The sequence below is a fragment of the Rattus rattus genome, chromosome 5 (assembly GCF_011064425.1).
Source record: "Rattus rattus isolate New Zealand chromosome 5, Rrattus_CSIRO_v1, whole genome shotgun sequence".
Taxonomy (NCBI): Eukaryota; Metazoa; Chordata; class Mammalia; order Rodentia; family Muridae; genus Rattus; species Rattus rattus.
In genome coordinates, this window is record NC_046158.1 from 95,231,978 (window position 1) to 95,376,156 (window position 144,179).

A 144,179-nucleotide genomic window follows, 5' to 3' on the forward strand; every position below is an offset into this window, starting at 1 on the left:
GTGTGGGTTATACAAGTTATTTTCTAGAAGCCTTCTTTCCATGAGAGCTTTAATGAACATACTCAACTATACCTAGGGACAGGTTTGGTTAAAATCTTTTAATACCTATTACATACATAAACATAATCTAGAGAGAAGAAAACACAGCCCTGAAATATTCAGTTTCATCTTTAACCTGAGTATTGAATGATGCAGTTTGTTTTCTGCTATAGTCATTGAAGTGTAATGAGACTTTGATAGTTTTCATCTTGGAATGTATTGCGAAGATGTTGACTTTGGGATCTAGTCCTCTTGCCTCCACCCCGCCGGATATGGTCTCATAAGTTTTGTTGACATTAATGAATAGCTTTGTGTGCACAGCGCAAGGATAAGAGAGACAACTGAGGGGTCAAAGTGGATATTTCTTCCCTGGAAGCAATCAGTGCTGTAACAATGTGTGCTGCTACTTTTTCTTCATTCTATAGGGAGCTGTTGTAAGTTCACTTAATTAATAGAATCTTTTGTGTATCACATTCAGAAGAGCCTTCCCCTTTCAAGGAGGAATCTAACAGCACAGCAAACATATGCATTTCTGGCTGCATTTCAAGCCGTGTTTATTAACTAAGTGCTAGGGCGGAGGAGGGTTTTCTTGCCAACAGGATTCATAGGACAGCACTTGAAAGCACATCAAGGAAGGAAGCATTTCTGCGACAAGCACAATCCTCGCCTGTAACTCCAATGGAGTCAATCCTTTCTGCACTGACCGCATAAACCACAAACTAACTGAAGAACTCGAGGCACCTGAGTTTAAACACAGTCTCCCAGTATATGAGGTGCTGGGACCAATCCCCAAAGCCACTTGAGTTTAGAGAAAATAGCAACTGGTCAGATGGAGGCCATTTCCGACTTTCCCCCACCATTTTGGGCACTGCATTTGGAGCTGAACACTTTCATATCCTGTTGTTGGCAAGGAATAGCCTATTCACCAGTGGACCGACTTCACTTCACACACCCTTTGCAAAACAACATTTTTGGAAGAAATCCAATGACCTATGAAACCAACACAGGGAATATGCCAGGTAATTAAGACACAGGCAGGTTTTCTTCGCTGCCTCTCTGCCCCTGCCCACACTCCCTCCCACCTCTCTCCGCTTCCAAAGTCAGAAATTCTCTCTCTCTCTCTCTCTCTCTCTCTCTCTCTCTCTCTGGCAGCCGTCCCCCTCCCCTCCCCTCCTTGCTGAGTGTGTGAAGGAATAAAAGGGTTCATGTCAGGTGACAACGCTGGCACATGTTAAACACTTAGCGTTATACAGCCGCCCCTTCAGAGTGCTCCAAATCCATCAGTCATCATGGAAAAATTAGAAGCTTTACTGGGTTCCTGCCTCTCCAAACAGATCTTCTCAGCTCCTTAATGCACTCCATAATTCAGCATTTGAGAACGGAGCCTCAGACCAACAAGACTGTGTCTGTAACACACTGTCAGACAACTTGGAAAAGACAGAGAGGAACAAGTCAAAACCATCAGCAATTTCATTAAGGGGATAAGATTAATCTTGAATGATGCCCAAGTCTGACTCACATTGTCAATTATATATGATCTCTGCAAGCAGGCCATTTTCCCAACTCACTGAAACATCTGCACATTTCAATGGGCTGAGCTTTACCCTATCCATGGCCTCTGGCTGTTTTTGTTGTGGGTTATGTAATTTACTGAGTGACGCAGTAAGGAGAAGAATGCTTTCTACCTGCACTTTGTACACAAGAATGCCCAACGATTAGGGCAACAGCTAAATGGCCCAGAACCTTGGATTTCAACACCCTAATTTGCTCTGTGACCTTAGACCTATTAACTTTCCCTCTCTGGCATCTGCTATAAAATTGATGTGGAACAACTGTACTTGCCTCTGTCATCGCTGGATCTGAAGCAAACTGTAACTGTCATTCAAACATGGACTGGTCCCTGAAAAACTACCCAGAAGATTTGGGCTAAGATTCCTGGAAAGTACACAATGGATATTATCTCAAGCAACAAAACATTACCATTATGAGTTATTTTTGCATTTATCTGTAAGAAGCTATGTTTAAAGGGGGGCTTAGTGGTGGATATAGAAGAAGGAGGAGAGGGAGTTCAAAGCCAGTCTCAGCTGAACTGCAAGTTCAAGAGCAGCCTGGGTTCTATGAGACTCTGTCTCCAAGAGAGTTTTAAAATAAAAAGAAACTTACATTTTTATCTACCAGTAGAGCAAAAGGAATTAGAGATCTTGGGTCTACTAAATGGAAAGGAAAGTCACTTAAAAAAATGATGTATTCCACAAGATTAAAAATTATGTGATAAAGACACTAGAAAAATTATGTGTGGGTTAATATTTTTATAACCTATAGCTTTCCTATGGATGCCATAAAATCCAGATGCCTCAGAGGGAAGCCTGATAAATTCACTGCAGAAACAGAAAAACTTCTCTGAGAAACCAGATACATAGAAAGCCAGCATATCAAAGGGCTGGAGGCAGCATTTGCATTTGACAGGCCAGAAAAGACAAATGTTTCTAACATATGACATCCTAAAAAAATCTATACAAAAATTAGGAATAAAAAATCAAGGAAAAGATAGAAACAGGCCAACGGGGCGTGTGTGTGTGTGTGCGCACACACACACACACAGAGACAGAGAGAGAGAGACAAAGAGAGAGACAGACAGAAAGAGAGAGAGAGACAGAGAGACAAAGAGAGAGAATAAAGAAAGAGAGAGACAGAGACAGAGAGACAGAGAGAGAGAGAGAGAGAGAGAGAGAGAGAGAGAGAGAGAGAGAGAGAGAGATGGGAAGATCCCTATCTTTGTTCACAGTGCCCACAAATGGAAGGCAAAATCAGTTATGTCTTCTTGCTTGTCAGACAGACTAATGCTTGAATGTTTCTACAACTCCTGACTAGTATAGCATGGACAATGTATTTTCTACATCCTAATAGCTTATGTAGATACTCAAAGGAGTTGGTAAGCAGGCAGGATATATATTAAATTTAATTTAAAATTTTATCAATTCATTTTAAAAACTTTGTTCTGCAGACATATTTCCAAAAATATACAGAGACTATTTACTTTAGCATTGTTGGCAATAGCACCTGGGAGCATCCTCAAGGCCCAAAACTGATTCTAGACCATCAGAACTACTGGGTCTATACATAAGATGACCCAAGCTGTTGCATCTTTAAGAGAAGAAAACAATGTCCAAACTAATGAATATAGTACATACCATGTAAAATTAAGAAAAGGATCATATATGAGAGTGAGGGCAGAGTTGTGTAAATGGACTTTTGCTGTTGGCTTAGAATCTTGGCTGTTTCAACACTTAAAACAGTAAGTGGTATTTAGCCAGTTCTCTAAATAGCAGTGTTTTATATTATCATCCAAACCTTTCTTTCAGACAAAGAAACTGTATGTAGTGTCTCCTAACACATCCTCCACCTTCACTCTGAGAAGGTATTGTAGACTGATCAGAGAAGGAGAGGAGAGACTAGAAGTATCATTCTTATAATTGAGTTAGTGCTCCATGGAGGTCCTCACATTCAGAGAGAGGCTGAATGGAGAGAAAGAGAAACACACTTGGGAGAGGATGGAGGCTCACCAGAGGGAGACAAGGCAGTTCCCCTACCTCTCAGTCTTTGACAGTCTCTGAACACTCAGAGCTTGCTGCCTGCTACTCCTGCAACAGCATGGTTAAAAAGAACTGGTGCTGGAGGTTGACCAATTGTTCCCTAGAACTTGGGGCAAACATGGGTTCATATACTGCCTAGAAAGAGGCTAAAAGCCAGACAGAAAGCATTTTAGTTACTTCTCTTGTTCCTTTGTTCCCCAAACACTGACAAAAGCAGCTTAAGGAAGAAAAGGTTTCCCTTGACTCATAGTTCAAGGGTATGTGGTCCACCCTGGCAGGGAAGGAGTGGCTTCAACAGCCATGAAAATGACTGGTCGCATTGTATCCATACCAGGAAGCAGAGGGCAATGGGGGTTGGCACTCAAATCCTTTCTTCCTCCGTGTTCAGTCTAGGACTTCAGTCCATAAAGTTGTGTTGCCCACATATAGGGTGAGTCTTTCCACCTCAATTAGCCAAATCTACAAACTTCCTCATAGCCAGAGATTAGTTTTTAATTCAATTAAATCCCATCAAGTTGACAATCGTGACTGAGCACCACAATTCCACTCCTTGTCAACTTGACACTCAAACATTTCACTTTTAAGACACAACCTTGCACCCTTGACAATATTAACCATCACTGGGGGTGTTAGGAATGACCCTCCGTGATAGAGCAAAGAAAAGGGACTCTGGCGGAAACAAGGACTCTGTGGAGCAAAGTCTCCAAGCCTTTCGGAAGAGCCAAATGAGTGTCCCAGAAAATAGCCACATTTATGCTGTAGAAAAGCCCTCGCTTCAGTTTGTGGCTTGTGTTAGCAAGACAATCTCGGGAGGAATCTTGTGGGAGCTGGAGAAGTGTTAAAATCTCTTTGGCGAGAGTCTTTAGAGGCTTGGAGATCTCCTAAAACAAACAGTTCAAGAGAACAGAAAGCCCTCCCTAGATCTCTGGAGTCCATGAGAAACCCACAGACCTACCCTATGCAGGAAAAAGCTAGAGTACCACATCTACCTCGAAAAAGGAATTACATGCCCCCTTTAGGTGATACCTTATCCCTTTCTTTATGCTTTGTTTGTTTCTGTTTTGTTTTCTTTGAGACAATGTTCCACTCTAGCCCAAACTGGCCTGGAATTTGCAGCTATCCTCCTGCCTCGGCACCTAATGCTGGGATTGTGGGCTTGAGATACGTTGTTTCACTAAGACCTTTTTTTTTTTTTTTCACTTTGCCTCCCCCCCCCCCGTCCCAAAGGATCCTGGGAGCAGTATGGGTCTAGCACGGTGGAAAAGCAAGGTTAAGAAGAAACCCAGATGCTACAGTCCATCCTCCCTGATGGTTTCTGAACCAAGCCAGGCCTAACCTTTGACTATAAACAAGAGGTAGGAAGGTCTCTAGAATTTTATTTTTATTGTTAATTAAGAAAAGGGCAAGTGTTTTAACATCCGAACAGGTTGGAAAAGCTTCAGGATTTGACTGAGGTACTCACTACTCAGGGTCTGTGCCAAGAGGAGTGCAAAGCAAGCTTGAAAGGTTGGTTTAGAGAAGGAAAAAAGGCGGCTTTCCTTGTCCTCTCTTTCAATTTTATTTACTTAATGTACAATTTAGCCACGCGCTAAACATTCCTAAAAGGGTCAAAAAGACCCTTAGCTGTGCTTCAAGATACAGGATTAGAGTGTCACAGAGGAAGCCTTTTTAAAGTCTAGACTTTGAGCACCTTTTTAAAAATTACTCAATATTGAAGATGGTTTTAATATGGAGCTAACATGCATCTTGTAGCCAAAAGAATTTTCCTGGGGCATTTTATATCATCTTTCCCAGGATCCTCTCCTTCAACTTTTCCACCGTCAACTACCACCTACTTGGCCTAACTGACTAGTACTAAGTAGACATCTCTGGCTGTCTAGTTGCCCTTACAAGGCACTAGAACCTTTTGGCATCTCTCCCTGCTGTGTGCTAAAAAAAATAAAACTCTCAAGAGGGAGGTCCCAGACAGCCAGAGCTGTGGATAGCCAGACTTACCTAACCAAGGGCATTGTAAGAGCATTCCTGAAGCCTTCACAACTGTTGTCAGGGCTCCTGACACATGAAGTATACACATCCCAGTACATTTCTTAAGCCTTAACTGACAGTTCCTGTCAGGGCTCCTAACCCATATGTCACACAGCAGAAGGAGGTCCTGGTATGAACAAGGCCAGGTCTAGAGAGTTCAATGGCTGTCACTAAGATACTCATTCACTCACTTATCACTGTCAGTCAATAGCTAGTATTTTGATTGATTATTATTTCTATGCCATGAAGTAGACAAAAAAAAAAAAAAGGAAAAAATCTGACAAGTCCGAGGAAAGAAAAATGGCTGTGGGTGGTTGTTTCGTCTATGAACTATGTGGTTGCTAGGATGTGATATTGTGAGGATGGTCTGTATCCTCAGGAAGGCTCATGGCTCTGGTAAAGTAACCTGTGACCTTCTAGAACGAGTGCTTGCCTCCTGGCTCTGCCAAAGAGAAAGATGTGATCCAGAACAGCCAAGCTCTAGGCCTCTGTCCCAGCCTACAGTCCCATGCTTTTGAGTAATAGCGACTGTACAAACAGAGCATCTAGATGAGGGCCTCTTTGCCCCACCCTCCTTCCACTGAGGAAAGCCTTGTTATTCTCATTGCCTTAAACTTCTCCAAAAGCTATGGGGAGGAACAGAGCTACATTCTCCAGGCTGGGGACAAACAGCTAAAGAACTTTCCATTTGCTCCATGAAGAAAAGGGAGGCCTACATTGCCATTCTGCCAGGCTTTGAGGTGATTGTTCTGGGGCCTTTACCTCAATGTTATCCGTTTTTTTGTTTGTTTCTTTTCTTCTCTTTTTTGTTCGTTTTGTTTTGTTTTTTTAAATCCCAAATGAAGTCACCATTCCTCCAGAATCACCCAATAACAACACCAAGCATCTCCTGAGTAGTGAAACCAGGCACAGAAGCCAGAGGTATTTCTTTAAAAAAAAAAAAAAACAACAAAACTTTTTTATTAGATATTTTACTTATTTACATTTCAAATGTTATCCCCTTTCCTGGTTTCCCCTCCACAACTCCCATATCCCAACACCCCACCACCTGCTTCTATGAGGGTGCTCCCCGACTCACTCCTGGCATTCCCCTATCCTGTGGAGCATTGAGCCTTCACAGGACCAAGGGCCTCTCCTCCCATTGATGCCAGATAAGGCCATCCTCTGCTACTTATGCAATTAGAGCCATGGGTCCCTCCATGTGTACTCTTTGGTTGATGGTTTAGCCCCTGGGAGCTCTGAGGGGTCTGGTTGGTTGGCATTGTTCTTCCTTTGGGGTTGTAAACCCCTTCAGCTCCTTCAGGCCTTTAACTCCTTCATTGAGGTCCCTGTGCTCAGTCCAATGGTTGGCTTCCAGCATCTGCATCTGTATTTGTCAGGCTCTAGCAGAGCCTCTCTGGAGACAGCTATATCAGGCTCCTGTCAGCAAGCACTTCTTGGCATCCACAATAGTGTCTGGGTTTAGTGTCTGTATATGGGATGGATTCCCAGGTGGGGCAGGGGTGGATAGCCTTTCCTTCAGTCTCTGCTCCTACATCTGATAGAGAGCTAATGTTCAATAGATACAAAGAACTCAAGAAGTTAGACTCCAGAGAACCAAATAACCCTATTAAAAATGGGGTGCAAAACTAAACAAAGAATTCTCAACTGAAGAATATTGAGTGGCCAAGAAGCACCTAAAGAAATGTTCAACATCCTCAACCATCAGGGAAATGCAAATCAAAACAACCCTGAGATTCTACCTCACAACAGTCATAATGGCCAAGATCAAAAACTCAGGTGACAGCAGATGCTGGCAAGGATGTGGAGAAAGAGGAACACACTTCCATTGTTGATGGGATTGCAAGCTGGTACAACCACTCTGGAAATCATTCTGGTGATTCTTTAGAAAATTGGACATAGTGTTACCTGAGGACCCAGCTATATCACTCCTGGGCATATACCTAAAAGATGCTCCAATCTATAACAAGGATACATGCTCCACTATGTTCATAGCAGTCTTATTTATAATAGCCAGAAGCTGGAAAGAACCCAGATATCCCTCAACAGAGGAACAGATAGAGAAAATGTGGTACATTTACACAATGGAGTACTACTCAGCCATTAAAAACAATGACTTTATGAAATTCGCAGGCAAATGGATGGAACTAGAAAATATCCTGAGTGAGGTGACCCAGTCACAAAAGAACACACATGGTATGCATTCACTGATAAGTGGATTATAGAGAAAAGCTCAGAATACCCACGGTACAACTTACAGACCGGATGAAGCTCAAGAAGAAGGAAGACCAAAGTATGGATGCCTCAGTCCTACTTAGAAGGGGGAACAAAATAATCACAGGAAGTAGAGAATGAAAGGGAATTGGGAGGAAGGGAGGAGAGGAAGAGGAAAAAAGGTGGGGGAAGGATCAGGTATGGGAGGAGACAGGGGAGATGTAGAGAGGGTCAGGAAACTGAACAGAGGTGTGTAGCAATGGGTGGTGGGGAACTGGGGGTAGCCACCAGAAAGTCCCAGAAGCCAGGAAAGCAAAAGGCTCCCAGGACCCAAAGGGGATGAGATTGGCCGAAATTCCCAACAAAGGGGAGGGAGAACCTGTAGAGACCATATTCAGAAGTTAGCAAGGCCTTTGGTTAGGGGATGGGGCCACCCACTCATCTCCAAATTTTTAACCCAGAATTGCTCCCCTCTGAAGACAATACAGGGACAAAGTCAGAGGTATTCTTACAAATCATCTCTCACCCTGTTGGGGTCAGGAGGTTATAAGATACTGTGTAAAATTAAAAAAGATGCGGGTCTAGGTAAGCTAAACGGAGAGGAATATTCATGTCTCTTCTAGAAATTGATAGAGATTTATGTCTTTTTGATATTTTCCTGGTTCTTTTATTGTCCACTGCCATGGTGCTTGCAGGGAGGAGTCATTTGTGCATGCAGATAGAATTACAAGGAATTATTTCAGGTTGCCTGGCAGTCACTGTGGTGGCCATCTTTGATCTAATGAGTTTTTGGCTAGCCCACCCAAACAGGAACTTCTGGCCTTTGAGCATCCTGTCCTCAAAGATAAACAAGATCAGGACCAAGTGCCAGGACACTGCCTAGGCCTCTTCACAGCCAGCCACCTCTCCGGGGCACCCAGCAAGTTAACTTCTCAGCAGCTGTCATCAAGGCTGCAGTTACAGCAAGACGACAGCCATCCAAGCGCCATCGATAAGAGGAGCCAGCTAGGACCACCTAGGAGTCAGCGCTACAGGCTGAAAAGAGCAAACTCTGGGGCTTGACTTCTGGCTTTAACCTAAGTGACAGCCGGAATGGTCAGGAACCTCGATGACACAGATCATTAAGTCAGGGTCAAGCAGGAGGAGGAATAAAGACGGAGAAAAAGAGCCGTTCAGTAACTTGACTACTTAAAAAAACAAGGTGGGGGAGGGGAGCTGAAAGAAGGAACTGTACTTCCAGCAGAGAAAAAAAGCTGGCTTCGTTTCTGGTAGAATGTCAGGGTGTGGAGGACCTTAATCAGATGGGTCATGCCATGGGGCTCTGGAAAGTAGAGAAATGACTGACAGGAAAATTAACCTGGAGTTTGGAATGTGCAAGTGAAGATAACTCTCCCTGGCCAGTTACCACAAGACTGCCCGGAAAGGAAGTTGCACAAGACAGAAATGTAACAATTAATTAACAATGCAAAAGAGCCCGGCTCTGAAAGGGAAGGACAGGAAGCTCTCACAAACCTATAAATTATTCCTGCTTATTGAGTGCTAAAAGCACAAGTTCTAGACGTATATAAATAATATATCCCTGTAAATAATTGAAAACACAAGGCAAATTACATAAGCAGAAGCCAACTCTAAATTTAGTAAGGCCAGTGGCTTTCAGATCCCTTACACATTATGTCTCTCTCTCAGCCCCAGCACCTTGACTGGAGGTGGGGAGGTGGGGATGGGGGCAGGTTATGATCCTGCCCTATCATAGAGAACTGACTACAGTATTTCCTTTCTCTGATTTTGTAGTTTTCATATCTTTTTTTTTTAAGTATGGACAAATGAGCTGTGAAATCTCTTCCAGACTTGGCTTTCTGTTTTTGTACAGATACTAATGTCTTGGAGCATCCCAAACATCTCTGAATTTCAAGTTTGTAATTTATGTCGGGATCAGTCCTTAAGCAACACTTCCTGTAGCGGCTTGGGAATCTTGGTTTGCTGGTGAGTGTGCTAAGAAATGACTGTCTTCAGCCAACTCAGTGTTCTGTAGCTGCAACCTCAGTTCATGGATTAGCTAATTGCTGTTCTCTCCTTGGGAAGTTAGCTTGTTGTCTATTTCCTTCGGAGGAAGACTTCACTTGGCGCCAAGAGCACAGGTATAAATGAAAGAAATTGGCTTCAGTTTCTTCCTTGTGCAAACAAAGTACAGGGAGAACAAGACCCCATGCTGCTCTTTCCTCTAGCGCTGGCTGAGTTTGGCCTTAGGGAAAACTTACCAAGTTGCCACCTGATTGATGAGAAAGGCAAAAGTAGATGCAGGAGGAGTTTGGCAAAGTTTCCTTTATCCGTGATTGTTTAGATACAGAGGGAATGACTTAATCGCAACAGCTATTCTTTAGTATGTAGGGACCCGGTGATAAGCACACACATTATTTCTGGTCTCGTGACCACTGGGTGAAATAGATATTATCATGAAACTCAGTCTCAAAGGTTATGTACATTGTTTGTGACCACATAAGAGATAGAAATAAGAACCAGGGGCTGGGGATTTAGCTCAGTGGTAGAGCGTTTGCCTAGCAAGCACAAGGCCCTGGGTTCGGTCCCCAGCTCCGAAAAAAAGAAAAAAAAAAAAAAAGAAAGAAATAAGAACCAACCATGTTCTCATCTGACCCTAAACCCCCGTGTTCAGTTAATTACATTAATTCTGAGTCAGACAACACACAATGTCTTAGCCTATAGGTGTTACTCTCCAAGTTCTTTTTTTTTTTTTTTTTGGTTTTTTTTTTCAGGGTTGGGGACCGAACCCGGGGCCTTGCCCTTCCTAGGCAAGCGCTCTAACCACTGAGCTAAACCCCAACCCCTACTCTCCAAGTTCTAATTCTGTGAGCTTACGTGAAGACATTATTTCAGAATCTCAGACCCTTCTCTCTTACTGTCGTGAGTGACATTTGTACTACAGCATGAATGTTTGTATCATGTTGAAACTTAATCTCCAATGAAACATACTGAGAGGCGTGGCCTTGAGGAGGTGACCGGGTCATGAAGGAGCCTCCATTCTGAATGGGATGAAGGCCTAGAGAGATCAAGAGAGGTTCCGCTCAGGCATCTTCCACCAAGTGAAGCCACAATGTTTAACCAGAAGCCTTCTCGGAAGCAGAGATCAGAGACTAAATATATCTTGAATTTGAAATTTACAATCTCCAACCATGAGGAATAGCTTTCAACTATTTATAAACTACTCGGCCTCAGATATCTGTATCTGAGAACAAGTGGACAAAGACACCTAGTAGTACGCAGTTGTACTCAACCACAATTTAGGGTGTCTCTGCTAGATCTCCGTGTTATAGTGTCGGAGGGCTGGTATCATAAGAAGAGGAATGCGCTAGACTATGAATCTTACATCTTATCCGCGTTGGTATCTCACTTTGTGTATTCCCTTAAGTTGATCATAGTTTTAATCAATGCAAATTTAAATGGCCATTAGCCATGTATAATTACAACTTAGAAACCAGATATGGATTTGTAACTTCATTGTTTAATAAAATAAACTATAAGCTTCAAAACAGGGGGAATGGCCTGCTCGGAGATGTCTCTCGATAATCAATTCTGTTATCCTAATTGTAAAGAATTTAATCTAGCCTGGGTGAATATTAAATCAAAGGGATTTCAAAAATTGGGTGTGATTCAAGTGCGAAGAAGGCATTCAAACCTACAAACCACAGATCTTAAACTACTGGAAAGGCTGAATAGCTATTTCCGTGCTTGGAGTTTGCTTTTAGCATAGAATGATTTTGCAGAATTGAACAAAGTCTTTGGGGCACTAAAACTTGTTTAAATTTCAGGCACTGAAACAGCATGAAGTGTGTTTGGTGTGTGATAGTAAAATAAGAAATTCTTAAAGAACAAGGACGCTGAGCTCAAAGTCTGCAGCCCCTGCTGGCCATCAGCACTGTGATGTCCTGATCTGTGACCTCTTTGTCTCCAACTCCATCCTCTGCTTGCAACTGTCACTGAGTCACACAGCCTGCTCTAGGCACGTCGCCAGTTTGATTACAACAACTGCTTGTGCGACAGAGAAAGTTAGTTTTCAGGGTCCTAGCAAATGGTTCACCCAGGCTCCTGGTTCTAGGACAAAAAGTTTGGCTGTCATTCATAAGCTGAAAAGTTAATGATGCCTAACGTGATAAACCAGCGATCTGAACAGTCCATGTAAGCCCAGACTTTTAAAGACAGAAAAACTGACAAGACCCCTTGGCTCTAATAACCAGATATGAACACAGTGACATTCCTCAATAGCTCCTCCTCAAACCTACAAACCACAGATCTTAAACTACTGGAAAGGCTCAATAGCTATTTCTGTGCTTGGAGTTTGAGTTTTCCATGAGCTCAACACCTTTACAATCCTGTTTTTATTTCCCACACTCACAGTGTGACTTGCTCATGTTTGAATCCTAGATGTCTGTGTACAAACAATATTTACTTAGCTAACGTAGAATAATTGTCACCTACTTACCTGTCTAGCTTTATTCATTCCCAAGGCCGTTCATGATTGGGGAACAGGACATTGAGAGTTTTCATGCACCTTGAGTCTACACAACTTAACTAAGTCGCTCCATTTGCAACCATGTTTTTTCTCTCTCTGTAGAAACTAAATCTTCAAGAGGAAGAATAAAGCCAGGCCTAGTAGCACATTCCTTTCGTCACAGTACTCAGGGGGCAGAGACAGGTGGATCTCTGTGAGTTTGAGGATAGCCTGGTCTACATAGTGAGTTCCAGGACAGCCAGAGATACATAGTAAGATCCTGCCAAATTAAATAAATAAATAAATAAATAAATAAATAAATAAATAAATAAATGGACAAAATCCTACCAAATGATGTCATGTTCTATTAATGTCAAATCCTAAGCATATGCATGTCACCAGGTCGGGCTAGCACTGTAGCAACTGTGCAGTACATCACTCCACTTCCATGTTTGTGTTGTCCTTGGTTTGGATCTAAAACATAATTTAGGACATTAAAATTATTCAAGATCCAAGAAAGAAACATGCCTCTGGTTGACACATCTGCACCCCAACACTACCTGATTGATAGTATACTTGTTTCATTTAAATAGCTTATCCAATAAATTCTTAAGTTGCATAAACAGGTAATTATAGGAGTAAATGAAAACATTGGTATCAGCTGCAGTGTGTTAGCATTTCTTATGCTTTCCACTCTAATGTTAATGTATGCATCTATTAACCCACTAGGTTATCACAACAAAGCTACCTGGTGTCTCTGGTATCTACACCTGTGAGGAACCTTAGAGAGATAAGGAATGTGTTCAAGGAGCACCTCTAAAGAGCAGAGCTGAATGAAGTTCAACCCAGAGCTCTCAGGCTCCAGAGAGCCACAGAGTTAACACAGAGTTAGAATCAAAGATGTGCATAGTCAGTAGGGTTTTGGAACCTGACACTACTTGGATAGTCCTAATGGAGAAAAAGACAGACCGGGCCAAGAGCCCCACTTCGGTGAGGACAGCAATGACCGCACAAGCAAAGTCAAACTTGGCAAATCCCAGTGAGTACAACTCAGCTTGAGAGTCTCCACACTTCCTCCTTCTAGAACATTCTTCTCCCTGCTCAGCCACTATTTCTGTTTCTGCTTTGTAGCTGGGGTGCTCTCCACAACATCCTGCTCTCTATAGATTTCTTGCTGTCTTCCTCTTGGTCTGACTCAAAGCTGGGATTTTTTTTTTTCAAAGGCTGTTCTATTAAGAAACAAAGGGACAGAGGCTTGGGAGATGGCTCAGGAAGCAAAATGCTTCCCATGTAGCTATGAAGACCTGAATTTGATCTCTAGTACCCTAATGAAATGCTGGCCTGTGGTACGGCACTTCAGAGTAGAAGAGCATGTTCGGGTTTGCTGTTCAGTCAGGCTGGCCAAACCAGTGAACCCCAGGCTCAGAGGACCACCCTGTTTCCAAATGTAAGGATGGGGGAGGACCGGAGGAAGACAGCTGACATCAACCTCTGCCTTCCACATGTGTATCCGCCAGCCAATAGAACCCATGGAAATACCAGGTAGGTGTGGCAACCTGCCTGTAATTCCAGCTTCAGAAGACGGAGACAACTGGCTAGTCAGACACTAACCCTATCAGTGAGCTCTGTGTTCGATTGAGGCTCTGACTCCATGACTAAGTTGGAAGAACAATGGAGGCTGATTCCAGACATCAACCCTGGGCCTCCACAGGCTGAGACACACCTGTATACACAAAAGTAAATTAACAGAGCTAGGTGAGTACTACTTTACAGAGAAGCAAATAACGCAGTACTAAAGGGGAAATGGTAAGCCATCCATGGTTGGCACAAATCAACATTATACTCTTGTATGTTTCTGCTGTTGGAGAAGCTGTTTCCTGAGGAAGGATAAGAAACTGGGACTTCACACACTTCCTAAGATGCGGTTTATGAACACTCCCACTGACTCAGTCGATACTGGCCCCATGATCTCAGGCAACAGTGGCAAATACTGGGAACATAAACGGAAAAGAAGAATCTCTTCCAATCCCCCATGTTAATGAGGGGATGATCACGGTTTTCTCTGAGATAGGTGTCATCCGGAAAGAAGCCAGTGCTGTGCCAGTTACTTCTGGGTCTGTACATGGCACGCAACTGCAGAGAAACAGTTGGGGGGCTGGACAGCGGGAGCGACCTCCAGAGATGGATGGGAAATGCTTTTGCGGGGCTCACCTGCAGTCTGTCTGCCCCCTTCAAAGCACTCACTGCGGACAGCCCCCAAAGGGAAATCTTTTCCACGTGGACCCTTTCTTTGGAGGAAATACTATTTGTATAGTAAAGCAAGTTCTATAAAGAGATGGATGAGAAGTCGGTAGCGAGAACTATCCAGAGTAGAGAGGGGATGACGTGGTTAGAAGCCGAAGGAGACTTTTATAACGATGACGTCAGGGAGGAGGAGCTACCTCAGCGAATAACAGAGATACTCGTCAGGTCTGGTTCCAGTGACCTGAAGGATCCACGGTGTCCTTTTAAAAGTTGATTAAATAAGAAACTGTGGCTGGGTGCCAGCTCCCTCCCTCCCTCCCTTTCTTCCTTCTTGTTCTTTCCTGTGGCATGTAGGACCAAACCAAAGCCTTCGTTGCCTAAGCAAGCATCACATTACTGAGCTACACACGTGGACCAACTCTTCAATGGAAAGTCAAGAAAAGCCGGCATGTGCTTAATTTTAAAGGATCACACTTTAAGCAAAATTAATGTTTCCTTTACTGAGTTCCTATGAGCTCCAGTCTCGTCTATTATGGATCTTTCCAGCAATAGTTAGGATATCTTGGGTGGGGCTTGATAATTTTGCCTTCAACAGGTTCTTTGGGTTATCCTGATGCACCCCCAAATCCAGCAACTGTCGGCACATTGTTTAATGGCTACCTACCAGTGAGTTATAGATACTGATATTTATAGATATATACCCCTCTGGAGGCATTTAATGTATGTTTTCGCTATTATAAATCATGATACACAGTCCACCTTTATAAAAACAATCAGCATTCATCGAATGTTTCCTATGTGCTAGCTAAGTTTATGCAGTCAGGGCGAATTGTTAAGAGGTAGGGTTTACTGAGATAAAAATCTGTGGATTCTAAGGGTTTTGATGCTCGTTCCCAACCTGCTACAGCAAAAGATTAGCTCTGTGGACATTCCACACTTTTTATGACGGAAAAACACCGGTGGCTATGTTGCACGGCGGCGAGCGCTCGGCTATCCACGCAGTAAGCACCCTCAAACAGCTGCTTATTCAAGAGACTTAGGGAAGATAAAGCCCCCGTGTCCTGGCTCCTGCTTCAGATCTTAGCTGCTATTGTTTCTAAAAGTAGCACTCCTGAGTGGTTGCTTCCAGGAACGTCTACCCAGACTGAGCCGCAGAGACGGTTGGCCGTCTCTGGGAACTGGCGCATTTCAAAGGCTGCCTCTTCCAGGATCCATCAAGACATATAGCTGTAGTCAAGGGAACACAGTAGTGTGGAACTACTGGGTCCAAGATTTGTTTTTTTTTTTTTTTTTTTTCAAATAAAATCTGATAGCAGATTGAAAAAATGCTGTAATATGAGAAAAAATTGTAATGACCTAAATAAATGGCCAGGTTATGAAGAAGTCAGTGCAAGCCTAGAACATGTAATAGTCGGGAACAGGAGGGTTATCTGATGAGGGGGAAAAGACACCTTTTCTTCTGTGGTGGCTTGAATAAGAAGGGCCCCACAGGCTCATATGTGTGAATACTTGGTCCCCAGTTAGTGGAACTATTTGGAAAGAATTAGGGGGTGTAGCCTTGTTGGAGGACGTGTGTCACTGGAGAGTGGCTTTCAATACCTATCCCAGTTATCTGCCTCAAGACATAAGCTCATGTCTGCACAGTAGCCACGCGCTAACCCTCGTGAGCAACAAGCCAGAGTGAGCACTTTCTTTTATAGGTTGCTTTGGTGCTTTCGTAGAAATTGAAAAGTAACTAAGACACCGTCTTACCGTTTTTGCAAATTTCTGCTGTGCGCCATTTGTGGAGAACGTCAACTTACATTTATCACATATTTACAGTACCTCAGCCATGAGGTGGACCAGAGACGTCACTTGCAGGGGTGGTGTTTACCTATGGAAAGCCAATGGAAGGTAGGTTTGAGTCACCTAAATAGACATTCTTATTTGATAGGGGCAAAGCTTTGCGATAACAATATTTATTCAGAGATAAAGCCACCTCATCTTCAGAGAAATTGTGGGGGGTTTGGCCCTCCATTTACCATGGGAGGAGTGAAGCGTGGGTTATATTTCACTGGACTTGGAGCAATGTTATGAAAAGGAGTTTTTTTGAAACCAGAATGAAATTTCTACTTACACGGCTTCTAAAAAACCTTCAAAGAGTGAGGATTATAAGCAATGTCAGTACATATTATCCAATCTCTATTATTTTATAAATTAGAAAGCTAAGGCAACGAGGAGCTGGAAAATGACAGCTCTGACATCCGACTGTAAGTCGAAAGCTGATTGCCTCTACGGCTTTCTTTCTCTCCCTCTTAGCGCTTGTAATCAGCTGAGAATTTGCAATCTCCAAATATAAATGTTCTTTCTTTGCAGCAAAGAACTAGAAGGGATAGATAATAATTACTAAGTAAAAGTGTATTCTCCTCCTGTCTGCCTACAAGGTGCCTATAACAGGATGCGATATAATTCTTACTGTGAAAAGGTGTGTTTCCCTCCTCTCTACTTACAGTGTACGTCTCACATGGTGTAAATACTCATCTTTCAAAAAAAAAACAAAACAAATGAAACAAACAAACCAGCAGCTGTAGATGTTCACTGTTGGCCTCGTGGCTGTGCTTGTCAGAGCAGTTGTCACTGTATGTGGATTTTAGCAAAGCTGATGTTGGAGCCAATTGGGGTGTGTGTGTGTGTGTGTGTGTGTGTGTGTGTGTGTGTGTGTGCGCGCGCGCGTGCGCAAGAACACGTGTGTGAAGGTGACTAGCCCTGAAGCTACAACTCACTGGTCGGACGTTAGACTAAGCATATGTGAGGTGCTGGCTTGAGTGCCTACTGCTGCCCTTGCAGGGTGGAGAGTGGACGAAGGAACTCTTATGACTGAGGGGACTCCAAAGGGCACAGGTTTGATCTAAGAAGCAGTATAGGCAGGATCAGAAATTCTGCTGCTGCCGTGCTTTGCTACAGCCACCTTGCCCACCTGAAACCAGGTTTGGTCCTCAGTGAAAGTTCATGGTGGCTACTGAACAAAGACACGAGTACCTGGACCTCAGGACACCTTCCATCCAGTTCTGGCTTTCTCACTGGCCTCAGGGAACCCACTGTCCCGAGCCTCTTTCATCACTGGTACACAAAGGGCATGGACTAAGGGATGTCTTTGGCAAGTATGGTTGGTTACTTATGTTTGCCCAGCTCTGGCTTAGCACGGGAATGCCCCGGCCCAACTCCAGCACGCATGAAATTACAGTGAGACCACACAACTTACCACCACATTGGTCAGGCAGAGGCATTCCTAAGCTGAGCAAAGGGAGAGTTTTGTTTTTCTTCCAAGGACTTTCAGAACTGGAGATAAAAGGATTCTGTTGGCCTCCTTCTGGAGTCTGAGGCTGAGACGACACAGACCTGGAACTCGTTGGTAGCCACCTTCAGTGGTTTGATCTGAGCGGTAAACAGAGCTGGGAAGGAAGGAAGGAGGGAAGGAGGAAAGGAGGACATAGTCATTGGGTAAAGTAGTGAGACAGAATCACTTTCAGATTCATGGTCCCAATTGAATCTGAGAGCACCTCTGGTCTTTATGTAACACAATACTGCAGAATCCTTATGCTACCATCAAATGCCTTAGACAGAAAATTAATTCAGTCATTTGGCAAATAAATGATCTATCAATTGAGATAAAAATAGTGATATCCAATATGTTCACAGGTCTCCTTCAAAGAATTGAAGATTTGAAGGATTGTGAAGGCTTACGCGGAGGCAGACAGGAGCATTCTATACCACAGAAACCAACTTAATGGAAACTGACTTAAAGAGAGAGTATCTGCCGAAAGGCGAGCTCCTAGAATGGGGACCACAACTCTGCTTTAAGTTAGGATGGCAGGAAGTTAAAGGAAGCCTTGCCCTAGCCTCATGTTCGAGTACACACGGAGAACAGGCAGCTGTTTCCACAGTGCTTGGGAAGAGGGAAGACAGGCTCACCCTGGCCACTCACTCCCAGTCATACTTGGTTTCATGTGTTCTCTTTAAACTTTACTCTTAATTTTTAAAAGGGAGTTAAAATGTTTGTCAACTGCCTCCTTCAATTTGAGCCTGAATGCTGTACTCGAATAGTTCAATCTGAGGTGAATACCACCCTTGTCGTCTTTGTCCCAGGCCTGAAACAAAGGGTCCCATCCTCACTAAGGGTCGAAGCAAAGGTCTTGGTAAGAAGTGAAAGGGGCACAAAGAACAGACACTTCAGAAAGACGTTGAGCCGGACACTGTCAAGTAACTCCGAAGGATGTTTAGAGTTTCCCTTCATCCTCGCAATTCACGATTCTAGGTTCTCCTCACTGACAAGCTTTGCGTTCTCAGAGAGTGAGCTTCCTACCCAGTTTAACGCACCACTGTCTGGAAGCCGCGCTGGGACGGATTCAGCCGCCTGTTCCGTGGACTCTGAGATAAAGGCCTTTGTAATGAAGTCCAGGGAAAGCTTTGATGTCGTGCTGGGGGTCCGAGGTTTCATCCTGATGGCTGTTGAAGAGGCAGAAGGCCGGCTTGCCTGCCACCCTGCACTATTCTGTGGCTGAGAACCATGGCCTCCTGTTACCGGCTCATTTGTCTTTATGTGTAGGCCTGCACTGTGATTGGCATCTGTCACCCATCTGACAAGGAGACACATTTAGTGGGACCTCTGAAGAAACACAGAGGTCCTCATCTGACACATTCAGCAAAGAACAAATGACCCTGCGACTCCAGAAGTCTTCTGAAGAGGGTGGGAGAGTCTCAGGAAGACACAGAGCTGCGCTCATTAGGGAAAGAAATAAGTATTTTTACTTGCTCTTCCCTGCGTTCAGTTTTAAATACTGTACTTTAGAATTTTTGAAATAAAAAATAATGTATTACCAGAACAATGTATTTATGCTATTTGTATTTTGATTTAATTTATTCATTTTAAGGTTACCAATGGAAATATAGTTTATTTTTGAATGATCTTGGGGTAGGCAAAATCATATTGCGGTAATAATGTTAGCATTGGCCAGAGTCAGAGAGCATTAATCCAAGCCCTACTCTGCTTTTTTACTCATTTATGCAATCTTGGGCAAACCCCTTACCCCTCACCTGAGTTCTTAGTTTTCACATTTCACATTTCACTCATATTTATGAGGCTTCATGATCTACTGCATGTAGGACCGAACAAAATTTTAAATAGTGTATAAATTTCCGTTACTACCACTAAATACCTTTTTTAATTCCCTATATAAATATTCTAGGCTATCACTAATAGGTATGCTAAGAAGTATATTCAGACCTGTAAAATAAGTATTTTTTTAAAGGCAAGAGATCGTCTAGTCTAATTTGAGGGTAATAATTATTCCTCACACAGTTTCAATAGAAGAAAGCTTCTCCCTTTTGCTATTGTTATCTCAACATCTGCTCTGTTTCATTTTAATCCACGGCTTTATAAAGAGACATCCAAATAATATCATTCACAAAATATCACTCTCCAAAGCATTCCATGGCTGAAGAGAGAAAGCGCTGGTGAGGACCTGCACCCAAATACACTGGCTTAGGCTTTTTACCACTTCTATTCTGCATTAATTTTTAAAATGAGTGGTCTGAAATTAAGCCAGTCAGGAAGGAGTTGAAAGTAAAGAAAACAGAAGATGGATAGGAAGAAAAGCTCTGTGAGTCCCTTAATCTTCGTTTTCAGACAAATTCCCATACTATCAGAGGGAAGACTACCACTGTCTCTCAGAAGTGTGCTTCCGTCCTCCATGCTGCTGACATCCTCAGCCAGATAATTTGCTGCAGTGAGGGAGCTTACTTAGGAGTGTCTCTGGACTCTTCTCGCTAGATGCCAGTGACATTCCCTCCCGCCCACCCCTGAACTATGACAACTAAAAATATTTCCAGACATCATCAAATGGCGTGTGTGTGTGTGTGTGTGTGTGTGTGTGTGTGTGTGTGTGTGTGTATGTTTGTGTGTGGTGGGGGCTGGCAGAAAGAACCTGCTCCCAGCTGAGGGCCACTTGGAGGAAATGGTTTTCTATTATCTATTCTATTGTGCATACGGGCCCAGTGAATTAGTAAGACCCTGAAGACCCAATTCTAAATATTATGATGACTCACTCAGATTGTTTTTCAAGTACACACTTTCCAATTATTTAGGAAGTTTGTATTAGACCTATAGCACCCGTGAGGTTTAAGTGTAAATCTTGCTTTGGAAGCGTTCAGGTCCTTGACGCTTCTGTGGACTGCAGCATGGGGGAGGTAACACACTTCACTTTCTCTTGTCTCTCAGCATCTACCATCTTCTCCCTTCTGGTTTCCTCCTTGACCCTCACTTTTCTCTTTTCTCTGTCTGGGCTCCTGTTATGGCTTCTTTCCTCTCTGATACTGTTTTAGTTACACTCTGCTCGTGAAGACCCAGCGTCGTGGTTATGAAACCAGATGGCCTGACTTTGAATCAGAGCCTTGCGACTCTCTTGTGAAACCTCCTTGAGCTTGTTTAACCTCCATCTGCTTTCATTTCCTTCCCACCGAAATGAGGGTGATACCAAGAGTTTCTCTCGGTGGTGGGATGAACGTGAACGCAGATGAAGCAAGTGGGACTGAACAGGTGGCGAGCAGCCAACAGCATTAGACATGACAGCCTCTTCCTTTCCACCAGCGTAGACTATGGGGGCACACTTTCAGAGTCCAGCAACGCCCGTCTGCATCTCTCTGGAGAGTTACTGTTCATTACTGCTTTTGAGAAAGAAGACACGGGGTACCTGCTTTTAGGAGCTGACCAAACTGCTTTGTGCTGGGTCAACATTCCAACAAATGTACTAGTGTTAGTTCATTATAAGCCAAGGAGACAGCTCAGGAAACTGAAGCAAAGAAATATAGGAGAAGCAGGTAAAGAATAAAGCTCCTTGAAGGAGAAACATGAACAGCATTAAAGCTGACAATTAGGGAAGTACAAACAACAAAACCAGCAATAGTGTATTTGGGTAGGATGTTACAATTAATAAAAATTAAGAAAGATCAGCATCCTTATGTGTGTGAATATAGAGAAAATGGTACTGTCGTTCATTGTGAATGAGAAAATAATTGTTTTTTTTTTTAAAACATGCTTTAGAGGGATGGTCAGGTAGTAGATCTTTAAATCATCTATTCTCAAGTCAGCTGTAGTGTTTTACATGCAGGAGGATGAGGCCGACAGACTCTGGAGTTCAAAGCCATGGGCTACAGAGCAGGCAAGACCCTGTCACAAAAATACAGTAAGTGCACGGACAAACAAATTCTTCCCTTTTCACATAGGAATGCCACTTGTGTAAAGTTTTCGAGAGAAATCTTTACTCTGAAGTATAAATATACTCGAAGATAAGTACAAGTATGCAGGGTATTCACCAAAGAGCTATTTCTGACAGGAAAAAGCAAACACAGTAATAAGCAAAGACTAATGTAGGAACAGTTCAATGAACAGATGCAGGTAACGTACTGTATACCCACACCACAAACTGCCACGCGACTGTTTAAAAGCATAAACACTACTGTAAAGTGTGCGCGTGGCATGGCGCCATTGTGGCACATGCAAGCAAGTGCTTACTGCCTGCCCATTTAGGTGTACATAGCAAAGGGTGTGAATTCATATAAGCTCAACTGCTAACAGTGGTCCCTTGTCGACGTGGAGACTCGGTGTGGTCTGACCGCAGACGGAGTTCCTAGTGCTTACAAAGAACACTCGATTTGATTTAAAAAGCTATTTAGTATCATTCTTCTTGTCTCTCTGGGACTCCTGGGCATGATGCATGGAACTTGGTTTCCTTTCCTGTTGCTGTGAAAATGACTCTGACAAAAGCCAGTTAAGGGAGAAAGGGTTTCTTTCCCTCGAGGTTTCAGGATCAGTTTATCATGGCCAGAAAGCCCTAGCGGCCAAAGCGTGAGCTCCCTGGTTCCATCACCTCTGCATTTGCAAGCAGAGAGTGGTGAATACTTGCGCTCAGTTCACTTGCCTGTTTTGTACAGTCCAGGGTCCCAGCCCAGGGCATGGCGGGCAGGTCTTCTCATTTCAGTGAACCTAATCAAGATAATCCCTTGCAGCTATGCCCAGAGGTTCCCCTCATTTAGATAATCCCTCACTATGTGCCCACAGCTTATCCCGAGTCTAGTTTTATCAAGCGGACAATTAACCCTACCAATCACAGGACGGAAAGCTCACGTGAACATTAAAGTCCAGTAAGTCCCAGTTGAGGTGATTGCGATTTCTCCATTTGGTATTATTTTGCATGTTTTAAAATTAATGTTTAGAGTTACACATGATGCCTCAGGCTCGCATGAGCTTTCTTCAGATATCTGCTTTTTTTTTTTTTTTTTTGAAAGGGTTCTAAATTTTTTTTCTGGACAAATACTTTAATTCAGACACAAGCAAGTCTTCAGGTTAAAAATTTTGGAATCCATCTGGTCAGACTGATTGACAATCCCACTTCAATATAGACCCTCAGTCTTGCCATTGTGTGACTCCTTACAGACCCAACTTCGTTCTCCTCCCAGTGTCTTCTCTTAGAGTTGTACCTGATTTTGTTACCAGTTTTCATCTGAATCCATTGAGGAGTAGGACGATTTTGCTTTTGTTTCTTTGCTGGGAATCTCTTGATTCTGAAAGACATGGCGAGAATCTGAATCAGGCGCAGCGCGCAAGATGGCGGAGGAAAGGACCTGCTTCTTAACACGTGACTTCCGTCTACTAATAGTGTCGAGATACTTAGCAGTCTAGATATTTAGGGAGGACAGAATATATTTTAGGATGTAAGTTTCCTGGCTCTTTCTTTCTATCATTTTTTGGGGGGAGAAGGATGAGGTGAATCAGCGTCTCAGTCTGGCCTCAAGTGTGCATGTGCCAAGGCTAGACCTCATCTCGCTATGAAACCAAGGCTGCTTAAAAACTGGCAGCAATCCAATAGCTTCAGTCTCCAAGTACAGGCCACTATGCCCAGCCAGAGCCTCCTGGCTCCTTAATTTGATATTGAGAACATGCACTGGAAAGTTAAGAACATTTTTTTTTCAAAGAATGAAATATGGATCACATAAAGATATAGGTAGTGTAGAAATTTTACACGCACCGAGAAGAAAAGAGAAACATAAGCCAAAGTGAAAAATGTGTGAGATGGACACAGGCGAGGCCAGGCCGATGACCTGAGACATTCAAAAGGGATACAAAAGACAAGTACTGACAGCTAGGATCTTGGAATCAAACCACAAACACATTCAATTATTGTACTGGCTGGTTTTGTGCATCGACTTGTCACAAGCTGGAGTTATCACAGAGGAAGGAGCCTCCCTTGAGGAAACGCCTCCATGAGATTCAGCTGTAAGGCATTTTCTCAATTAGTGACTAAGGGTGGAAGGGCCCATTGTGGGCAGTGCCATCCCTGGACTGGTGGTCCTGGGTTCTATAAGAAAGCAAGCTGAGCAAGTCAGGGGAAGCAAGCCAGTGAGTAACATCCCTCCATGGCCTCTGCATCAGCTCCTGCTTCCTGACCTGCTTCAGTTCCAGTCCTGACTTCCTTTGGTGATGAACAACAACGTGGAAGTGTAAGCTGAATAAACCCTTTCCTCCCTAACTTACTTCTTGGTTATGATGTTTGTGCAGGGATAGAAGCCCTGACTAAGACAATTATGTAAAAGTCACTTTCTCTGGGTGTCTAGGTATAGATTAGAGATTGCTGGGCTAAGCAAAAAAAGGAAACAACTACTAGAAAATACAACCCAAAAAAATATAAGCTGGCTACATCCACAATTAGAGTCACTGTGTGGTGGGTGTCCAGCAGGTATTCTCCAGTATCTATCTTTATTTCCTCAGGGCAGGCAGAGAGGAGAGATGCCTTGACAGTCTTATTTTGGTAGGGCCTCACACTCAGGGTTGTGGCCCTGGTGTCTGAAAGTGCTGGAGAAAATTAGACCCACACACTTGTCAGCTCTCTAGGCACCGGTTGGCCCCTGAGGAGCTGAATCCACAAAACAGCAGTCAGCACTTCATGTCCACATTCTCTGTGAACACATGGATGGAGCCAAGGTCAAGGATAGTTTTCACTTCCTTGTTCTTACTTATGTTTCACAATAATGCTTCATGGTAACTCACTGTTGTCTTTACTGTGTGAAGCTAAGCTGGTTGCTCCCACGCTATGCTTCTTCACTCGTAGCTCTTCACTTAGAGTCCTTACCAGGTGACATCTTACCAGGTGATGACATCTCTCCTTACAGGTGGCATCTCCTTACCAGGTGGCATCTCCTCACCAGGTGACATCTTACCAGGTGACATCTCTCCTTACCAGGTGGCCTCTCTCCTTACCAGGTGGCATCTCTCCTTACCAGGTGACATCTCTCCTCACCAGGTGACATCTCCTCACCAGGTGACATCTTACCAGGTGACATCTCCTCACCAGGTGACATCTTACCAGGTGGCATCTCTCCTTACCAGGTGACATCTCTCCTCACCAGGTGACATCTCCTCACCAGGTGACATCTTACCAGGTGACATCTCTCCTTACCAGGTGGCCTCTCTCCTTACCAGGTGGCATCTCTCCTTACCAGATGACATCTCTCCTCACCAGGTGACATCTCCTTACCAGGTGACATCTTCACTACACTGGAAATTTTTTTATGTCAAGGAGTGTGTTTGTTTCATCTCCAGCATGAACCTGGTATTTAAAATAAATATCTCAACAGACAAAGACCTTCTGATTGAGATTATCTGTGCGTTTATACAGATAAACCAATCTTCTGAGAGTTAATGAAAATATTCTTGCTAGTAAATTCAGGTGGTTGGTATGTTTTCAGAAGAGTCTCCGTATCTTTAATGAGTACTTCGGTCTTGTACCATAAGATACGAGCCTTCCTCCTCATCCTTGTCCTCTTCCTCCTGTCCTCCTCTTCTGCTTCCTCTTCTTTGGTTTTTTGAAGTAGCTTTGGCTGCCCTGGAATTAGCTCTGCAGACCAGGTTGACCTTGAACTCAGAGATCTACCTGCCTATCCCCCCTGAAGGTTGGAATTAATGGTGTCATCAGGTCCCAGCTACCTTCTAATGATAGCCTTTTACTTGAGTGAATAGAAACTCCCAAAATATAAAGTTATAAATTAAAAGTTATCTTCTGAAGGGTAATGAATTACAATACTCACAGTAACCTCTGACAAATACCTATCAGATATCTCACTATAAGTTCTTGTAGCAGTAAATTTATACATCTGAATGTTGAGATTTAATGAAAGCATGAGGACAGATAGCTAAATATAAACACTAAGCAAATGGAGTTAAGACTACTACCGTGGCCCAAAACAAGAAGAGCTACACACTGCTAAGATGTAGGCTGGACAAATGCTTGAAGAAATCAAATTTATTTTCCCAAGTCAATTCTAAACCTTTTTGTAGAAACAGTCAGGGGATGTAGATATGTAAGCACAACAAAGCAGGTAAGGAAGAGGCTGTTCAAAGGATGTGGCATGGCTTGGCTAGGGACCAAGAAGGAAGTCTGGGACAAGGCAACAAAGGAAGGAAACCTGAAATAAACAAAGCTTGGCTAGAATCCAGGAGGCAAAGAGGGTGTGAAGTGTTGTAGGGCCTTTGATAAAGAGGTTTGGAGCCCAGGGTGGCTCTCCAGTGTATAGGAGAGACAGTGTCTGTTTGGCCTTTCAGCCTTGGGAGAATAAAGACAGTTCTTTACGGTGAGGTGATGACTGGCCAGCTGTTACTAGAACTGGAGAATTTAATGATTTGTTTTCAATTTTTTATGAGGGCCTTTTGTTTGTTGGTTTGTTTCGTTTTTGCATTTTGAGACAAGGTATTTCTATGTAGCCTGTTCTAGAACAGACTATGTAGACCAGGCTGGCCTGGAACTCACAGAGAACCACATGCCTCTGTCTCCTGAGTGCTGAGATTAAAGGCCTGCACTACCATGCCCAGCTTGTTTGAGTATTTTTATTATATAAAAGTATGTGCAATAATACAATAGATTTCCAAAATGTACACATTTGGGGATGTCACATTTGTTTCAACTAATGAAAGTTGTAACAGTTAACTTTAACTAAATGTTTGCCTGTGTCTGCAGACTGTGGAGTCCTCTGTGGACTTACAGCAGCCCTGTGGATTCTGTGGCACAGCACATCTGCAGATACCCTCTTTTATTGAACTTCAAGATCCAAAAGCAGTATTTTAATTTTTAATCTTGCATAGTCTTTCTTTCTTTTCTTTTTTTTGGGGGGGTGGGGGAGGGAGAGGAGGTCTTAGTCTGTAGTCCAGGATGGCTTGGGATTCACTGTGTAGCCTAGGCAGGTCTCAAACACATGACACACCTTCTGCTCCGGCCTCACCAATGCTGGGGTAATAGAAATGTGTCATCACACCTGGCTGCCTCATTACAATAGCCTTTTCTGCTCTTCAGTCTTACAATGTAACTATGGAAACATAGGGAACTGAAAGGAAGGGCAAGCAAAATGGCTTAGTAGGTAAAGGGGCTTGCTTCCAAGCCTGATGATCTGAACCCCATCCCTGAGACCCTCAGAGTGGAAGGGGAGAGCTCCCAGGAGTTGTCCTCTAACCTCACACGCATGCATCCCACAATCCCAACATTTAAAATAAATAAACATTTAAAAGAAAAGATTTAGATAGTAAAGATGGTATTAAAAAGAAATAACATGTTCTCAAATACAAAATAGTATTTCCTTTCTAGCTTTTCTTCCACCTGTATCAATTAAAGGTGTACATTCTGAATTTGAATTATAATTGCACATAAATACACATATATCTTGTCTACAAGGTAAAAAGTTGTTACAGAGAGCTTGTATGTTGCACATAAATGAAGAGTCTTTAAGATTTTTTAAAAAAACTTTAATAGACAACTTGGCAATTACAACAAATTGTAGAATTGTAAGAAGCTCCAAATGAGTTGTGTTAGAAATACTGAGTTTTACACAATCCTAGCCAGGAGTGAACAAATTAAATTCTAACATTATTATATTATAGAGGGAGCTGGAAAAATAAAGAGTGGATTGTTTGTTTGTTTTTGGAAGTTAGGTATGTTTTAGAGAAAAGAAGGAAGAAGGGACTGTATTAACTATATTACTTACTGTTAGATGGGGAGAAAAACCTGACAACAGTTACTTAAGGAAGGAGAAAAATATTCCAGCTCACAGTTCCTATAATCCATCACGGTGTGAAGGCATGGCAGCAGTCCTTTGAAGCAGCTCGTCACATTGTATCCACAGTCAGGAAGCAGAGAAGGACAATGTTCTGGTGCCCAGCAAGCTTTCTCCTTTTCAGGCAACCCAGACCCCCCAGTCCAGGAATAGACTCTCCAAGGTGATGGCAGTCATTCCTATATCCATTAACCAACCCAGAACATTGTTCACGGATGTCCCCAGAGGGCGTTACCTTCTCTGACAAGTTGGCAGTCAATACTAACCATCCCAGGGAGGCACAGTTCCCAAACTGAGTGGTAGGACTGCAGGGAACTTAGTCATTGTGCCCACCCAGAGGTGAGCTAAGACAAGGTGCCAAGGGGTCGAAGTTACAGGCTGGAAGGAAGTAGGTAAAGGGAACAAGGGCAACTGTTCTGTATGTTGGGACTAGAGAAGGAACTAGAACAGTGAAAGGATTACCTCATGTTTTTGTATTCCTAGAGTCTGGATAAGCCTGAGATACAATGTTTTCAGTCAGGGTTAGCAGGGGACAACATCACCTGCAGATTATTTTGTACCAGGGCTTGATAAACACCAATGTGTAGACGAGTTACCTGGGGAATACTGTTAAATGAAAATTTCAGTTCAATAAGGATGGGGTGGAGGCTAGGAACCTACATTGCTAACCAAGTCAAGATGATGCTTTGCAGTTCTGCATAGCAAGGACAGGCACTTGAAGTCTTTTTTATAAAACAAATAAGTTAGTGAGTTTATGTTCCTCAACAGAGATAACTCCTATTGGCTTCCCAAAGACCTTAACTATGAAATTATCCTCTCTTCCACCTTTAGTGGATAGAAATAAATAGGTAATCAGATAAAAAAAGACAGAATCCAGTGTCCTGGATCAAGCCAGCGATAACTCATTTGAAAGTATAAACACTGTTACATGTCCATTTTAATAACAAGGTAAGTCCCTGAATTATTTATAGTAATACACACCTCCACACTAAAAGTGTCCAAGACAGCTTTCCTTTGATAATAGAAATGTTGTATAGCTAAGTATACACTAGACAGACATGTCTAGTGAACATGTGAAATATCCCTAGTACACCTCAGGAATAAACAACTATACATGACTACTAGCCACCATGTTTGTTAATGTTTTGGCATCACCCAAAGACAACAGGTATCCAGAAGTTTTTGCCTTCCGATGAAGGATTCTTGCTACTAAGACTCTAACTTATCTACTGATTTATAAAAAGAGATCTCAGAATTCTCTGGGCCCTACCCTGAGAGCTGATGGGTCAAAGAAACTTGAGGACCACAGAAGGCAATTGAAAACAACCAGGGAGTTTAATCCCCCTCATATCTAAAGATAGATGGTTTCACGGGCCAAACCATCATCCAAAGAGTCATGACTCAAAATAGAAGCATGTCTTACCTACGAGCTAGTGTTTGAAATAGTCTATAAAACACTGAAACACATAAACAGGAGCAAGGAGCATGGGAAAGGAAGGGGGAGAGAGACCGGAGGGGAGGAAAAGGGAGGGAGGGAGGGAGGGAGGGAGGGGAGTAAAGTGCAGCTCTCACTGTACCCTTACTACTATAGAACCCCTGACAAGTAGCTTAACCTCTCTGATGTTTAATTCTCAAGTCTCTGTAAATTGGAGTTGGTAATGGTACTAGCTGGGCAAAGTCATTAAGATGCTAAGGTCCGACATGATACTGAAATCCTATACAAAGGTTAATTATTACTCTCGGAAAGGGAAGTTGATGCTATAAAATGACAATCTGAGAATTACCTAGAATCTTATCTTAATACTGTTAATACATTTGTATTGTATGCATTTAGCCTTAGAAGTCTCTTGTGATGCATATTTGACCCTCCTTCATGTCTGCTGTAAGGGAGCGACACTTTTGTGGAATGGGAATGCAGCAGCCATCTGGGAGGATGCTGGTAGAGAGGAATGCTTTATTTAGTAGCAAGGGTCTGCCGAGCATCCTCCCTGCTAAGATTACACTGAACATAAAGGAAATCGCAGACTGCTCACTTCCCTTGTACTCATCCTAATCTTGTGGAAACTTCCTGTAAAAGGCAGTTATAGCATTAAAAGTAAACTGATTTCACACATACCGGATACAACCAGACTAACAATTACAGTCCCTAGGGAGAAATAGAAAATAGCACACTTGCCTTTCGTGCTTTACATTAGTTTGGAAGAATACGGAAACTCAGTGAAGAAGAGAACCGGGCTAGAGGCAAGGGAACTATTTAGAATCGTGGTTACTGTTTAGTAATTCCACTGAGGGGTAGGGCTCATTAGCCATCGGATTGATTGCCCTACAGAAAGGGGGAGAGAGGAGGGAGAGAAGGAAAAGGAAGAAAACGGGGAGGGAGGTGAGAAGGGAGAGGGAGAGAGAAGGCAGGGAGTGGAGGAAGAAGGAAGGGGAGAACAGGGAGGAAAGAGGATGAGGAAGGGAGGGGGAGATAAGGAAGAAGGGAGAGAGGGAGTCATTATACAAAGCATGTGGCACCACGCAAATAGAGTCAAAGTGTAAAGTCTGATGCCTAACAGCTACAAAGGAGTAATGTTAAGTAAGGTAAGGAGAGGGAGGGGTCAGAAATCAAGGGAGCTAGTCCTTTAAGTACTAAGAGATCTTCACATGTTGGGATGGCTCTCTCCTCTTGGGTTTGCCAAGTGTACGAATATCCTCTGAGAGCAAAGGGTAGCAGACATGGTGTGTGTGAACCGCTGAACCACCATATATCCGAATACAGTAGGAAGTGCGAGGAACTTGTGGTTTCAGCCCAGGGTCAGGCTACACAGCTTCACCTTTATGTGTAGATAAGACCTCCGCACAACCTTCTACCTCGAAAGCTCTATTATCGAAAACCGCTGCTAAAAAGAACACCAAAAATATGAAAAGTAGCCTGTTCCCTGGGGAAACAATGACCATTCATTAAAAAGGTAACTAGCAAAAGGTCATTAATGTATTAGTAATAATGTATAAACAGTAACGGCCAAATGGAACAAACCTCAGAAGCTATCTTCATAGGAGCCATGGTTACTATGGAGTGCTGCGTGGGAAGACTGTGCGGGAAGACATAGGGTACCATTTACTATCCTTGCCAGTTTCATCAGCTGCATTTCATACTGCTGGGAGAAAACATCCCAAAAGAAACGATTTCAGAAAACAAAGTTTATAGTGTCAGGTTATGCCAATCATGCTGGGGAAGACATAGAGGCAGGTATTTGAGGCAACGGGTCCTGTGGCATCTACAAGCCAGAGGCAGAGAACGATGGGCATTGGCCCTCAGTGTGCTTCCTCTTTTCTTTCAGCCCAGGACCCCAGCCTAGGAGATGGTGCTGCCCACAGGGAAAGTGGGTCTTTCCACCTTAGTTAACCAAGTAGAAAACCCCTCAAAGGCCCGTCTCTTAGGTGATTTTAGATCCGGTCAAGTTGGCAAGCAATGTGTTAACCAAACTTGGACTATTTACCTGCTTGAAACTTAGACTCCACTTATGGCTTAGCTTTTCTGAAATGATCCCATCCTGGTCTCCTTTGACAATCGTGGGTTTGCTCCTCTCTGTTTGGCCCTTGGTGCTACTCATAATTATTCTAATTTCCTTTCTATTGCTATGATAGACCTAACCAAAAGCCCTCTAGGGAGAAAAGGGTTCATTTGACTTCCAGGTTACAGCCATCATCCCAGTGGTTTTCAATTTTCCTAATTGAACCCTTTAATATATACAGTTCCTCATGTTGTGGTGACCCCTGACAATACAATTATTTCATTGCTACTTTGTAACTGTAATTTTGTTATTGTAACCAGTATCTGATAACTGCAGTTTTGCTATTGTTACGTAAGTATCTTACATTCAGGTTGAGAACCACTGCACTACCTTGTAACTGGTTGGGTTTGTGGCTGTGGACAACTTTAAGAAGCCAAGGACAAAGTACAGAGAGCTTGCCAACTGTGGGAACCAACAATTGTGGCCAGCCTTCTTCCTCAGCCCCACCCTCAGAGAAAAACAACCATGCAAATACAAATGTCCCCTCCCTTGAAGAGCCAGAACCTAGTCTTAGAATCCCTGAGAAATAGCAACTGTCAGAGCTGGAACTTAAGATGTAACTATGATGTCTGTAGTTTCTCACGTACACGGTACACGAGAGGTTGGATTTTGTTGTGGTGGTTTTTGTTTGTTTTTTTTTGTTTTGTTTTGTTTTTTTTGTTTTTGTTTTGGCGCTGGCTAGAGCAGCGGTTTTAGTTAGGGATATTTTAGGAGACAGGATGACAAGGTGATTGCAAAGAAATCAGAAGACTGTGAAGGACTGAAACGGCATACTTCTGGAAAAGGAGACAACCACGATGACCCTCAAGGGGAGGGTCTCACTACTCACAGTGCTGGGGGTAGAGTCTGAGGTAAAGCACTTGCTTAGTTCACACAGATTCTGGGTTTCATCCTCAGCACTTTGTCAAAGAAGTACAAAAAGAGGCATCTACAGAAGATGAGAGGGAAGGACCTTTATAGTGGAAAATTTCAATATAAATAGTGAATACCTATAGCCAATACCTATATACCAATATATCTATAGCCAATCTTGTGTCTTCAATCTCTTCAGTCTTTTATTTTGAAGTAACTGGCACTGGCAGTTCAATTCTGGGAAAGGTCTGCAGGCCCCAGACCCTGGTCTTCAAAGATGGTCCCTGATGCAAATCTGTGCACTTGCAGGCAGAATCTTGAGACAGATGGCCTGGGTAATGTTGGTGGTTGGTGTCCATTTTGGAGACTACTGCTTGAGGTAAAGCCATCTGACAATGGGCTGCAGATGCTACCAGGTAGATGAGGATGTCACTGGGCTATGCCATCAGACTTCCACTGAAGAAAGAGTTCTGCCAGCTCACCCACTTTCCCACCAAGACTAAGAGCAGGTTCTGAGGCTAGTGGAACTGTTCTCGGGCCCACACAGCAGCACACTCTGCATCTGCGTCTAATGTCCTGGAGCTTGGGCTCCTGACTGAGGCTTAAAGAGCTTGTAGCAGCAGAAGTCTTCTTGCTCCACATCACTGGGACATACCTTTTATATTTTTATATTTCAAGACCCAACGCTAAGCTCTGGGTACCCTTGCAAGGTCATTTTTTGTTCCACAGTTAATAAAAAATACTTTAATGTATACTATATATTCTACTGGTTCTGGGACCCAGGCAGACTGTGAACCGGCAATGCTCCTACCTCAGCCTTTACAATAGCTGGAATTACAGGCCTGGCCCAGTCTGGTTTACATTGATTTAAACTTGAGTGGGCAATATATAATATTAAAAGTAAGTAAGGGGCTGGAGAGATGGCTCAGAGGTTTAGGGCACTGAGTGCTCTTCCAAAGGTCCTGAGTTCAATTCCCAGCAACAATAGGCATTAGGCATTAATTTAGGCTGTTGACTAGAGTCTCCCCTCGTGTGTGTGTGTGTGTGTGTGTGTGTGTGTGTGTGTGTGTGTGTGTACAGCACATTGCTTGGTGTATGATAAACAAAGACAGTTTTCTCATCTTACCCAAAAGTCAGTTGTGATGACTTCTGGGCTACGCAGGAGCCTCAGACAGCTGTGTCTCCTCACAAGAGAAAGCTGCCTTTGCAAATGGCCAACTTTGTCCTTAATCACACTATGATGGTTATCATTGTTGATGGCTTACCGAGGGCCAGGCCATGTGTCTACTGGGGTACACAGAAGACGACAGATGGTTATTTGTTGAATCACTGAACAATGCTGAGTGCTTTACAATTACCCTTCACATGCCATCACTTTGACATGGGCTTTACAACTTCTGTTTTACAAAATTATAGCGAGAACCGGACATACTCTCACCTTGGAATTTGTTCTAAGTGCTTTATTTGTGTTGCCAGCCCATTAATCCACATGAAAGCTCTGTGAAATAGATGCCATTAGCCCCATAAACTAGATGGAGTTTAAGTGACTTGCTTAAGATCAGTCTATGGGTGACTTAGACTTGACTTAAGCTCTCCTCTCCCACCTCAGTACTGGGGATTTAGCCCAGGGTCTCATGCCTTTCCCCACCCCCAGGCAACCCACTACAAGGCTAGACCTTTGGCTCCTTTTTCATTAAACATTTTTATTTTGAGACAGGGTCTTGCTAAGTTAAGGAAGTTAGCCTTGAACTGGCCGTGTAACCCAGGCAGATCTGGCTCTGTAACCCAGGCAGGCAGACCTTGAACTCACAACCCTTCTATCTCAGCCTCCACATTAGCTGGAATCATAGGCCTGTGACAGTCTGGCCCAGATTGATTTAAACCAGAGTGGGTAAAGCCAGTTAGTGGCAGTACAGTACCTGGAGAACAGACTAGCATCAACACTCTGGGGTTCAGATTCTGCACATCATAAGATCAAGTTCAAAATGGTAGGGGTAGAGATCTCTTCCCAGGCTCCGCTTACTCACTCCTCTTTCCCATCCCCACTTGCTCTAAAGATGAACAATCCTCCAGACGTGGCCGGAAGGCAGTTATATAAAGAAACCTCAGTGATCCAAGGAATGGGTTTTTGGTGCACGGCTGGCTGGATTAGCGCCCTTATTCCTTCCTCAAACATACATTAGGCACTCTTATGTGCACAGTACTGTTAACGCATTAGTGTGTACTCATTCCGAGAGCAGCAATTCTGAGGCTTCCTGGAAACCCGTGGCTGAGGAGTGCTGGTTTCCTTAGGAGGCCCTCTCCACTTCTTCCCCTGGAACTGTTCTCTCTCCTGGTGACTGGAGCAGCAAGCTTCCTTCCCTGGAGGTTAAGTAAACTTGAGAACAAAGTGAAAAGCCTAGCGAAGAACTGCCTGGGGAGACACCACAGGACCTTGGGAGCGCTAGGGAGAGTCAGTCCCCCAGGCCATCTTGTCTTTAGGCGACTACGTAGATAGAGAAGAGATAATAGAATTTATAGAGCTAGGAGTTCCTAGCCCTCCGGTCACAAAGATCCCAGGCTTCAGCCCTCAACCTTAGAAGGTTCTTGTGCAAAAAAGACCTTTGGGGGTGATTGCATACATTGTCCTCTGACAATGCAAACGTGACAGCTGCCTATCCAACAACCGTTCCGCCTCCGTTCACCAAAGTTCGTGCCACACAGGCTTCTCCTGCGCTATAGTTATGCAACCTCGCTCGCAGCGGGAGTTATTTCCTGTGCTGCTGGATGCGCCAGATTCATGTAACCCGCCTACCCCGGGCTTCAATGGAAGCCGTTCTCCATTAACAAGCACTCGAGCTTTCAGAGATGAATGCCCAGCCTTGCATGCTGTTTGCGCAGTGAGAATCGGACTGCGAGGTATTGAAACCAACTCTTTCTACACACACACACACACACACACACACACACACACACACACACACACACACTGCCCCTACCCTTGTGCAAGCAGCAAGGGGACTGCAGCAATGCAACATGAGGGACAGCAGGAGGAGCTCGCTTTGCAGTCCTGGCCTGTAACCCCCACTAAGAGATGAACTCATGCCAGTTCCATTCTTTGCAAGAAAAACACAACACACGCGCGCGCGTGCACGCGGACTGAACAGAACCGAGTGGCCTTCTGATTTCTTTCCCCAGCACACGGTGTGCTTGCCTGCTCGTCCCGGCAACCCGGATATTCCAGGCCGAGTAACTGCGAGTTGCGCGTCGCAACAATGCCAGTCCCGGAGCAGCTCGGCTCACAGCTCCCACCCCCGCCCCCTTTCCGCGGCGTGCCAAGAGTTTGGAGCGCGCGCACGCACACGCGCGCGATGCAGTGCAGCGACATATCCCTCCGCCACCCTCCTCGCCCCGCTCCCGCTGCCCGACGATTTGGGAAGCGAGGGGAGGAGGGAACTACTTTTCTGAAACTTGTTATGCTGCCCACGATCTAGAGCTGCAGTGATTCGACTGCGGGCCGCGGCTTTTAGGTCTCCCCCACCCCTCAGAGGCCCCGCGCCTCCGGCTCGTAGCGGTGCCCCACGTCCTCCCGCCTGCTCCCGCGCGAGCCCCGTCGCCCCAGAAGTCGCGAGGGACTACTTCGCCTGCCTCTCCCGCGGGCGCCCCCGGTTCGAGCGGCGGAAGGAGCGGGCGGCGTGAGCGCTTCCGCCGCCCCCCTCGCGGCTCCCCTCTCGCGGGCGTGAGGAGCGGGCCGCGGAGCTGCGCTGGTCTCGGCCCTCCTCACCGCTGCTCGGCACTGTGCCCTCGGGCTCCGACGCTCGCCTCGCGCCCTGTCTGCGGCCCCCAGCTGGAGCGCGTCTGAGGGAGCCCCTGAGGGCCGACCAGGCGCGCCGCGCGGGCAGCCGGCGGCCAGGCGGGAGATGGTGCGCGGCACCTCGGCGGGACCGCGCCGCCTCCCGCAGCCAGCGCTCGGCTGCCCCCGCCGGCTCCCGCCGCCCGCCCGTCGCCGCGCCCCTGAGAGCAGCACCGCCTTAGCCACCGGCCGAGTCCCCAGCGCCCGCAGTCGCCCGCGCCGTCTCGGCTTCGCACCCGACCTCGGCGCGGCGAACCGCTGGGGTCGCCACGGCCGCGCTCGCCGCCGCCGCCCCCTGCGGGGGTGGCCGGGCTGCCCAGCTCGTAGGGCGCCGCCCGGGTGAGGCGTCCACCATGGTGAGGCCCCCGAGCCGCTGCCCGCGCGCCCCTGCCGGCCGTCGTCGCCCGCTGCCCCTCGGTGCCACCGCTGCCGCTGCTTCCCCGCCTGCTGTTGCTCCTCCATCTCCTGAGCGGATCACGGTGAGGGAAAGATGAGCGAGGAGACGGCGACTTCTGACAACGAGTAAGTGAGCCCTGGTCTGGTTGAGCCGGGTGGGCAGCCCCCTCCCCCAGCCCGTCCCGCCCGGGAGGTGATAGATGCCCGATGTGTCGGACCATTTTCTTTAATGGCAGCACCCCTTTCCATTCGTGCATTTTCGCCTCTCTGCTTGGGGAAGGGTATCGGCTGCAGTGCAGAGGCGGCGTAGCAGTCGGACGTCTCCGAGACCGAGTAATAATGTGGGTAGCTCAAAGTGGAGTAGAAACTACCCTTTGCCTGCCCTTCACTCCGGCATCACCCCCTCCCCAAGCCCCCCAACACCTTGAACATCCAGCCACCCTGCCTTTACAGCTATTTCGCTCGGAAACTAATGTGTGGGAGCACCTCCAGCCGCAAACTGCTCTTGAATCCTAATTCGATGACTCAGTGACTCTTAAATACCGACTAAGCCTTCGCCCCCCGCCCCACTTTTTAAACTTATGACCTATACTAGTCTAGTAAAAAGATAGGGTTAGGGAAACATTTTAAGAATTAAATAGGATTAAGGACACCTGGAGTGTGGGCGATGTTGAGCTATTGTGTTTTTACCTTCGCGAGTGTTAAACCGGTCTTCATCAAGAACAGTAATTAAAAATTTTGAATGCTAGCGTTTGGCTTCCTTTTGTGATAAAGCACGGTTTACATTGCCGAACGCGTTGGTGACTTCATTGGAGCTTCATCCGTGACTTTTAAGTTTTTGCTTATTTGGACTGTCTTTAGGTTTTCCAAACGAATCACCGTGCCTTTTAAATATTTTGCTTTATTGGAGGAATAATGGTGCTGTAAGTTTCCTGTTGAGAAGAGAGTTAATTTGGGGCCGAATTTTGGCGTCTGTTCTTTTTGTAATTGAATTCAAGTTTTGTTTTTGGAGGACTATGAAGAGTTAAATGAAGTCTAGTCCTTAGGATGCATTCCTTTAAATAAAGTGCATTCCTCAAGTCAGACCTTTTGAGTAGGCTTTAAAGGCCAGTGCCGAAGCGTTTACCATAAAATAGCTAGAAAAATGCCGAGCAACATCCCTGCCCCCCTTCTGAAAAGCCCGAACTGAGTGAGGAGCGGGTGTGGAAGGAGGTGGATTGCTGCAGTCAGTGCAGCCTGAAGCAGAAGTGGCCGCCATGTTCTCTCTTTTTGTGAATCGCCCTCATTTGCATAGCACACTTCATTCATAAAAAAAATAATTAAACATCCATCACCTTGGACAACTTGAAAGGATTTCCTAAGAAAACCACTCGAAGCTGTTTTGTCCTTGTGTAGATATTTGGGCTCAGGAAGTGAGGGGAAATTGAAGTTTTAGATTAAATTTTGGAACATACGCGCACACACAAACAACTACCCCAGTTCTCAGAATGTTGACACAGTTATGTGGGAAATATCAGTTCGGGGAGGTGCTGGGATCACGTGATCGCCTCCATTCATAAAATACCTGGCTGTCCATTCACAGTGCAGTACACTGTCACTGCCTTCCGCAGACTAGACCTATTTTGAGCGAGATCAAGAAGCCTGTCTCAGATAGTGCTGGGCTGGGAGAAAAACTGCGGAAATGCTGAAGGGAATGACCGGAACTTTTATTAGTATCTTGCAATAAAGCAGCTGGGATAAAAATCTTAAGATCTATTTTAGAGATGGGGAAAGATGTCTTACCGGTTTAATAGTTTAGAAAGTAGTATTGCCTTATTATGGCCAAGGAACAAATGACGGGATGTAGATTAATGCAAGCCTAGAATATATTGCTTCAGAACCGGCCTTTTTTGGTACTATAGTAAATTGAAAGCGCAAGTAAGTGTATGAGAGAGATCTCAGTGGATGGAACCATTGTTGAACTAAAATGAAAAAAATATTAACGATGGTTTTAATTCTCAAGATACTGATGCTTTGAAACACTTCCCCACACACCTCTTAAATGTACTTATGAGCAATTTGGAAATTATTCATCCAGATTTTAAAAATTGTTTTCACAAAGACATACTGCCTTATTAATACATTGTTTTTGAGGAGCCTTATAACATTGTTTGGGTAGTAAAAGGGTAATCTGTTTTAGCATGTATTGTCCTCTGAGAGGTTCTTCTTAGGGCAAAAATGGGTGGTACTGTTTAATTTACCTTAGGAAATGATTGTGTTCATCTGCTAATCATTGCTGCTAGAGCTGACAGTGTTTTCTTGTGCCTTAGCTCAACCACAAAGTGGATTTCTTGGAATGTCCTTTTTAATCTGATCTTTTGTATATCTTATCTTTGACATAGGAGGTGAAGTTTTAAAATGAAAATTCATTATTTGTAATCATACATTAGAAAAAAAAAAAAAAAAAACGAGAGATCCAGCAGAGCTTTCATGGGCTTAGGTTTGGTTTAAAATGGCCTTGTTTTTATTTTTTCTTTTCTCTCTTTTTTAAGCCATCCTTCCTAGGGATTCGATTACAGTAGGAATTACTCTTAACACTGTTGCTTCGTTTTTCCTGTGTCTCTAGCCTTTTAAAGGAGGTAAAAATGATCAATTTCTTGGAAGACTGTGTTGACATTTAAAAATTGATAGCCACAGTGCTAAAATATAGTTAGGGCCTTTTTTAGAGCCCTCATTTTGAATAACCATTATTTGAATTTAGATTTTGTGTGTGTATATGTGTGTGTAGAAATAGGTAACTGAGGTGTTTACATATCTAATCAAGAATTAGTGGAAGATGTATTCTATGAAAGTGTAAAAGGCATCTTAACAGTAGTAAGTCAAACGAGAGAAAAATGAATGAGAATAGGATGAAGCCTTAGATTGTTTCAAATTCATATTTAAAAATAAGATTTTTAGTCAGGTAAGATGGCTCAACTGATAAGGGCACTTTACACCTTGTAGCTTGACCTGAGTTTCATTTCTGGGACTTACATGATGGAACCTGCTCCCACAAGTTGTTCTATGACCTCCATGTAGACATATGGCACCTGTACATTCAAAACAGTCACACAAATAAATTAGTAAAACATTTTCAGCTAGAATTTTCAAAAGACAGTAAATATACTCTAGAAGTAAACTGCTTTCTGCCACAAATAAAGGAACTAGCAATATAATTTTATTTTTGAAGTTAATACTTCATTTTCCAAATAAAGATGTACATTATATATAATGGATTAGCCTTTTAAATAATATATAATACATAAGGGCCTTCATGATTCAAGGTTGAGTGAGTATAACACTGTATGGCCTTGGACAGTTTGACCTGGAGGAGTGAAGTAGCTGGAAACCAAGCGTTTTGTTTATTGTGCACAAATAAGCCAGACCCACCGGCCATGTCAGAACTCAGCAAGCTGGGGGTATAGTAATTTTAGACCAGGTTATTTAAAATTTGATCACTTGAGATAAATTTGTGATGGTATAATCTGTATTAGAACCATTTCTCCTGCCAAAAGCAAATTTTGTGGTTATATCATTTAGTGCTTCATTAAAAATATACCTCACAGTAGGACTATGTGAGTATATGTATTTAATTGCACTTGTCTTATATATGTGTATGTTTATGCATACATTATATACATATAGTCAGAAAGTAGTCTAGAGCTGAATGGGAAGAAACGTTGGGAAGCTGTGTAACAGTTACTCAAGTAGTATATGTTTATATAGGTATCATGGCTCCATAATGTAAAATTGGCCTAGAATTCAGTTGAGCTCAGAGCTTGCTCACCTTCAACTTCACTTCTCCTTTATGACATAAAGCTTTTGGTTTTGAATTGTATGTTTTAAGCTATGCTCAAAATAATAAAACAAACAGAACAAAAAACTTGTGGAAATAATTTTCCCCCAGAAGACTCAACTAGGCCATGATCTCCACCATTCTGTCCTATGTCATTGTGTATTTGATCCGTACTTATAGTCAGATTTTAAAAATCATATTCATTTACACATTTTTATGTCTGTTATTGCCCTTATTTCATAATGCTTGTTATACACTTTTTGTGTGATTATACACTAGGGATCATTTAGCTTTGCTAGAAAATAGGCCCCAAAACTACAGGAAAATAAAACTATGTTGTCTTTTAAAGAAGATTTACCCTTTTATTTCCTAGGCCAAAATTGGCTTCATTTTCGACATGTTACATTTTCTCAAGTTCTAGAAATAATAGTTGAGCTTTAAAACTATCCTGAATGCTCCTGGAAAATCACTGTGTTAGGCTCTGAGCCATGTACCGTATCAACAAAAATATACTCATTTATCTGATCGATTTCAAAGGAATGAAAGTTTCTTTAAAGCGTCTCTACAGTGCCAACTATAATAAACTGGTTAGGAGTAAAAAAGCTCATTGATGGGTTGGGGATTTAACTCAGTGGTAGAGAGCTTGCCTAGCAAGCGCAAGGCCCTGGGTTCGGTCCCCAGCTCTAAAAAAAAAACAACAACAACAACAAAAAAAAGAAGCTCATTGATGGGAAACGGTAAAGTTATAGGCTCCCTAATTAGATGCTGCTGCTGGTGGACTGAGAAGTATCCGGAGGAAGGAAGGACAGACAACCTAACCCTGATTAGGTTAAATTAACTAATAGGTCTCACTAAGTGTTGGGAAGGGTGACATCAACACAGTCTGCATCTCTTCTCTAACCTTCAAAACTGCCAATTTGAGAAATAGTTTACCCACCCAGGCAAGAACAAAAACTAGTTCAGAGACAGATAGTTTATTTGCTGTGCTACCATGAGATAGCAAGGACTAACATTTGTTATATAATTTTATATTCCTTTACATATGATTTTAATGTTGTTCATGTAGTATTTTTTCACAGTGTTCCAAGTACTGTGTGAAAAGTTTAAGAATTACATAGCTAATGTTTATATACACACAGACACAACACACCCTTACCCTCTTTCTGAGTGCAATGGAATTTCATAGTGAATGTTATGGTAGATTAATATATTAATATTTTTGCTACATTTGAGTTATCTTTCTAAAATGTGACTTTTAGTGGCTACTGCATGTTCATTGTAGGTAGACATTAATGTTTACTAGCCTACTGTTGGAATTTGTTCTGGGTTTTTCTTTTTTTTTTTGAACAGTATGAAGGTTGAACTTGAAATTTCTTTTTTAATCTGTATCTGTTGCTTTCTCCTTGAGTTAGTCCAGGAAGGTCTTTACCACATACAAAAAAATAGTATATGAGAATACTTAGGCTTTGAAATGTCTGCCCAGTTCTTTTTGAAAATTATAATACCAGTTTTATAGAAAATAAAACTGTATTCAGACTGTTAAAAATGTGCTGGGTGGTAAAATAGAAATGTTTAGAAAAAAATAGGGCATCTAGAATTTTTGAAATAGTGCATTATATATAGAATTAAAGTGATCACTCAGAAGTCATTTGCATATCTATTTAACTTTTAACTGTGCACTGTGGTATAATAAGAATATTAAACTTGAAATCAGGAGATAAGATTTTTCTTATAACTAATTCTGTGATCATCCAGGTAAGTGAAACTGGCCCATGTGTATTGAAGCAGTTTGAACTAAGCATATGAGCCCTTCTAATATGCTAGTAGTATATGGTTTGTTATATTGATTTTACTAATATATTATTTTTGACATATTTAAGCAAATGTTGCCTGATACCGTAGTAATATAAACACATGAATTTTGAATTAAAAGGTATAAAATTTGTAAACAATTGATATGTACATTCAGAAACTTCCTTAAGTTGGACTTACTAACCATTTTATTGTCATTAGGAGGTAAGGTCCTACTATATAATTATTCCAGCTTCTTCTCAGACTTGTTAGGTTTAAATAATATTCTCTATACCCTCTAGTTAGTTGGGGATTATAAGGGGACTAACATCCTACCTACTCCATCAGCATGGATTAGTTGGAAAAGTGAACAAAAAGCTACTGGACTTGAATGTCAAATTCAGGAGCTCCTTAAGGAACTTACTAATGTCACGCCAGTCTCTAAGTCTCTAAGGCTTTACTTAGTGACCAGGAACACCAGTAAGTCATTCTTACTTAGTCACTTCTCAAAGCCATGTTAATCTAACACATTCAGTTTCAGAAGTTAACACAGGTAAAGTGGTGTATTCTCCAGCATTTAGATATTCTATGGCAAGTTTGGTATCATAATTGTACCCTAACAGGGAACTAAAGTCATTAGATCTATGAAATTTGTGTCTGTGATACTTGGAATGAGGAAATACTTTATTTATTTATCTTCTTTTGAGAGAGGCAGTGTCTCATTTTGTAGCCCTGGCTGGCCTCTAAATGCACCGAGATCTGCCTGCCTCACTGCCTCTCATCTAGCAAAATAATGCTAATACATTGTGAGCATTTGCTTTCCTGTTCTGAGTAGAGACTGGAAAGAGTAGGCAGGTACAGAACTGGTGTCAGGAAGACCAGCGAGATAAAGGTCTAGTTCTGTATCTTTTTTTGCTTCATTAAACAAAACAAAACAAGCTGAGGGGTGGTGACACATGCTTTTGATCACAGAGGAAGCAGAGGCAGGTGGATCTCTGAGTTTGAGGCCAGCTCTGATCTACAGAGGAAGTTCCAGGACAGCCAGCCAGGACTACACACACAGAAACCCTGTTTAAAAAAACCGGAAAACCAACCAACCAAAAAAACTAAAACAGACCACCTATCTATAAAAAGTATATTTTTTTTTTCTGGGAACCTGTCAAAGAATTGATTCTTTTTTTTTTTCTTTTTTCTTTTCTTTTTTTTTTTTTTTTTTTTTTTTTTGAAGCAGGGTTTGTCTGTAGTGCTGGAATTGGCTCTGTAGACCAGTTTGGCATGTCTTGGAGATCTTCCTGCCTCTGCCTCCTCCCATGGATTAGAGGCCTGTGCTACTGCTTCCTGTCTGTGGTCTATTAAAACGGTCTCAATACCTTTCTGAGCACATTGTGAAAGTACTGGTAGGTTGATGCTATTCCCTCATTTTAGGTGGAAAAGGACATGTTTCTTAACAGTTTCAACTCAAGCATTTAAATATCACAGTATAGGGGTCAAAAGTTTACTTTCTTGGGAGAAATGATCCTTTTCAGTTTCAGTTATTTCATGAGGTAAACAGTTCATGTTCTTGTAAGCTGTGATCCAGCTAAGATCTAAGATTTGCTAGCCAGAAGTTCACTGTTCTTGGTTTAATCTGTTAAATTTTATTTGGGCCAACCAAAAGTCTGTCAGCTTATGTAGCTATCAGATTTGGTCATGAACAACTGTAGCAAAAAGTTAGTATATGTTATCATTAGTTCCTGATAGTTAGCCTGCTATTCTGAGATAGTTAATTTGTTGACTCAGATATGGACATGTATGGATATGCTTGGTTTAGGAGTTAGTTAGAAGTTTATTGATGAATTAATTAGATAAAGAATGTACATACTTTGAGGCTTGTTTGACTAAAAAAAAAAAAAAACCAGACACAAGGTGAGAACATGTAGCAAATAACATTAAAAAAATGCATCAAAGTATTGGTTAACTTGTGTTTTAAAAAGACAGTGGATGAATGAAACAGTAACCTTTAACCACCCTTTGTTTTCCTTGGCAGATTTTTTTCTGAGTCCTGATATTTCACAAGGGGGCAAACAGCTTTAGTGACCAAAAAGCATACTGATCAGACACACAGACCGGACTGCTCTGAATCTGAGCCTGAGCCTGTAGAGTATGTGCTGTTTGTCCTCTAGTACAGATCAAAGGGAATGGACAGTTTGCTTTGTAATTACTGATTAACTCCAGCTCATCCCATTATTGCATTTATCCTGCCTTAAATACATTTAGCTAGTTGGGAAGTATAGGGAAAATGGTACTAGCAGGATGGGGACTCGAGGGTGGATCTCTGAGTTTGGGGCCAATCTGATCTACATATATGTAATACTGTCTCCAAAAAAAAGTAAAATAGATATTTTTAAATGACTTTGAGGAGAACAATTAAAGTGAAGAAGATCTATTAAAAAAAGCAACTATAAAACCTCTACAGACCTTTCATATAGATAAACTCTATATGAATATATTTTTCTTTTTAAAATGTAAATATAAAGTTATTGTTATGTTAGATTTTAATAATAGGTCAAAAAGCAATAGAATTCATTCTACTTGATAGGCTTAAGATTGTTTCTTTGGTTTAGTTTGGTTTTCCCGAGACAGGGTTTCTCTGTAGCAATGACTGCCTTGAAACTCACTCTTTAGACTAGGCTGGCCTCCAGCTCAGAGATCTGCCTGCCTCTGTCTGCCTTCTGACTGCTAGGATTAAAAGCATGCACCACCACCACCCAGCTCTCTGTGTACTTTAATAGTCCTCACTAATATTTCTTCATATTGTATCAGAAGCTGACACAACATTTTCTTAGTGAATGCTAGGTTTCCAGCTCTTTAATGTTACAAATGACATGGTATGGTTGGTGTACAGCTGGGATTCTAGCATTTAGAAGGCTGAGACAAGAGAATTTTAAGTTGACAATTGCAGATTTCAGGATAGCTTTCACTGCATAGTAAATTCCAGCAAAGCGTTGTCTCTGACCTTGCCCTGCCCACAAACCCCTGTGTGTGTGTATGTGTGTGTGTGTGTGTGTGTGTGTGTGTGTGTACCAGAGAAGGATGTTTAGTATTCTGCTCTAGCACTCTCTATCTGTTTTCTCATTGAACCTGGACCTCAGCTGTCAGGCAGTAAGCTCTGAGGGTTCTTCTCTTTTGCCCTCCACAGTGCTGGGGTTGACAGCCTTTTATGCAAATGCTAGGGGTTTGAACTCAGATCCTCATGCTTGCACAGCAAGCACTCTTACCCACTGAGCCATCACCCCAGTCCTTTAATTTTTTAAAACTTGTGAAAGAATGATAATTTCCAAAGAATACAAGTTTCATACTAAATATTCTTGTTTTTTAAACTGATACTAGTCTCAAAAAGATTCATTTTGTATTATTATTGCCTTTTGATTCCAAATACACAATTAAATTAAAGCTAACATTTGAGGGATTAGTAGCATTAGTTTACAGAAGAACTGAGACTGTAGCTCAATGGTAGAGTGCTTGCTGCTTATGCCTGGTGCCTTAGGGTCAGTCTCCAGTAGTGCTCCCCTGAGGAGATGGAGGGTTAGGCTTCAGAGCATCTACTTTTTAAGTAGATGGCATTGCTGTTACTTTGCTCTTATATAAAGGTGAGAAAACTAAGGCTTGGGAAAGTTAGAAGCAGTAAAACGTCCTGAGTGCTAGTACTAAAGGTGTGCACCACCACTGCCTGACTTTTCTGAGAAAAACAAAATCAGTCCCCCCAACCCCCAGAAATAACTCTTAGGTTGTGTTTACCGTTAGTTAGTCCTCCTTTAAACATAAGGAAATTGAGCAGGGTGAGGCAGTATATCCCTTGTAGTTCTAGCCAGTAAAGACTGAGCAGGAAGATCACAATTGTGCCAGCCTGCTTTCTGCTCTGTTCCTAAGTAGGAAGTATCTTACATAGGGGCTGGAGAGATGACTCAGCAGCTAAGTGCACTTGTTGCTTTTGCAGAAGACATAGCATTGTTCATAGTATGTCACAACCATTCCTAACTCTGTGGGAAACAGTGCAACCTTCTGAAGTCCATGGATGCTAGCACACATGTATACCTGCAGATAAAAATGCTCATACATTTTAAATTCCCACAGTATGCCTAAATAGTGCCTCATTGTTTTTTGAACTCTATTAAAGGAATATATTTACTTATGTGTTGATCATAAATCTTTTAAAAATATTTTTAAAAATCTAGTTAATTAATATGAATATACTGTCTTCATGCATACTTCAAGAGGGCATTGGATCCCATTACAGATGGTTGTGAGCTACCAGGTGCTTGCTGGGAATTGAACTCAGAACTTCTGGAAGAGCAGCCAGTGCTCTCTTAACCACTGGGTCATCTCTCTATCCCCGGTAGAATTGATATTTAAAAAGCTCCCAATAGTATATTATTATTTATACTATAGTATACATATGGTATCTATTTTCTGAAATCTTATCTTTTTAATTGTACATGTGTATAGGGGGTTTTACACATACTGCAGAGCCCACATAGGCCAAAAGAAGGAATTAGATTGTCTAGAGCTAAGAGTCATAGGCAGTTGTGAGCTACTCTATGTGGGTACTGGGAAGTAAACTCTATATGAGCACTATGCACTTAACCACTGAGTCATCTCTATAGCTGCATATTTAAGCATTTTTAACATGCATTTTAACATTCCTTGGTGTTGTTATGTAACTCTCCTTTTGTTACCACACTGTTTTTTCTTTCCCAAGATTATTTGAATTGTTTCCAAGTATTTGCTGTCATGAATGTACTTGTTTGTGCTGCTGGCACATATGTGCTAAGTGTTCTCTGGGGATATATGTAGGGACATAGGTTGTTAAGATAGAGTATAAATTCCTATGTTTATGAAACAGTGCCCCCTCCAAAATAACAACAGAATGAATGTGTGTGCCCAAGGTTTCAAGTTATACTTAGGAGTGGTTCTTAAATTGAACATCGCTGTGATTTTAACTGGTATTTTGACTATCAGATAATGAAGTTTGATAAAATGTCCTAGAGTATTTTTCCAGGTACTGAACTGAGTTATCAAATTGATTTATGTAAGGAATGAACTCATTTAATACAGCAGCCCTGTGGTGTAGGTATGGCTAACTCATTATATGGATGAGGAAACTGGAGCCTGGTAAATGATAGGTTTAGACTTGGTTAGGTCAGACAGTAGACTCTGGATCCCTTCCTGTGATATTTTCCTTTCTCCAAATCACTGATACTTATATTTCCTAATCTCTTTGTCGTCTTTTTATCTGCTTTTACTCATCTCTTGGCCTATATGTGTTCCTGATAGAACATTGTCTGATGCTTAGTCTTCTTTTGAAAACACATTTTTAGAATTTGCTTCTTCAATGTTAGAATGAGTAAGGTAGCTGGGATGATTTTTAGTACTTTGTTTCTAATTATTTTTTGATTTGACTTATTCTATTCATTACATCATTAATTTCAAGACAATATTATTTTATTTTGCCTTTTTAAAATTACAAAAATGTGAAACAGTTGAGAAAGACTTATTCTATTATATAATTCTGTTTGTGATTAATTACTTTTATGGACTAACCATTTAGGTTAGTAAAAAAATCTTCAGTGATTTATACACATGCATTGTTCTATATTAAGTAAAAACTACACAAACTAACCTGGAGTGGACTTGATGTGTACTAATCTCCAAGTAAGCGTTTAGTACACCTGTAGCCGAGCTGTTTCTTTAGCATTCTTGGTGGTTTTCTTGAGGTAGTCCTTCATGAAGCCAGTTATCTGTATGGTCTTCTGGGTGGTCAGTTGATAATTGTGAATTGTTTTATTGTTGTGTCTCCCCTCCCCCATTTAATTTCATCTTTATTTGTATGCTGTGTATGGGTGCCCACTGAGGCCAGAAGAAGGCATCAGATCTCCTGGAGCTCGAGTAACAGGATTGTGAGCTGCCTGTTGACATGGGTGTTAGTGACCAAACACCAATCTTCTCCAAGAACAAGTGCTCTGAGTCACTGAGCCATTTCTCCAGCACCAGATTCTTATTTATTAGTTTTTAAAAGTAATTATTTCAAAAATGATAATGCTAGTGTTAGAAGAATTTATTACTGGATAGCAAAATGCTACAACCCAGTAATAAATGGTAATTCCTATGCTGTGTGTAATAATCTAAATGTCAGTAACATTAAAGCATTTCAGGTCATGTGACAAAAAAACTATATTTCCTTTAGCAATTAAGTGCCCTTTAATTTAAAGCCATTATATAAACTCCGTATCTTAGAGGTCACTAAATGTTTCAGTGCAGTAGATCAAAAGAGCTTGGTCATTCGTGGTGTAGAATAGCTGGTTGTAGCAGCCAGACAGATGGAAATAAGAATGCTGCCTGTTTATTAATCAAATACAAGTTCATCTCTCACATTTTGCATTGCTTCTAGGTTTGGCACAGTCGTAAGGGTTGACACTGAATGAGGTAACACACAGGCATTTGTTGAGTATTTATGAAATCCTGGAGGAAAGAAAGGAGCTACCACTTTTGAGGTATATTGTCGGGCATTAACGTAACATAATAAGCACTGAGGATATAGATAAATACAATAGACTTTGACTTAGTTAGAATTTTACTGCTGTGAACAGACACCATGACCAAGGCAAGTCTTAGAAGGGCAACATTTAATTGAGACTGGCTTTTAGGTTCAGTCCAGTATCATCAGGGTGGAAGCATGAAAGCATCTAGGCAGGCGTGGTGCAGGCTGAGCTGAGCTGAGAGTTCTACGTCTTCATCTGAAGGCTGTCTTAAAGCCCACACCCACAGTGACACACCTACTCCAACAAGGTAACCTTCTAAGAGTGCTACTCCCTGGGCCAAGCATATACAAATGATCACAGATCACAGGGTTATTCTCAAGCAGAATTAGAATAATTACTTGTTCTTTGTAATGGATGACTCAGAGATAATGATTTAACTGAGGAGCTGTACAATTTCCCCCCAAAAAATTAGAAGAAAATTTATTTATAAGAGACAGTCTTTTCATGTGCACTCACTTTTACAATTCTAAGGTCTTACAATTTATGTAGCTACAATCTTTGCTGGCATATCTTGACATTCACATGGCAGGATAAATTTTATCTCTTAAATAGTAAAGGTTAGAGGGTTAGGCTGTTACACCTTAGAACAAAGGAGCAAATGAGTACTGTGGAAGTAGCCTTTGTACCTTTATATTTTATATGTTGTGGATGAAATTTTGTGAGTGATATCTTAGATGTCTCTGTCTCTCTGTCTCTCTGTCTCTCTGTCTCTCTCTCTCTCTCGCTCCTTTACTAGAAAGAGCTTTGAAGTGAATAATTGATAATGTTAATTGTTAATAAGGCACGCAGCCCAGTTGGGCCACCATTTAATGTAGGAGCACGAGTGAGATGCGCTGCTCTAAGCCATGCTCCACAGAGCTCCATTTCCTGGTCAAAAGACAGAGGGTTATTTGAGATGAAGAATGGGGTTAGAGTTGCAGACTTCTCTAATCATTGGCCATGAACAGATTGAACTGTTTTCTTCTCCCTTTCCATTTCGTTATTCTGAAACTGAAGACTTTATGGGTAAAGGTGAGGTAGAAACAGCGAAGAAGCGGGCAGTTACGCTCATTCGTCATTATTTCTCATCAGCTTACACATTGTTTGGCTGAGTTTTGTTTTAGAGAAGAAAGCTGTTGGTAATTACAACTACTCATATTGCTGTTTTGCTTCAAAAAAGTTGAATATTAGAGATCCAAATATTCTTTGCCCATGGTTTAGAATCAGAATTCTATGGTTGACAGTCAGCTCTTCCTGTAGACTTGGTGTATTTGGGTGACTGGGAAGAGCAAGTGTCTGCTTCCTGCAGCATCAGCATCAAACAAGTGATGGGAGCTGCTAACACTTTTTACCAAAATCTCAAAGCAAGTCTATCAGGTCGAGGAGATACTCTCTTTGGAAAGATATTAGACCTCAAAAAGAAAGGATCAATTTACACAAAGAATATGCACAGTATCCTCAGTCAGTATCCTAAATGTTAGCGTCTTGCATAGCCAAATGAAACAGTTAACATATAGATAATCCTGTCTACTAATACTATTCAAGTTTCACCAGTTGCCCTAATTCAAGTATAGTCCATGATTGTATGTTGCAATAAGTTGTTATGTGATTTGAAACACCTCTTTAACTTCTCTTTTTATAATCTTGACACTTTGCTTGAAGAGTACTGGACAGAGATATTTGCAGAATATTCCTAAATTCAAGGTGCTCGTTTTTGGCAACATTACCATGCTAAGAGTGGTATTGCATTCAGTCGGGAGATTGGTGAGACAAACTGAACACTTGGCCTAGATGTTGGCCAGGTATCTTAACTGAGTAAGTTCCTTTTTGTAATAAGCAGCTGATGGGGGAGATTTCTGAGGCCTGAAAAATATGTTATCTGGCATATAATCACCATTTTTCTCATTTATTGATAATTCTTACCTACAACAATTACTATGATGTTTGCTAAATGATTTTTCTATAACCATGGTTTCTCTCAACTTTTAGTAATTTGGTATGTGGTAGAAGGGCTCTCTCTTCTCACACTTATATACAGTTTTTGTATGACTTCTAGCCCAGTCAACATTTTATGCACAGTTTCCCTGGAGCCATTGTGAAACACCAACATGTTGGTTTTCGATGTCCCTTTGATAAGCATTCATTTTTTGAGTACTTCTTTCTGGTATCACACATTTATGAGGATCAGTGAATACTGTGCGTGTCCCAGCCTTGGAATCATTTCCAAAGGAGCACTGGTTAGTTGGTTTGTTTGTTTTTAATTGGAGATTTGTATCTAAAACCTTCGAGCTGTGCTCATTGGCTTTTGGAGTAAGGTCTATGACAGTATTTAGCTTAGACCACAGATGACGGAAGCTCAACTGAAGTTAAAGGTATTTACTCATAATATCCAGTAAAAGTTGGGATATGAACTTAGACTTCGTCTATCCAAGGGTGAGGTTTGTTTTACTTCATCACTCAGATTCTTAGATTGTGATATTCCTTCCTTACATTTATCTGCTTTTTTTTTCTTTTTTCCGAGACAGGGTCTCTTTATATAGCCCTGATTGTCCTGGAACTCACTATCTAGAATAGGCTGGTCTTGAACTTAGAAAGATATGCTTGCCTTTGCCTCCCAAGTGCTGAGAATAAAGGTGTGTGTCACCACTCTCTGCTTTACAATTTCTTTAATAATAATTTTGCCTTTTGCCTTTCTTGTGCACAATATAGTTAAAATATATTCAAATTTATTTGCTAATACAGCTTTTTCGAAGCAGAAAAGTCATTGGGGTTTTAAAGAATATTGCAGGTTTGCTGTACGGTTATGTGCTAGATAGTAGCTGGGCTTGTGCACACACATGTCAGAGACATTGCTGGGGTTTCGTTTACTGTGCCTTTTCCTCTTCGACATGTGCATAAGAACAGGCAGGAGGTGTGGTGATTGGTTATTTCCTTCTCTGTGCACTTAGGTGACTTGGATCTGTGTGTAATGTGTATGTGATACACGACACAATACTGGTTTACCTTCATCTTTGCATTTACCTGTGCCTTCATTTTGTGTCTTCTCATTTCATAGGTGTTATAATAAAACCTTGCTAAATATTTGTAAGCATTTTATATTTGTTGCTTAATTCTCGCTGTCTCAATACTGTTCTAGCACATAGATTTCAGTGATTTGTTGAAGGTAGGACAGTTCAGTAAATGAAGGTGCTTTTAAATCTATTTTTATGCTGTCTACTGTGAAATACTGGTTCTTTTGTCAAACTTGCTGACTCTTAGGTTGAAAGTTTCTATTTAAATATACGTACGTACATACACACATACATACATGCACATGTATTTTGGCTTGCACTTTTGATTTTGTCTTATCCCAGCTTTTACTTGATTCATAAAACAGTATTGTTTATCATTAAATACTCTCTCAGTAACTTCTCATGAGGCACTTCTCTGGGCAGCATTTACAAAGACAGGTTTGTTACTCTTTGTGGGCCGATGCTTGCTGGCTGAGCATTTCTGAGCATAGTGGCTGTGATATGTATGTAGTTGTGATATGGCTGTGGTTTTGTATGTAGGCTCTACATACAAAACGTATGCATAAAGCTTAATCACTAATAATAATAAAAACAGATCTGAAGACAAAAGAGTTCATTCACCTTGTTATTAAAGAACTCTGGGAATCTTGTTCACAGTGAGGTTACCATGTAAATGTATGCACCACCTATTTATTTTTTCTGTCTTAATGAATGTTAATAAGCTTATTCTACTGATGTCTTCCTGGGGATGGTCATAGCTCTTGTGACTCAAAACTGCAATCAATAATCAAATCCAGCCCAAAGGAACCAGTAATGCTGCTTGTGTCCTCACACAGCAAACACTAAAATGCTAATTGTCTGTTGAAATTCTTACTGGTAGTAGTAATCCAGCACAAGTAAATGCCAGCAAGTTCCTACTGTAGAGTAACCTCCAAGCAGCACATGCTAAACATCTAAGGGAAGAGTGGAGGGTAATTTACATATCTTTGCTGTTTCACAAAGTCATGAAGAAATTTGGAATGGGAAAGGATTTTTATTAAATAGGGCTGCCAGAGTTTCTGTTGCTGTGATGAAACACCATGACCATAAACAACTTGGGGAGAAAAGGTCTAAGTTTGATCACACTCCCATTTCATGGTCTGTCATTAAAAGAAGTCAGAGCAAGGAGCCTTGGAGAGGCACGAGCTGATCTAGAGGTGTTGCTGTTGTTTCCATGGCTTGCTCGCTCATTTTGCATTATTATAGCACCCAGAACCCTATGCCAAGGGGTAGCATCACACACAATGAACTGGGCCCTCACAAATCAATCATCAATCAAGAAACTGTTCTGCAGACTTGCCTACAGGCCAATTGTATGGAGGCATTTTTTCAATTCAGATTTTTTCTTCCCAGATGACTGTAGCTGGTGTCAAGTTGACATAAAAGCTAGCTAGTTCAAGATCTTATTTGAATAAATAACAATACTAAGAAGCTTGGGATTGTAAGACACTTAGCTCAAACTATTATGGTTCTATTGTGTCTGCCTTGGTAGAAAGTTTGTTTTCATTACTGTCATTTCAGTGTTGTCCCAACTGAAAAATGTTATCCCTGTTCTTCCCTCCATATAAAACTGGTCACTTTTCTTTGGGGGTCTTTTGTGTTAAACTGCCTAGCCAATTTCTGCCTTCTATTTTCAAGAATATGAGATTCATCACAGCAATAAAAACTCTGGCAGTCCTATTTAATTTCCCATACTAAATAGGATCATCATTCGTGATGACCCTATGTCTATACTGGAAAATAATTTATTTGAAAATAATCATCATCTCCTGGTTTTAGAGCTGGATGGTAGATACCAGTAGTCAGCTGTGGAAAAGATAATACCTTTTCTTAAGATTGTTAATCTGTAAGAAGCAGTGGTTCCCCCTGGTGATGAAGCTCCACCAGGAAGGAGGAAGAGGAATAAAGAGAGCTTATTCTGGCAGCAAGGAGACCGCTGGAACTCTGAGTAGACAGCAGTCTCAAGTTTGAGACTCTGCTCTTTGTTCTCATTGGCCAGACTTGTTATGACACTACATCCTTCACGCACTGCACACTCAAAAATCTATGATGAGAGCATCCTGGGGCAGAGAATGCAGTAGTAAAAGGAGTAAAATTTGCCTCTAGATTTCCTTAAAAGAACTGTACCAGTTTCTTCATAGATTATCTTGACATTTTTTTCTGACAGGGTCTCGTCTGGTATAAAAAAGCAAACAAAAACCATTTTGAATTAGATTTATAGTCATTTACGGATCTGAAGCTATTTTTTTTTTTTTTTTTTTTTTGGCAAAGTTAAATGATGATCTTGAAATGTACTGGCCATAGCCTTCTAACAGGCAGTGTTGCCTTAATTTAGGGAGCATAATAGTCACAGAAAGGATGATGTATGTCCCAAATAGAATGTGATGAATTGTTTTGTAATTGTGCTACCCTACCATCTACCATCTTTAACTCAGTTGTTATTGTTCCCTCTTACACACACACACACACACACACACACACACACACCCCTGTTGTGATGATTCTAACCTGCCAGTTTGATATTCAGAGAGTAGATTAATGAAGACAGGTTGTAGGATCTACAGCTAACTGGTCAAGTGGAGCTTTGAGAACTTGATCAGTGAACTAGCTCTAAATAATGGGAATCTCATGATTTTTCTTCACAAGGTAAGAATAAATCATACTCTGTTCCTCGGAGTAAAAGTAGAATGAACAGATGGAAGTTTAAGGAAAGATAGCAGACTTTTGTTCTATGTATAGAGACAAAAAACTAAGTTCCTAATGCAGTTTGTCTGATGGTGGAATAGATTGTCTTAGGGAGTTGGAAATGATCATAGTTTCCAAATGAGAGAGAAGATTGATTGATTATGATTTTTTTTTCTTTTAAACAAAATCAAGTGCTAGGTTTTATGTTAAGTTAGTCTAGATCTTCTAAAGTTCCTTGTTATTGCTTAGGGTCCATGCTTTGTTTGTTTGTTTGTTTGTTTGTTTGTTGTTTTCTGTTTTTGAGATGGGGTTTTTCTGTTTACCCCTGACTGTCCTGGAATTTGCTTTGTAGATCAAACTGGTCTTGTTGAACTTACTCAGATCTACCTCTGCCTCTCAAGTGCTAGGATCAAAGGAGTGTGCCACCACTGCCCACCAGGATCAGCACTTTAACCCTCTCTACTCAATATGCTTCTCTGTTTGTTCAGGTTTCCTCCCCCACACAGTGAGTGTTTGTATAAAAATGAAATGGTGCAGCAATGCTTAGCTTTAGAGAAATACTCTGCAGCTTGAGACATAAATGGAGAAAAAATATCGACCCTCATTAGTTGTTTTTGACAAAGCAACATACACATTTGGTTTGTGCAACAAAAATTGATTGTGATTTCTTCCCTCCCTCCCGCTAGCCTGCTGCCTGCCTTCCTTTCTCTCTCTCTCTCTCTCTCTCTCTCTCTCTCTCTCTCTCTCTCTCTCTCTCTCTCTCTCTCTCACCTTCCTGGCATTTGTTTGTATACCTACTGCCTGCCAGAGGTTGAAGTGTCCACTATCTTCCTTGGTCACTCTCCACTTTATTTACTGAGACAGTTTTTTACTAAATTCTGAATTCACCAATCAGCTACCCAGGTTAGCCTAGCTAGCCAGTTTGTTTCACAGATCCTGTCACAACTCTGAAGTGTTGTGAAACAGATGTGCCCTGACATCTGCCTGGCATTTATATGGGTGTCTGGGATCCAAATTCCATTCGTCTTGTTTGTGGGCTTGTGCAGCAAGCATTTATTCATTGATAAGGCCGCAAGCATTAGTTCTTTTTGTAGCTCAGTGCCTGGGGAAAGAGAGCCCGTGTTTAGCAAACATGGGCCTAGGTTCAAATTCCCACTGCAGTTTTATTTTTTTAATCAGTATATTTTTCTTATGCAGACTTATTTTAAAAATCGACCTGGTGTTTTCTGAATTGTTGTAACCGGGTGTGCATCAGCATTGCTGCATTCATACTGTTGCACAGTGTAATCTACATGATCTGTAAATACAACTAAGGAATGCGTTAAAAATTCCCTATTCAGAGGTACAAACCATGGTGGTTATCTTTGGTTCATTCCAGTTTTGTTTGACATAAAAGCTGCTGACCTAAATGGATAAGCAGTACTGGAATGGTTTGAGTTTGTGGGTCTTAGAAACACTCAGAATGTGCTATCTCTGTCTCTTGATTGGTAGCTGGAATAATGTGTTCTGTATGCCTGTACTGTAATCTTTGACGCCTTAAAACTTCAGGAATGAAACCACATTTCCCTTGCTGCTCTGCATGGGAATTATGAGGCTGATTTGAAGTCAGTATGAATCCTAGTTACAAAGCTTGTAGCATCTATTCTATTCTAGGAAATTGTTGGTAGCTGAACATTAAGGGGTTAACGAGAAGTTCAGGGTAACTGAATGGTAAGCATGTGGAGGTGAGTGCATTTGTAGAGTACAGTCACATGTTTTGAGGTTGTAATAGTTGGGGACATGATTGAGAAATTGAAATTTTTTCTGTAGATGCTATGCGTTTACACTGACACCAGTACAATTGTAACTAATAGAGAATATGCAGCCCAGCCAAAGATTAGTTTCCTCACGTAAATGAGACCTCCTTTCTAGGCACTGTAATTGAAAGCACGAGCAGAGCAAGGACACAGGACAGCGGCATTGAAATCCTCACTTAGGCTCTTACACAGATGCAGTCTTGTCAGTGAGCGTTATTCTCAGATTAAACATGTCTTGAACCTAGTTTCTCAGGTATCATAGGCTTCTGAAGTCTTCAGTGCTGAACGAAGAGTTTAATACTCTTAGAGATCAGATTATTTTGTTTAATCGTTTTTGCTGTTGTAAAAAAGAAAATAAAAGTAACCTCTCTGTCTTCTGACCAAGGTAACAAGTTGTGACTTTTCCTTAGGAACAGTTATTCTTGTAGAAATTATCTCAAATTGAGATCTTGCTGTTTTGAAGTCTACTTCCTTGTACTTAACTGTGTTGGTTTGTACAAAGTTTGCTTCATAATAATACCTAGTTACAGGAGATTTACTTTTAGCTCCTTCCTTTCTTTATTAAATTGTGTTTATCATAGCTTTATGCATATAGGCTTCAGTATAACTCTGTTTTTCTGGAATGAATTTCTAGATAGAAAATGTGTGGTTCTGAAGGGTATATGTGTGTATAGATGTTTACAGATGTGTGTATATGTTTAGTTTTGGGGAGTGCCACGATATTTTAAATAATACATCCTTACTCTGCCTGTTGACTGATGGAGAGATTCTGTTGTCCCTCTCCCTGTGCTCTTTTTGAAACTGTATGTTCAAAATAAAATCTCAAGAAAAACATTCTCCTATTGAAATTAAACCTTATTTGTTTAGTGCTTATTCCCTACCAGCCACTGAGTTTGCAGAGGGTCTTTGAGCTTACAAATGGATCAGTCCAGTGTTGTAATACTAACTTAGCCTCGATTCCCCAAACAGCTGCCGCAGTGGAGCGAGCATCCTGTTTTGCCTGCTCTATAAAGAAGTACATGTTTGTACCTCTTAGAGGTCTTTCTGGAATCTTGTTTCCCTGCCACAGAACGTTGATGTGAGAGCTAGAGTAGAATGTAACACTGATGTACAGTACATATACCATAATGCTGTCCTGGAGCAGGCACTGTAAGGTAATGGATAGAGTGGAGACAGTTTTGCCGTTATGTGTTTGGTTGGGATATCTGACAAGCCTTCACCGCAGAGGATAGAGTCAATTGAAATGGCACAGATGTACTGCGCAGAGACCTAAGCTTCCGAAGCATAGTGGGCACACACAGTTTGCCTTTATGCCATTTGATTTTCTGATCAATTTTTCCAGTTATTTGCTGTATTTCTCAGCAGTATTTCATTCATTTGGCTCCCTCTCCACTTTTTACTTTAATCTGTGAGGCAGTGTTTTTCTTTTATAAGTGTAGATTTTACATTTCCCTGCTCAAAGAACGTTTTTCTTAGTAAAGAGGAACCTTATTTTTACTATGTGTGAGCTGCTTTGTCTGTATCTGACAGCATTGTTTTCTCACCTGAGAATTTTTCATGCCTTGTGATCTTTGTCTAAGGTAGTTTTTTATGAGAAGAATTTCTTCCCCATTCTTATTAATATCACTCTTCTCTTTGGCTCCTCTGGGATACAGAGCACCTGGTTCCTGGAAAGACTTGGATCTCCCAGATCAGAGATGGTTTTTCTCTGAGTGACCCAAATTGAGAAATGTTTATATTGAATGGGTTTTGCTTGACATATAAGAATGTGTTTGCTTCTGCCTCTCTGTATCAGTAGAGGACTTTGTGGAATCTTATGTTTTCCTGCCCTAGAACAAAGATAACCTAGAAAAGGGACTCTATTTCAGTAGCTGTCTTAGGAATGGAGGTTGTGCTAATACAGGAACACTGTATTGATCAATATTGCATATTGAAATTTTCTTTGCTTAGATTAAACTTTAATAAAATATTTTACTGTCTTTATAGAGACTGATAGATTTGATATGTTAATAAACTGATATAAAAGTTGGCCTTTTTCTTTCATTTCTTTCAGTGATTGTGTATTGAACATCCACTGTCCCAAATGACTCTGTGTAGGATGAAGGAGGAGGCCCATGTTAATATTACGACAGAGTTTAAGTCGACAAATCAGATTATTTCAGTCATAAGTCTCAGGGTGGAAAGGAGGTGTCAGTGCTGTGGAGAAATCACCAGCTGATACTGCAGAGTAAAGCATCCATGCAGTTTCATATTTCCAGGGTAATCAGGTGGCGGCAGACACTGGGGTAGACGAAAGCTGTGTAAGGAGTAGAAGGCATTGTGTGGTAAAAATGAAGGAGCAGTAAGGTAGACCCTCTTAACGAGCTTCTGGGCCCTTTTAAGTTTTGGACTTAATGTTGAAAGCTTACATATTCAATAATGAGATAAAAAATCACTACAGCTGAATTTAGCAATATCATCAGGGTAGAGTGATAAGTTTCTTGTTTATATTGACTGTAGATTCTGAAGTGTGCTAGGTTTATATAGTTTTTATTGTCTGGAAGTTTAGATATTTGAGCTGGGCGTGATGTTTCAAGTCTGCAATCTGAGTATTCAGGAGGCTGTGTTTTGAAGCAGCCTGACTATGTAGTGAGTTCCAGGCCAGCGTAGGCTATAGTATCAGACCTGGTCTCAAAAACAAACCTATTGCCAGGTTCATACAAAAGGAAAAATGGCTAAAACTTGTATATTGCGACTGTTCTAAAGAATCACTGCTGGTTACCTTAAAATAAACTGGAAAGTAGAAAGCAACTGGTCTACATGTAAGTGAGCCAATATTTAAGAAACCAGGCGCTTTCACGTAAGCAAGATGTCCAGCTTCTCTAAACAGAATGAAGCCTTCCCAGCATTGAGCCTCCATTCTTAGAAGGCAGTAGCTGGAGTAAGTACTGTGCCCACTTGTCTAGCCTCAGCACTGAAATGCTACCCAGCTCAGAGCTGGTTTCTTTGTTCATGTTAATGTCTGTGACACTTACAGGTGGATAGGCCATTGAGAAAATCCAAATGTTTATTTATAGCTACTAGTTCTTTTTACAAAACAAACTCTAAAGTGATTCAGGTTAACCAAAAGATCACCAGAATTTGAATTTTATAACCTAAAATTCATTATTGAATTATTATTGAAGAAATGAGTGTTCCACATTTATTGTGCCAGTTCACTATTATGTCTGCATTCAAATTATATTTAACATAGGATTCACTTCTAAATTTTTAAAAAGATTTATTTATTTTATGTATGTGAGTGCTCTATCTGCATGTACACATTCATGTGAGAAGAGGGCATCAGATTTCATCATAGGTGCTTGCTGGGAATTGAACTCAGAACTTGCTCCTCACTTCTGAGTTTTAAGCAAAACCATTGTCTTGACTTTAATTATATTTTAAATTACCTGCCAAAATAAAGTATCATGACTCCTCTATCACTTACTTTTAATTTTAAAAGGAGTATTTCTCCCTCAAGGTTAGCCTGAGTTACAGTCTTTTTCACAGGCTTCTAATTTATTCCCAGAGCCTCCATTAATACATAGAAAAATTCCATCAGAGTAAAGCACTTTAGAAGTTTGATGGCAATTTATAAACACTGTTCTCCTTATGTTATTAAAATTAGTTATATTATGAATACTTTGATAGGAACTGCATATTACTTTTTAAAATATTCTTTTTTTAAAGATTTATTTATTTATATATGTATGTGAGTACACTGTAGCTGACTTCAGACACACCATAAGAGAGAATCAGATCCCATTACAGATGGTTGTGAACCACCTTGTGGTTGCTGGGAATTGAACTGAGGACCTTTGGAAGAGCAGTCAGTGCTCTTACCTGCTAAGCCATCTCTCCAGCCCCCAGAACTGCATATCATTATCTTGGGAACTTGACAATAATGTATTTTTTGTGTGTGGATATGTGCATACATATAGAGAGAGAGACTGGAGGTCGCTATCCAGTGACACAGTCTTTTACAGAACTTGGAACTCTGTAACTGAGCTCAGTTGGTTAGCCACCAAGCCTCAGTGATCCTATTTCTGCTTCCCCAGTACTGGGATGATCACAGGTGCACACTGCTGTGCCCACCCACTGCTCGGTTGATTCCTGGGGTTCCAAACTCGGGTTTTATTTCTGACATAGCAAATTCTTGACCAAACAAGCTTTGATATATCATTTTGTTTTTAAAAATCTAGTGAACTTGATTGCCCAATTGAAAACAAACATACATGTCCTGATTGGCACGGTCATTCAGGCCGTCTGTCATCTTTGCACATTATTAGTTCATGTGTCACTCATCTTTCTATGCTGCTTGGCATTGTTGTTTTGGGCCTCTGGTGAGAGGGGCATGCCATGGAGCAAAGCTGCTCCCCTCTTGGGAGGAAGAGTGTAAGATAGAGAGAGCATTGCTATCACTTCCCAGTAGCAGCTTCCCAGCCTGATGACCATGGTGATCCAAGCCAGAATGCTATGCCTAATGCTTATTCTCTGGCTTAGCAGCTTCTCTGTACCTACTGGTCTCCGTCCTTACAGGTTTGTCGTCTTGGAGATCATCTGATTCCTGCAGTTTTTGTCTCACCCTTTGTCTTCATGCTTATTCTCCATGGACTTTGTTAAAAATAATAGATCTACAATTCTACCTTCTAGCTCTTGTCTATATCTTTATAGACACTGCTGTATTCCCAGGTTTCAGTACTGAATTAGTATCAGAATTCAAATAGCGTCTTCCTAGCTGCCTTTCTTTTCTATCTTTGCTTTTTTCTGGTTATTCCAAGCTTTCTTGATTCCATTTTTTTGATGTAATTATTCTTAGATTTTCATCATATTCCCCAGCATAGACATCTAGAATAATTTTACTTTTTAATATGTAAGGCCATCTACCAGTAAATTCCCAAGTTGAACTCATTTTTTTTTTTTTGTTATTTATAACCTTTCAGCTCATGCTTGGATAGTGTATATGTATTTTGTATCTTGTACCTTATTTGTAATTAAGCCTGTGCTCATGTTATTGTAGTGTCCATTTATGGTTTTAGTCTGTCAGGTGCACCTTGATTCTTATCTGTAGAGACTTCCTAATTTCTCCTTAAGGTTTCATCCTTTCTTCACTCTCAGGTCTTTTCATTAAGTGAAGGTGTATTTGGTTCAGGATTAGCAAATAAACTAAGGCAGACAAGTTAATTAGACAGTGGAATTCAATTCCAAGGTTTTTGAACACTAAGAAGAGAAACTGTTGGTACTCTAAGGATTTCATGAACCTGATGAGATGGTGGTCAGTAAAGGACCCTTAGCTAGAGACAAACTTAAAATGAAGTTCACTTTATTTTAAAGATAAGTCCCTTTGCCTTGAAGCCTTTTTGCTATACTAAAGAACCTTAATTGCAAAGAATGTGTGAAAAATCTCACTGGCATTTGTACAGTGTCTACACATGGATAATTGTTTTTTATACTAGAGTGCAAGAGAGTCCCTTTAACTTCACCAAAGGAATTCATCAGTTCATCACTCTGAAGGATTAGATAAAAGGATTTATTTTTGTGCATTGCTAGAGTATGTGTAAATGTAAATACATTTTCTTTGGTGGACCTTAGAGGTAGTTCAAAGCTTTATGCTATCTTTCTTTGTGTGTGTGCTGAGGATTGAAACCTAGGGCTGCTGTCTTGATAGGCATGTACCACAGTGAGCTACTGAGACTTATTTCAATCTCCGTCTTTTGACTTAGGAACATATATATGTGAAGTTAGGTATCAGAAAGTAGAAGGGTTAATTTAAGGATCTCTCATTACTATAGTCTACAAGGGAATGCTTCCAGGAGAGATTGTATTGTACTACTCAAATTGTCTCTTTTCCTTAAAACAGATCAACCACCAGATTGTCCTTTGAAGCTTTGACTGGGGGTGGGAGGTGGGGTATGGGTCCTGGCTTTCCATTCTCAAAACCTATCCTATGCTACCTCTCAGCTGGCCAAATTTGTGAAAACTCTACCTTGCTCTCTGCTTTTAGACCCAGAATACATATTTGCTGTTATTTCAGAGTCTTCTATTATAACCTCCGTTTCCTCTTATTTTTGCCTCTTTCTTCCAGGGGCTTATTTCTTTGAAACAAGGTTACGTGTAGCTTGTGCTGTGACTTGGCTATGTAGTCAAAGCTAACCTCGAGTTCCTGATCCTCAAGTGTTGGCATTATAGGTGTGTGTTACACATGCACATAGCCAGCCTTCATTGATTCTGAAGAATAGCTTGTTGGTTAAAAGTAACAGTGATTTATAAGTCACTATGTGGAAGATGTGGGGCTGTCAAGATCATTCAGTGAGTTAAAGACATTTGTTGCTCTTCTTGGTGATATCATTTGATCCCTGGCCCTACATGGTAGAAGGAAGATATGACCCCAGCAGGGTTTCCTCTGACCTCCAGGTGTGTACAGTGATACATGAACTCCCACACAGACATACACACAAAATAAATTAGTATTTTATTTATTAGTAAATAAAAAAAATCTCTGTGTGAGAAATAACTGTTTTCTACATATATTTATCTGTATATCATACTTGTACAGGAAATCATCAAAATTGATACTGTATATAATCAGGCAGTGTCTATGTTCTGAAAATTGATATTAACAAAATGAACTACAGTGAGGAAGTACTTATTTAAGTAAGGTATACTTATAAGGAAGTACCTGTTTATTTAGTGGCTATTTTGTTCTAGATAGCAGTAAACAGTTAAGCAAATCCATTCTTTGTGGAAAATGACTTTAAGTGGATTTTAGTTCTAACTGTCTGGATTTTCAGCTATGTTATTAGGTGACATTCTGTTGATGAACAGCAGAGGCTGGGAGGACTGAAGGACTTAAGTTTGATGGAAAGCCAAAGTTGTACTCTGCCTTGTCATGACTTGAAGAAGCTGTCTGAGAGTATAAACAGATGTTTTGGTTCCACTGTACGGCTCAACTCTTACCTACTTATGCATCTCTTACACGGACTCATTAAGCTAATTTAAGAACAAAAAGTGCCATAAGTAAGTAGTAAACAAACAAGTAAGCAAGCAGCTGGGTTTTCTTTTCTCTCTCTCTTTTTTTTTTTTTTTGTTCAGGCTCCAGTTCAGGTTGATGTTTTTTGATTTAGTTTAGCAGAAAACAGTCCATTAAGAGTGAATAAATAACATCAGAGGAATTATAAAAATAGTTAAGATGCACATGTTAAATGCATAGAGTTCATAAGCCAAGCCAAGATCTGAGATTCTATGTAAGTTTGTATATAGAAGAAAAGAGCATTCTACAGGAGAAAATGCAAAGCAGGAATATTTATTTATTTATGAGTACATCAGTTTCTAAAAGGGCGCTAAAAAGCCTTCTTTCCCTGTCATGTCCTTTTACATGTGAAGTTTTTTTTTTTTTATTTTAGTGTATGTGTGTCCATACTATATGTATACAGTGCTGCCAGAAATAGGATACCGTGGGACTGGATGTATAGAGACTGTTGTAAGCTGCCACATGGGTGCTGGGAATCAGGCCCAGGTCCCCTAGAAGAACAGCTAATGTTCTTAACTGCTCAGCCATCTCTCCAGGCCCTCCCCTTACAGCTTAAAATAAACTTCCACTATTGTACCTGATTTACTTTCATGTAATTACAGAGCAGTCATCAAAGTTGACATAGGCTATTTGAGCTTGGTAGTGCAGACCAGGATGGCCTTGATAATAGCAGCTCCCCGCCCCACTTTCCTCTCCTTGACTTGGAGTTTGTTTGGTCTTTGCACCTATGTAATTCTAACAACGTTGATTCTGGGTGCATTTTAACTCAGTCTGTGGGTATTTATGTTTGACGTAACATACTCACCACATTCAGTGCTATATTCTTTAGTAGTTTGAATCTATCTTTTATTGAACAGTACTGCTGTAGGACATTAAATTTTCAGTGAATATGAAATCGATTTATATTGCATTTAGGCAGAATGGGTATTTAAAATTTCAAAGGTTCCACAGTCTCGCAGTTTCTATTTTCCCATAGTGTGGTCTCTTAAGAGGAAGTTTGTAAACTGCCTTCTGTGGAGGAAATGTTAGGATTATTATGTAACCATGTGAACACCACCAAAGAGTGCTAAATTCTGACTGAATTCTCAATTGGCTGTTTAAGTCACCTTGTAGAGCCCACACACCAAAGTCACTGTTGACAAGTGTTTATAGGAAGAATTTTAGCCACTTCCAATGTCTCCTTTATCTATTTTTGTCACTCTTACCTTCACCTGTTCAGGTATTTATTGAATATCTGGAGGCATCTCCCAAGACTTTCAGATGTTGACCACGTTTAGAAAACCCAGTTGTGGTTTCTAATACTCCGTGTGAATTTACTCTTAACATTTCCTCCGTGAGAGTCTGTTGATGAATCTGGGTCCCTGCCACTGACTCCGTATCTTCTATCCTAATTTGATTGCTTCACCCTTAAGACTGGCAGCTTACAGTTTATTCTGCCTACCTGCATTAAGTGCTAGATGTTATGTGGACTCTCAACATACATATAGCTAAATATTTGCTCCTACATGAATTTGGTAAAGTAAGTGCTGTAGAGGGTTTCACAGGAACTTAAGAAGTCCAAGCAATTCAGTGTAACAAGTTTTGCTAACTTAGCAAAAGCCTCCAATGTTTAGAGTAAAAGGACTTCCTTTCTTTGGATGATCCCCAAATTTCCTTGAATGGTGATCTATAACCAAATGCTCTTGCTTCTGCCCCATATTGCCAGGAAGGTACTACTTTATCCTGTGTATACATAAACACACAGTTGTCATTAAAGTCTGGTAACATAGATATTGCTCAGAGCAATTTTTTTTCTACTAACAACACAAATGAGAGTAGACTTGTACCTCCTTCCTAGCTGGCAAAAAGGAAATTTTCAGATTAAGTTAGGAAAATGGAGTAGTGCCTGTTTTTTTCTTTAAGCGTTATTAACCACACTAGCCATTAACCATTAAATGTCCATGATTCCAGTCTTGGATTCACACCCTACTTAGTGGAAACATTTACAAAATAATTTCCTCTCCTGCTTGTGTCTTTCTAGCACCTGTCTCAGGAGGTGTCTTTACACCTTTTATACATCCCACAGGAGAGCATCAGCCTTTCTTCAGGCACAGCCTTGCTTGAGTTGCCTATTTAGTCTCCACAAACAGCTCCTGAGTCTCATGAGAGATGGGCAGCATCTGTGGAAGGAGCACATGTTGAGTGTTCTAAAAGGCAGTGTGGGAAAGTCTGCAATATCAGGGTGTGTTGGAGCCAGTTTGTGAGACATGGGACATTATAAATAGTAAAGTGTCAGTTCTTTCAAGCTGAGAGAGTATGTAGGAACATCATGGAAGGAAGGGAGCAACTGGATTTCCAGAGCAAAGAGTGTTCATATTTTGAATTTTGACGGATATTTATAAATCACCTTAAAACCTATTGAACTAGTTTATATTTTCATTGTCTTCTGAGCTAGTAAATGCATTGTTGGCATTTGATCGGCTCTAATTTGCATCATTTTTATTGTAATTAAATTATTTGATGGTTTGTGGATGTTATTTATAAACATATATTTTTCCCTTTGAGTTACTTTCCTTCCATGCTTACTGACATTTGGAGTTTCCTTCTCACTTGTCTTTTTTTTTTTTTTTTAAAGTTTGTTTCTTGAAAATGTCATACCTATGTAGAGTCTGAGAGTTCTGAAGAGGAGTGCCTTTTTTGTTTGTTTGCATGTGTTATTTGTGGCAAAGAGAATAAATAGTGTATTCTCCATTTCTCCCCTGCCCCCAAAATGCTCTTAGCCCTTAATGCTGGAACTCATACGCTAGTAACCTTGAAAGTGTGACTGAAGTTCAAATTGCTATGGAGAACATGCCTGGAGTACCTAAATGGGCCCAGTCTAATCCCATAGGTTTCTAAAAGCAGCATTTTTCCAACTGTGGAATTGGGATCAGAGAGAATTAATTTCAGGAAGATTCATACAAAAGCAGTATTCCTTGCTTTGAGGGGAGAAGAGGCTGTAAGCTGAGGGGATGTTGGTGTCTGGGGGCTGCTTCTTTCCTAGCGCCTTTTGACAGGAATGCAGCAGTGCCAGTGCCTTTGTTGTCGCTAAGTGAAACTGAACTGTCAAGGCACAGAGCATTTGTGTTTTAAACTACTTAGCTGGCATTTTTATATCAACACCAGTAGTAAAAACACTGGTGTGTGTGTGTGTGTGTGTGTGTGTGTGTGTGTGTGTGTGTGTGTGTGTGTGTGTGTGTGTGTGCGTGTACACATGCTTGTGGGCATTCGTGTGTCCTTGTAGGTGTGTGTGTGCGTGCTCCCCCATAAGTTTGCTGCTTAGTTTTGGTTATCTCTCTATTGTTCATAATGACTTGCTGTGTAGTAATATATAACATAGTCAAATTTATCTCCTTTTAATGCTCTATAAAATTTTTATCTCAGCCTGAATTAGTTTTAGCATTAATGTTGGCTTCTCTTTACCCTACTGCTTTTCCTTGCTGTTTCAGCTCTATGCTGGATTAACCTAGGGTCTTGAGAAGGTAAGGTATGTAGGCCAGAGATCAATGCCAGTTATTTCCCTTAATCACTCTCCACCTTGTTTTGAAGCTCTGATCCAGCTAGCCTGACTGACTTTTCAGCAATCTGTAAGGATTCACAGAGCTAGGATCACAGGTGTGCTGTTGTGCCAGTTTTCACATGAGACTCAAGTCCTCACGCTTACATGGCAAGTCCTCTATGGACTCCTCTGTCTCCCATGGCTCTGTTACATTTGTTTGAAGACAGGATCTCATTATGTATCGCCCAGGTTGGCCTTGAGATCACCACCATTATGCTGTGTTCAGATTTGAGATTATGGAAATCACATACCAGATGTCACAGGCTTTAAGTGTGTACTCTGGCATGTTGATGATACTGATGATTAGAACTTTGAATGTTCATTCTAAAACAGTAATTCAACATCTATTCATCTTCAGATTAAAAGAAAATTCTGTTTCTCTTTGAGGACTTTGCAGATATCTGACTTGGTTAGATGTGTTTCCATTCTGTAAACAATTGGTGACAGATTTAGAAAAGTGATTATTGATTCTTAGCTGTGTTTCCATTCTGTAAACAATTGGTGACAGATTTAGAAAATTGATTATTGATTCTTAGCTGTGGTTAATAATCTTTACTCAAGGTTTTGAATGGGCCTTACCTCCTGGGTTTCTTCCACAAAATCATAGTAAACACAAAGCAAGACATTTCCAGAATATGCATATTAACATTAGACAGTTAATTTAGTCAGATTATTATAAGAACATTTATTAGCCACCTGTGTATGAGAAGACACAGTACTAAGCATGTCAGATGTCTTCATTTATTTCTTACAAAACTGTGGTAATAGGCATTACTTTACTTGATAGGTCAGAAAATGAAATAGGGAGAGCCTAAGGTTATCACTTTTAACTAGTAGGGTTGCCTTGAAACTTTAAACATTTTTTAATTGGAAAATACAGTTTTAAAAATTGGAATGTAGAAACAGTTAAAAATCAGATGTCTGGGACTACACTTCAATTCCATTCGTTAACAAAGAAGCCAGAAATAGAAATTGGATAAAAGACAGCATCTTCAACAAATAGGACTGGTCAAACTGGATGGCTGTGTGAAGAATATAAATAGATCTATATTTATCACCCAGAAAACTCAACTTGAAATGCAGGGTAGAGTCAAGATACTCTGAATCTAATAGAAGAAAGTGGGAAATAAATAGTTACCCAGGAAAAGGGTCCCTCAGTTGCCCCATAAAATTGGCCTGTGGACATGCTGGGGAGCATTTTCTTGACTCATAATTGAGATAGAAGGGCCAAGCTCACCTAGGGTGGTACCGCCCCTGGGCTATAAGAAGCAGCTTCCTTCCATGATCTCTGCTTTATTCCTGCTTCCACATTCCTGTCTTGAATTTTGCCTTGACTTCCTTTGATGACAGATTATAACCTATAAGCCTAGTAAGCTCATTCATACCCCCAGGTTGCTTTTGGTTAGTGTTTTACCATAGCAACACAAGCCATGTTAGAACACACAGACATGATGTGTACACAGATACATGTATATGAACATCATTTGGTACTTTGGATTAATGGTTACTACCTGGGAAATGTTTCTGTTACTTTTAAACTAGTGTAGAAGAGTAATTTGGACTTAAAACTTTCTAATTGTACTCGGTCCTTAATTTTCTTATTCAAATGAGAAAATAACTACCCTCAAGATTAGTACAACAAGGTTCTGAGAAAGATCTCTGAAAACACAGATCAGTCTTCTCCCGTGCTTACTGCATTTTACATTCTTTTATCTTATTAATGAGTAATAATCTTGCTCATAGTGTACAAGGCTTAATTATTGACTCTTAAGCAAAATGAGATGATGCTTACCTATAATCCCAGCACCCAGGATCTGAGACAGAAGGTCTCAAGTTTGAGGGAAACCTGGGCTACATAGTGAGATCGTGTTTCTCATCCTCTCCCATATAAAGGGGATTGAAGCCTCTTCAGGAAGCTTTTCCTATTTTGTGTATGTATATGTATGACTTGAAAATAGTGCTCACTAGTTAATTGGATAGATGAATGAGTTGTCATGTGCTGGTTTTCTCAGTTTTTGCCTTATCACTTTGAATGGTTGAATGGTACTTGTGTGCCTGAAATATGCCATAATGAATACTGTAAAAATAGTAATCAGAAAATATTCTGTCATTGTAAGGATACATGGGATGGGGCACAGACAGCTGGAAGAAGGGCAGTTATTTATCTTTTGTGGTTGGAAAATGGTAGTTTTCCTCTTCTGTATATAGGTAACTTTCATATGCTCAGGATTTTTTCCTTCATGCTTTTCTATTCATTTCTTTTTGTTGTTGGGACAGATTACCACAGCCCCAGTGTCTTTAAGGCAATAGAAATTGTTATATTGTTATTCGGGAGCCAGAAATTTAAATAAACTGTTTAGTAAGTTCACATCAAGATGTGTGTCAGTTGGTATATTATAGAAGATAGAGGCAGAGGAGAGAAAAATTAGGAAAGAAATTTATTTTACAAATGTTAAGGACAGTCAGACAAAGCATAAACTACAGACAGATGACTACAAATACTTAGGAACCCTGAGAGAAGACAGAGCTGGACAAGAAATTCTGTTTTGTGTAACCATGGTTCTTACATTAATTGAAAATGTTGTGATTAAAACTATGTGCTATCTCTATAAAAGAAAATACACCTTCTGTAGACACTGTGCTCCGTGTGTGTGTGTGTGTGTGTGTGTGTGTGTGTGTGTGTGCGCGTGCACTCCTGCACTAATGTGCACATATACATACTTTTTTTTAAAGTACAAAGAAACACAGTTTTGGGAATTCATAATCCCTTCCAAGTTATACACATGGAACATTAAGGATTTCTGGTCTAAAGAGCAAATTCTTAATAGATATTATTTAAGCCCTATCACTAAGATAATAGTTCTTTCCTAGTTTACTAAGCTTATAGCATTCTTTTTACTAAGCTTATAGCGTTCTTTTTAAAATATTGTATGTCTTTTGGTGAGGAGGTTTTATGCTGTGGCATGGGAGTCAAGATCACAGGAAAACTTGGGAGCCTCTTTTCATCCTCTATCACATTTGTCATGGATGACATAGTTCAGCTTGATGGCAAACGTCTCTACGCATTGAAACAGCTCTCTGACCCCAAGAAATGGTTGGTGATAGAATCCAACTTGAGTTCTAGAAGAGAAATGTACATTTTCTAGGCAGTCGAGGTCTCTCTTCACCCCCTTTAGCATTTTAAGCAAACCGTAATCTTGCTATACTTGTAGGGAAGCAAAACCGTGGTAATGTTCAGAAAGAAAAATGAAACTAATGCCAGCCAGTCACCATTCTGTATGAGTCAGTCTTGTGCCACAGTGCTTGGTTACTTCTTTTTCCAGTTGCTCAGTTAACAGAATAAATATCAGATGATAATAACAAGATAAAATACAGAACTTTAACATGAACAGTAAACTTCTGTGCTAGTCATCTTCCCATTGGCTGTGAAAAATACACGAGAAAAGCAACTTTAAAGGAAAAAAATCTTATTTTGGCTTAGAATTTCAGAGATCTCTGTAGGTAATCACTTGGATCAGGCACTTTGGGTCTGTGGTATGCCAGGAAACTCACCCCGTCTAACAGAGCTGCTTAACCCCTAGTGGGCAAGGAAGCAAAAAGGGGAAAGGAACAAGGACCTTACTTAGCATGTTCTCTGAGGGCATGCTCCTGTGACTTACTTCCTCCTGCTAGTCCCACTTTGACTAAGAATGGCATCAACTGAACAGCAAACCTTTAACATGTAATCCTTTAGGGGGCAGTGTTCCTTCTGTGGAGATCACAAGGTTTAAGGGAACATCTTGACAGAGACTTGAACTCTTTAAGAGACAAAAGTTTCCTGTTTCTTGATCTAGGACTTTATAGCTTTCAGAACTATGGGAAATCATCCTCTGTTCATTAGACATTTTTCAGCCCTGTGTGACACTGTAGTAGCTAATTCTACTGTTCCTGGTTGTTAAAGTGAGAGCAGAGATCTGATGTTTAGGTACTGTGTTGGTTTTAAATTAAAAACAAAAAAGAAACAAAAAAGTCCTTTCAGAATGTAACTACCCCAGTTACGTTGTCTCCAGCAATAGAAAATCATCACTGCCTGGCCTAGAATAACCAGAATGGCAACTTCAGTTTTAAATGTTTTCTTCTCATGTACTTAATACAGCATTTACTCTGTGAGGCATTGTTTGCTTGTAATAAAGATGTGTACTGTTACTTCAAAGATGAGGCATAGAAGCTTTGGTATCTTTCCAAAGGCCTCAGAGCTCAGGATGTGGCCAAACCTACATCTAACTTACTTAAGGACATTTAACTAGAATCCCCACTTTTTTTCTTTTTCCTTTCTTCTTTGTCTTCCTCTTCCTTTTTCCTCTCCCCCTTCTTCCTCTTCCTTCGTCCTTCCTCTTTCTTCTTCTTCTGACAGGTTCTTATTGTGTAGCCTTGGCCAGCATAGAACTTGCTAAGTCGACTAGACCAGACTGCCTTCTGTCTGCCTCTGCCTCCTAAGTACTTATGGTAAAGGTGTGTGCTGTCACAGTCAGACAGATCCTCACTGTTAACCACAGAACAGGGCAGGATAATATTGTTTGTCAAAACACTTGTGTCCAGAATATATAAAGAACTTCTGAAAATAAAAAAAGACAATATAATTCCTAGTACTCAGGAAGCAGAGACAGGTGGATCTCTTTGAGTTGGAGGTCAACTTGCTTTATATGACATAGGCACTCTGGGCTAGCCAGGACTACAGAATGAGACTCTGCCTTTGAAAAAATAAAGAGGAGAGATAGAAAGATTTAAAAAGAAGATAAGCAAATGGCCAAATGAAATTATGTTAGCTCTCATTAATCTTCAGAGAAACAAAACAAGAATTGTTGACAAATTGCACCATAATGTATACAATACAGTAAGATTTGAGATATTGAAAACCAAACATTAGTAGGAATGTGGAATATGTGACGCTGTCATTTTTGATGAAGTGTATAGTTTCTACTACTTTGTAAAGCAAATTAACATTGTACATGGTTAAACATGCAGCTTCCTTTTGACGTAATAATTTCATGTCTAGGTACTTAAGAAATATGAACGCACTGCTAATAAAAGACTTGTGTAGCTCCCTGTCAGCTACATAGTGAGTTCTAGGCTGGCCTGGGTTACTTTAGATCCTCTCAAAAATGGAATTAAAGAAAAGATGATCTGTATAAGGATTTGACTGCAGTTTACAAACTGTAATGATCAAAGTTCCTCTTAGTGTAGGAAATCAATACTGATTCAACTAGGAGATTATTTAGTAAAATTTACAAATGAACTTCTGATACACTACAGTGTAGTGAGTACAAAAAAAGATAATGATAATACCCTCTTCTTCAGTATATATGAAATCTTAGCATGGGCCATACTACATGTTATAAATAAAAACAGAAAGAAGGCAAAAGGGGATTCTCTGGTCTAGCAGAAATGGCTTATCTTAATTTCCATGGTGGTTCTATGGGCTCCTACAACAATGTGAAGCACAACTGGGTCATCAATAAATAATTCTTTCTCACAGTTTTGAAGGATAAGAACTTTAAGATTAGGCTGTCTGTTGAGGGTCCACTTTCAGAACCATAGGTGACTGACCCTGTTTTTTACTAAGGCTGCTTTATGACCCAAATACCTCACCTTTGGGTTTAGATAGCAGTGTATTTTTGAGGGACACAAATACTTACAACAAGTTGTGTATATACACATGTATACATTTTGGTGGTTACAGGTGTGTATAGGAGGGGCTGAAGGGATTAAAGGGAATAGAGAAATTATACTTTATAGTTTTTAAAAATTAAATAATAGAAACAGCCGCCGAAGCAAAGAGGAGCTACTGGACCAGCACAGTACCATCCGAGTACCAGGCCGCAGTTCAAAGCCTGCACACACACACTTAGAAGTGTAGAACCTCATCTGATGATTCCTAATTAACACAGGTCCAAAGTGTAGCCAGGGTATTTTCTAAGCCTGCATGACTCATTATGCAGACTTAGAAAGGATTTGTTAATAATCAGTAAAAGTTTCAAAAATAAAGGCTTATATGTCAGTTCTATAGGACACTTAATGCATTAAGTGAATTTCCTAGATTATGTAAATACTCATTGCTAATTTGGGGAGAACATTATGAAATGGAACTCGTCTCATTTAAGAGGAGAATCTCGCAAAATGACAACATGAAAGGTTTCCACAGATATGTTTGATTGACGAATAAGCAGGCATTTATCCCTCTTATTTATAAAAATGATATAGGCTCCCCATTGGGAGAAGAAAAATTTATATGTGGGCTTCTAAGCCTAAGCATGTTTATTTCAAAGTTTTGTTTATGGTATGTTCCAGAACAGTTGGGAACTTAGAAGCAGTTAATAAATATAGCAATAATTGTCCTTGTTTTAATGTTGAAACAAATGTATACATGTAGGCTAGGTGACAAATTTTCTATGGCATGTGCAGCGTGGTCCAGATATGCTCTGTCTACCAAAATGAATTGAAATAAGAGTCCTGTAGTCTTATTATGGGCTGAACCTTCAAAATAAAGAATAACCCTGTAGTTTGTGAATTTCTCCTTAAAGTTTGGTTCCCCCTATGCATTATTACGGAAGTAATATACACAGCAGTTACTGCATAGTAATTAATGTTGTCTTTGGCTTCTAAAACAAAACCAACAGATTGGCTTTCTTGTTGTTTATGGAAGAGCTAATTCCTGATCTTTGCATCTGTTTTAGTAATAGTTATGCACGAGTGCGAGCTGTGGTGATGACCAGAGATGACTCAAGTGGTGGATGGCTACCACTCGGAGGGAGCGGACTGAGCATCGTCACTGTCTTCAGAGTCCCTCAGCAGGAAGAGAATGGCTGTGCGGACTTTTATATCCGTGGAGAGAGACTCAGAGACAAAATGGTAATGATTAATATAATTGTCACTGTAATTTTCGGATACTTTCTGAAAAAAAATGAATTCAAATTCTAACTGGTATTTATAAGAGAATTAATTTTACTTGTGACTCAGTGACTACTTCTTGGGAATTGCTTTTATATTTATGTTAAAGACAGCAATATGTGACTGTTTCTAATTGGATCTGACAGTAATGTACATATATTGTAAGGGACGGCCACCTTACTGTTTAGTTTAACTTCAGAATGTTCACAAATAGCTCTCTACTCTCCCCCACCTTCTCCTTATTCTTTAGGCCAAAGATCAGCAACTCCTGGTCTGAAGGGCAGATTCAGGCATACCATCTGTTCTTTTTAATTTTTTTTTTTTTTATTCAGACCATGACCTAATGATTTTTGGGGGACAGGGGTTATTTGTTTTAAACACTTTCAATGAGTTTATAAAAGCTGGTCATGGTACCTCATACCTGTAACCTCAACTGTTAGGAATCTGAGGCAGGAGGATTATGATGAGTTTGAGGTCAGCCTGGAATGCATAGTTCTGGGCTACCCTGTCCTGACCTACACAGTGAGACCCTATCTCAAAAAACAAGGGTCAGTAAAGTCAAAACATAATTTTGTGACTCATAAAATTAGGTGAAATCAAATTTTACGGTCCATAAATACGATTTTTAATTAGAAAATGAATTTGTATTTATGCATATGGATGTTTTGCTTACATAATTCTCTGTTCACTACACCCATATCTATTGCCTTGGGAAGCCAGAAGAAGGTGTTGGATTCCTTGGAACTAGAGTTACAGATGATTATGAGATGCTATGTGGGTTCCAGGAATGATACCCTGGTCCTCTGGAAGAGCAGCCTGTGTTCCTAAGTGCTGTGCCATCTCTCCAGCCCCGTGCAAATTGTTTTAAGTCTAGCTGAAATCATTTGTATTTATTACTGTTTTCATGCTATAAAGACAAGACAGTAGCAGCAGCAGCGACCTTAAGTGTATGGCCCTCCACAGAGAAACTTTGCTTATTCCTGCCTTATCTACTGGCCATTCTAATTCTTAACACAATTATTTTCCACCCCTTTATTTTTATATAAAAGTATTTTAAATGACAGTCTAGTGCTTGATGTTAGTTGTCATTTTTAATTAGTGGAAGGCTTCTTCTCATTTTATCTGAGAGTCCAAAACTACTATCTGAAGCTGAGTAACATTAATGCCATTCCTGTATCAAGGAAATAGCATATATATAGAAGCAGAATAGAAAGTGTTGAAGATTCCTAAGTTCCTTTAAAGTAACTAAAAACCCTTTAAATATTTTTTATAAACAAGTTCATAAACCTATTTATTTAACCTGTTAGTTTTATCAGAAATATTTCAGATTTAAATAACTTTTTATGCATGGGCATTTTTAATGCAGCGGGGATTTGGGTTCCATAATGTTTCCACTGATGGATCATTTCAGTAGCTTAGGAAGCTGCTGAACTAAATGTCGGCCAAATTTCTCCAATGGTTAGAATTATCCCAAGTGATCTTGAAATACTCTTAAGTCCATTGTTTTGTGGGCTTATAATTATTTCCTAATGTTACAAATGGCACAATGCGTCACAGTTAACTAGAATATATTCAGTTTTGTGGAAAACTCCAGTCGAAATCAGAGGATAATAGAATAAACTTATAAAGTTTAAAAGGTGGTTCTGTACCCACACAGAACGGTGTCTGCACATTTAATGCCCTTTGAAGCTTGGAGACCTTAAGTAACTACCATGCTGCTGCAGTAAGGGTCTTGGAGGTAGTGTCTCTCCCTTGATAGCCTGGTTTGTTGAAAGTAAGTTGTAGATGTTTCTTCTGAAAACCTTAGTAATAAATAGTTTTTTTTAAAAAAACCTAGTCAATTATGGAATAAAAAATGGAGAAATGTTTGCTAATAAAACCATTTTAATGTTTATTATGGAACCCAAACAGTGTAGTTTGAAGTGAGGCTGGTTTGAGGTATCTCACATTGATGGAGACAGTGAGTGTTCAGTATGTAGCCTTACCATACAACTACAGAAAGTGAACCTGGGATTCAAAAGAACAATCTTATTTTTACTGGGAAGGAATGAGAGGGAATGAGGAGAGAGGGGAAGAGAGGGCATGCACATACACGCACAGAACCTACTCCTGGGACAGACGATCATCAATAATGGTTAGTGGGAAGATAGGTTTTTCTGCTAGTAGTACTGACCAGGAATCAAAGCATGTATCTTTTCACCTAACCGTTGGATGCAAGGTAATAAGCAGATCAGACGTAACCTCAAGGAGACATTACGTCCAGTTGGAACGATGCTGTGCTTGTTCCAGAGATTTGCTTAGAGAAACATTTTCTGTTATGGAGGCTTAGGGATAAAAGTATAGGCAATAAGTCATGGGTGCATAACTTGAAAATAGCACAGTATACAGTCTCAAGTCAAAGGAGACAGGAGCATTGAAATCAAGAGATAATAGTCCTATAGTCCTTCAAGGATGGCAGCGTCTTTCTGTGACTTGTTTTGTTGATTGGTTTTTTCCCTAGTCGTCTTCTCCAACGCCCAGGTTCTGGTTTTTGTTTTCTCAAAATTTTTGGACTACAAATCTGGAAATCCTTAAAGTTCTTTCTAAATTAATAATTGCTTTCTTTTAAAGATTTTTCTACTAAATAAACATTGTATTTTAACAGTTTTCAATGTGGTAATTAATGTATTTGCTAGACACAATCTATACCTGTTTCTGGGCTGCAGTTCAGTTTCTTAGCAGTTCAGTTCCTCAGGTGGATTACAGAAGTGAACCTCTTGCTCTCCAGGCTCCTGAGTGAACGTACAGCTTTTTAGAAAATAAGTATTCAGAAAAGGTGCACAGGCCACTGCTGACTAGGACACATACTGGGCAAGACTAAAGGATGCTTACAAGACCCTTGAAGAACAAAGAACATTGCTTTGACAGAAGACTTTTCCAGCCTTTGATTTGTAATTACTTGTTTTGCTTGGCAAGAGGAAAATACAAAGACCTCCCTAAAGCTGGGAGGTGTTGAAGGTGCTTTGAGAACAAGACTAGGCAAAGCTGCCAGTGTGAATATTGATTAACAAAGGTGATTTTGAAATGAAAAAAGGAACGTCACATTTCCTTTGTAGGAAGTTGCCAAGGAGAACAAAGAATTATTTTTAGAATTAATGCGTAATTAGATTGTGAATAAACAGAATTTATAAAAACAAAAGTTTCATTAAAATACTTACTCCATTTAAAACAAAAACAGTATTTTTAAAATAGGGCTTTTTGCCACCTATTGGAGACCAAGACAAAATTAAATTATTTCTTGGGATAAAGACAAAATAAGTAACAATGCCAGTTGCTTTGATTAAAATGACATTCAACCCCTTTGAACTGTAGGCTTGTTTCTTTCACTTTTCGTGGTGTTGAGGATTTATTTATTAGGCAAAAATTTTACCACTGAGCTACGCTTCTGTCCAGGATATTAATGTTTATAAGCCTTCCTAACTACTGAATTAAAGTCTAATCTCCAACTGAAATTATTGGTCCAATCTTTTTATTAGATGCCAAATAATAACCTGACGATCATTAATATCACTCCTGTCTGTATTTAATCATTTATGGTTAGAGACTTTCTGTGTGCAGGTTTTCCTCCTCAGGCTGCCATAATACATTTGGTGGATGGGTTCAAAAACAAAAATGTATGTCTTTGTAGTTCTGGCTGTTACAGAGATCAAGGGTGTTGCCTGCTTACGTTTTTGATGAGGGCACCTCCTACATGGCAGACTCTACTTACCAAGTCCTCTGGTCTAGAGAGAAGAATGCTGGTATCTCTTTCATTGCAAGGGCACTTGCTTCATAATAATTTAGGCTCTGTCTGTATGACTTCATTTGACATTTGCTACTTTTTCACAATCTCTGTCTTCAAAGAAAGCCACATTGTAGGTTGAGGCTATAGCATAGGAATTGGCAAGGATTAAGTTCAGTTTCATGTAGCTTCCTGCTTGATTCTTGGTTGGTAGCTTTTTTAGGGAAACATACTTTCTGCTATTATTATAACTGTATATAGAGAAGTTAGATCTTGCTGGAAGTAGTTGTCCTCATTAGATATTACTTTATTGTAAAGTGTGTTTTTCCCCATTCTCTGAGAACTGTAAATGGTTTATCTTTAAGCCATATGGACATTCAATCCTTTTCATATAGCCATAAATATTACCATCTTCTTTTTACCATTTCTGGAGTCTTTTAAAGTTATTGCATTTTTTGTTTGTTTGTTTGTTTATGTAGGGCTTCTGCAGCTTTTATTTTTACATGCAAACCACTGGGGGCATCTTGATGGTAGTCACCCTAGGGATTACACTGGAGTTCTGAGGGACACTCGCTGGGAAGTCATGTGACAGAAACAATGATTCAGACCAATCACATGATTACAAAGCTGGGGTCTCCAGCAGGGCTCCAGGTGGTCAGGGGTGGACATCTAAGGAAGCATTGACATGGGAGGGCAAGCACTGGGCTGGCCTTGAGCCACCTGGATGACATCAGGGACAGAGGATCTGGTAGCTCCAGGAATCTCCAGTCTATGCCTTACTTGGCCAGCAGTTTGCTGAAGGACCTGCCAGTAAACTTGGCTTTGCTGTCCAGCTTTTCCTCAGTTCTAAGGGTCTGGTTATACTTGGCCAGGTGCTCAGATCGGCAAGGGGCAGCAATCTTGATCTGTCCAGTGCAGAGCCCCACCACCAGGGCGGCAATGAAAGTGTCCTCCGTCTCCCCAGAACGATGGGACATCATGACACCAGTCATTGGACTGGGCCAGCTTATACGCCTGCAGAGACTCGCTCACAGAACCAGACTGGTTCACTTTGAGTAGGAGGCAGTTGCAGGACTCCTTGCCTGCAGCCTTAGCAATCCGCTTAGGGTTGGTCACTGTGAGGTCACCCCCTACCACCTGGATGCCTGCACTAGCTGTGAGCTTCTGCCAAGCATTCCAGTCATTCTGGTCAAAGGGATCTTAACAGACACCACTTGGTAGTCCATGATGAAGGACTTGTACACCTGGTCGGGTGTGATGTACCGGCTGTAGTCAGCTGGAAACTTGAAGTCCAGGTGATCCTTGCCAGCCCTGTAGAACTTGGAGGCAGCCACATCCATGCCGATGACAACCTGATTAGTGTAGCTAGCCTTTGCCATTGCAGTCTTGAGCAGCTCCAGTGCTTCTTTGTTCTCTAGGATGTTAGGTGCAAATCTGCCCTCATCACCCACATGGGTGGTGTCTTTCCCGTACTTTGTGGTAAACCTCTGCTCCAATGCGCATGGCTTCCTGGAAAAAGGATGCCCCCACTGGCAAGATCATGAACTCTTGCATGGTCAGCTTGTTGCCAGCCTGGGAACTGCCGTTGATCACATTGAAGGCTGGGACTGGCAGGATGGATGGATAACTTCAGGGTTGCTGGCCAAGTCAGCAGTGTAACCGTAAAGCAGCACTACCCCCTTTTCCATGGCACCAACCACAGCAGACAGCCAGGGATACTCCCAGGATGGCATTTGCACCAAATTTAGATTTATTCTCCGTGCCGTCAATGTTGACCATCAGCTGGTCAATCTTTTCTTTCTGTACAACATTGAGTTTCTTGCTAACCAGAGCAGGTGCAATAGTATTATTGATGTGCTCAATAGCCTTTGAGACACCCTTCCTCATGAAGTGGAATTATCATTGTCTGAGAGTTCTAGGGATTTATAGATGCCAGTGGACGCACCACAGTTCAGAAGAGACCTTTTGTGGTGTAGAGATCCACCTCAACAGTGGGATTCCCACAGGAGTCAAAGATCTCTCTGGCATAGATTCTGGAATAGATTCTGTGAACTTCTCGCAGTTGGATCTCTGTGAAGAAAGGAAAGAGTTCTGTAGACACTGAAGAGAGTGTTAAGAACAGACATGAGGACGGCTCTGTACTGGAGCAGCACTCGTTTCTTCCAATTTTTTTCCTTTAGGCACTAAGTAGAACTTTCTGAATAATATTTGACCCTACTGATGATTAAAGGTCCCTTTTTCTTTGTGAATTTATAGACTTTCTGGTGTTGTACATAGAAGTATGATACTGACTATTTCCTGGAGATATGCTTTATTGTAGACATAGCACTTGTATTTCTTACCTGCCACCAGAATCTGATAACTGATTTTTAAGAAGCTCGATTTAGAATGTATTCCATAGATATTCAGTTATATTGAAGTAAATGTAGATTACTAGTGTTACAAAACAGTGTGAAGGGATCCTCTGTATATCCTCTTCCTGATTTTCCCAGCAATGATATAATTTTCTAAGACTATATTACCATATTCTAGAATATTCATACAATCACCCAGAGATGTCTGTTTTATCCTCACTCATTTATTACTCTATTTAGAGCTCTAGAGTTTAATCATGTACATTATCATTCAGGCAAGCATTCACAAAGCAGTTCAGTGACTCCTCCTCCTTGTTGATATTTTGTAGCCATATGCATCTCTCTCTTAGCCTGACAAGCTCCAATCTGTCCTCTGGATCATTTCTATGTTTTCTGTCATTTCCAAATTGTTATAAAAGTGGAATTGTAAGTATTCAGTCTTTCATGATTGTCTGTTTTTCATTCAACATAACATGTTTTAAGAGTTTGTCCTTTTTATTTTCAGTATTTTGTAATTTGTAAGTAATAGTTTTGTTTTGCTTATGTTTGTTTTCCTTAATCATTAACTTGTAAAAGGTTGTTTCTAGACTGGGCCATTTCATAGATAAGGCTACCATGAACAATTGTGTACATTTTACTGTGGTTTTATGTTTTTGTGTACATGTTACTTTTTCTAGGATAAATGATCAAAACTTAATTTGCTAAATTATGTGTTCATTTGTTTAATGGTATAAGAACTTGCCAAATGTATGTTGAAAGTGGCCTTGCTGTATTAAATTTTCTCACTGGGTATCCAAATGTTCCCAGCCTTCTTGTTAGCATTTCATGGCGTCTCTTGTTAATTTTGGTAGTTGGATACCTAGTGGAAAGTCAGTGTAGGGTTAATGTGCATTCCCGCAGTAGCTGTGATCATATCCTTTCTTGGTGCCCTCTGCTCTTTCACCCATTTCCTTACTAGACGGCTTTTTTTCTATTGAGCCTTGAGTGCTGATTCTGTATTCTCCATTCTAGTTCTTTCTGGGAATATGTACTATATACATGCATTCTCCCACCTGTAGTTTATCTTTTTTTTAAAGTTTAACAGGCTCTTGTAGAGCTTTAAATTTTGATAAAGTTCAGTTTATCTTTTTTTCTTTTAATAGACTGTGGTTGTAATGTCAGATCTATGAACTCCTCTCTAGCTATGGTTTCTGAGTCTATATCCTGTAATTTGTTCTTCAGGGGTTATAGTTTTGTAGTTTATATTTAATCTCATAGTCCGTTTTACACTAATTTTTAGTTAATGTGATATTTAAATCAAGATTCTCTGTTTTGGGGCAGGATGTTAGGACTGTGGTTGTTTGTTTTCTCTGCAGCCTTTCTTGAAAAGGTTGTCCTTCCCTCTTGAGTCGCCCTTTTGTCTCCTTTAGGATGAGTTATGTCTGATCTTGTGGGCTCTCTCCTGCTCTTCCATCTGTAGATGCTGTACCCCATGCTACTGTCCTGTGCATGAGCACAAAGGCCTAGGGGATGGGGCCTCCCACTGTCGCCTTCTCTTCTCTGGATTGCTGTAGATCTCACAGCCTTTTCCTTCTGCGTAAATTCTAAATGCTGATCTTTCGTATCTCTAAGAAGCCTTACTGGGCCCCTCACGGGAACTGTTCATGGTTAAGCATCTAAAATCTGTCTGTTTAGACCTCTAAATTCTTAAAATTAAAAAAGTAGATTTGTTTTGTACATTTGACATTAAGTTTTTTTTCTGATTTTCTTATCTGCTAAAACTTTTATGGTACAAACTCATTTTAAAAATTCTGCCTTGGTTTTCCCACATAGCCTCCACACCCCTCCTCCACCCTCTCACTCCTGTTCTCCTGAAACCGAGGCCTGTATGTATGCAAAGTATGGATTCCCATGTGCTCTGCCCTACGCTCTTGTATGTAGTTGTTCCCCTTTCACTCTTAGGCTTTTAGATGTTCATGCTGATTTCCTTGATTCATTAAGCATTTAGAAGTAGTTGCATGTTTCACTAAAGAATTAGGTTATTTTCTAGAGAGTACAATCTGTGTGCTTCTTGGTCAGGATATACTTTATGTTGTCAGTAAATTCATTTAAATGCTGTACATCTTAAAGACCATCTTTCATGCATTTGTTTGCATGTATGGGTGGCAGATGAAACTTTAATGGTCTTGTCCAAATCGATTTTACCTTTCCTACTTTGAATCTATTCTCTAGTTCTCCACTTACTTTCTCCATTTTATATGACCCAAGATCCTGCCCAGGGCATGGCTCAATCCACAGTTGGGATAGATCTTCACTCAAGGCCCACAGACCTAACAAGTTACTGTGTCAAATTTCTTCATGCTTTGGAATGTGAATGTTACATTTCTTTGTGTTCTATTTTTCATAACTCAATGTTGTTATTTTGGACACTCTAAAAAGTATTCATGTTCATTAACTTTATGTGATGAATGTACCTGAATGGATTTGGAGTCACTGAGAAAACACTTCTGGGCCTCTGAGGGTGTTTCCACAGAGGTTTAATTAAGAAAGAGGAAAAATAAACCCTGAATGTGGGCCACACCATCCTGTGGGCTAGGGTTGTATGCTGAAGACAAAAGGACCAAGCAGATCCAGTATTCATCTTCCTGTCCTTTCTGACTGTGAATTCAGTCACCTCATGCCACTGTGCTGCTTTTTTTCCTGCCATGATGTGCCTTCCTCCTCAGACTGAGTCAAAAACAACCTGTTCTTTCTTTTACCTTTCTCAGGCATTTTGAGAAAATTAGCTAATATACTACCTTTCCCCACTTTCTTTTAATCTTTAACTCTGCTTAATAGCACAGAGACCGTGTTTTTCCTCTTTTTCTTTAATATTGAATTTTAATAAATTAATGGTAGTAGAATATTTTTCATTCCAGAGCTCAACATAGTTCTAATAACTAGTATCTACTTAATCTTAACAGAAGAATAGGAATAATACATTCCTACTTTTCAACATAAGTGTAATTATGTATTAATAATCAAGTGTTCAAAAAGATAGTGATGACTTTAATTTGTTCTTTGCTAACCAACCACATTGTAAATGGATCAGTCACATATCGGTCACGGGTTATTCTTGACAAAGGCTAAGAGTGGCTCCCATTTTAAAGACTTAATATAATATGTGCTCCTAGAACCTTATCAGAAATTTTAGAAATGTTATCAGACATAATTAGAATATGGACTGAGATAAAAATGACATAATAAAAATTAACAAACAAAAAATTAAAGAGTTAATACTGAGATAAAATGTTGTCTCCATGTTAAATTTAATTGCTGTGTTACATACATAGAACAAACAACATTGTCTTAAATGCTCCCAAGTATTCAAGAACAGTGGGACATCAAATTATACCCTCTCCTTAGGACGGTTCAGAATAAAATAGACAAAAATGCTTGGTGAGGAGTGTACTTTAGTGGTAGATCACTTGCATAGCATGTGAGGCTGTAAATGCAATTCCCAACACTGAAGAAATAGACAAACAGATAAGACAAAAGTTGTAAATATTAGATTGTATAGAGAGAATGTTAAAAATAAAGTAAAAGGGAGAAAGGAATTTTACCTATTTTTACTTCCCTGAAACCATTTCAGGAAAAAAAAGAAGAAACAAAGCTGTATTGTCCCACAACTTACATGAAACTACCATTCATTCATTATAGGATCTATTTAATACTATCATTGTATTTTTAAAATGAGTATTTTCAAAACGAGGAACCAGAGCTTTGGAAAGTTCTATAGCCAGAGCCAGGCATTGTGGCACATACCTTTAATCCCAGGACTTAGGAGGCCGAGTCTAAGAGCTTGAGGCAAGCCTGCTCTACCTGGGAAGTTCAGGCCAGTCAGAACCTTCTCAGTGAGACTTCATCTCGAAGGGGGAAAAGCAGTTTTATAACCCAGCTACTATAATGGCAGATAACTGACCTGCTTCTGTAATGGGTCTCTTTAGAAATTTAGAGAAGGAATGGCAGGAAGGTACAATTAATGGTGGAGTGCTTGTTTAGCATGCACAAGGGCCCTTGGTTAGATGGCCAGAATCACAAGATAAAAAAGGTGGGGAGTGATTTTTGAAATTTGCTAATACCACTTCTCTTGTATCTGTTGCCTAGATTCTCTAAGCATATTCTTCTGGAAGCTTTGTGTGCAGCACTGTGTTTATTCCTTCAAATTAGAGTATAAATTTACATTCTGTTTACAGCTTGTGTGATCTTCTTGATCCCCTCTTAGTCCCTTTATCAAGTTGATTTGGTGAGGATTATTACCAAGGCCTCAATTTATTTAAAACTGTTCATTATATTTATAGTCCGCAGTGTTTATTAAGAGCTACATCAGATGCATTTTGTGTGTTCATTAACTTTAACACCTGACTTTGCAGGTGGTTTTGGAATGTATGCTTAAGAAAGACCTCATCTACAATAAGGTCACTCCCACTTTTCACCACTGGAAGATCGATGACAAGAAGTTTGGCCTTACCTTTCAGAGTCCTGCTGATGCCAGGGCTTTTGATCGAGGCATTCGAAGAGCTATAGAAGATATTTCTCAAGGTAGGTTTTATTATTATTATCTGAATATATATTATATAGAAATAGATATTCTCTTCTTGAACTTTGACCTGAAGTAGTTGCTGTCCTTTAAAGTGGTGCTTAGTAATAGAAAAAACGTTCTAAAGATAACAATCAGTCTGTGATTAGACTCAGAATAATCAAATGTGCCTGTTAGCCCAGTGCTCAGGGACTGAGGCAGGGGGATTGAGAGCATGAGACCTTTTGGGCTTAGGGTATTTAGTAAGACTGTATCTAAAAAAGCAAGCAGGCAGAGAGTAGGTGAGTACAAGGTGGTATTTTCAGAAAATTTGAAGAAATATAAACTACTTAAGAGCATGAAAATGCTTAATGGTAAGTATGTTTTGATACTGTATGAAGCTGGTTAATTTTGGCATATTTTTAAAGTTCCCCAGTTGATTATATTTTTAGGTAAGTTTTATAAAACAAGTATTGTAAAGAAAAATTTTTATTCGTAGATGTTAAAATGAAAGTGATATATTTCAAATCTTGGGTTGACTTTTAAGCTCATATTTGTGCCCTTGTAAGAGAATATTTCTTCTTAGACTGTTCTGTGTTTAAGGAAGAGTTGCGCACATGCCTCACCAGGGTAGTACTGCAGTAGTCCCCTCCTGTCTTGTTAAGCACCAAATGTCTTTGTCAACAGTGTTCTCTTTGGGATGGGATGGGTGACTTGCAGAGGGAAAACAGGGAAGGGGACAATATTTGAAATGTAAACAAATAAAATAATAAACAAAAACGTGTTTATTTTTAACTGATTTTCTAAATTTCTGTCACTTAGTTTTCTATCTCAAAGAATAAACTAAAAAACTTTTTATAAAGATCACATTCCTTATCTCATGCCTGCCTCATGGTAGCCATGTCTAGCGAATAAATGCAGACTACTCTGCTACAATACATTTTTTGCATTCATTTATTATAACTAGTGACATCCTTTAACACCATACAAGCTTATGCAGCCATGGTATGCACCAGTCAGTCAGCCTTGACTACCACAGTCAATGAAGACTGACTTCTTTTTTAACTCAAGCAGCTCAAATTCTGGACACGTATGTTTCCTGGGTCAGACGATTTAGAAAAAAAAACAAACTGAATTCATCACATTTTGACATCACTAAAAAACCAGAGAAATATAACACAGCTATTCTGCTTAGCCATGAAAGAAAGTGGAAATTTGCGAAGAAATAATGGAGACAGTCACTTTTTATTCTAACGGAGGAGGAAATGCAAGTATCTGCTATTTGAATTTGTTGCCAGGCAATGCAGAAGTCAGTCTCTAATCTCTGTAATGCCATAGTCAATCATTAATACTAAAATATAAGGCAAAAATAAATATATAAATACTATGCTTAATTAACTTTGACCTCTTTTCTTAGGGTGCCCAGCATCAAAAACTGAGACTGAAGGAGGAGATGATGATTTACAAGTAAGTTGTTTTAAAATATCAGTATCTGTAGGAAAACTTTAGAATTCATAGTAAATAGGCAGGGTGGCATGCTGGAAGCTGGACACATTCATGCTGCATCACTGGGCTGGATTCCCAGATTGCTCAGGACATCATCTATGTTGGTGAGGCCTCCCACGCTGAGGGAAGTCTCCTTACCTACTGTGTGTGTGTGTGTGTGTGTGTGTGTGTGTGTGTGTGTGTGTGTGTGTGTGTGTGTGTATCTGCTGTATATTGATTGCATGCCGTCATGTCCAGGGCATGACCTGTGACAAAGCTTAGATGGGTATTTAACCAACTACACACCATGTGTAACTGGGCAGTCTGACAGAATTAACAGTACACACCTGTCCACCACTTTCCAGTTAAGAAAGTTAACAGACAAAGGAACTGTAAATTGTCATTAGCATATTGTCAGGAGAATGGCAGCCATATACCTCCATACCAAAAAGTCCACAGCCCTGGCTTATACAACAGAAGAACATTCCAATGAAAAATCAAAGCACACATTGCACCTCACACAGTAATAGTGGAAGACTTCAACACCCCACTCCCAGCAATGGACAGATCATGGAAACAGAAATTAAACAGAGACACAGAGAAACTAACAGAAGTTATGAACCAAATGGATTTAACAGATATCTATAGAACATTTCATCCTAAAACAAAAGGATATACCTTCTTCTCAGCACCTCATGGTATCTTCTCCAAAATTGACCATATAATTGATCACAAATCAGCCCACAACATATTCAAGAAGATTGAAATAATCCCATGTATCCTATCAGATCACCATGGACTAAGGTTGGTCGTCAATAACAACAAAAATGACAGAAAGCCCACATACACATGGAAGCTGAACAATGCTCTACTCAATGATAACTTGGTCAAGGAAGAAATAAAGAAATTAAAGACTTTTTAGAATTTAATGAAAATGAAGGCACAACATACCCAAACTTAGGGGACACAATGAAAGCAGTGGTAAGAGGAAATCTCATAGCTCTGAGTGCCTCCAAAAAGAAACTGAGAGAACATACACTAGTAGCTTGACAGCACACCTAAAAGCTCTAGAACAAAAAGAAGCAAATACACCCAAGAGGACTAGAAGGTAGGAAATAATCAAACTCAGGGCTGAAATCAACCAAGTAGAAATCAAAAGAACTATACAAAGAATCAACAAAACCAGGAGCTGGTTCTTTGAGAAAATAAACAAGATATATAAACCCTTAGTCAGACTAACCAGAGGGCACAGAGAGTGTGTCCAAATTAACAAAATCAGAAATGAAAAGGGAGACATAACAATAGAAACTGAGGAAAATAAAAAAAAAATCATCAGATCCTACTACAAAAGACTGTACTCAGCAAAACTGGAAAATCTGTGGAGGAAATGGACAACTTTTAGACAGATACTGGATACCAAAGTTAAATCAGGATCAGATATACCATCTAAACAGGAACCCCATTTCAGTATTAACTAACTCTCAGATTAAAAAAACAAAAGAGTAGGGCATTGAGATAAAACCCAAAAAGTCTTCATGAGAAATGATGGGACAAAGTCTGAAAGATAGTCAGTTTGAATCATATTAAAGTGAGATAGGTAGAAAGGATACTGGGGGTAGGCGAGAGTAGGGGGTGCCTTCAGTCACTCAGTGAGTAATAAATAAGAAGAGGAAGTAGGTGAGGAAACGGCTAGGATGGCTCACAGTTCAGAAATCACTAAATGGACATAAAGACTTAGTCTGTCTCAGTTGGGAACTCTCAGACCAGGGTGTAGGAAAATTGCAGAATATTATATCAGGTGAAAAAATACATTATTTAAAATAATGGTGACTAGTTCGCTGGTAGAGTATATTTTATTTTAAAACATGATTTTATGTCAAAACTAAGGGAAAATCAGAATCTTAATTTTTTATGAAAGAAATTAACAAAAATAATCAAACTGGTTCATCTGATTCAGCATTGTATAAAGGGTTAGTTTGATTTTATTCTTTATAAATAATACATGTTTTGTTATACTTTGTATGCATAGCACTTTTCAAACACTTGTTTGGTCATTTCTTATATCTGAATGCTACTTTGGGTTTTTAATGTCCAAGGCCCATTTAAGTATATACTTACAAGTTGTTGATCAACTTCACATAACAGAAATAGAGAATTCTACCCAAGTCATCATAGTAATCCTAGACCATATAACTGTTTTGTGTTTTTGTTTGCTCAGATACATAATTTTTTAAGGCTTATTGTTTTAGAAGAAATACTTCATTGTTTGTTTGCAGTGCTGGGGTTGGAACCCAGAGCATTGCCAGTGCTATGCAAGTGCTAGTACCCTGAGCTACCAGCCCAACATTTAGAATTCTTAATTGACTTCTCAATTAGGCTGTACTTTAGTAAAAGACAACCTAATCAAAGAAATTGTTATCATTAAGGATAGAGTTACCTTATAATTATTACTATTGCTGCTACAACTCATGCTTATTCAGATTCTTATCTTGTAAGTATTCCAACTCAAAGGCTGATAGTATAACCAATGTATAGTAAAATGTTGGTCATTTAAATTTTATCTCCTATTTTAAAAAGTGAATCCAAACCTCTGAGGTCCTTTCTCTTAACCATTTGGCTTTTACATTGTCTTAATATTTGGTTTGTAGAGGCCTGGGTGATTTAAAAAGCTTCCAACAGTTAATCAAGTTTCTGTTTCCTCCTTCTCTTCCTCTTCCTCCTCCTCCTCCTCCTCCTCCTCCTCTTCCTCTTCCTCCTCTTCTTCCTCCTCCTCCTCCTCCTCCTCTTCTTCCTCTTCCTCCTCCTCTTCCTTCTCTGTTCTAAGTTTTTAAAATGTATACTGAGTAACAGTGTTTAGCCAACTTCCATTCAGTAATTTAGCATTAATTGACATATTTTGGGACAACTGTTAGGAAAATAGGTTATAATATAAGTTAGCTGGTTTTGACATAATTGGCTCTACTTGGCAGTAGGTCTTCGTAAAATAGGTTATAATATAAGTTAGCTGGTTTTGACATAATTGGCTCTACTTGGCAGTAGGTCTTCGTGTATATTTTAATAATCGCTTGATTCCTGATGTAATGACTGCTTTTAAATGGTTACAGTTATTTGTAATTTAAAAAAGTAAGTTCTGGAGAAGTTAATGACCAGAGATGATTGTTACAGAGCAAAAAGTAGAGTTTTATTTTTAAATTTAAAAGATCCCAGGAAGTTTATGTAATTTACTTGTTTATTTTAGAAGTAGGATTAACAGAGTCTTTAAAACTCAAGAAGTGAAATACACAGTTTGAACCTCAGCACTATAAAATTTATGCCCAATTAGTTTACAGTAGTTTGGGTAGTAATTTGAGCCAGTGAAAATACTCATCCATTTCTACCTGACTGTCAGATTTTCTTCTCAAAACATTAATGGAAACAGTAACAAATAGTATAATCTACACTGGAAAGAAATGGAGAAACCTGGGATTTGTTTTACAGTGTGCTATATTTCACTTAGGTAACATTTATTTCAGTCATTTTTGTGACATTTTGGGCTGGTGTCTTACTGACATTAGTGGAATATATTCTTCTAATTAAGTGTAATGGTATACATGTCTGTAAGCCATCAGCAAGTTCACCTTCACATCTCATTTCACACGATCATGGGCCGCTGTTGTTCATGTATCAGTGTAGTTTTTACTGTGTGCTTTTTAGTTTTAATTTGTAAATTGTTATATTTATTTGTACTTCCCTCTTAATTTCTTCATCTTCTATTTCTTTGGTTACTTTCAATATAATTAAAAGTCATCATTAGATTTCCATAGTTTCCATTTGTTTCTTTTGAGTTGTTATTAATAAGAAGGTCTGTTTTGTTCATGAAGTTTGTGTTGTAAATTTCTTCTTATCATGTACTTTGAGTTCAGGGAATTGCCTTTCATAGTGATGGCAATGGCATAGACTTACTAATTGTGCTGAAATATCTTTGTCGATGTTGTTCCCATTAGACAACTGAGGAGGACACTTCCCGTTCCCTGGTGAAAGATCACTTTTTTCAGCAAGAGACAGTTGTTACCTGTGATCCTTACAGAAGCTCAGACATAAGACCATTACCCTTTGAAGATCTGAATGCCAGAAGAGTCTACTTGCAAAGCCAAGTGAGCCAGGTGAGAAAATGTTAGCATGGATAGCCTGTAGAGAGGCGGTGTGCCTGCAGAGCACCAAGGCCAGGTGAGAAAATGTTAGCATGGATAGCCTGTGTGTAGAGAGGCCGGTGTGCCTGCAGATGGACCTGTGGCTGTGGCCAGGTGAGAAAATGTTAGCATGGATAGCCTGTGTAGAGAGGCCGGTGTGCCTGCAGAGCACCAAGGCCAGGTGAGAAAATGTTAGCGTGGATAGCCTGTGTAGAGAGGCCGGTGTGCCTGCAGAGCACCAAGGCCAGGTGAGAAAATGTTAGCGTGGATAGCCTGTGTAGAGAGGCCGGTGTGCCTGCAGAGCACCAAGGCCAGGTGAGAAAATGTTAGCATGGATAGCCTGTGTAGAGAGGCCGGTGTGCCTGCAGAGCACCAAGGCCAGGTGAGAAAATGTTAGCATGGATAGCCTGTGTAGAGAGGCCGGTGTGCCTGCAGAGCACCAAGGCCAGGTGAGAAAATGTTAGTGTGGATAGCCTGTGTAGAGAGGCCGGTGTGCCTGCAGAGCACCAAGGCCAGGTGAGAAAATGTTAGCATGGATAGCCTGTGTAGAGAGGCCGGTGTGCCTGCAGAGCACCAAGGCCAGGTGAGAAAATGTTAGCATGGATAGCCTGTGTAGAGAGGCCGGTGTGCCTGCAGAGCACCAAGGCCCCCACTCTTCCATGTTATAAAACTATGTGATGGTTGCTTAGAGGAGCCTAGAAAGAACTTCCACAGTTGACTTCCAGAGGAGACGTGCAGTCTCCATTGCAGAGAGCACCATGAGCCATGGTGTCTGTAATCTGGTGGCAAATCTCACATATTGAAAACAATGGTGTGTTTCTCATAAATATGAGTACATAGTTGTGTACTGGGCTGTACAAAAAACCAGAGACAGCACAGAAAATTTTTATGCATTATCAATTTTAATCAAAAACAACTTGAAATAATCTTCCCATTTGCATTCCCCACAGGCAGTTGACATTTCCTAGGGCTCTTATATTACTCCTCCTCTTTTCTTTTATCCTGAAGTAATCAGTAGGTGGAAATAAATAATATTTTATTGCAATTTTAAGTTTTACTTTTCTAATTATTAATGTGTTGAGCAAACCATTTTCCTATGTTTATTGACCACTTAGGAATTCTTTTGTAAAGAACCTAGAAATTCTTATATTGAATTGTCTTGTCTTTTCTTACTGATTTGCAAGGATATTCTGCATTAGTTTGGAACCAAGTCCTTTGTTAGGTAAATGCCTTACAACTTCTTCATTTTTTAGTGTTCCAGTCTGTAAGTTAGGGAATACCAGAATTTACCCCCAAAAGTTATGAAATTATGGAGATAAAATGTGACATATGCAGCACTTAGGAAAAATATTTTATTAAATAAGGAAAAAAGTATTATTCCTAGTCTCTTACAATTGAAATGTTTCCTGATCTCCGAAGATTATAGACAGAACGAGACAGGTAATGGCCTCAATTAATAGGAGTTAAATTTGATGGGTTAAAGCTATACATTTATTTGTCTAGAGTTAATATACAACATTATGGGTTTGATAATGATGTTTTCATATTTACCAAGAGTAAAACAGCGTCCACATTCTGTTGTGGAGCTCCGTTGTCCTTATTCCCTTCATAGAACTGACTTGTTAGAACCTCTCCTATTGGTGCCTAGAGCCCTGTGTCACATCCCGGGTCTGCTGCTAGTCTGTCTGTCTGTCTGTCTGTCTTTCTTTTTTTCTTTCTTTCCTTCTAAGATTTATTTATTTATTATATAAGTACATTGTAGCTGTCTTCGGACACACCAGAAGAGGGCATCAGATCTCATTACAGATGGTTGTTAGCCATCATGTGGTTGCTGGGATTTGAACTCAGGGCCTCCGGAAGAGCAGTCAGTGCTCTTAACCGCTGAGCCATCTGATGTGATGTGTTACCCCTTTGTCTCTGCACCTGACCATTCACATCTTTACTTTAGAGTTCCATCGCTGTAAGAGATGTTGATGTGCAGCAAATGTCGTAACTTAGCAGCTTGGTAACTTTTAAGTTTAATTTTAAGATTTTTGTGTGTTTTATATTTGAATTGTTTGAATCTGTGCATTAGCTTAGGGAGACTGGTATCACTCAGGAAAGTAATATTTCCTTCTACGTAGTCTTTCCTCTGTTTCTCTTAACTACATTTTCAAGAAAACAGACTAGGTCAGATTTACTCCTTTGTGTTTTATTGCCATTATGAGTAGAATCCTTTTAAAAGCTCTCTTATCACTAACTTTGAAAAAGCATTTTCTCTGGTTTTTCAGCTGATAAATTTTCCTCAAGATTGTAGAAATAGTATGTAATTTCCAGTGTTTTCAAAAGCAGCACTTAATTGAGGTGTATCTTTTTAACATCGTTGTTAAGAGTATAAAAGCGACGTGTACATTTGTCTTTTCACTTACACATGTCCTGTGAGAACAGTATCTGTTTAATCGATCCATTAATCCTTTAATCTGGATAGTTGGAAAGTACGTCTGTGTCTATATGGGTGTGTATGTATGCTTTTTGAGATAGTAAAATGGGGATAATAAGTGAAAATGGACATTTTTACTTTTAAAAGACTATTCCTACAAAGAAACGTTACAGGAAATGTGGGGATTTTGTTTCCTTCTCGCACTGCGTATTGCAGCCAGGGCTTTGTATGTGCTGGGTAAACACTTTACCCAGAGCTGTGTCCCCGGCCAGTAAGAATGTGTACTTAATTTCACTTGAGGTTTTTATACTAAGCCCAAAAAGTTTTTCTCTCAATTCTTTCTCTGTAATGCTGTTTGATTTACTGTTGTCGTAGTTTTAGTTTCGTTTTCAAATTACACTTTTATTAACTGTGGTAAGGTTTGGATCAGAATATTTCAGTGCAAACAATAAAAGGAAAACAGAATGACTGAAACACCAATAATGGTGATTGGTATGGTAATTCTAAAAAGTAATTCTGATAAGATTCTAATAAAATTTTAACCATAATCTGTTTCCATTATTAAATGTTCTTTATAACCCAAGTTATAAATCTATCAGGACATTGACTGCTCTCCTGATTTTCCTAAAAACATAATTCATATACCAGAAAATTACACTTTTAAGGTAGTTAACATTTGGTGTGTTGATATAGTTAAAAGATTATGCATCACCACTACTCAATTTCAGAGCACTTTCATCACTCTGGATAACCTATAGGGTTAGTGTCCCACTCCCCACTCTTTGCCCCTAGTAGCCACTGTTGTGGCAGGTGCTGATGTGATTCTTGTTCCTGAAGGACACTCCCCACACAGACGCCCTTCTCCTGGTGTGCTGTGTCATTTAGGTACAGTCAGCAGTTGACAGATAATTGTTGCTTTGGTGGGATTTTACTTTGTAATCCAGACTTGACTAGTACTCCCACTTTGTAGGCCAGGTTGTCTGCCCTTAGGTTCCAGTGATCCTCCTTCAGAAGCCTCCAGAGTGCTAGGGTACTACAGTTCTGGCTGCCTTGTTTGTTGTAAGATGTTACTTGCTAAATTGAGTTTTTAAATGCCTTTTTTTCTTAAACAGTAATAGCAACATAGCTCTTCTGTACAAAAGTAAGATGGGGAGGAAGTGATTCTGCTTTTTTATTTTTTTTTTTAAGATTTCTTTGTGTAGATGAATATTTTGCCTACATGTATGTTATACATCACACACATGTTTTGTGTCTGTGGAGGCTTGGATCCCTGGAACTCAGTTATAAATGCCTATGAGCCATCATATGGATGCTGGGAACCAAATTCAGGTCCTCCGCAAGAGTAGCAGGTGCTCTTAAGCACTGATCTGTCTCTCCAGCCCTTTACCTGTTCTGCTTTTTATTAAAAGGGCTTTGCGGGGAAGTGGGGTGTTGGGCATGGGGGCTGGTTAGACATGACTTTATACCGGTATAAAGTTTTGAAATGTGTATTTTACTGCTGTGACTTACTATAGAAATTATTGGAATTTTAGATACCATTTTGTCAGCAAGGTCTAGACATTCAGAGCCGAAGTATGGAATACGTACAGCGGCAGATATCTAAGGAATGTGGGAGCCTCAAGTCCCAAACTAGGGTAAGTAATGTTTTTATCTCCCGGTCTGAAATGCTGCAGTTTAGCACCCCAGAGTCATTTCTTCCCATTGGATGAAATGTTCATGAGACATACTCAGTGTGTAGCTGCCACATCTGTACGCCTAAACTCATTCAGTCTGAGTGGTTTGAATGCATCATCAGCTAGGACAAACAGGAACTGGAATTTAGTGCATGCATCCTTCCCCTACACAGAATAACATGCACCTTCATCTAAGAGTCCCAAAGGCTTGTTCCGCTCCAACATTTCTCTAAGTCCTAACTATAAGTCTTAAACTGTCATCCCACCAGAGTGTGGGTGACAACCCTTGGGAAATGATTCATCTTGACACAAAATTCCTCTCTAGCTGTGAACCTGCGGAACCAGGTAGAAGATAGCTTCTAGAATACAATGGGAGGAAAGCATAGGGTAGAAATAGTCCCATTACAGAAGTGAGAGGCTGAAGTGAAGATGTCACAGCTCATCCTCAGGAAGGCAGAACCATAATAAGCATTTCAATCTGTTTTAGGACTTGGAATTAATCATCTTTGGTTTTGTGTTTGTCCTTTTTTGCTCTTGGTTTGGTAGTCAGTCCTCCATGCCTCTGCTTCACTCCTGTATCATTGCTGCCATCAAGGTCTTAGAATGAATACCAAAGCATGCGTGGGTTCTGAAATAGGCTAGCCTAGCCTTCCCTCTGAAACTGCAGAGGCTATCTCAGCCCTACCTTCACAGTGAGCTCCCCCTCACACACACACACACACACACACACACACACACACACACACACACACACACACACACACCCACACACCCACCCCGCTGAGTCGAGGACTGAGCCCAGGGCTTTGCCCTTGCTAGGCAAGCCCTCTACCACTAAGCTAAACCCCCAACCCACAGTCAGGCTTCTTTACTGGAGAGATGGAGCGTGCCTGTAGCCACACAGTGAGTGCTCTTGGCATGTTTTGAAGAGATCCAGAGATCCAGCCTTCTGTCTTCATCCTGTCGTGGCTGCTTTCGTCTGTGTTGGCAGCATCTTGCTTTATCCAGCTCTGCCTGGTATCCTCTCCACTTCCCCAGTGTTTGTAATAAAGTTTCACTGGAGATTGTCCAGTTGCTTAGCAAGTCCTTCAACTTGTTCTTGTGTATGTGCACGTGCGATTACACACACACACACACACACACACACACACACTGATATTATATGCAACAAGAAGAAAACTGCCACAGCTTCAGCATTTCTGAATATCTTTACCTACGAGTTCTGTCTTCTAAGTGTTCAAACGTGATCGATTTTGTCACTTCCATTTTCTTTCTTCCAGTATCCAATAGTATATTCTTCTTTTAAGAGTCTTCACCAGGAGGACCTTTTAGGCCATATTCTACCTGTAGTTTCTCCTGTAGTTTCTCTGAGGTTCTGACATATATCATAAAACACTTTTAGTTAAAATCACTACCCTTTTCTACATATCTAAAGCTGGATTCCAGCGACACCTAGCTTCTTGGCACTAACTCTGTGAAAAAGAACCAGTGGAGTGAGTAGATGGAGCTTCCGGTTTTAGGAATTGGCTCATCCAGTAATAGGATACAAATCCAAAATGTAGTCCAGGTCTCATGGCACAGACCTTCAAGCCCAGCTACTCGAGGCTGAGGCAAGAGGAATGAGAGCATAGGGACACGCTTCGATAGCCTCGTGAGAGAGACCTTACCTCAAAATACAAAGTGCAAGGAGAGCTAGCTGATAGAGCTCAGTGTCGAGCAGGCATAAGGTTCTAGGCTTAATCTCCAGTACTGGAGAGAAATAAAAGTGAAATATGTAGGATAGGCCATTAGGATGGAGGGAAACTGGAGCCTGCATCCAGAGTTACCCTGCTGGCAGAGCTTCACCTCGCTGTTCAGGGGGAGAGTCTTGTTTTAGGTGTCATCTGATTGCATAGTGTTGATCTCATTTAAAACTTTGTCCCAGCTCCTTGAATGAATCCCTAGGTAGGGTCACTCCACCAAATTGACATGAATTAACCACCGTAGTCCTCACTGCAGTTTTTATCTTGTCTAGGTCCCCTTGAAGTCTATCAGACATGTCAGCTTTCAAGATGAGGACGAGATTGTTAGAATAAATCCTCGAGATATCTTAATACGTCGGTATGCAGACTACAGACATCCGGACATGTGGAAAAATGACTTGGAGAGAGATGATACTGACTCCAGTGTTCCATTTTCTAAACAAGACAGTAAAAAGTCAGACTATTTCTACCACTGTGGGGATGAGACTAAGTTAAGTTCTCTGAAAGACTCTGTGGTATTTAAGACACAGCCTCCCTCATTAAAATTTAAGTCAAAACGAAGAAAAGAGGATGGGGAACGTTCTCGCTGCGTGTACTGCCAGGAAAGGTTTAATCATGAAGAAAATGGCAGGGGGAAATGCCAGGATGCTCCAGATCCTGTTAAAAGATGCATATATCAAGTTAGTTGCATGCTCTGTGCCGAGAGCATGCTGTATCATTGTATGTCAGACTCAGAGGGAGACTTTTCTGACCCTTGTTCGTGTGACACTAGCGATGACAAGTTCTGCCTAAGGTGGTTAGCCCTGGTAGCTCTGTCTTTCATTGTACCGTGTATGTGCTGCTACGTCCCTTTGAGAATGTGCCATCGCTGTGGTGAGGCATGTGGGTGCTGTGGTGGGAAACACAAGGCTGCTGGGTGAAGCAGTCCAGGGCCGGCATGAGCTTGAAACCTTCATCTCCAGGAATTCGCTAACTTGGATTTGTGGAAGCTGTTGGCAGGCAATATGGAATCTTGCCTGGTACCATTGGGGCCATGTGTGGAGGAAGCAGAACTCGTCAGTTCTTGTGATTTACAGATGCTAGCCATGCCTGATGTTTTCCCTGAGTGCATGGCATGTTCTGGGACAGATCATAGAGCATTTACAGAAAGAAGTCATTTCTGGTTATTGACTACAAAAGGTCAACATAGAATATGATCCAACTAAAAGGGATTAATTTTGGCATTTTTATATTTATGCACTAGGTGATGGGACTTTTAAAGATTTGAATTCTTTAGGACATTAACTAAAAAGTGCACTAAGGGATGGTGATTTCAGTACAGAAAAGTTAGTACTTGGGAAATTAAGAGAGAAAACAAGTGCAACTAAATCATTAGTTGTTTTCTGAAAGCAGTTTTATGTATAAATAACAAATGTTTATATTTAACTAAATGTAAGGTACGAACTATGACATATTAAACTTTTCTTGCCCTTCCTAGCTCTGAGGTAGATGTGCACACATCTGCCACCACATTCCATATGTGTTGAGTATTTAACTCATCTAGTTAATAACGTTTGTATCCATGTGAAGGATTTGGTAAGTTCATCCTCACTTCTCTTTGGCTGCGGTTTATACTGAGTTATGTCTGTACATTCTGGAAGTCTAAAATCTTTAAAATACTCTAATAGCCTTGAGTGACCAACTTTTTTTTAAAGCACAGATGTAATTGTCTAATGTTCTGATGGAAATGTAACACTTATTTTTATATAAAGAAACTGAGTAAACATAGAAGAAAGCGAGGGTTCTTTTAGTTGTTGTTTCTGTGGTATTCAACCAGCAAGTTGTTTCCTTTCAGAGTTTCCTCCTTCAGAGAACTGCATTTATAGCCATTTTACAAGGCAGAAGCATTAACTGGATAGTTAGTGTGAAACAGTTTCCACTTGAGATCTCCATTTATCATTCTGCTAAGCCAGAATGTGCACAGCTGTTTCACTGATGTTCTGAGCTTAACCCTCTGTGCTTATTACTCACATAACAATGGATTACCTTTCAGTTGCATTTTATTATATTCCAGGAGCAAATTCACTTTGCATTAACACGTACACAGAACTCTCCCAGGAAGAAAGTATTCAATCCACCATTGTGAATGGAAATCTCGTATATCACATTCCTGTCGCAGAGCATTTGTATTATGGGATGTTTGAGTTACAGAGTGGTGTGATATGTTCCAACAAACAAGTTAAAAGTATTTTGAGGTCAAACTGTCTTTTAGTGTTACATTAAAACTCTAACCTGTGAGGGATTCTTTCAAAATACTCCCTTAGGAAAGAAAGTTAAGCAGTGTGCCTTTTTTGCTTTTTTTTTTTTTTTTAATGGCTTACAGTTTCTGGAGTGATAGAAATGAAAATCACACTACCATTTGAAGTTCATTCTACAGGTTTTCAGTGTCATTTCTGTACAGTGCATTTACTGTGTCACACTTAGGCTTGTGTTGGCTTTCTTCTTTTGCCCCAGATCAAACTGAACGATGTATATATAACACTATCTGTCTGTAAAATACTTTTTTTAAGAAAGCATTTATATTTATATGACAGCTTGAACTGACAACATTATGTATATAGATCATCTTGAAGTATTATTTCACATTGAAAAGAAGAAAAATATATTGATAACTATAGATGTTATGAAGAAGAGGCTATTTCTAGTTTTGTACTAAAAATCAATTGGATGAACTAAATCCAAAACCGGACACTGTAGCAGCAACTTTCAGTCTTATTTTTACTGTTTCTATATTGGAGGCTGCTACACAGATAGATGATCTTCATCCTTGGCGTTTTCAGATAAACTTGGTTTCCTAGAGCAGACTGTTAACTTTCAAAATTCCTTTTTATTGCTGAAATAGAATACTGGTTTTCCTTATGAGTGGTTATTCATATTTGTAAGTTCTGGGTTTATAATTCAGGTTGGAGCAAGGTATGAATAACTAAAGAAAATAACTTGCTGGCAATATAGGAAATGCCATGGAGATGAACTGTGTATATACTTCTGAGAAGAGTAAAATTAATCATTTTTTTTTCTGTTAAGCACTAGTCACTATAGTGCATCTCCTGGTTCTGTACTGTATTTTATACGCAACGTACATGCTTTAATATTTTAATGTTTGTGCATTAATATTTTCAGTTTGTTTAACCACTTTGCTGCTAAGATTTTGCCATCCCGTTCCCATTTTTTTCCTTTACAATTTTAAACATTTCTTTTCATTAAAAACTATGATAATGAAATTGGGTTTTTTTTTTTTTTACTTTGATTTTTGTAATTAACACACATGAATTCAAGCAGTCCAGAAAAGAAACTGATGATGTAATGTTATTGAGTCCCTTTGTGAATTAGATGGACAGTTTAATCCAATTCCAAACATGTGCAGGTGGATTCAAGAATGATTTCTTTTTGCTGTACAGATTTGGCACTGCCATTTGGCATTTTCTTTAAAACTTCTCCTTTTGTCTAAAGTTTCAGCAGATGGCTCAGAAAAACTGGTAAAGTAAAAGTAAATATTGAAAATGAATCATCTGAATGGCATGACCAGAAAATTCTCCACCTGTCGTGCTTGTTTGCTCAGAATCAGGAGTTGTCAGAGGATGCTTGTGGCTTATGGGGAGCCTTTGATTTCTTGAGCAGGAATGCTGTGGAGCTCCATCGCCACCTGCTGGATGATTTTAGACCGGCACTGAAAGATGGGGATGGTGTCGCCTAGTAAAGGGGGCTGTTCAGGGTAGCTTCTGCCCACCAGAGAAATCAGGGATAGGAACAGCTCATAGGAATGTAAGTGAATCTTTCCCCAAATGCATATGGTTGCCGAAAGGTTTTAAGCACTTTTTTTCTTACACATCCTGTTTTAAAATATTTATTGATACTTGGAACTGGCAGTCAAACATCCGTGTGTACTGAAGCATTTATACAGCCAGTTCCTTAACTCAGAAGCCATTACCGAAATGGTATTCCTGTTTTCTTCCCAGCAACAGTCAGGGAGAATTTTTTTAAACATAGTTACCTGTATTTTATCATGACAACTCCAGAGAGTATGTATGTTTCTGAGTAGATGTTGATGAGGCAGGACTTAAAATTTCAAGAGAAAAACTTGAAACTACCTATTTTCATTGGTTATTCAGCAGTGCCTAAATTGAGCTTCTGAAGTAACGCAGTGCACTTTCAGTCCGTGTGTATAGTGCCAGCTAATTCTTTGGGCGAACCTCGCTTCCCCCTCCCTCCCTCTCTTCCCTTCAGTGGCACATAGGCATTTCTTAGTGTTCATGTCCGTCTTCAAAGTGCAGAAAACGTGGCGGGGAGAATTTTATGGATTTTTCTTATGTTGAAGTGGAATGTCTGATTATATTTGCAACATGTAACTTGGATTAATGTATTTTAAAGTAATTTTAATTGTAGTCCAACAGTGCATTGAGCAAGTGTAACTTTTTTCTGAAAAATAACTTGGAGAACTTTAGTTAACCGATAAAACCAATTCATCACTAAATGTCGCTCTTACTCTTGATTTGATCCAGATCACATTTCTGCGTCTTACAGGAAACACCAAAAAGTGGTTAATAAATGACAGTAGAGCCATAGGTGAGTCAAACAGAAAATATTAAAGATGTGCACACACAGAAAGGCAGAAGTGATTTATACAAACCAAAAGGTAGGTGGAGAGGGAACGAACCTTACAGGGGATGTAAGGTACTAGTTACCTAGCAGCTGGGCAATTAGAAACCTTTCAGTTGCTTTGCTACACTCTTATCCATTGTTCCCAAAAGATAAACTTGCAAAAAGTTACAAGTTTTTTTAATTTTTTCAAGAATAATCTAGTCGGAAGCCTTTGTATTAAAGATGCACAGATTTTTGTGTGAACAGGTTTTTGTGAACAAGTGTGCAGTACATTTTGCTTTCTGTCTTCTTGACTTCAGAAGTGCCTCACTTGTATATGACCCCCACTAGGAACCTGACTGCATCTTACTAGTAACCAGTGGAAACCCGCTTAACTCCTGTCCTAGTGCATCTCCCATATAGAGCCAACTGGCTGAGAGTTGTGAGTATATAATGTAAATATGCACATCTGAGTTTGTAACTGCTTTTGTTCCGTCATTTCATGTAATTGGACATATCAGATGGTAGACTTATTTGTTTCAGTGATTTCTCCTCCCCTGGAATTACCCGATTAAACCAAATCATGAAATTTAAAGGGCTTTTTCTCACTTCTTCAGCGCATATCATAGCTGTGTAAGATCCTAATCACTAGAGAAGAAAGCAGGGGAACTGGGCGCTTTCATCTGAAATGTGGTTTCATTCTTCAGAGCTGTGTTCCCTAACTGAAAGTTCACCTGCAGTTCAACTTCATGGCCTCACCCTTGATTCCAGATAATTGTTAGTTGATAATTTACACAGTTCCTAGTTTGCACCCATGCTGCAGCTGCAACAATTAGCCACCTTACGGATATGTGGCAAATGTTTAACACACTGAAAACTTTGCATCATGCACTAGCCTTTGTACTACAGCAGAAACAAGGGCAGAACTGTAAGGGCAGAATCAGTTGTGGTAACATCTCGATACCCAAACAACGCCTTTAGATTACCATGTTACAGTTGTAGTCATTTGAAGAATGAACTATACCTCGGTCATGTATGGCCCATAATTATGATTATTTATAGGCTTGCAGAAAGTTACTTACATTGTTCACATCAAGTCAGTACCAAGCTTAAGAACAGCAGGGAAGTGGAATCGGGCCATCAATTCAGTGATACATGCAACAACGTTGCTTCAGGGGACAAACAGATGGCATTCTCCATGGTTAAAGGTGCTTGCTAACTCTTCTGGGTAACCTGAGTGATTCCCAGCACCCATTCAGGGTGCTTACAATGGCGTGTAATTTCAGTCCCGGGGGGTCCGATAGACTCTGATTATGAAGGACACATATACACATAACATATATTCATACAGATACATATAAATAATTAAAATCAGTGAATGTATAATAGCCAGAGCGAGCTCCTTTAAAATTAACTGCTTTGAGGTCTGAAATAGATTCTTGAAATAAATGATGATTCAAAAAATCTGTATGTAATATTAAGTCTAATAAAATAGAGCTTTTTGAGGTTGTCACTTAATCCTTTAATGTATGGATCTGTGCTTTCCTAAGAAAGAGGTTTAGACTTGAGAGATTAAGAAGCTCCCCTAAGGAGCATCCTGGTCGGCACCATGTTTCATCTGACTCTAGAATCCTGGCACAGTTTTGCCTGTGCATGACAGCTCCACAACTTTCACAGGATAGGAACAGTTACTTCACCCTACAACTAGATTATACCAGAATCCTTTTTTCTATGGAGAGTCCCTTAAAAGTGGGAGCATCGGATTGCAGTAGAGCATTGGAGGGTCCTTGAGGCCTGGCCGCTCTGCCTCTCACTGTACAATGCTCTTCACTGGTCATGTTTCCCTACAGGGATTCTTCACCAAAGCAGTAGCAGATACTTCTCCTTGAAGCCAAGGATAAGCAGTGACCTCAAGTGAGTCGCTTATTGTTCCTCAAAGAATGGTGGGCCATTCCTATGTCAGCTCTTCCATAAGCCTGTCCTTGAAACCAGATTGGAGTTTATAGCGGGGGTCACTTAAACATGGCAAAATTACTGTCCCTCTTAACTCAAAGTTAATGGCTGTACTAAAGGAATACCTTTTAACAGCTAAGAGTCTATGTATGAGTCAGAAAGAAGGGCAGGCCCAATTGGAGATTTGCCTAACTTTCTGTTACTTGTTAACTCGTTGTCATATGGGAGCTGTCACCTTGATTTTAAGGTTTCTTGTATCACAGATCTTTGTATCCTCCATACTTTCCTACTTTTTTCTGCTTTAAAACTATTTTTTCAACTTAATCTGTGGAAGAAATCATAAAAGGAAATTTTAATGTTCTATTTATGTATAGGCAGGCGAGCACGCGCGTGCACACACACACACACACACACACACACACACACACAGCCCCACCTCCTGTTCTCAGAGAGACAACATCAATGTAAAACATACAGCTGTTGCATCAAAAAGAATATGAACAGTTTATTCTTAGCCAAATGTGAGTGAATGTAGCCTGGGAACATGGATTCAGGTTATCGTGGATAACACATTCTGCTGCGGAAGCTATTGCATGGACTTTTATGGTTATAAAACAAGTCAGTTGTAAATGCAGTCATCACATACACTAGGGGGGGCGGTGCTTAGTAGGTGTGTTATAGTGGGAGGACACCATTGCTAAAGGTTTCAGATGTTGTATGGTGACGTTTTTTAAACTTCAGTGTAGAATAATGAGCTAATTTTAATTAGCTAAATTAGAACATTCCAAAGGTTTTACCTGATTAGCAAAAGGATGTCAGACATGGAGGAGGCATGATACAATTGTTACTAAAATAATTCTGAATAGCCCAAGGTAATTCTGATTTCTGGTCTGCAACATTACAAGTCTTCATAATAACAAAGTTCTAGTCAGTTTGTAGAATCTGTAGCAGAGATGTGGCTTTTTCGAGGAATGTCAGATTATAACAAGAAGACATTTTATGGGAAGTCAGTGATTTTATTCTTTCTGCCTTACATTATAAAAGAACAATCCATGAGCTTCCTGATAGTAAATCTTACTCAAGTATGAAAGCAACACATACTTATAAGTGAGGTGGTGGTCTTGCAAGAAGAAAATGGGTGTTTAAGAACAATTACTTAATGATATGCTGAGGAATCATTGGGTTCACTCAAATTGCAGGGATGTCAGGTTCCCTTTATATGAGAATGACCCATTTAACAGGTCCAAGGAAGGTTACATATTTATACAAAGCCATTGAGTTACATCATAACAACCTGCATTAAATTTAACTCAACTACCCAAGTGTGTCTCTTCCAGAAAGCTCAGGATGCTCCAGTTCTCAGTGATTGCCCTCATCTCTCAGACCTTTGTCTTTGCTCTTCTCTGCCTCGATGGACCGCTGCACCACTGCCCAGCCAGTTGGCCTAGTCATCACCCTGAGCCTTGCACTGAGATGGGAGTGGTGTAAGGCTCAGGTATGCACAGCTCCCATCTCAGAACAAGGCTCGGGTGTGCACAGCTCCCATCAGTACAGCCTCTGGTGTGCACCATTCCCATCGCTTTCCAGGCTCAGGTGTTTGGGGACTTTTGTTTGTTTTGTTTTTTGTTCTTCTCAAGTAAGTGCTTCTTGCTTCCATTCTTTGACCTCTGCCTTACCCACAATGACATTGAAGCAATTTTAAGGTCTCAAAAGGAAATCCACCCAGGACTGGGGAGAGCCTAGGTTTGCTTTCCAGCACCTGCATCAGGCCTCACACAATTGACTATAATTTCAGTTCTGCAAGATGCGACACCGTCTTCTGACTTTTGAGGCCACCTAGATACACATGCATATAAATTTCATGCAGACACATACTCATAAAATTAAATCCTGACTTCAGTATTAAGGCCACTAAAAGAATTATGCTTTGAATATTTAGATGGCTGTAGAACCAGGATGAGCCTCTACCATGTTCACGCAATGCCTTAGGTTCAAACAAAGAGGCCTCTATTTGCTTCCTGGTCATAGTGCAACCTCAAGTCTGTTGTGCTCAATAAACGTGGGCACTCATCCATTACTTCCTGCAGCTTGATCTGCCACTGATTAAAATCATTTCCCCTTGGAAGGAGAAAGTTATTAAAAGTTTGTGTTTCTGAGAATGAGCTCACTGCCCTGAGCACGAGAGGTGGGCACTCCAGCAACCTGTCTACTGGTCTGGCCTGCATGTTATCTTAGACTTACCTCCTTAATCTCTGAAGCCCTTTCTTCTAGTGAATGGTACTTTTCTTAGGCTTTTAATTTGCCCCCTGCCTGAGGGTTAATCTTGATTGTTAGCTTTATCACCTAGATTTCAAGGATCTATAATCTCCATGGAAACGAGCCTCAGGAGTAACTAAGGTGGGAAAACCCACCCTAACTGGGTAGAATCATTCCTTGATATAGGGTCCCAGACTGCATAGAAACTAGCTAGGCACCAGCATTTATTCATCTCCCTCTACTTCCTGATGCAGAGAAAGTGTCATCAGCTGCCACGAGCTCCTGTTCCAAGACTGCACCGCCAAGATGAACTGAGTCCTTGAATTCTTGAGCCAAAGTAAGCCTGTCACTAATGAATGCACAGTTTCTGAAAATTACAAACCAGTGGGGCTGAGAGATGGCTGAGAGCACCTGCTGTTCTTGGAGAGGCCCTGGGTTCAGTTCCCAGCTCCCCGGCAGCTTACCACAGTCTGTTCATCCAGTTTTAGGAGCTCTGACACCCTTTTAGTCTTTGCAGACACTGTACAGACATGCTGAACATACGTGCATGCATGCATGCAAGGAAAACATCTTTAAAAATATGAAACATACTTTATCTTCATATATACATATAAAATTATTTAAATGACTATATTGGGCAATAAAGTCAATTTCAAAAGGCTTGGTTATGGACACTAATCATCTCAGTAAAGTTAAATATTTAAGAAACATTAAGGGCTTAGGTGTGCTGACTCACATGTAGTGAAGCTAGGCATGGTAGCACATGCCTAGAATTCCAGCTCTCCCCCTGGAAAAGAGGCTAAGGCAGGAGAATCCCTGGAAGCTCATGAGCCAGTAGCTTGGTATACACGATGGAAAATGACATCACCAAGAAAAGATGCTGTTTCAAACAGTGTAGAAAATGGGGACAGACACTTGATGTTGACCTCTGACCTCCATACTCACACTGTGGTATTTGGGTACCTGTTGCTGTAAAATTATAAGAAATAAAATGGGGTCTTTTACCCCACACTAGGTCCAGCACTGCAGTGCCCCAAGGTAACTGGTAGATCTCTTCACCTCAGTAAGCAAAGCCTCTCACCTCCCTTGCTCTATCCTGTATCACACTGCTGATGGCATCTCTCTGAGCCTGGCCACAATCTCTACCCATATCTAGTTCCCAAGGCAGTTTCTACAATGCCAGAAATGCACACTCCAATCCTGTGGTGGCCTAGTGTCTCCAGCCACCACATATACTCTTAAACTTAAGTTGCCACATGAAAGAACACACAATAACCTTTGATGCAATTGATAAGACATAATTGCCCACCTAAACACACAAAGCCCTGTATACATCCATCCCTTAAGAACATTCATAACAACCTGTAAATGTGCAGAGAGGAATCTTAACATCAGCCTCCACGTTCTTTCCGCTGGAGCAAATGTTGTAGCCTGATGTGCCTGTCTTGACTGGACCCAGTTGAAAGTCCTTGAGACCAGGAATCCAAGTAGGTACATTTTGCAAAAGATAATTCTCAAGACAAATGTTTAGAATAGAGATATCTTTTTGTTTGATTCTCTTGAATCTAGATTTTAGGCGGTCTTCCTCTTGATCAGTATGACTCTGAGGTTTCCAGAGCCTAATCACCATTTTTAAAAACACAAAGACAAACCTTTCTCCCAAAACGCCGTGTTCCTTAGTCTGTAACCAAAAAAACTTGTATCTTGCACTCTCTCCCAGAGTAATAGTATCACCATAAAACTCAAAGTCACACCCATTATGAAGATTAAGCAATTTTAAAGAAGGAAGTAATCTAAACAATAGTGTATGAGTCTGTCAGGCTTTTTAAATCTGTCATATCAGGAAATCAACCCAAAATTCCTGTGGAGCCCACATTAAGAGAATCCAAGCTTTCTGTTGTGGGGAAAATAAAACAATAAAACAAAAACAAAAAACCCCACAGACCCTCGCTAGCTGGCATCAACGAGCCATATGGCCTTTAGTGGGGTAATTCATAAAACAAATTAACACCTTCTATCAGTCCTAATACCAATAAGCAACTTTATCAAACCAGGACTTTAGCCCAAAATATATCAATTTGTCAAGCTCTCTACCCAGAGCTTCAGATTTTCATTTAACATTAATACCCAAAATATATTAATCTGTTAAGCTCTCTACCCAGAGCCTCAGATTTTTTATTTAACCTTATAACTTGTAAATATTACAATTCTCTACTTGGAGTCAATGACTAATTCTCCAATCTAAATTCTGAACCATGGGTGAAAATCCCCACATGATTCGGGTAATCTCTGTATTTTCTTCTTAAAAACAAACTTAATCACCTTCTAATAATACCTGTTATTCAGAAGCAGCTTGTGTAACTAGGATTTTAACCCAAAATTCCAGTGGAGCCCATGTTAGGAGGAATATGAGTATCCTGAAAGACTTTCTATACAACTTTCTTTAAAAAGCAGCTTTTAATCTCTGTCTCTCTGAGCTGCCACTATTTATCACACAGCAGGGGACCTACTAGGCTGTTTCTTTGTTTAAAGTTCCTGAGCTTGAGACATCATGTGACTCAACATGGTGCTGGCCTCCTCTTACTTAGAAAATAAAACTTCCTCTCAACTCTTAGCATTGCTAGTGGATTCTTGCCCACCAAGTTGGTTTGCCACCTGTTGCTGTAAAATTATAAAAAAATGTTCTCTCCTCGATCGAGTTACTCCCCTCCTCTCTAAAACTTTTCTCCTGCCCCTCCTGCCTTCTCATCCAATGATAGGCCTCATTCTGTCTTATACCTGCCTTCACCTGCGTGATGACATCCTACAGGCACCCACACAGGAACACATTTATATGCACACATAAGATACATTAAAAACACTGCAAAAGAATGTATTGTTAGTAAATTACAATAAGACCTATAATAAAAATTAAAGATTAGGGCAGGGGAGATATGGTTCAGTGGTTAAAGAACTAAGAATCAGATTGCCACCAGCCTAATGATCTGAGTTCTATACGTAGGCCCCACATGGTAGGACAGCTTGTCCTCTGACTACTATGCCTTTGCTATAGTGTGTGCGCATGGCTATACACATAAATGCACATGCACACAAGCACGATAAATAGTAAAAAAAAATTTTTTAAGAATTTTAAAATTAAGCCAGAATAAGAGTAATAACAGACATCAAATATCAAAACATAGAAGATACAGCCAAAGCACACTTAGCGAAAATCTTAGACCTTTAACATTTAATTTTTAAAAGGAGAAAGTCACATTGAGCTACAGAAGAGCCAAGACAATAAGCCCAAGAAGGAGTAACTTGATAAGGTCAACGAAAGTAAGGAAAGAAGACGAGAACCCTAAGATTAGACTCTAGGAAGCTGGAAGATAAGCATACAAAGTGTTAGGTCTTATTAATGATCAGAGCTGGTGTATCCTCTTCCTACCCTAAGTGAAGTTGCTCTTTCCTGTACAGTCCAGCCATTTTGGCTGTATTGGGCCTTTTTGCCTTTGGCCTCTTAGCTCCTGGTTCTCCCCTCCCCAACCCGCTCCTCTTTTCCCACCTTCCTGCACATGGCCTGATTTCAGGCTGTCGGTCGTGTCCACTCTGGATTCTTCAGATGTCTGTCTCCACCTCTGGCTGTTTATTCCCTCATAGCTACAATAAACCAACTCCACCATGTCTAGGAGCAGTCATAATATCTTTTTATTTCTTTTTATTTACAATGTGGGCTTTCTAGATATCTGTTCAGTCCTGTCTCTAGAGACACTGACTTTGTTTTTCACTGCAAACCATTCTGTTTGCAAACAATGAACCACAGAGTAAAGTTTTTTGTCTCTTTTTCCACACACTCCATTTCCATGACATGGTGAGGAACTCTTTAACACATAATAAAGCCACTGCATATATAAATTACAATGTTTCACTAATAAAGTTCTTATAGTTTTATTTATTTATTTATTTATTTTTGTATGAATGAATGGAACAGAAAGGGTGTGCTTGTTTCAGATTTCACATCTTTCTACAAATGACTGAAAACTGCAAGAGTAGGAAAATGAAGATGGGGATGGAGATGAGGATGGGAGCACAGACAAGGGGGTTGAGTACCAGAGGAGAAAGGAGATGAAAGAGATGGGGGGGGGGCGACACGTTCACATACATGTGCATGCATGTACATGTTCATATGTCTGTAAGTGCATATGCTCTCGCAGGTGGAAGCTAGAGCTCAGGCATCAACCAAAAATAGTTTTGGTAGGAAGGGGACTGGTAGGTTAGACTGGCTGCCATGGAACAAGCACATTCCAGAACACTCTTAGAAGGACAAGTCAACAAACCCATGGGATATCAAAGTCAAACCTAGAGCCCTGTGCATACGAGACAAGTACTCTATTGACTGAGCTCCCCCACTCAGCACATACTGGGGGATGCCACTGGCTTGGGGAACTTCCAAATGCAGGTGGCACCAACTCTAATGGTGGCTCATATATTTTCATGAACACAACTAATGTTTCCAGTTCCCAGCAGTCAACAACCCCATCTTCTCTTACAACACTATGAGCCAAGACTAACTCATGTGCTACCTTTCTGCCTGCAATCTAAGGCTTTTACGTGTTAATTTGGTTGGAAAACAATGAGTTCATGATGTGAATATGACTTAAAATTCAATTTTCACTGTAAAGTTGGCATTGTGGGATTCATTTGAGTTGACTGGCTGCTTTGAATTGTGCATCCACCATGAAGTGGTGCTGGGTAGCTATGACAGACTCTACAGCCCACAAAGCACTCACTGTCTGGACTTCTAAAGGTGTGTGTGTGTGTGTGTGTGTGTGTGTGTGTGTGTGTGTGTGTGCGCACATGTACATCATCCCCAAAATAATTTGGGGTGGCTGTCTCTTATATGGCCAAACTCAGAACCTCATCTGCTCACCCTAACACCTCCCTGTTTTTATGGGGTTCTAGGGATATAAACACAGGTCTTGTGCTTTCCATACAGGCACCTTACTGATTAAGCCGTTCCCAAGTCAATATTTGTTTGGTTTTATTTTTTTTTTCGGAGCTGAGGACCGAACCCAGGGCCTTACGCTTCCTAGGCAAGTGCTCTACCACTGAGCTAAATCCCCAACCCCTTTATTTTTATTTTTTTAAATGGTATTCCACATGGCCCAGGCTGCCTTCAAACTCACAATGTGTAACAGAACAGCTTTACACAAACGATTCTGCTTCCTAAGTTCTGGAATGACAGGCATACACCACCAAGCCCAGCTTTATGTAGTGTTGGGAATCAAACCCAAGGTTTGGTGCAGGCTTAGCAAGTATTGTGCAATTGTGCTACATCCCCATCTCCTCACAGGAGGTCTGAGGCTGATTTTAGACACAGGAAGTTTGCCATTTGTCTAGCACAGCCTACTATTTCCTCTCTATTGAACATGCTTCTGATATTCATTAAATTCCAGGTAGTAATTCAACGTTCAACTTTCTAGTCCCTCTCTGAAGAGCTGCCCTGCGCCCCTGTCAGAGCCCCTGTCATTTCTGACTCACCTGCTCACTCAACCCCTTTGGATGTTTTTGTCCCCAGAGTTGAATGTGAAGGGAGGGCAGCTGAGGAGAGTGCTTGATGTAGCTTTGTTCCCACTTGGAGAGAAAGATGAGGGACTGGATCATTCCCATCTTCAAGTGCCCTTACGCATTGCCTTGAGCCACATGTCATTTGATATTGATATAATCTGCTTGTCAGCAAAGTTGGGTTGTCATGTTAAGACAATGGGGACACTGACCAACAGCACCGGGGGAGTCTTAGCATTGCCTTTCTGGTATAGTTCATGGGTGAGAGCATTTACTGTAAGCATGAGGACCCGAGTGAATCCTAAACATCTATATAAAAAGCCAGGTGTGGCCATATGCAACTCTAACCACAATGTGGGGGCAAGGGTGATATAGCCTAATACAATTCCCCTCCCCCCCCAAAAAAAACCATTGAGTTCCAGGTTCAGTAATGGACTATGTCTCAAAGCAATAGAGGACACTCTGTACACTTTCTCCGATCTCTTTGAATGCATTTGCACATAGGTGTACATGCATACTTATATGATACATAATTGCCATTTAATCCCTTAAACATTTTTGTATGAGGGCTGACAAATTGGATAATAACACTTGACATGCAAGTGTAGCATCCTGATTTGATCCCTAGAAGCCATGCAAAGATAGAAGTTGGTTAGTGACCTCTACATGCATGTGTGGTACCAGACACACAAGAAGAAATAGTCCTTTGAGAGGCTTGAGAGAAAAATAGAAGAGAACTTTCTAGAACATACAGGAGTCTGTGCTTGCTCCCTAGCACTGAAATAAAAACAAATATATGAACATAGTATAGTAATTACCAGGGAGCCTGAGTATCAATTGGATTTGTGCTTGTTTTACTTGACTGAAACCCTGCCTCTTCCTCCAACTAGCTCTTTGGGCCTCAGTAAAATAAGTGGCTTGGTAGTAACTGAGAGCCAATGTTCCCTCAAACCACAGAGAGTCTAAGATTTCATAATGGGCTTAGCAGCTGCAGGTTTTTGAGGATGTGCCCAGAAATACATACAGCAATTGGATCAAGATTGTGAATGCAAGAATCTTTATAAGGGGGTGCCTAGAAGTGATGAGAATTTTGCTTGAGGACGGAATGAAAAGCTGGATGTGAATATACTTTGAATATGAAGCTGTCTATCTATATAGAAGAGTGGAATGCCATTTTCATCAGCTCCCTGTTAATGAAACAAAGATGAGTTGATCAAAACTGGAGAGCACGTGCTGAGCAAACGCTCTTTCTAGAGAGTGCATAAGGACAGAAGGCTCACTCCCACCCCTTTAGTCTGAGGCTCCAGCTCAGAACAGACTTCTGCATTCATCTGTTCCTCCTGCATCCTGGGTACCTGGTCTATTCCCTTAACCTGTTCCCTGGAACTTCAAACCCGCTTCTCATTATCTGTAGTGCAAAACCACAACTCCCTATTAAGGCTGCCAGGACACAGCCTTCAGCCCCACACCTTGTCCCTCTGACCTTCTCTTTCAGCCCATGCTTCCTCCCACCACAGGGCCTCTGCTCATGAGATCGCCATGCCTGACAGCTGCCACTGCTAGCTGCTCGTAACCGTCTTCCATCAGCACTTCAAGCAGTGTCCACGTCACCTTCCCCAGGAAAGCCTTCCCAAGATGCTCCAGCTAGCAGTCATGCCTGCTCACAATTCTGTGTGCCCTTGACGATTATTAAAGGGTATGACTATATAACAGTCACAAATTAAGTTCTCTAAGACCAAGATCAAGTGTATTTCCCTGGTTCCTAGCAGACAAGAGCTCAATAAATACTTTTAAAACAATGAATAGCACCAGGACCTGCCAACATAGGCTACATTTGCACCAAAAACTATTAGGGTGCTCTGGGTCGTCATTTGGACCAGGGTAACATCTACAAAAGCTCTATGCCTGGCAGGAAACTCCTAAGTAAGGTAGCAGGCTATGCCACACATCTGATAAAGTGGATTTAGGGATACCCTGTGTGTGGTATTTCTATCAAGTTGCAGATGGAGGAGAGAGAATTATGTTCCTGGGGTCTCAGGCCTGACATGCAGGAAATGCTGAAGTTTGTGAACTTTGGCAGTCTCTCCCAACCTGCTTTGTACTATTTTCAGTAAACCCAGGGACAACTTAAAAAAAAAATAAGAACCATGTAGTATTTTCTCTTCCTTTGGTCCCTGAAATGGTAGGCGTCTTAGGCTTTTGCTGCTGTGAAGAGATGCCATGACCAAGGCAACTCTTCCAAGGACAACAGTTAATTGGGGCTGGCTTAGGTTCAGAGGTTCGGTCCATTATCAAGATAGGAACATGGCAGCATCCAGGCAGGCATGGTGCAGGGGGAGCTGAGAGTTCTATGTTCTTCATCTGAATTCTGCTAGTGGAAGACAGACTTCCAGGCACCTAGGGTGAGGGTTTTATAGCCTATATCCACAGTGATATACCTACTCCAACAGGGCCACATCTTCTAGTCGTGCCACTCCCTGAGCTAAGCATATACAAACCATCACAGATAGGCTGTGTTTTCATCAATGAAACCCACTTAGAGGGCAATACCATCACTGGAAAACAAAGTACTGTGGTGAGAGATAAAGGAATGAACAGTGATGGAGACTATAGGACTCAACTGCCTCTCTAGGCCCAGGACTGGTTCTGCATGCTCATTACCTATTAGAGACCCTGCCTAGAACCAGGGCATCTTCCCAGTAGTTCGTGGGCTGGAGTGGAGTCCCATATATGAAAATCAAAAGAGAAAATCAAGTACTTCTGGAATAGTTGACTGAAAATGACCAGAAAGTCATGAGCCCTGGCCAAATTATTGCACTTCAACTGTGAGAGAAATCAATGTGTATATTTTATTGCACTCTTGAGTTGTGATTAAAGGTATGTGATTCTCCCCTGATCTACACCCCCCGTGTGTGTGTATGTGTGTGTGTGTGTGTGTGTGTGTGTGTGTGTGTGTGTGTGTGTGTTTGTACCTATGGGCATACATTGTGTGTGCACTTGCATGCAAAGGTCCAAAGTTAATGGTGGTCATCCCCCTCGATGGTTGTCCATTTTACTTACTTAGGCAGAGCCTCTGGCTGTGCATGGAGCTCACTAATTCTGGATAGTCTAGGTAACCAGCTCAACTAGATCAACATTTTTGTCCTCCCATATGTTGAGATTACAGATGAGCCACATGACTGTGAGGCTGCTTCTACGTGGGTTCTGATAATCCAAACTCCAGTCTTTATATAGTTAATCAAGAAAAGGCTCCCACAGATGTGCCCACTGGTCAATGCGATGGAGACTTTCTCAATTGAAGTCCCCTCTTCCCCTATAAACCTATCTTATGTCAAGTTGATAAGAAATGAGCTTATCTACTCCATCACTCAGGAAAACAGACCAAATCCTTGTTTTCTGGAAGTCTGAAAAGATAGAACTTTGTGGCATTTCAAAGTTCTCACTGGCTAATCCTTCTCAGCACCCTTTGATAGGGCATGCTCCCTGGGGTGCCTCGAGTGGAGGCTTTAGCCCTCTCATCTTCTCAGAGCGAGTTCATCTGGAAACATGGCTGTATTCACCAGTCATTAACTGAAGAATTCCCAGCTATCCAGCTCCAGCCTTAGACCCCTTCCCTGACTCTCAGGCTTGCCTAAGCAAAGCCTCCTTTGCCCATTTACTCTGGCTGGCTCCCTCCAGATCATTCTCAGCCTATCTCCTTTCTGTCTGTTTGATAATCACCTTACCACCCTGATCCCCTCCTCTTACCCCAGCCCTGCCTGCTGGAAGGCAGGAGATGGGAAGTAGAGGAGTCAGATCCCTGGGTTTGCATCCCTTTGTTAGGGGAAAACCTTTCCTCCACCGAGGCCAGTGCTCCCCAGTGGTGTCAGTTTCTTATTCAGACTACAAGAGGGCCAACCTGTTATCCCCCCCCCGTTCATTATCCTTAAGGGCTGGAAATGGAACTGTCTGTGCTCTGACTTGTCCTGGGGCCACGTTATGTTGGTTTCCTTGCCCTCTTTGCTCAGTTATCTAGTTTGGTGTGCATCTGTTTCCTGTCTGATCCTGATCTATACAGTCCAGTGTGGCCCAAATGAGAATCCTTCATCCTCCTCTTAGTCCTCCTTATTGCAATATATGGCACCCAGAAACGGAAGACCCAATTTCTTTATGATAAATTTTTCTGGGTCCTCAGGTTTTATACAGTTCATCTGTAATTCTTCAGCTGAAATAATGACAATGTGTAAGTGTAAGAATGGAATTTGTCTCAAGCACTGTCTATTGTTACATCTGCAATGAGAAATCCCCCACATTTCTCTGTCTGTTTTCAACTTCTCCACAGCATAGATCCATCTGCTGTTGTATTCTTACATAGGTCAATATTTGGAATATAGTAGGCAACCCCAAAAGATATATTGGATTTATGTGTTAGTTTGAATGTGTAAATAATGGTCTAGTTAATAGAAGGGACCCCACCATCACTATTTTTTTTTACAGTCTTAGTGTAATAGCTCAGGCTAGACTCGATGGTGCAATACTTTTGCCTCAGCCTCTGGAGTCCTGAGACCATGACACATGCCACCATGCTTGGCAGTGGACCCTTTGTGTTCTCATAGGTTTAGAGTTTAACAGATAAACCTCTCACCTGTAGTACTGTACACTTTTAACTTTCAATTTCCTAGAGGCAACTCTTAGGGTTAATATTCTAATTCTGTGACTTTCTTCTAAAGTGCAAAAGGTAAAGATTAGAAAGGACTGCATTTTTGGCTTTTGAGTTGCTTCTGGTTTCAATGAAGTTCACAAAATAACGGGAGGCTTACATGAACAGCTGTTATGTGACCCCTAGAAGGAAATATGCATTTCTAAAAAAAAAAAGCCAAGTATAAACAATGAGCATAATGGGAGGTCAATTTGAGCAGAGGAAGAGGACGGCTGGGAATAGGGCTGAGACAGGGGAATATTTCACACCAGCTCCAAAGAGCTAAGCATTTTCCCTGATTCCTCTAAAAGTTTTAGCCATTTTTGGAGAAGAGATGATTGTGGCTATTTATAAACACTATGTTGCTAGGTGACACCATGGGATGAATATCATGCTAACCTATCACTCACTGACTTTCAGAACTAGCATTGAGGGGGTGTACAGGGGCGGGCAGAGAACCCAGGAAGGCATTCAGAGATACTGGAGTGAGAAGTGTCTTGGGTGAGTGAATCAGTCTCATCAAACCCTTTGGTTTCCCTCTCCATTCCAGGAAAAGGATCTATTCAGGGTCTTGGGTCCAACCTACCCCTTGCTCTTTCACTCTTTCCTTGGAGCCAGCAGCTCTCCCTCCACCCCCCCGCCTTTTTTATTTCCTGCCATGACATTTGGCCTTCTCTGGGAGAAAAGCAGATCTTCTTCCTACAGAAGCCAAGTCGGGAAGTCACCAGGGAGGAAGCCGAGGGGTCAGACTCCCCATGCAGCGGGTCTGAGAGCAGCTTCTTCTATGTCTGTATACCCAGCGTGGGAACGTGTGGGAGGCCATGCATCTGTGCTTATGTGAAGAAGCCAGGGCTTCAACAATGGTGCCACGGGTGACAAGGTTGCCTTCCAATCAACTGATCGTCTGCCCAGCCCATCTCAGCAGCAACTTAAAAATGTTACCTTTATTCATGTGCTCCAAATATTGAGATCTGCAGGAGAGTCAGCCACATTACACATATATGATCCAAGATAGCAGACAGTGTATTATTCAGCTTTAAAAAAAAAACATGGCCTTGATGAAGTGTGCAAAAACGTTTGCAGACTCCTGTTAAGAGACTCAGAATAGAAGACTGTCCTGGATGTCAGTGAGTGTTTTCATTCGAGAACTATTATGGCAGGATCTGACAGTCAACCCAAGGAATTAAAGACCCAAAGCTCATTTCATGTATGAATGTGCGTTCTCCATCCGCAGGAATGTCTCCACCCTGCATTGCTATTTCAAATACTGCCAACATGATTAAGCTATAAAAACCAGCAATCCCAGTGTAACGAGAAACTGCTGGCCATGTGAATGTCTTAGCTTCCTTTCTGTCGCTGTGATAAAATGCCTCCAACAAAAGCATCTTCAGGGAGGAAGGGCTCATAATTCCAGGTCACAGTCCCAGCACTGTGGGAAGTCCGGACAGCAGAACTCGAAGCACATGCTCACTTCACATCCACAGTCCAGCGCCGTAAGCAAAGGACTGCCTGCCTGCCTCTGCTCAGCTGGATCCCCTTCAAGCACTCCAGAGCCTAGCCTAGCAACTGGTGCTGCTCTGGGTGGGTCTTCCTACTTTAGTTAACCCAATTAAGAACAATTCCTCACAGGCCTGCTCACGGACCAACCTAGACAACTGGGTGATTCTGCGTGGATCCAATAGGCAGTCAAAATTAACCCATTACAGTGAAGATGTAAAAGAACAAATTATATAGGGCAGAAAGTTGTCATTCAGTTAAATTAGGGGCAGCTAAACTATGACCCTGTTTTAAAACTGACCCTCTATTCGTTTCTGTGATGAAGCTTAGTTAGGACACAGCCACCAATGCCTGTTTGTTTATGGACTCTCTGGGGTTTCTTTGTAGCACGACAGTGTTGCTTTATAGGTAGGACAGAAGTTATAAGCATCCTAGAAGGCGCAAATATTTACTCTGTCATTTTATACATGGTTTGCTGCACTCTCTCTGAATTAGATGCAAGTATAATCATTGTTTGGCCGGGGACGTTTCAGTGATGGAGTGTACAAAATCTATTCGTGTGAATTGTTGTATATAATTGCTTAAAGAATGTGCTATTCCAACAGTGAGTATTTTAAAGTTAAAAGAAAAAAAAGACTTTGAATGCAAAGTCTCTATATAGGCAGCCTTAGAAAGGAGTTCACTGCTGTGACCCAGACAAGGAGAGATAGGCTGCTGGAATTGGCAGCCCAGTGCTGTGTTAGAAACACATTCACATTCCACGCATCACTCCCAGGCTGCTCTGGGCGAGGCAGACATCTATACAGGGCCACCAGCTGTCATCGGGGAGGTGAATTTTGTACAAGTGAAACCTGGTTAAATGCACATTTTACTCCACGGGATGTCCTAGGCAGCCAGTGCCAAAGGCTTGAACTCGGAGCTCCATGCCTGTTACCAGCAGAGGGAATGCTCATCCTCTTTGCAGGTGTTTCTTCTCACCATTTTCTCCCTGCTTCTCCCTCGCCCCCTTTTTTCCTTTTCCACAGCGCACTGTCTATGTCCATCTCTTTGTGCTTCAGCTTAAATGTTTCTCTCTGATCTGCATCCAGCTTACAGATTTTGAAGCGATGTCTAATTTGATGTGCGGCTCATTCACTGATGTCTTACTTGTGTCACCCCCTCCCATTTTATGCTTCCTGATTCTCCACCTCTCTACTCAGAGTTGTGTATTAGTTACTCGAGTGTATTAATCATATGTGTTTTTAAGTTCACAGTTAATAACCACATAATCTGGATCTATTGTGCATTTATACCTGACATGTGTTCTGTCTTCTGTATTTGATTGAATCATCTGTTTTTGAGGGCTTAGTAATTCTTTCATGAGACTCTGACATAGAAGAGATCCTCTCAGTCTCTGGCTTATGCTCTTCTTTGCTCAGAAGGTCATCTTGGCTTAAGTGGGGGTGCAAGCAATGTGGGGTAGTAGTTAGAGATCACCTTGATTTGAATGGGGATTAAAAAGATTGGGAACTGTGCTTTAGTTATGAAGAAGGCCAATCCAGCTGTGATAGCTGTTGTCCGTGGGATAAAATGAGGAATCACTAGGTAGATGAACCCCTGAACATGCCCGTGGGGGGATTATATTAAGTTGATTGATGTGGGAAGGCCCATCCCCTGTGGCCCTGGGCAGTAGAAATGGAGAAGGGGAGGTGAGCAGTAGCTCACATTCATCCACATCTGATTCCTTTTCTTAAAATTTTTTTATTTTTTTTTATTTTTTGATTCCCACCAGTATTTTGTAGCTTTAGTGGCTTTTTTCTCTTTTTATTTTTTCCTTTTCTTTTATTGGATATCTTCTTTATTTCTATTTCAAATGGTATCCTCTTTCCCAGTATCCCCTCCAGAACCCCCCCATCCCATCCCCCTCCCCCTGCTTCTATGAGAGTGTTCCCCCACCCACTCACCCACTCCTACTCCCCACCCTGGCATTCCTCTATACTGGAGCACTGAGCCTGCACAGGACCAAGGGTCTCTCCTCCCATTGATACCTGACAAGGCCATCCTTTACTACACATGCAGCTGGAGCCATGGGTCTGTCCATGTGTACTATTTGGATGGTGGTTTAGTCCCTGGGAGCAGTGGGGGGGTCTGGTTGGTTGATATTGTTGTTCTTATGGGGTTGCAAACCCCTTCTGCTCCTTCAGTCCTTTCTCTAACTCCTCCACTGGGGATCCTGTTCTCAGTCCAATGGTTGGCTGCAAACATCCACCTCTGTATTTGTCAGACTCTGGTGGAGCCTCTCAGGAGACAGCTGTATCAGAAATGCAGATATGATCTGACAGCTGCTTTTTTAGGTGGGCACCATTGCCACACTCTCCCCACCATGATAGACAGCATCTCAGAGCTTCGAGCCAGAATAAACCCTCCTACTTTAAGTTACTTTTGTTGGGTATTTTGTTACAGCAACAGAAAAATAACTAAACTTACAGAATGAATCTCTCTCTCTCTCTCTCTCTCTCTCTCTCTCTCTCTGTCTGTCTGTCTCTCTCTTTCTGTATACATATATAGAGAGAGTATATATGTGATATATAAGATACCCACACACACACACACACACACACACACACACACACATGATTTATTAGAATGGCTTATAGGCTGTGGTCCATCTAGTCCGACTATAGCTGTCTACCAATAGAAGATCCAAGAAGCCAGTAGTTGTTCAGTCCACAAGGCTGGATGTCTCAGCTGCTCTTCAGCATACATTGGAATCCCAAAGAAGTAGTCTCCAATGCCAGTGAAGCAATGGACTTGCCATTGAGAGTGAGATCAAGAGCAAGAGTAAGCAGTCAAAGTCTGAGAGCTTCCTTCTTCTATGTCTTCTATATAGGCGGACAGCAGAAGATGTGGCCCTGATTAAAAGTGGATCTTCCCACCTCAGAAGATCTAGATCAAAGGTGGATCTTTCCATCTCAGAAGATCTAGATTAAGAGTGGGTCTTCCCAGGAGAAATGTTCTCCCAGCACCTTTGGATTCATTCATTAAACACTTTCAAACCAATAGTCTGAGATAACTTAATAACCTGGAAATTCTGCCCCAATGACATTAATGAGCCACAGTGACAGTTAATTGCTTAAGACTGAACTCCTCGAATGGATGATTAACCAGCTGAAGCCTCCTGATTATAAACAATGTGTATAACAAGTACACATTATGTATTCATTCTTAAAATTAGAGAAAGGACTGAAGGAGCCGAAGGGGTTTTGCAACCCTATAGGAAGAACAACAGTATCAACCAACCAGACCCCCTCCAGAGCTCCCAGGGACAAATCCACTACCCAAAGAGTACACATGGAACGACCCATGGCTCCAGCTAGATATGTAGGAGAGCACAGCCTTGCCGGCCATCAATGGGAGGAGAGGTCCTTGGTCCTGTTAAGGCTTGATGCCCCAGTGTAGGGCAATGCCAGGGCAGGGAGACGGGAGGGAGTGGGTGGGTAGGTGGGAGAGCACCCTCATAGAAGCAGGGGGATTGGGGTGGGATGGGAGTTTCCAGAGGGGAAAATGTGAAAGGGGAGAACATTTGAAATGTAAATAAAGAAAACATCCAATAAAAGAAAAGAAAAAACCTAAAAAAAAAAAAAAAAAAAAGAGTGGGTCTTCCCACTTCAAATTATTTAATCATAATCCACTTGGGTTTTAGTTAACCCCAGATATAGTCAAGTTGGTAACCTAGAGCAGCCATCGCAGTCACGAAGCCACTGGCTTACCCCTAGTCTCTAATGCCTCAAGTATGACAGCAGACAGAGCTGAGGGCTTGTTGACTCTTTCAGCCCATTCTCTTAGAGGGAGAAATGGGTCTAACTGCAGTGCTTGATCCCCACCCCCACACTCAATGAACTTGTCAATACCTTCAGATTGAAATTCATCGCACTTTTTTTCTTTAAACAATTACAAAGGAAAATACTTTGGACACACCCAATCAAACAAGCTGGAAGGAAAACTTCACTGAGAAGATGAAGTATGAATGTTTTTATTTAATAAAATATCAGATATCCTTGTTACCTTTGCCATTTTCTCTGCCATATAGTTATAGCTAGTATGCACCCTTGCGGATTGTTATAGAATGTTCTTTTTTTTCCCCAAGGGAAAGGAGCACGTTTATTTTTAAAATATATGGGTTATCACTTTTAAAATTTTTTATTAGATATATTTCTTTACTTACATTTCAAATGTTATTCCCCTTCCTGGTTTCCTGTCCATAAGCCCCCATCCCATCCCCTCCCCCTCCCCCATACGGGTATTTCCCCATATACATCCCCCTTACTGCCCTGCCATATTCCCCTGCACTGGGGGTCCAACCTTGGCAGGACCAAGTGCTTCCCCTTCCAGTGGTGCCTCAACAAGGCTATTCTCTGCTACCTATGCAGTTGGAGCCCTGGGTCAGTCCATGTACAGTCTTTCCGTAGTGGTTTAGTCCCTGGAAGCTCTGGTTGGTTGGCATTGTTGTTTTTATGAGGTTGCAAGCTCCTTTAACTCTTTCACTCCTTCCTCTAATTCCCCCCAAGGGGGTCCTGTTCTCAGTTCAATGGTTTGCTGCTAGCATTGACCTCTGTATTGGACATGCTCTGGATATGTCTCTCAGGAGAGATCTATATCCGTTCCTTTCAGCATGCATTTTTAGCTTCATCAATCTTATCTAGTTTTGGTGGCTGTATATATATGGGCCACATGTGGGGCAGGCTCTGAATGGCGTTACTTGAGTCGTGTCCTAAACTTTGCTTCCATATCCTGTCCTATGGATATTTCCCCCCTTTTAAGAAGGAGTAGGAGCATCCACATTTTGGTCATCCTTCTTCTTTAGCTTCCTTTGTTCTGTGGATTGCATCTTGGGTAATTCGAACTTTTTGGCTAATATCCACTTACCAATGAGTGCATACCAATTGTGTTTTTCTGTGATTGAGTTACCTCACTCAGGATGATATTTTCTAGTTCCATCCATTTGCCTATGAATTTCATGAAGTCATGGTTTTTGATAGCTGAGTAGTACTCCATTGTGTAGATGTACCACATTTTTTGAATTCATCCCTCTGTTGAAGGGCATCTGGGTTCTTTCCAGCTTCTGGCTATTATAAATAAGGCTGTTATGAACATAGTGGAGCATGTGTCTTTGTTGTATGTTAGAGCATCTTTTGGGTATATGCCTAGAAGAGGTATAGCTGGGTCCTCAGGTAGTGGAATGTTTAATTTTTTGAGGAACCTCCAGACTGATTTCCAGAATGGTTGTACCAGTTTGCAATCCCACCAACAATGGAGGAGTGTTCCTCTTTCTCCACATCCTCGCCAGCATCTCCTGTCACCTGAGTTTTTTTTTTTTTTTTTTTTTTTTTTTTTTTTTTTTTTTAACTTGAGTATTTCTTATGTACATTTGGCAAACATCCCTTCCCTCCCCCCTTCCTTATGGGTGTTCCTCCCCCTCCCCCCATTGCCGCCCTCCCCGACAGTCTAGTTCACTGGGGGTTCAGTCTTAGCAGGACCCAGGGCTTCTCCTTCCACTGGTGCTCTTACTAGGATATTCATTGCTACCTATGAGGTCAGAGTCCAGGGTCAGTCCATGTATAGTCTTTAGGTAGTGGCTTAGTCCCTGGAAGCTCTGGTTGCTTGGCATTGTTGTACATATGGAGTCTCAAGCCCCTTCAAGCTCTTCCAGTTCATTCTCTGATTCCTTCAACGGGGTCCCGTTCTCAGTTCAGTGGTTTGCTGCTGGCATTCGCCTCTGTATTTGCTGTATTCTGGCTGTGTCTCTCAGGATCGATCTACATCCGGCTCCTGTCGGTCTGCACTTCTTTTGCTTCATCCATCTTGTCTAATTGGGTGGCTCTATGTGTATGGGCCACATGTGGGGCAGGCTCTGAATGGGTGTTCCTTCAGTCTCTGTTTTAATCTTTGCCTCTCTCTTCCTGCCAAGGGTATTCTTGTTCCTTTTTAAAGAAGGAGTGAAGCCTTCATTTTGATCATCCGTCTTGAGTTTCATTTGTTCTAGGCAACTAGGATAATTCAAGCATTTGGGCTAATAGCCACTTGTCAGTGAGTGCATACCATGTATGTCTTTCTGTGATTGGGTTAGCTCACTCAGAATGATATTTTCCAGTTCCGATCATTTGCCTACGAATTTCATAAAGTCATTGTTTTTGATAGGGGAGTAATATTCCTTTGTGTAGATGTACCACATTTTCTGTATCCATTCCTCTGTTGAAGGGCATCTGGGTTCTTTCCAGCTTCTGGCTATTATAAATAAGGCTGCGATGAACATAGTGGAGCACGTGTCTTTTTTCTATGTTGGGGCATCTTTTTGGGTATATGCCCAAGAGAGGTATAGCTGGATCCTCAGGCAGTTCAATGTCCAATTTTCTGAGAAACCTCCAGACTGATTTCCAGAATGGTTGTACCAGTCTGCAACCCCACCAACAATGGAGGAGTGTTCCTCTTTCTCCACATCCTCGCCAGCATTTGCTGTCACCTGAGTTTTTGATCTTAGCCATTCTCACTGGTGTGAGGTGAAATCTCAGGGTTGTTTTGATTTGCATTTCCCTGATGACTAAAGATGTTGAACATTTCTTTAGGTGTTTCTGAGTTTTTTATCTTTGACATTCTGATTGGTGTGATGTGGAATCTCAGGGTTGTTTTGATTTGCATTTCCATGATGACTAAGGATGTTAACTATTTCTTTAGATGCTTTTTGGCCATTCAATAAACTCAGCTGAGAATTAGCTCTGTATCCCACTTTTAATAGGGTTATTTGGCTCTCTGAAGTCTAACTTCTTGAGTTCTTTGTATATTTTGGATATTAGCCCTCTATCAGTTGTAGGATTGGTAAGGATCTTTTCCCAATCTGTTGGTTGCTGTTTTGTCCTAACCACATTGTCCTTTGCCTTACAGAAGCTTTGCAGTTTTATGAGATCCCATTTGTCGATTCTTGATCTTAGAGCATAAGCCATTGGTGTTTTGTTCAGGAAATTTTCCCCAGTGCCCATATGTTTGAGACGCTTCCCCAGTTTTTCTTCTATTAGTTTGAGTGTATCTGGTTTGGTGTGGAGGTCCTTGATTCCACTTGGACTTGAGCTTGTTACAGAACATTCTTGATCTACTGTTTTAAGGCAAAGATGAAGTTTAACAGAGACAGGCACCATATTTTATCAGTGCCGTGGAGAGAGAAATTTGCAGAGGAGCTGTGTGTGTGTGTGTGTGTGTGTGTGTGTGTGTGTGTGTGTGTGTGTTTGTGTGTGTGTGTGTGTGTGTTTGTGTGTGTGTGTGTGTGTGTGCATGCTTGTGTGCATTCATGTGTCCTTGTAGATGTACATCACATGTCCATGAAGGTCAAGGATTGAAGATGGTTTTTTCCCCCCTGGATTTCTTCTCTACTCCATTATTGAGATAAAGTTAGTTTCTCACTGATTCTGCAGCTCACCTCTTGGCTAGAGTGCCTGGCAAGTGAGCTCCAGAACCTTCCTGTCTCTACCTCCCCAGTGCTGGGGTACAGATGTGGGGACAACCATGCCTAGCTTGTAAGTGGATCCTAGAAATTGCAGCTTGGGTACTCATGCATGTACAGGCAGCACTTTCCCTGTGGAGTCATCTCCCAATTTGCAAAGACATCTAAAGTAGTCCATCTTGTCCTTATTTCTCTACTGCAGAGCATGCTGGGCTAGCTGCCATGAACTGTCCCATGCTAGGCTTGCTCCTATGAAGCCTCCTATACCTGGCTAGTTCCTATGAACCCTCCTCTCCTGCTGGGCTAGCTTCTATGAGCTCTCTCCTCCCATGCTGGGCTAGTTCCCATGAACACTCCCATACTGGACTAGCTCCTATGAAGCCTCCCATGCTGGGGTAGCTGTTATGAGCCCTCCCATGCTGGGCTAGCTCCTAGGAAACCTCCTATGTGCACAAGCATTAAACAGTAGGACTCATAGCTTTCTAATCTATTTAAGTTTCCTTGATGAAAAAGTAAGTTACAGGAGTCTTGAAATCATTTGCTAAAAATAAAACAATGTAACATCTCATCCTCTGCCTAACAGCAGCAGAAATGGAAACTTACTCCGTTCTTCACCGCACCCCCACCCTGAAGCTCTCGGCATTTTCATAGCTGGGATTTACACAGCTAAGACTCCAGTTGTAGTTTAATGAACATAGCCAAAGGTGAAGTTTTCAGATTTGAGTTTACACGAACTTATTTTTTCTAATTCTAGCAGCTATTAAAATGAAGTATAAAAATAAGTTGAGTGCAGGACCAGATATTTGAAACCCATTCAGCAATGTAGTAACAGTTTACCAAGGAAATAAACAATGACCCTGTACTTCGTGAATGGTTCTGAACATTTTCTTTCTAACATGTTACTGAGAACAGGCAAAAGAAATGAACATTGTAGTAGACATACTTTACAAAGCAAAGAACATACTGATACACCGGAACTAATCCTCAAAAGCACTTGCTGATTGGTGTGTAATCAAAATCCTTAAGTGCTGTTTCTCTAGGAATAGGTCAGAGGCCGTTTATACTGAAAAACAAAACAAAACAAAACAAAACCAACAGGTGATTATATTTCCAAGACAAAAGAAAACCCTAAACTGTGCAAGACAAACAACTGGGCTAGCATCCATCCGAACTACAGCCAGGCACCAATGGAGGCTCTGCTCCAAATGACCTCTCGTCTTTGGTTTCAGGCAGGCACCATGGTTGCACAAAGCTCCCTGGAGGCCAACGTCTCTTCTGGCATTCTTTGGCAGTCGGGAGAATAAGCTACGGATGTGTTAATACACTGCTTTTCTCATCTGCAGGACAGGGTGATGGCGTATTTTACTTAGTTTTTGACAGCTGACCACAGAACATCTTTCCAGTTTGCACTTGTCCCTTAGTCCTTGGCACATCCCTGTGGAATCCTGAACACCCAGCAACCCCTCACCCTGGGAGGAGCCCTGAGCAGCCCTGGTGGAACGGAGTGGCCTTGATGACAAGGCCAGTGCGAGGTCCTCAGCAAGGCTTGTCATCACTTTGCGGTTCTAGCTCTTTACTGTTCTTGGAAATATTCTGAACCAATCAATATAATAGTCCTTCAGACAAAATGTTTTCAGCCCAAGCGAGTCTGGGTCACTTCTGTTGCTCACAGCCAAAGACTTCAAAACATATACCGGCTCACTGCGATTCTGTTGCTGTTTGTCTTCTTTTAAAATTATTAAACAGAAAATCATGAGGTACTTTTTGAGCATACTTCGTTATGAGTTTTACCACCCGACTGTATGTATTATGCACTGTCTGCTTGCAGAATGGTTGAGTGAATGGCCAGCTCCCTCCCGTGATCTCTTTGTAGTCAGTCTGCTGGCCCTCCTGCATGGATCTCACCCTGCGATCAGCCGATACTCCAAATAGCCATCCCTCATCCAGTCAGTGGGCTCTGTGCGCGTCCACTGAGGCAGTTACACCTAATCGTTCAAAAACAAGAGTAGGAAGCAGCAGCAGCAGGGGCGGGGGTCGTTTACCTACGTCATCATATGCAGAAAACATCTCTGCAGAAAGTCTAAAACAATCAACAAGGACAAGAATCACCCTAGAATTAACAGCGGATAGATAGAACTAATGCTGAAGGACGTAGGAGTGACATACAAGAGACTGTCACAGTGAATCTTTGCAGAGCGTCGGAGAGCGATGCCACTATGACCTAAGTTAGAGTGCAGTGGGTTGCAGAGGACCAGGAGGTAAAGGACAACAAACAGAAGAGGAACTGTAACTCCAGGTGTCACCAAACTGCAGTGCTTATCATTTTCTTTTGTTTTTGTTTTCCCTGCATGAGTATTTACATAAAACATTTATATTACGCTGTATTTATTTTTGTCATAACATTTATATGGAGAAGGAAAACACCTAAGAGCAAGCAACAGAGCCTTGAAGCAGAAGAACCCTGTGGTACTGAGATAGGGTTAACGTCACCCAACCGCAGGGCGCATGAAAGCAGCTGTGAAGATTGTGGGATGATGCACACAGTAGGTACAGTTCAGAAACCGGCCCATGGCGCAGAGCCCAGTGTTTGCTATACAGAGCAAAGCAAGAAACAACTGAATTCTGGGAAAAAACGAACAAACAAACAAACAAACTAAACCCAGACATTATACTCCACAAAACAACTACAAATGGTCCACAATCCTTAGAGTAAAATGAAAAACTATAAAATTCCTAAGTGAAACCATGGGAAAGCAGCTACTCGATCTTCTGTTTCCTGATGACGTTTTTGTTTGTTTGTTTGGTTGGTTTTCTGGATGTAATGCTGACATTGAGCTCCATGAAGGAAGGAACTGATGAGCCAAACTTCATTAACTTTTAAAAACTTCAGCTCTGAGAAAAGCACAGTGAGGAGAGGAAGCTGCTACAGACTGGGAGTAACTGTTTGCAGAGGGGGTACCTGAGAAAAGGCTGCTATTCAAATCCACGCACGAAACAAACCCAGGTCTTACTGCTCTTGCAGAGGACCTACATTGAATACCCAGCGCCCACATGTTGGATCACAACCTTCCGCAACTCCAGTTTGGGGAGATCGACACCCTCTTCTGGCCTCCACAAACACCAGGCATGCATGTGATTCACAGACATCCACCTATGGGCAAACACTCATCACATAAAACAAAAATAAATCTTTTAAAAACAAGAAGTCTTGACCCTCGACAGTAAGGTTCATCATCTGCTATTAGAGAACTGAAGCTCAAATGGCCCCGAGATTCACTAGAAACATTAGAATGGCAAAATCCAGAGCAGTGACGACCGATACGATACCTGAAGTGGAAGATTTTGCATATGTCAGGTCCTACAGACTCACGGGGTATTTTGCTGAGGCCAGACCCGTTTGGAGAGAGTATAAATCGGACTCAATGGACAGCAACAGCAGCTGGCATAGCTAGCTTTGCTTTGCTTCGTTGATCTCGTGGCAGAAAACTTCACCTGTCTTCCTGGCTGATCCTCATCAAGCCTGCCAACTTGTGCCGATTTGGTGGAGGCCCGGCGGTTTCTGCTAGATCATGCCAGCACTTCTGATTCCTGTTTGCTGTTCTGACACTACTGAACTGGACTGCTGGTGTCCTGACAACGGAGATTGGCATTGCCCTAAGAACGACTTCTAAACAGGTCCACTCCCCTGCTCCTGTTTACCGTCTTTCTCTCTTGGGCACTGGGCTAGAAGGGGATCAAAGCATCTGAGAACCCTTATTAAAAATAGATTTAAAAAAAAAATCTAAGCTTACAGATACCAGATGTTGTGAGGACTTGGACAACTGAAATCTTATTCATTGCTAGTGGGATACGAAATACAACGACCACGTGGAAAGACAGTTTGGTGGCTTCTTAATAAATTAAATATGAAAGTACTCTTTGCATATGTGTGTGTGTGTGTGTGTGTGTGTGTATGCAGTCCAAAGGAGGTAACAAATGCCACCCAAGCCTCCTATACATGGCGGTTGTATTAGCTGTGTCTTTTCTCGCTGGAGCATGTAAGCATTTCACGTGTCTGAAATAGATGAGTTAGCTGAGGTGCATATGCATGATGGAATATTGATCGAAGCTAGAAATAGATGGGCTATGAGACCATGAGGAGATGTGCAGGAGGCTTGCAGGCCTGCTCCTGAATGGAGAGAGTCAGCTGGAGGAGACCGCGCTCAATGATCCTGGCCTACGTGGCGTTATGGGAAAACGTGGAGCTATGAAAAAGACAGTTAACCCGGATCCCGCCCGCAGCAGCTCTCTGCTCCCAGAACCCGTGGGAGATACCTTACCGCCTGGTCAGGAGGGCACTCCTGAGGCTGCAGAGCAGAAGAGACTACTAACACTGCACACACCTGCCCACATCCCTGACCCAAGAGGAAACTGTACAAGGCCTCTGGGTTCCTGTGGGGGAAGGCCCAGGAGCGGCAGGAGCCCTGCCTGAGACACCGGAACCTGAAGGAAACAGACCGGATAAACAGTTCTCTGCACCCAAATCCCGTGGGAGGGAGAGCTAAACCTTCAGAGAGGCAGACACGCCTGCGAAACCAGAAGAGACTGCTCTCTGCACACATTACTGATTCCAGAGGAAAGCACCAGAATCCATCTGGAACCCTGGTGTACTGAGGCTCCCGGAAGAGGCGGCGCAGATCTTCCTGGTTGCTGCCACCGCGGAGAGCCCGTGGGCAGCACCCCCCGAGCGAACTTGAGCCTCGGGACCACAGGTAAGACCAACTTTTCTGCTGCAAGTGACCTGCCTGGTGAACTCAAGGTACAGGTCCACAGGAACAGCTGAAGACCTGTAGAAAGGAAAAACTACACGCCCGAAAGCAGAACACTCTGTCCCCATAACTGACTGAAAGGGAGGAAAACAGGTCTAAAGCACTCCTGACACACAGGCCTATAGGACAGTTTAGCCACTGTCAGAAATAGCAGAACAAAGTAACACTAGAGATAATTTGATGGCGAGAGGCAAGCGCAGGAACCCAAGCAACAGAAACCAAGACTACATGGCATCTTCGGAGCCCAATTCTCCCACCAAAGCAGACATGGAATATCCAAACACACCAGAAAAGCAAGATCTAGTTTCAAAATCTTATTTGATCTTGATGTTGGAGGACTTCAAGAAAGACATGAAGAACTCCCTTAGAGAAACACAGGAAAACATAAATAAACAAGTAGAAGCCTACAGAGAGGAATCACAAAAATTCCTAAAAGAATTCCAGGAAAACATAAATAAACAAGTAGAAGCCCATAGACAGGAGTCACAAAAATCCCTAAAAGAATTCCAGGAAAACATAAATAAACAAGTAGAAGCCCATAGAGAGTCACAAAAATCCTGAAAGAATTCCAGGAAAACACAATCAAACAGTTGAAGGAATTAAAATGGAAATAGAAGCAATCAAGAAAAGAACACATGGAAACAACCCTGGATATAGAAAACCAAAAAGAAGAGACAAAAAAAAGGAGCTGTAGATACAAGCTTCACCAACAGAATACAAGAGATGGAAGAGAGAATCTCAGGAGCAGAAGATTCCATAGAAATCATTGACTCAACTGTCAAAGATAATGTAAAGCGGAAAAGCTACTGGTCCAAAACATACAGGAAATCCAGGACTCAATGAGAAGATCAAACCTAAGGATAATAGGTATAGAAGAGAGTGAAGACTCCCAGCTCAAAGGACCAGTAAATATCTTCAACAAAATCATAGAAGAAAACTTCCCTAACCTAAAAAAGAGATACCCATAGGCATACAAAGCCTACAGAACTCCAAATAGATTGGACCAGAAAAGAAACACCTCCGTCACATAATAGTCAAAACACCAAACGCATAAAAATAAAAGAAAAAGAATATTAAAAAAGCAGTAAAAGGGAAAAAGGTCAAGTAACATATAAAAGGCAGACCTATCAGAATCACACCAGACTTTTCACCAGAAACTATGAAGGCCAGAAGATCCTGGACTGATGTCATACAGACCCTAAGAGAACACAAATGCCAGCCCAGGCTACTGTATCCTGCAAAACTCTCAATTAACATAGATGGAGAAACCAAGATATTTACACAATATCTTTCTACAAATCCAGTGCTACAAAGGATAATAAATGGTAAAGCCCAACATAAGGAGGCAAGCTATACCCAAGAAGAGGCAAGAAACTAATCGTCTTGGCAACAAAACAAAGAGAAGAAAAGCACACAAACATAACACATCCAAGTATGAATATAACAGGAAGCAATAATCACTATTCCTTAATATCTCTCAACATCAATGGCCTCAACTCCCCAATAAAAAGACATAGATTAACAAACTGGATACGCAACGAGGACCCTGCATTCTGCTGCCTACAGGAAACACACCTCAGAGACAAAGACAGACACTACCTCAGAGTGAAAGGCTGGAAAACAACTTTCCAGGCAAATGGTCGGAAGAAGCAAGCTGGAGTAGCCATTCTAATATCAAATAAAGTCAATTTTCAACTAAAAGTCATCAAAAAAGATAAGGAAGGACACTTTATATTTATCAAAGGAAAAATCCACCAAGATGAACTCTCAATCCTAAATATCTATGCCCCAAATACAAGGGCACCTACATACGTAAAAGAAACCTTACTAAAGCTCAAAACACATATTGCACCTCACACAATAATAGTAGGAGACTTCAACACCCCACTCTCATCAATGGACAGATCATGGAAACAGAAATTAAACAGAGACGTAGACAGACTAAGAGAAGTCATGAGCCAAATGGACTTAACGGATATTTATAGAACGTTCTACCCTAATGCAAAAAGGATATACCTTCTTCTCAGCTCCTCATGGTACTTTCTCCAAAATTGACCATATAATTGGTCAAAAACGGGCCTCAACAGGTACAGAAAGATAGAAATAATCCCATGTGTGCTATCGACCACCACGGCCTAAAAGCTGGTCTTCAATAACAATAAGGGAAGAATGCCCATATACGTGGAAATTGAACAATGCTCTACTCAATGATAACCTGGTCAAGGAAGAAATAAAGAAAGAAATTAAAAACTTTTTAGAATTTAATGAAAATGAAGGTACAACATACCCAAACTTATGGGACACGATGAAAGCTGTGCTAAGAGGAAAACTCAGCGCTGAGTGCCTGCAGAAAGAAACAGGAAAGAGCATATGTCAGCAGCTTGACAGCACACCTAAAAGCTCTAGAACAAAAAAAAAGCAAATACACCCAGGAGGAGTAGAAGGCAGGAAATAATCAAACTCAGAGCTGAAATCAACCAAGTAGAAACAAAAGGACCATAGAAAAATCAACAGAACCAAAAGTTGGTTCTTTGAGAAAATCAACAAGATAGATAAAACCCTTAGCCAGACTAACGAGAGGACACAGAGAGTGTCCAAATTAACAAAATCAGAAATGAAAAGGAGACATAACTACAGATTCAGAGGAAATTCAAAAAATCATCAGATCTTACTATAAAAGCCTATATACTCAACAAAACTTGAAAATCTGCAGGAAATGGACAATTTCCTAGACAGATACCAGGTACGAAGTTAAATCAGGAACAGATAAACCAGTTAAACAACCCCATAACTCCTAAGGAAATAGAAGCAGTCATTAAAGGTCTCCCAACCAAAAAGAGCCCAGGTCCAGACGGGTTTAGTGCAGAATTCTATCAGACCTTCATAGAAGACCTCATACCAATATTATTCAAACTATTCCACAAAATTGAAACAGATGGAGCACTAGCGAACTCCTTCTATGAAGCCATAATTACTCTTATACCTAAACCACACAAAGACCCAACAAAGAAAGAGAACTTCAGACCAATTTCCCTAATGAACATTGACGCAAAAATACTCAATAAAATTCTGGCAAACCAAATCCAAGAGCATATCAAAACAATCATCCACCATGATCAAGTAAGCTTCATCCCAGGCATACAGGGATGTTATAATATACGGAAAACCATCAACGTGATCCATTATATAAACAAACTGAAAGAACAAAACCACATGATCATTTCATTAGATGCTGAGAAAGCATTTGACAAAATTCAACACCCCTTCATGATAAAAGTCCTGGAAAGAATAGGAATCCAAGGCCCATACCTAAACATAGTAAAAGCCATATACAGCAAACCAGTGGCTAACATTAAACTAAATGGAGAGAAACTTGAAGCAATCCCACTAAAATCAGGGACTAGACAAGGCTGCCCACTCTCTCCCTACTTATTCAATATAGTTCTTGAAGTTCTAGCCAGAGCAATCAGACAACAAAAGGAGGTCAAGGGGATACAGATCGGAAAAGAAGAAGTCAAAATATCACTATTTGCAGATGATATGATAGTATATTTAAGTGATCCCAAAAGTTCCACCAGAAAACTACTAAAGCTGATAAACAACTCCAGCAAAGTGGCTGGGTATAAAATTAACTCAAATAAATCAGTAGCCTTCCTCTACACCAAAGAGAAACAAGCCGAGAAAGAAATTAGGGAAACGACACCCTTCATAATAGACCCAAATAATATAAAGTACCTCGGTGTGACTTTAACCAAGCAAGTAAAAGATTTGTACAACAAGAACTTCAAGACTCTGAAGAAAGAAATTGAAGAAGACCTCAGAAAATGGAAAAGATCTCCCATGCTCATGGATTGGCAGGATTAATATAGTAAAATGGCCATTTTACCAAAAGCGATCTACAGATTCAATGCAATCCCCATCAAAATACCAATCCAATTCTTCAAAGAGTTAGACAGAACAATTTGCAAATTCATCTGGAATAACAAAAAACCAGGATAGCTAAAACTATCCTCAACAATAAAAAAGGACTTCAGGGGAATCGCTATCCCTGAACTCAAGCAGTATTACAGAGCAATAGTGATAAAAACTGCATGGTATTGGTACAGAGACAGACAGATTGACCAATGGAATAGAATTGAAGACCCAGAAATGAACCCACACACCTATGGGCACTTGATTTTTGACAAAGGAGCCAAAACCATCCAATGGAAAAAAGATAGCATTTTCAGCAAATGGTGCTGGTTCAACTGGAGGTCAACATGTAGAAGAATGCAGATCGATCCATGCTTATCACCCTGTACAAAGCTTAAGTCCAAGTGGATCAAGGACCTCCACATCAAACCAGACACACTCAAACTAATAGAAGAAAAAACTAGGAAGCATCTGGAACACATGGGCACTGGAAAAAATTTCTGAACAAAAAACACCAATGGCTTATGCTCTAAGATCAAGAATGGACAAATGGGATCTCATAAAACTGCAAAGCTTCTGTAAGGCAAAGGACACTGTGGTTAGGACAAAATGGCAACCAACAGATTGGGAAAAGATCTTTACCAATCCTACAACAGATAGAGGCCTTATATCCAAAATATACAAAGAACTCAAAAAGTTAGACCGCAGGGAGACAAATAACCCTATAAAAAAATGGGGTTCAGAGCTAAACAAAGAATTCACAGCTGAGGAATGCCGAATGGCTGAAAAACACCTAAAGAAATGTTCAACATCTTTAGTCATCAGGAAATGCAAATCAAAACAACCCTGAGATTTCACCTCACACCAGTGAGAATGGCTAAGATCAAAAACTCAGGTGACAGCAAATGCTGGCGAGGATGCGGAGAAAGAGGAACACCCTCCATTGTTGGTGGGGTTGCAGACTGGTACAACCATTCTGGAAATCAGTCTGGAGGTTTCTCAGAAAATTGGACATTGAACTGCCTGAGGATCCAGCTATCCCTCTCTTGGGCATATACCCAAAAGATGCCCCAACATATAAAAAAGACACATGCTCCACTATGTTCATCGCAGCCTTATTTATAATAGCCAGAAGCTGGAAAGAACCCAGATGCCCTTCAACAGAGGAATGGATACAGAAAATGTGGTACATCTACACAATGGAATATTACTCAGCTATCAAAAACAACGACTTTATGAAATTAAGAGGCAAATGGTTGGAACTGGAAAATATCATCCTGAGTGAGCTAACCCAATCACAGAAAGACATACATGGTATGCACTCACTGATAAGTGGCTATTAGCCCAAATGCTTGAATTACCTAGTTGCCTAGAACAAATGAAACTCAAGACGGATGATCAAAATGTGAAGGCTTCACTCCTTCTTTAAAAGGGGAACAAGAATACCCTTGGCAGGGAAGAGAGAGGCAAAGAGTAAAACAGAGACTGAAGGAACACCCATTCAGAGCCTGCCCCACATGTGGCCCATACATATACAGCCACCCAATTAGACAAGATGGATGAAGCAAAGAAGTGCAGACCGACAGGAGCCGGACGTAGATCGCTCCTGAGACACAGCCAGAATACAGCAAATACAGAGGCGAATGCCAGCAGCAAACCACTGAACTGAGAACGGGACCCCATTGAAGGAATCAGAGAAATGAACTGAAGAGCTTGAAGGCTTGAGACCCCCATATGTACAAATAAATGCCAAGCAACCAGAGCTTCCAGGACTAAGCCACTACTAAAGACTATACATGGACTGACCCTGGACTCTGACCTCATAGGTAGCAATGAATATCCTAGTAAGAGCACCAGTGGAAGGGAAGCCCTGTCCTGCTAAGACTGAACCCCCAGTGAACTAGACTGTCGGGGGGAGGCGGCAATGGGGAGGGTGGGGAGGGAACACCCATAAGGAAGGGGGGAGGAAGGGGATGTTTGCCTGGAACCGGGAAGGGAATAACAATCGAAATGTACATAAGAAATACTCAAGTTAATAATAAAAAAAAAAAAAGACAGTTAAAATCAAATGTGTCGGGAAGGGTGAGGGTGGAGAGACGGAGGCGGAGGACAGAGGTATTTTTAAAGTTTTAATGGGCATTTTTTAAAACTTGAGAGGAAGAGATACTGCACACACACCCTGACCTCACACGTGTGTATGTGTTGAGCATGGAGCAGAGGAGATCCCCGGAATCGCACTGCTGTCGTATGTATTGCTCTGCACTTCCCTGAACACTCGGAAGGCACAGCCTCAGTACCAAGCCCCAGTGTAAACTTTGGTGAAATCAACGTGAGTTCACCAGTTACAATGAATGAACCGCTCCGCTGGGCGCTGGTAATGGAAGGAGCACTGAAGGTTTCCGGGACGTGAATCTGAGGCATCTCTGAACTTCCTGTACAGCTTTGCCGTTAGACTGCAGTTCCTGAACTAAGGAGTTCAGGAGCTGCTATTCTAAAATATGTCACCTGAATGTGACAAGCACTTCTTACTGAACACACCTGGGGAGCAGTGGATCCAGGACAGGGCTTTCTCTAAGCTCCTTTTATCGACTTAAGTATGGATCCTCCAGAAGGAATCCAGTTGTCATACGTCTGGAACATTCTCCAGAGAGACGGTGAGGGAGGAGGTTGACGCCCTACCTACGCCTTCGCCTGTTCTTCCAGAGCTGCTCCAAGGCAGCTATAGTCACCCACAAGACTTCATTGAGAGCGCTCTTGTCCACCGCAGCCTTTCTCTCTTCACAGGCCCACAACTTGGGTTCCCCCCACTCTCCAGGAGCCCACAGCCCCTAATCCCTCCTGAAGTTCAAGGAACCAAATGTGCTTCAATCTTCTAGGTGCATATTTTGTGGGACTCTCATGCATACATGTGTATTTGGTTGTAGGTTTTCTCCCCTTATCTCTCTTGTCAGCTGAGGTCACAGCTCAATTAAAGAGCACAGAAAGAAGGGGGAAGTGACTTTTTGCTCCCCTGCGCTGCTCTAAAAAAATAACTTTTTAAGAATTGCAGGATTCCTGTTTTAGATTCATATTCTCTCTCTCTCTCTCTCTCTCTCTCTCTCTCTCTCTCTCTCTCTCTCTCTCTCGGCACATCACTTTTGTAAGAAGGTTTTAGATGGTATGAAGGTATGTCTCTTCAAGAGTGAGGGCTCTGTGTGTGTGTGTCTGTGTGTGTGTGTGTGTGTGTGTGTGTGTGTGTGTGTGTGCGTGTATATGGAGGCTAAAGGTTGATGTTTTCCTCAGTTAATCCATACTTTAGCTTAATAGCCTCATTGTCTTCCTGAAGTAGAGCCCACTGATCAGCTAGCCTGGCTGTCAGTGAGCTTCACTACTTCTCTCCGCCCTACCCCAGTCCTGGAGTTATAGACGCCATGCCGGCCACACCTGGCTTTTATTGGATTCTGTGCAAATAAACTCAAGTCTCGTGCAGGCAACCTCAGCTACTGTATACTCCTGAGTGCAGAGGTCCCACGGTGTTCAGAAGACACTGTTTTGAGATCTCCCTCCTCCCCACCCTTTCCTTGCTGTTCCCTGAAATCTGAACTCTGAGAGGAGGAGCTGTGGAATAGATGTCCCTGATAATGGCCCGGCACAGACACTCACCCTCTGCACTTTGAGTAGTGTGAGTCTCTATAGTAACCACCATTCACTGCACAAGGAAGCTTTCAGATGAGAACTGAGAGCTGTACTAATCCATACGTTTAAAGGGCAGTCTGATAAAATGTCTGTTTAGCAGAACATTAGTAGTAGAGTCACTTCTATGGCCTATGCACTTCCTGCTCACAAGATCTTATAATACCAGGCATGAGTTTACTCCTATAGAGTGGGCTTCAAATCCAGTCAGAAAGTGATTGGCTACCCAAAAACATTTATGCTACTTTTGAACTTGTATGCATATCTTTTTGGTGTTTATTGACATTTTTATAAATATTTTTGGAAAAAAAGTGTCATTCATTTTAGTGCATATTTTTATTGGACTGTATTTTTATTGTTGTGTTTTAAGGGTCTTTATATGTTTTGGAATCAAAGCCCTGTCAGATATGATTTGAGACTATTTTACCCTATAGTGTGGGTCCTATTTTACATCTATGATGAGCGTTAATATTTTAATGCACAGAATTTTAAATACTGATAAACTTTAATTTATATTTTCTTTATTTTAAATCGTGTGTGTGTGTGTGTGTGTGTGTGTGTGTGTGTGTGTGTGTGACAGCACAAATGTGGAGATCAGAAAGCAACCTTGTGGAGTGGTCCTCTTCTTCTACCTCTATATGGGTTCTGGTGATTTAACTCGGGTCTCCAGCAAGCTTTACCAGCTGAGCCTTCTCTCTAGCTTTATATTTTTCTTTTTTGTGGTTTGGTACCATATTTTAAAAGTTATTGTCTAATCTAAGATCATGAAACAATTATTGTTGAAATTTCCCTTTTGGTCTCATAGATACCTAATTATAATTTTTTTGGTTTTTTTGTTTTGTTTTGTTTTTTGTTTTTTGGGTTTTTTTTTTTTTGTTGTTGTTGTTGTTGTTTATAAGTTGGTTAAGGAATCTAAACCAGTTCCTCAGATGACATCTGGTGGTAAGTTTCCTTTATGTGAGGCCCCTCCCACTGACTCGTTAAATCCCAATTTTGCTGATCATCCCCAAGATCGCACCGAGTCGCTTTCTTTCCTGGGTGTTCCAGTACATAAATCTTTGAGGTTAGAGCAGACTCCGGCTTCATCTTTGTAAGATTGTTTTCCTAGGTCATGGTGGTATGGACTTACTTCCTGGTTCCATATTGTGTAAGATTGTTTCCTGGGTTACAGTGTTACAGATTTCCTGCCAGGTCCTATTAGAGGGCTGCACTGGCTGGATGTCTCTTCAGGAGTGATGTCAAGATTGATCCGTGAGTGCAGATATAGTCAGCTCCACCTGGGCAAGTCACTGATAGTTAGTGTCCAGATCGTACATTAGGAGTTGTAAAATGGTGGTCAAGTCTGATTACCATTATTTAGACTTCCCAGGGGATTGTTGGACAAAATCCTGGAGGCGATACTCAGTCTGTGATGTGTTTACCTCCATCCTTAGGCTCGTTTGAAGTGGAAACGTAAGATTATTTGGAAAGTCAGTTGTGTTGGATTTTTTTTTTTTTTTTTTTTTTTTTTTTTTTGGCTGGGGGCAATTACATGAAGGAGAGTTTTCCTGAAGGGGACACAAGTAAAGGATGTATTGCGAAAGCAAGCACGTGAAAGAACACGTGATGAAGGTTTCTTCCCTAACAACATGCATATATTGGTCTGCCTTACATTGTGTAGTGGGACTCCATGGAGAGCATGGAGAGAAATGCACCCCCCCCAAAAAATCTCCACAAACCTTCCGCTGGTGTGCTTCAGCTTCTTGCTGCTTCCACGGACTTGGGCCGATTGGCAGAGTGATGTCAGCTGATACAGATTCACGTAGAGTTTTGCTAAGTCAGACTCACTTGCTGACTTAACAAGTCGCTGACTTGCCTCGAGATAAGACACGCGGTGAGACGCACGATGTTTGGAGGGATGAGTATGAATAGGACTCAAGGGACTGAAAGAAGGGCTTAGCTCGGCTTGCTGGTAGGACTAGCTGTGCAACGCTTGTTGATCTAGAGTCTTTGCTGGTCTTTGCTTCACTGAGAGAGGCACAGCGAGAACTCCTGGCGTCCCTGCTGGTCTGATCCCTCCTACTGACTCATGCCGATTTGGCTGAGGCTTTGCTGCCTCTGCTAGGTCGTGCCACAGCTGCTGGTGTGTGTTGCTATCCCGACTCTCCCGAACTGGACTGCTGGTATACCTGTAAAGTGTTCATGAGTGGACGGAGCTGCCACAGCTGACCTGTGAACTGAACTGCCGATTTCCTGACAGTGCAGATGGGAGTTGCTCCAAAGAACCATTTCTAAACAGGTCCACTTCCCCATCCTAATAACCTTTCTTTTCCACTACTTCTGGTGGATGGTGGGCTGGGGTGGGGGGGAAGTTAAAGCATTTAAGAACCATCATTAAAAGTATGCACTGAAGAAATTAAAGTTACTATCTTTTTACAGTTTTTTTTTTAAAATTTAAGTCAAAGCTCAGACCAATTGGTCCATATCTATGAAATTGGCTTCCTGTCTATATATGCCTTCCAATATATGCCTTCACGTCTAGCTTTGGAGACATAATAGAACGGACACTTCCTTATCACTCCTTCTGCTCATTAGTTAATGATCACCGTTAGCTAAAAGCATGAAGAAACTTAAAACAGAAGTGTATTAGTTACTTTCCTGTTGCCATGACAGAACAGCGTGACCAAGTTGATGACAAGAGGGGTAAGAATCTGTCATGGCGGGGCGGCATAGCAGTTCGCAGCAGGCATGGCAGCTGGAACAGATAGCCAAGAACTCACGTGGAGGGAACCAAAATGGCGAACTACAAGTGGAGTGAGACTCTGAAATCTCATAGCCCATCCCCAGTGATGTACGTCCTCCAATGAGGCTGTACCTACTAATCCTTCCCAGACGCCACCACCAACTGGGGACTGAGTATTCAGATACGAGAGCCTCTGACCTTTCTCATTCACACCACCACAAGCAGTTTCATCAGTGTAAAGGGCTACATTCTGGAGTGCTGGCGTTTGTCAAAGCAGAGTGATGTAGGACCACACAGGCTTTCCACCCTACTGTTCCTCCTTGATGGCTTCCATTCCTAAGGACCTCACGACCCTAATTTATTACGAGAACCATCACTTTTGACGTCTGAATTCCAACAGCAGAGGGGGGAAGGAGACAAAAAAAGCACATGTTCCTCTTTATTCTATTTGTTAAATATTTATTTATGTGTCTCAAGACAAGATTTCTCTGTGTAGCCTTGGCTATCCTGGAACTCACTTTGTAGACCAGGCTTGCCTTGAACTCAGAGACCCTAGGCCTCTGCTGCCCAAACGCTGAGATTACAGGTACGTGTCATCACGCCAGGATCCATCCCTTCTTTGAAAAAGTACACTTAGGAGTTTCCCATGCCACTCGCCCTTTGCGTTTGTCGGAATTAGTCACATACACCGCTCAGCTGTAAAGACGAGTGAGAAATACCTTTACCTCAAGCAACCAGAAGGTCAGTTAAAAGCGACCAGTTTCGTCACTATGGAAAGAGGAATATGTAGGTATCAGGAGACAACTGATCAGATGGTAATCCAATTAATAACATCACCTACAAATAAATATCTGAGCAGCCATCAAGAAACAATAGAAATTCAATTCTCAAGTTGAAAACAAGGCACTATGGTTGAGGCTGTCCCTCAGGGAAAGAGCCCTTGCCTGGCACGTGCAAGGCCCCGGGCGCAGTCCTTAGCATGGCAAACAGAAAGACAATACAAAGGCAGCTTTAGCTGGTGTCATGGCTTAGGCTAAACTATTAAGGATGATTTCAGATAGGGTGGACTTTCTTTCCCGCCATTACATCGAACTGCCAAACCTTACTCCATCTACCGGAAAGACATGCTTTCTGGGGCCCTTTTGATGAAATTCAAAAACCAACAGTTGGTGGAAACTAAATTACCATGGCCAGTGCGTCTCCATTTCAGTGAGTTCCATTTTTAGGAGGGAAAAAAAAGTTCTAAAATAGTTTCGTGAGCATTGTATTTTTAAGGCCGGAGTGAATGAGCGCTCATTGAATCCATTTGTACTTGGGCTTGGTGCCTTTAGGTTTCGAATTGGTCGTGTGGGAGAGGACTGCTTTGAAATCATTTATTTGCTTTCTGCTTTATAGAAAGCACACTATGTTCCCAAGCTCAAACTCTGTAGAAGAAATCCCCACTTCCAAAACAACATATTGTCCAAAGTGGTCGCCCCAGCTCTCCCCTCCGGGCAACAGTAGCTGACTCACTGAGCACTGGCAAGACTTCCACCTTCCACAAACATTCTGAATTCTGGAGACCTTAGGACACGCTTCCTGTTTGGTCAGTCTGTGGCTAAGAATCAAATAGAAACTGTGGTTTACCTCTCTCCGGGTATGATATGAAGCATGAAACTCACTGTGAGAGACTAGGCACTCCCCGTGCGGGTGACAGGCAAGGACTCAGGAATCTCTTCAGTCATTCCCTGGGTCTGCGAAACAAATAGGAAAGGGCCAAGTTCTCCATTTCCCAGCTTTCCCCTGGTCAGGCCTGAGGCCCTGACTGCTTTGAGCCTTAGTGGTCCCAACACATAGACAAGGCAAGAGCAATAATTTTCATGTTTTTCCTCTCAGATATAGTTTCTGATAAACAAAACAAAAGAAACAACAACAACGAAAACAAATGTCTGGAACTTTGAACAACAACTCAGTAGCAATTAGAAGCTGGTGGTACGTCAGTTCAGAGAATTCCTCAGTTCAATCCCAGCAACTCTACCAGACAGCTGACAACTGTACAAGTTCTTGGATCCCTTCATGCCTTCTTGTTACTTTCTTCCTCCATCTTCCTGGTTATCATTTTTTTACTTTGGACCCCCTCCCCCTTCAGCTGCTGTGAATGGTGCCTCTTCTTCCCTATACCCTGTTCTGGAATGACTGGATGCTCTACCAGCCACATGCATGACTTCTCCATATTGACAGAAGCTATTCATACCTTGGCCTCATTCAAAAGGTCCTGGATGAAGGTCAAAACCCAAGCTCAGAGGCTCAAGGGTCGATTACCATCCATCGTCATAACACAAGTGAAGTGAAAATTACCCTCAATTCTGAGTCAAGAGATTTTCCCCCCTACTGCCTGTGTTGAGGGCTCTTGGTGGAACAGTAAGGTAGGAGAGCCAGGCCCCTCCTCCAACTTTACTTCTTCAAGCTTTGGGGGATGTGGACCAGATAATTGATGACCACTTACATGATTTTTCAAGAAGACTTACCAATTCTGCAATAACATGCTAGCTAAGGGATAGCAGCACTAAGAATGAGGATGCAGAAAAGTCTATGGACAACTTAGAGTTCTTATCCACCCAAAACCTTTCCAGAATCCAAGGTGAGACAAAATTTAAATCCCCAAGTAAGGAACTAACTTTCTCTTTTTAAAATTATGTTTCTCCATTTCATACGTGTGTGTGTGTGTGTGTGTGTGTGTGTGTGTGTGTGTGTGTGTTTACCTACCTGTATATCTGTGCACCACATGCATGCAGTGCCTGAAGAGGCCAGGAGAGGACGACCAATCCCCTAAAACTCACAATGGTTGTGAGCCACCACACATGGGTGTTAGGAACCAAACCTGTGACTTCTGGGAGAGCATCCAGTGCTGTTAACTGCCGAGCCGTCTCTCCATCCTGTATACTAATTTTCAAAGTAACTTAGTCCTACCTGCTTTTCACCCATTTGAGCCTGAGCCACTCCTTTATTTCCTTCTTTAAAATTGTAAAAATACACTATGCAATTTATCGTCTTCCTTGATTTTTCTACGCACTTTAAGTACTTTCCATTTTAACGTGTGTATTCACTACATCCATACCTCCGGGCAGGCATCACCACCCACCTTCTCCAGAGCAGCTTCTACTGTGCAAACTGCAATCACACCCATTGCACAGTAACTCCCCTGCCCCACACCTTGGCAAGTATCCGTTTACTTTTTGTCTTTATGACGTTGGTGTGTCTAGATATGTTAGGTAAAAGGAACCGCCCAGTATTTATCCTTTTGTGACTGGCTTCTCTCACTCAGCCGTACGCTTTCGAGGCCCATTCCTGCTATGGCACACGTCAGAACTTCTTGCTTTTTAAAGGTGAGCAGCCTTCCCTTGCGTGCATACACCACATTGGTTTCTGCGTTTATTTTATAACAAGCATGTGGGCTGCTCCTGTCTCCTACCTATTGTGAGTAAAGCTGCTTTTGGACATTGGTGTTTGAATGTTTTGCTGAGTCTGTTTTCTCTTCTTTAGCACATACACCCAGAAGCAGAGTCACTGGAGCATGTGGTGATTCTAATTTATTGAAGGATCCTCACACTGCGTGTAGTCACATTTATTTATTGTGCATGTGAGTGGGTGCACATGCTATGATGAGCCAATAGCATCAGAGGACAATGGTGAGAGTCAGTTCTCTCCTTCTACCCCTTGGACTTCAAGAATTAAACTTAAGTCGTCAAGTTTGGAGGCAAGGGCCTTTACCTACTAAGCCATCACACTAGTTTTTTTTTTTTTTTTTTTGGTCAGCTTAAATATAATATGCTTTTCTGGGAGTGGTAGTACACACCTTTAATCCTAGGCAGAGACAGGCGGCTCTCTGAGTTTGAAGCCAGCCTGGTCTACAAATGGAGAGTTCCAGGATAGCCAGGGCTACGTACAAAGAAACCCTGCCTGGAAAAACAAAACAAAACATCAGTGTTTTAGAAATTCTTAAAAACACAGTTATTTAATGGTAGCTCCAAGTTTGTTGGGGGTGGGGGAAGACAATTATTGGAATTAAAATCATCCTGAAACATCAGGGACAACTAATACACGCTCATATAAACAAGGCACAAACACAGAGATAGTCACTCTCTTTCCCTGCTTGGACGCACTCTGTGTGCATCCTCCCATCCCCCCAACCCTCCCCTATCCTGGTATTCCAGTGTCTCTGAAGAGGCTCTGGGTGGCTGACCCACAGCAGAACCCTGGTGCTCTCTAGAGTGCTTTTCCCGAGAGTGAGGCAGACACAGTTGGGGGCCTGCTCATCCTTGTTGGAAGTTCTGTGGACTTCTCTGGTGTGAATCGTTAAGCTGGGCTTCGAGAATGTTACCCTGAGAAAAGTGGGCAGAGCTCGCTTTGAATTAAAACGCAAATCAGAAAGGTCTGGAATACATCTCATGTCCCTTCTCGAGGCAGAAGGCTGTCTGTGGAGGAGGCGGGGTCTGTGGCATGGTGGGCCTGCTTCCCACAGCTGTGAGCAGACTTTTCTGGGAAATGAGAGAACTTATTTGTCCAAACTTCAAACTCGTCATTTTTCACACACTTGTAGGTTAGGCATCCCACACGGCCGGTTTTCAGGTTCTAGGTCTGATTCTTATCGACCAATACAACTTCCAGCCGCAGAAGCTGGACTGCCAGATGATAAAGGACAGAGCTTGTCCTTTTTTGTTTTATTTTTAAAGTACATCAGACTTCTTACACATTAAACGACTCTTTCAGAACTGTAGTTTGATGGGTTAAATGTAAATGATCTTAAGACATGTGGATTAAATTTTCCAAGAAGCACACGCATGGATTTAAATATCAGAAGGAAGGTCTCCCTAACGTCAGCTTTGGGCTTTCAGAGACTCTGCATGTTCTTCTGTTCTTAGTGCATGGTGGGTTTCCAGAATTAGACTCAGGTTTTGTAAAAGTGACTCAGGGGCTGACCGAATAAACAGTTCTCTGGGAAATGGGGCTTTCTCAGGAGCTGACTTGGGTATCTCACGCTTAGAAGCCTCATTTGAGCTTGAGTTATTCAGGCTCTGTCTCTGTATCAACAGTTTACCGGGGTTTTTACTGCTCTGGCTCACCCTGTCAGGTGGAATGTCAGGGAGACAAGCCCAACAGCTCTACCTGCAACAAAGTTGCCACAGAAGCAGAGGGAGCACTCGGCGCCATCTCCTGATTGGCTTAGGTAGAACACTGAAGGGAGTATTATATAAGAAAGAACAGAAGTACTACAGTCTGACGTGGATTCAAATCTCAC

General features: G+C 41.2%; 1 protein-coding gene and 1 pseudogene across 1 annotated transcript; one reads left to right on the plus strand and one right to left on the minus strand.

Moving 5' to 3' along the window:
* Positions 1 to 36,345: 36,345 nt before the first annotated feature.
* On the plus strand, positions 36,346 to 100,983 carry Spred1 (sprouty related EVH1 domain containing 1). Its single transcript, XM_032903911.1, has 7 exons — positions 36,346 to 36,513; positions 73,419 to 73,593; positions 84,138 to 84,306; positions 85,701 to 85,750; positions 89,752 to 89,910; positions 93,889 to 93,990; positions 96,044 to 100,983. The coding sequence occupies exons 1-7, from the start codon at positions 36,482 to 36,484 to the stop codon at positions 96,689 to 96,691; spliced, it is 1,335 nt and encodes a 444-aa protein (XP_032759802.1). The 5' UTR covers positions 36,346 to 36,481; the 3' UTR covers positions 96,692 to 100,983.
* On the minus strand, positions 78,169 to 79,421 carry LOC116901772 (annotated as a pseudogene).
* Positions 100,984 to 144,179: the final 43,196 nt, after the last annotated feature.

Excerpts from the sequence above, each read along its gene's own strand:
- Spred1 (XM_032903911.1), top strand. The coding sequence starts at position 36,482 with ATGAGCGAGGAGACGGCGACTTCTGACAACGA. Across the intron at positions 36,514-73,418 it reads ACGGCGACTTCTGACAACGA|TAATAGTTATGCACGAGTGC; the intron begins GTAAGTGAGCCC and ends CATCTGTTTTAG. Across the intron at positions 93,991-96,043 it reads GCCTCAAGTCCCAAACTAGG|GTCCCCTTGAAGTCTATCAG; the intron begins GTAAGTAATGTT and ends TATCTTGTCTAG.